Source organism: Anas platyrhynchos, chromosome 2 (assembly GCF_047663525.1).
Source record: "Anas platyrhynchos isolate ZD024472 breed Pekin duck chromosome 2, IASCAAS_PekinDuck_T2T, whole genome shotgun sequence".
NCBI lineage: Eukaryota > Metazoa > Chordata > Aves > Anseriformes > Anatidae > Anas > Anas platyrhynchos.
The window spans coordinates 24,871,728-25,015,906 of record NC_092588.1 but is presented as its reverse complement, the minus strand read 5'-3'; the positions used below and the strand labels follow the sequence as shown (position 1 = coordinate 25,015,906).

Genomic DNA, 144,179 nt, shown 5'->3' with positions numbered 1-144,179 from the left:
GTAACCCTGAAGTACATCTCAGGTTCCTTCATGCCACAGGAATCTTCTAGGAATCAATCTGCACGTCACTCATTCTCAGATAGTAGAAAGACAGAGGTGGCAAATGCAGGGCTGCAAGTCAGGAATACTTGGAGTATTGCTCTTGCATTTCTGAGACCAGAGGATCATGTCAGTTCTAAATATTCTACAAAAATAAATAAATAATCGGTCTCTCAGTACACTCATATAACCCTTGGGGCTTCCACTATGTGGTTGATTCTGCAATCAGAGTTCATGCTGACTGACTTGTTGGTTGGTTGGTATGGGCTAAAAATGTTCTTAAATTGACCCAAACTTGAGTCCCAATTGAAAGTAGCTCTCTCCTGGTGTCATACTGCTGTAGCAAGCATGCCACTTCTAGGATGCTGATCCTCAGTCGTTTACACATGAAAAGAGAGAGTGGTGCAACAAGCCTGAAAGAAATCATCCCCTCCCTTGATTAAAAAGAGTCCAAAAGTCAAAAGTGAGCATTTGAAAAGGTCTCATACAGTGAGGAGGTTTGGGGTTAAAAAAGTTTTGTCCTATTCAGTGGCTAAATGGATTGGACAAGTGAAAAAGATCTTGCTGAGGATACTGGCTCTGATATCTTGGCATGAGGAATTTATATGTAATTATTTGTGCAGGAGTACAGAATCACGATGAATGCCTTATATAAATCCAAGTAAATATATAAATCAAAACTGCTATCTGTTTCTGTTCCAAGGCTATTATCATGGTATACAATGGAAAGCTTCATTATCTATTTACATCAACACTCTCACAGACCAGAATGCGTTTTCGCTTGCTGTTGCCATTATGTTGTATTATGTGTGGCAATGTCATAGCAACCCAGGATAATACAAGTACTGTAGGGCAACAATGTAATATTTTCTGTTTTTTGTTTTTAAATGAGACAGAATGCAGCTACCCACTCTATGTAAGCAATCCACATATACCAAAGATTTAACACAATGAGTAGCAATTAACACACCAACATTACTTATTGCCCAGCAAGCATTTTTCTCTACTACATTCCAAAGGTTTAAAATAACTAAAGGCTGCAGTTACAACATCGCAAAGGTATGAGCAGTACACACAGCAGTGTAGTGCACAGGTTTGGTGTATGTCACCATACACTTATTCACATTTGATCTAATCAGACGTACATATGAGAAGTCTGGGCAACAATGATGTATCTATCACATCTGAGCTGGGTCAGGTCTTGGATTAATAGGCTAAAGGCTAAGGATCACCTTAGGATATGTTTATCTAGTGTCCACCACAGCAGTTCTGTTGGTAATTGGAGTTGGTGACAAAAACTAATCAATACATGCATGTGGGGTATAATGACATTTTTAGTCACCTGAGACAGAGCTCAGAATGCCTCCTTGGAAATATGCAGTGATTGCCTTGCCACAACCTTGCTGGAATAATGTATTTAAGCAATCAGGCACAGAAAAAAAAACAACAGTGCCATCAGCCAACATACCAAACTTCTTCCTGCTGCAATTAGCTGGTGTCCTGAAATCTCTCTGATCTCCTGGGAACAGCAGAACTTGTCAGCAGCAGAGCTCAGCTCGTGAGTATCTTGGGACACTGACCACAGTATGCTTATTGGTAAAGGTTTGTTTTTAACACTTGTACCTAAAAACTATATTCAACAAGACATTTCACACTAGTAGGATATGCTCCGTGATAGGACATTTTGCATCAATATGACTACATTCTTTTTTTTCCTTCTTTATATATATGAGCCTTTTTGCTTTTTGTCCTATGCTGAGCTAGCTGAGTTGCATTGAATGGGGACCAGATGACAACCCTTTTGCAAACCCTAATTTATAGTTACTAAGCACAGAAACTAGGCATCTAAAAGGATTTAAATATGGTTGTATAAGCAATAAAAAAGTGATCTTACCTGTCAATGATGAGAGAAAATAATAGAGAGTTTGGGTTATGCATCATTAGGGGTGATATATGTAACTACTAACCTGATGTTCAGATGTTTGGGCGAAGGGAAAAAGTCTATGTGGGTAAAGAGGTAATGACTGAAATAGCTTCCCAGCCCAAAATACAGAAATATGCAGATCCCCTCAGGAATCCTACTTACATGGATGCCAAGGATTCACTGACCCCTGTGTATAGGAGTGGATGACGATGAGAGAAAGAAAGGGCTCAGAGGCAGAGCAGACAGCTCTAGTTAGAGCCAGAATGAGGACTGTAGGGAAGCTCTGAGGAAAAGCCCATCTAGGGCAGAAGGTGCTGTCTGAGATGAGTTTAAAGATGCAAGAGAAGACAAATTAAACCACCCGGTCTGGAGTCACTTGATCCTCCTGTGTTTGCAGCATGAGATATTGATACTTTCCTGTAAACAGAATTACATGTAATGTACCTGACTAATGTAACTTTTTAACTTACTGGAGTAGTCTGCAAGATGTCCAAAGTGCTGGATAGCTTCTTGGATTAAAAATGGAAATACATTTTATAAATATAGTAGAGCCATGAGATTACTTCATAACCATTTAAAAAGTGCTCATTTTTATAGTGCAGATGAAGCCAGAGTTAATTAACACTAGTCACTGGAGACAGCAGTAAGTAACTCACCTCTTTTTTTTTTTTTTTTTTTTTTTCCCTGCTTGTGCTAAATGGATTGCAATTACTCCCTCAGTAATACTGTGATAACAAAGTTTAATACATAGAAAAAGTATTAACAGCATCAACGGTGCATCATGGGAGAGCAGAAACTTGAGGAAAAATAAAGTCACGTTTTTTTGTTCAGATCTGGAAAGAAAAGACTTTTCCTAATAAAGAAATGTATTTTCAACATTGTTTTCTAAACCCAGAAGGACTGCAAAGATTCATAACCAACAATCTTAAATAAGCCTTAAATACTTTTATAATTACATACATCTGCATTATTTTATACAGATGCTTACAATTAGCAATGCATTATTAGAACAAGCAAAGGTCTCTTCTATCTACAAGCAAGCAGGGCTACAGCTTCAGGAAACAGAGTAAAACCTACTTGCTGTCTCTGCATTTTTTTTTTCATTTTATTATTTTTTTTAATGCTGGTATTTCATCTTAAACGAGTTTCCTAAAAAAAAGCTCAAAAACCTAGTTCTAGCCCTCCAAGTCTTAATAATATCATTAAAGAATCAGGTACAAAACATTGCTGGGAATACTCATGGGAATGGTTAACTAATTACACAACACAGTATGGACACTGTAAATGCAAGACTATACAACACCTAGCATTTTCATTACTGTCCTAAGGAAATTGTGAATAATGCCACCACTGTCCTCCAGATCAAGTTGGAAAATTAAACTAGACATTCAATTCCCTATTCTTGGTAAATTAAATTTTAATATGTTACAAAAAGATAGCAGTAGGTTGCTCTACTTAGTTCAATATACACTACAGTTTTTTTTTTTTTTTTTTTTTTTAAATCCCCCGTAGGTAAAAGCTGAAGTCTACAGGATACAAAATGCTTTAAATTTGTAACTATTTTGCAATAACATGGCATTTTGTTTTCCAAAGGACTGTGTTAGAGAGACATGCTGCAAAAATCCAGAGATGCTGCCAGTAATTAGGCAGCTGGGTGGCCTAGAAATCTTCTCCATTACACTTTTGTTTTCTTGCCAGTTCTTCATGTTCTCTCCTGAAAGAATGTTTTGTTTTTGTTTACATAGCTCTTGTAGGCAGAATGAATAAACCTTTTTTCCCCACACTTGCCAGCCTTCACTGATACAGTATCAGCTTCTCCATTTATGGACCTTGGACAGGCATTTCAGAGTATTTGGCTTGACCAGAAATCAATTTTCATGTCACTAAAAGAAAACATCTTTATAGCACTCAAAGTATTTCAAACTATCAATCAGGTAAAATTGAAGATGAAGTTTACATGTGTTTTGGAAAAAGAGATCTAGATGGAGCCTTAGTTAAACTGAGTCAGGATCAGTCAGGCACCTGCTAAAAGTAAATTCCCTATACAAAAAACACCTTTCCCTGCAAAATCCCCAATTTCCTGTCTCCCACCTTCTTTCTTCCCCCATCTTTTCACTGTAAGTGTTGTGTCTGTTCTACAGAGATATTTATAATCTTCCCATTCAAACCACCCCTTTGGGGCTCTCAGGCTGTGCAGGGCAACCAGGCAATGAGAGTTTTCAAAAGGGAAGCAATTTCATTTGCTGCCTGAAATATTTTGGCAGAAACTCATCAAGCATGCTTGGGAAGAGATTAGTCAACTGCCTAAGATGTTTGTGATTGTTAACTTCTTCCCAAATTGTCCAAGTATGTGGTCCTCATTTAAGGCAAGAGTTCAAAATTCAACAATTTATCTTGGAAGAGTGTTGGTCAAAATTTTACGTTTTTAACATATGGGGCATTTTTTCACTTCCCAATGTCTCAAATCAAATGAAAACAAAAAGAAAAGAAGCACAGGGTTTATTTCTAATTTTCAAAAGAATTGTTATCATTCAGGCAGAATCTAATCACAGCATGTTTCAGAGCAATGGGAGAAATTTTCAGAAACTTAAGGACTCTAAACTGAAATACTTTGATAGTGTAGTTATTGGTTGTTCAATTAATAGTTGCTAAAACAAAGAGTAAAAAGATGTACATATACATGTACATGTAAAGATATGAACATGAAATTGAAAATATTATAAATGTAAAGCGATTATTAAAAGGAAAAGTAGCCAATTCCATTGAGAGATCCTGAAAACATGGTAAAGATTAAAAAGTTTAAGACTTCAGTTACAGCCTTACCTTTCTTACATTGAACATTCAGAAATTTTAAAATAAAGTTTTTACTATACAGAAACATAAATATGTATTCTATACATACTATGTAAAATAATCCTTAAAGTGATATAAGAGAAAAGCACTGTTGCTACAGAAACCTTAATGCTTTCATTTTAACTTCTGCTAAAGAATAAATTTTTGTATTCATCTAGAGCAATTACTAGAAGAATCAGTACACTTTTGTCAGATTTTGCACTGCATAACGCTTTTCATAGACACTGTCCACTGCTTATAGGCAATTTCAGCTCCTGTTCTGAAATCCTCCAAGCTTCAGTCCCTGCTCAGATATAGATATTTATGGAAGTTTGTGAACAAATAAAAATAAGTTGTTCCACACTTTTGAAGTGGAACCAATGATATTTTGGAGCGGATTAAAATTAAATACTCCAAAGATATTGCTTACTTTGCCACAAATATCCTATGTGACTATGTTCAAGTCACTATTTTAGTGTGTTCCTATAGATAGCAAAAGATATTCCTATATTAGCCAATTGCAATGTTTTGAGCTTATAGTTAGTTATCATCACAGTTCTTCCAAAATCTATGAAAACCTGAAAGGACAGTGAATGCAGAAGTGTTACTTACAAATTTTCTTTTGCATCCATTTTCAAAATGCTCACAGTCTGTGGTGAAAAAACTTCAGGTCTGACAGAAGTTGGATGCAATGATCCTTGTGGGTCCCTTCCAACTTGGGATATTCTGTGATTGTATGATTCTGTGACAGAAAAATAACACTTTAGGTCTGAAAAAAGTGATTCTCTGGGCATTAGTTTTGGGATTGAACTTATAAGTGGACCGTAAACATTATGGTGTATAATAAGCAGAAATCTGGAGATACCTGTGCTTGCTCAGTTTAAGGTGAAAATTATTTTTTAACTTCCAAATGTAATACTTCACACTGCCTTCTATACCTCAATGAGATGCAAGTGGAACCCCTGCACCCAGCAGAACTGGGCTTGCCTTGTGCTGGGGCCATCCATCTTGCAGCCATCGGCATCATACAACCTGCAGCACCTACCAGCAGGGCTTACCCTGCACCAGCTGCCACTTTCCATGCAAGGGATGTGCTCTGTTTCAAAGCAGTTCCCCACTTGTATAAACAATGCTGATGTGTGTTTTGATGACTTAAAAAAATATCAGCATATCACTGACATGCCACTGAACATGTCAGGAGCTGGGCCATTTCACTCCACTGAAGTGCTTTTCCTTTTATTGCCAGGCCTGTAACAAGATTATTGAAATGATTCAACAATAGTCAAGCTGCAGCTATAGATACTTGTTGAAAGTAAATAATAAAAGCATTTTATCAGAATTGCTGTCATTTTCCTGTTGAGGGATACATCTGTTTCATAAGTACATTTTTATGTGTGTCTGCCTTATGTGAACCTGCTCTAATTTAGTTACACTGATAGGTACAGTTGTAGCTTTCTTTCTAACAATATTAACAGATGAATAGGGCAGTCGTTTTCAGACAGCAATTTGCCACAGCTACAGTCAAAGTGGATTGGTTTGAGATTGCAACCTGGTAAGAACAGGGTATTTTATGATTATCGTTACTTTGTGGATTTTTCTTTTTTCATTTTTTTTTCCTAGTCATGCTACCGGAAATTCTTAGTTATGCAGTAATTTGAGATATAAATTCATTGTGAGAAAAAGTAAATGGGGGTCAAATCATTCTTATGAGAAAGCGAGTGGAAAAATACAGCCTACAGATAGAGAAACATACAGGGAACATCACCTCTCTGCATCCTAAATACTCTCTAGAAATGTTAACCCTGATCATGCAAGGCAGCTGTCCTGCAGGTTTAAAAACAGCCAGGGCCATTTTTAGAAGATGACAACTCAGAAAACTATAAAGCACAAGGATGCATCGTTGCATTTCCATGTGAGGAGAGGAATCTGTGCCTGTTGATAGTACGCAGAGATGTAGGGAAAACAGGTACTATTTTGAAAAACAAGTGCCTTTGTAGTCAGATTCAAGCCTCAAAGGTATCAGCTAGATAAGTCAAGATACTTTTACTCAAAGTAGCAAAACCATCAGCCTAGAGGCAACTAACCTCCAGCCCAGAAGCACCTCTCCACCTTTGCTGCCAAATGTTTCAGCCCAAGTGATTTCAACTAGTTTTAACCAGCAGCCAATGTTCTCAAACATCTGAAGTTCTACCTTTAAGTTGACGACTTTATAGTGGAAAGAGATTTGAACTAACATCCCCACCTGAAGGAAAGTTGGGGTTCAAGCACACAGGTTCCCCTTTCTGCTCAACATCCTGACTAGCTAACCAAAACACACCGCTAGTGCCCTAGGGTACCACCAGCCCTGCCTGTCCTTGCCCAGCCCCAGGACTCCCCTAACCTTTCCCAGGTCCCAGGACCCCATGTCAGCCCTGGGGCTGTCATTCTGGCCCCATGGTGGCCATGGCATTGCCCAGCTCCAGCTCCCTTCAACATTGCCATGCCCACGGGCCCTGCTGAGCTAGGCCCACTCACAGGCCCATGTCCCATCCTGGCACTGGCCTTTCCCTGTCCACCAGGAGGTGCCTGACAGTGGAGGTACACCTTGCATCTATATTGTATGTATAAAATATATAAAATATATCAAGACAATGAGTAATGATGAATAGCTCCAAATCCAGGAGATTATCTGAATTTCCTCTTCAGTAAAGCAAGGGTTATGGTAATACCCCCATGCCTCACACACACCCCTTTTGTGTGATAGAAAGCACAAGGGAGCAAGATTGCCATACACAGAGTAATTTTCTTCTTAAAGAAATAATGACCTCTTCCTCAGTCAACGGGCTTAGAAGTTAAAATATATTGAAAATTAAAAAACATTAATCTAAGACAAGTAAACGTAAATATAATACCAACACTAAGTTAACCAAATTAATTTAATAGAAATCTTCTCTGCCTAGAGTTTATATAAGTCAAAGTGCTTAGCCCACGTTACTTCTCTTTAATTTTCTATCTTGTGAAATTCAGGTAGTGGGAAACACTGCTGCAGCCTTCTTCCTTTAATTTGTGAGGAACCAGGAACAAGAGCCCAGAGGCATCCTCAAGAGACAGCAGGCTCTGAACAATATTATAACACGGCAATAATGAAATCCCTTCATCCTCTTCACTGTTTGCACCTGACAGTGAAATTCAGAAACTTTCAATGTCTGGAACCTGGAAATATCAAAGAGTGCTTGAATATTGATCGCCAGCACAACCGCAAGAATATCTATTGGGGAAAACACAGGTGAAGTTTGCCCATCTCCTCTCCTGCTCCTCAGCTATACAGGGCAGAGAAACCTGACAGGGTAAGGGAAAACACAGAATTGCAGAGACAGCTTGGGCTGTGTCGGAAATTCTCTTCCAGCCTCATTTTTTTTCCAATATATTTGGGTTTGCTTAGAAAAATAGTGCTCTCTCTCACATTTATTCCATCTTCCTCTCCTTTTAAATAATTGCAGGAAGGAGAAGGTTAAAAAATCAACCCTGAGGGAATGCCAAAATCAAAGTTTACCTTCAGGGATATTTTCCTTAAATTTATTTCCATTAAAAATATGTAACAGGAACAAGATTCAGCAGAGGCATGGAGAGCCAGGGCTGCATGAGCTCAGAGACCTGGCATGATTCAGGCTCTGGGGGGGAAACCCCACACAAACTTCAACCCAGAGCTCTGAGGAGGATCACTAAGGAGTCCTGCCTCTGCTCAGCTTCATGGGAGCTGGCAGGAGCTTTGCTGTGGGCTTCTGCAGAGCCAGATTTTTCTTCCCTGGGATATGAGATCCAGCAAGGCACTGCTAAAAACATCCTGAAATTCCACCACCACTTCTCATGTAAAGAATTGAGGTAGTGTCCCCCGACCTACCCACCCCCATCTCCTCCACAGCATCAGGAAGCTGTTTGCACTGTTTGTAATACATCCAAATATCTTATTCAGAGAAAACATGTCACTTGTGAAACATCTCAGCCAAAAAAAAAAAAAAAGGAGTAAACCTTGGTACAACTTTCCCTCTGAGGTGACAGTCCTTACTGGGAAAAATATGAGAGCACGTCTCTTGACTAGGAAAGACCTTGACATCAGTGATGTGCGATGTCAGAGTGGGAAAGGGAAATACTCAGTTGAAATACCATTGTTACTAAAATAAAAACTGTTCTCTTTGCTTGCTTGCCTTTTTTTTGTTTTTTTTTTTTTTTTAAATAGCTGCAGAAACACTGTTTTTTTTAATTATTTATTATTTTTTTATGTATATATGTACAGATAGAGATATGCATCATGTGTGGTAGGTATTAAAAGACTAAATCATTGTGGAAGATTGTTTATTTTACCCCCCCCCCCCCAAAAAATAGGCTAAGATCCTTGAGGGCAGGGACTTTTCTTCTTCACTCATACAAAGTTTAGCGTAAGGAGTCCTGAATAATACCAGAGACTTCTGAGCAGCACATTGCTATAAACAGCAGCTTACTCTTACTGTCACACTGCACTTTTTCTGGTCACTTGTGTTGGTAAAGGCTTGTCCATCCTTTTTTCCTAGTAACTTCTCAATACTTTGCTGCTCTTGCACTTAAATTAAATTAATTAATTAAATCATTCAACTCATGAAGACAAATGGCAGTGATATAGAAACCCAGCTCCACTGGGTTCTCTGCTTATGGCTGTCATGCAGATAGTTGCTTTCTGTACTTTTCTAACTGAAATGGTCAAACTGAAGAGATGACAAACACAAGTGTTGAAGCTTTCTACCCCTTCTGATGTAAACATTTATCTAAGTGAGCTGGCTTGTGAGAAGCAGAAAATGAAAAGCCTTTTGTCCTAACCATACATGCCCAGCAGCCCACACTTACACTCATATCCACCACAGACCTTCCCACAATAACTCCAGTTCCTTGTTCCAGTCCGCCCACTTCCTACCAGTTCCCATACTTATTATATGGATGAACAAGAAGTAGCTTATGTGATGGCTTTCTATGAAATATATGTCCAGTGATTAGTTGACAAATAAACATCTGTTATTTGGCTGGTCAGCTACACAATATGCAGCTGCTGGGCTCATGTTCCAGGCACTCTTTCAGGGGACATATTAATTTTGGCTATCTTCTTCTGCTTTGTGATTTTCATGTATTTGGTACAGACCTATCTTTGAAGTCAATTTTGGTAGAAATTGGTTAGTGGGCTTAAAAAGGTGTGTGGGGGAAGAGGAGAAGGACTAACATTTCACACTTGCCTTAGCCTTTTTACATAAAGTTAAAAATGCTTACCCTCAAAAACAGCTTTCAAATGATATTTTTTTTATCCCCCAGATTTTCCATGCAAGCGGTTAACATGCCACAAAGAGCACAAAATCTGGAAAAAGATGTTTTCAGACTACTTTTCTTGGGCCCACCGTCTATTTTTTCATTTCCATATTAAACAAAAGAGCCAGTCATATGTAGGTTAATAAAGTGAACGCAAGGGAGATGTACCTCCAAATTGGAGCCAGACGGTGAATAACGTAGCAGGAATGTACTTAAACCTCGGTACCAGCTCGTGACAAGGTCTGCTCTCTGTCTTAGCCCTTGGATTTTGGAAAAAAGCTTCAGGAGCTAAGAGAAAAAATTTCAACCTGACAAATACTCCTTGGCTGGAAAAGGCTCCTGTTTTAATTCAGCACAGATGTGACTTTTAATGAAAGCATTATGGCTTTGCAGCTGCATGGATGATACAAACCTCTTTAAAGGAATAAATGATTCAAAATGCTTTATTTCTACTGCATTGTTATGCTTGACCTTTGCTGGGGTACAAGCCTAAAACCAGCTACAATGCTGTTTATGGTTACCTGTCTCTTATCCAGTCAAATCTTGTGAGAAATGGGGCAGCCTGACTCCTGCTAACTGGGAAAAGAGAACAGTCCATACCTCCCGGACAGGACTTGGCACTTTGCAGGATTAGGTGCCTGGTGAGTATAGTTGACAGTGGTAAACAAAAAGGAAAAATTCTGAATGAAGCAGGCAGCTAACAGCAAAGCAATGCTGGGTCACATTAGCACAGAGTCACTAGATCACACTGAAAACTAGGTCAGTGTAGGGAACACAAAGAGCTTTTCCTACAGCACTTATTCTCCAAAAATTAAACTGCATCTAAGGGCATCTATTTGGTTAGCATTCAGACACTTGTTTTATGCAGACACAGAGGTAAATTATAAACTTCTTTTCTTCATCTCGTGTCTTAATTCTGTTGGGCAAAAAGCAAGAAAGACATCTGTATAATAAGCACGTATTATATTTAGTCAGGCAGTATTATTTACATCCTACCTATCTGATCAAAGATAGTCCTCTAGTCTCCCTCAATACAGCGGTGTCTCATCAACACACATACCCCAGGATGAGATAAATCAGGTCCCAGAGTCTCTTTCCACATAAAGAAGTTCATACCAGAAAGTTTTCAGATAGCCATCAAGATACAGCAAAAATTGCCCTTACTATAAACAACCCCAGTGAGTAGTCTAAAATAATAAAAATAAAATATTAATAATAAATAAAATTATTATTATTAATAATAATAATAAGTAAAATAAAATAAAAAAGACAGAAAAATTACCAAGATCAATCAAATCTTTTCCATCCGACAGAATAAACACTATTGTTCTAAATGAGTAATTTATGATTATTTTTAGATAAGACTTCTTAGTTCATCTTCTTTCTTGACATAGTTTTTGTGTGCAGGTAATTCTCCTGACTTATTTCAGATTTGCACCCCTATAAGGAAGAAGAAATCAAACCTGAGTGATCAGTATTTTCTTTTACCCACTCTGTCCTGTACAGCCATTGCACTCATCTGGCCCCGATTCAGGAGAGCACTTATCCACATATTTAAAGACTGCTGAATCAAGGCCAGAGGTACCATGCTGTGTTCAACAGTGAACTAATAAGCCAGATACTATGAGGTCAAGTTCAACACACTGGCAAATTCAGATTTCTTTGCTTGGATTCTCCAAAGTTTCCAAGTTACTGCAAAAATTGGGACTTCCACAGATTATTCAATTTGCACTGGAGGTGCAATTTGTTAAATCTTATTGACTCAGTGAAGCAAAGTTTCAAAAACTATTGACCAATAATCATATAAAACTCCAGTAAAGCAATTCACAATAATTGGCCCATAAAAGGTATAAAATATCACAGCACAGGAACATAAAGGAAATGCTGTAAGAAAAAATGTTCATTTCCGTGGGTAACATGCAAAGGAAATAAGAGGACCCTGGACAACTGATGAAGAAGCCCTAAACAATTCTGTTTAAAGGAAGAAAGTTTAAAGTTATTATTCTCTGGCAAATCATCCTAAATGAATTTCATCATTCTTGATACAAATGTGTTTTTTGACACTTTAATTATGAAGAAACCGTTCCTGAACCACACAATATGAACAGAGATGCCATAAGTTTAAGTAAAATGCTATTACATCCTCATTTTGCAAAATTCACAGTCTCATTCAAATTAAACAGCATTTCTCTGCAATAGGACAAAATGAATATTGCAAAAATGAAATTGCATGCATGGGTTCAGGAACATTTTAATCATTTTATGCTTTATATACGTATATAGTATGTATGTGCTTGTGTGTGTGTGTGTGTAAGTATATATCAAGAATGGCATGTTGGCAACTTTGCAGTTTAATGGGTGTATCTTTTTCCCATTGTAACATACACAAAAATACCCTCTTATCTTCTTGAAAATGAGAAACATTCACTACAGCAGTATAATGAAGCACTGCTCATTAAAACAGAGTATATAGGTAACAGATTTCTATTACCACATTACACCACCCACTTAACTAAAAAACCAAGCATTCTCTGCATTCACCTAATTTTATTGTTTGTACCCTCCTGCTCCCTATTTATTATTGAGCTACTACATTTATAATTTATTTGGACAAATTTGCTCCAGAATGAAGCACAACCAATCTGCTCAGTACAATGTTTACCTCTCACCCCCTGTTCTTTTTTTCTTTCCTTTCCTTTTATAGTCACAAATCATTTTTACAAGCTATGGCTGATTAGTTGTCAGTTTGCTCCCCTTTATAAATTTAACACAAAACTTGAGCACAATTTGGTTTTATTTAATAAATATGTGCTTCTGAACAATTCAGGGTGAATAGTTACTTCAAGTATTATATAATACTCTAGCTCAACTGATAACATTTTAAGTCTGTAAATCAGGATTTAAATTTGCATGACAAGTACGGCACATACGACATTTAAGCTAATGACTTGCTCTACAAATTTATGGACCCTTCTCATTCCTATAATGCTAGAAAAACAGGAAGCTTTTGTGCTAAAGTATTTTGATTCCAAAACATTGCATACTCTGTGTTTTACACTTGCAGAATTTGTGTTCCTCTGCCATGCAGTAAATTTTCAGGTGGTAAAAGGGCACTTCATAGGGTACAAAACATAAAAAAAGAGACAAACTGTAACAAGACCTTTTCATCACTAGCCAGAACTGAACTGGAGCACTGGTCTACTATATATAAAGAAAAAATTTTCCAAAAACATTTCCTTAGGGAACAGGACAGGCATTTGTAGAATGTCTTTTCTAGCAAAATACCCTCAACACTATTTTGGCTGCTTGAGACAGGAGAAGAGAAATACAGAAGAGCTGCTGTACAGAAGGATAGCAACAAACCAAATAGCCCATATTAGTTCATTTCTCCTTTTTCATATTCAGTGTAGACAAATGTACAAAGAAAAAAAAAAAAAAAAAGGCAATCTGGCTACACTGTAGGTAGAATACAGATATTTTTGTCCCATTGACATTAAAGAAGTTAGGTGTTCACTGAGTCATTTAGTTCCTTACTATACCTTCTTTGTCCAACTCTATTAAAATTTAGAACATGCATAAGTGTACTAATTCAGATTATACAGTTGTATATGCACATACTGGCCTGATTTATAAGAACAGTCTTCAGTAAGTACTTAACACCTTGAATCTCCAGCTCAGCTGCACTCAAATGACTTATATTGGACTCAATTTTCACCTCAGCTTGCTCAAACACAAAATTCCCTCTTGTTCAGCAGACTGGTGGCTAATCAAATGTCAAACAATTAATAAAAAATAAGAGGTAAGACACCAGATACACTGAAAACCACCAGACAGCACAACAGGAAATGAAGCTGAGTGAAATTATAATTTCAGAATGCTATTATTAATTTGGAACCGAAGAAGAAAAACTAACCTTGTGGTTAAGATCCTGTTAAGATAGGAGTTCGGACCCAACACATGATTTGCTCCTTGCTGATGTTAAAGTCTGCCTGAATAGCTTTGTTAATGGCCAGTTTCTCTTCCATGTCATTCTCTCATACATGATATCATGATACTAATATTTGTTTCTCTTTCTCTCCTTCTGTCCTCTTCCCTCACCACCATCCACCAAAGCACTGGAACAGAGTCCGCTGGTTTCCTAAATGCCTGTTACACAGAATTTCTATCTTACTGGGGACTTTCTAGCTCTAATATTATCAAAATAAGTTTTTATTTCAATTTCGTAAAGAAAAATAATGATCTCATTATTCGTTGAAGAAATAAAATACACAAAATTTCACAATAATATTGTTTCAAAATATCTACTACATTGCTAAAGAAAAACACTATCTGAACACTCAATAAAAGCTATCTGCTCAGTATAGCTTTCTGCTAATCATAAAACTATAAAATGGTATGCACATTAAGATATTAACTATATATTTCAACACTACTCAACCTTGCCACACTACAAGCTTTAAGCTTGACTTTGTAGAAGTACTATTATTTTCAGTAATATTAAACTGCACAAAACCTTCTGCAAAATACATAAAAACCGATATGAATTAAACATGATTCAAGCTTAAATAAGTCTGCATATATAATTTTACTATAAAATCAATAATATTTTCTATTTTTCTATTAAACAATAAAGTCAGCATTTTTCTCTAAGCAGAGCTGCCTTTTGGTGATGTTCTAGGGCTTATATTATGCAAAACATCAAACTACAGAGCCTATTTCATGAATATATATATCTTTTCTTCTAGCAACCTCAGCAATTATAAAACTTTTCCATATTTTTTTACTGTACACTGAAAGACTTTAATTGGATGGATAATATGCATATATGTTAGACTGAAAGGGGCTGAGTGACTAGATAAAAACCTTTTTTAATCTATTTTTGCTCTAATGAAAAGCTTATATTTCTTCACATAAATATAATCAATAAAAGCTACATTTAGTATTATTAGTGTTATTATTTAAGACACAATACAATAATGCTTTTTCTACACTTATACACAATAATACAAATCAAAAATGCTTTAAAAATAGTTTTCCTTTATTTTAGCTCAAGTACATCGTTGCTTATCTCAACACATTAAATACATTAATATATGTGTGTGTTAATAGATCAATATCCAGAACACACTTGTTCATGATGCATTACAGATGGCTCTCCTCTAATTATTTACGTATTGCTATATGGAGGCTATGATGCTTGCTGCTTTGATGGTACTTTGAGTTACTGTTTTGATGATTCTGGATAACTTTGAAGCACTTCAAGGTGATGCTGTGTTCCACTTACAAGTCCTCTCTTGTTCTTATACATGTGCTTAGCATACAGATTGGAGGGTTTCTATTTACAGATCAGAAATTCAGTGAACATTTTGTACCAGATAATCTAATAAGTATACTAACCTATGTTTCTTGTTCATTTAGTTGACCAGCCAACTTAGTGATTCAAAATTTAGGATTAATTGCTCTGCTTACATTGTTCATATTACTTTCTTACTACTTTTTTTTTTTTTTTTTAATTATGCTCAAAAACCTTTCAAAGTGTTTCAGGAATAAAACTCACATCTAGCCTCCAATCTATCTTCTTCTATGGGAATGACCTTAAAAAGGCATTAGCAGAAGCATCACCCTTAGCAGATTAGTTTTCCCCATCCAAAATCTTTTTTTTTTTTTAATAGCAAAAATATTTCAGAAGATAAATAATATAATTTAATGTAATTGAAAATAAATAACAATGTTACATTAATCAATAAAAATATAAATAACTGATTTCAACATTCAGAATAATCTTCCAAGCATGTACATTTTTAATATACTCTTTCCATTGTTCAGATATAACTATGAAGTCTACATGCTCCTTTTTGATCTTCCAGAAGGAAGAACACAAGTCAGAAGAGTGAAACACTTCAGAAATGGCCTTGTAGGAGTGGAAGAGGAGACTTTTTGTAGTCTGAAGGTGGAAGAAGGCTTCTGCAAAAAGTCTTCCAAATTACTTTGTTCCTCTGAGTCAATTTAATCCCTTGGAGAGCATATCTTCTGGAGTGACCTCCTTGAACCTTTGTGACCAATGCAATAAAACACTAAAAGACCTAGAGATTAGAAAGGAGAGCCTTGAAACTAAAAAGAGTGTTCCTCAGGGCTATAAGTTACACCAACAGAGTGAGAATGAATCCCAGTGGGAAGGGAAGATCCTGTATCCCTACCATTAATTATCTGCTTCGTAATCTACTCCCATTATAATTGTAATACTTTCCAAATGCAGCCCTCCTTTCTCATGCCTGCAGCAATGCACATTGTTCCCTATCTGACAAAACCCTTCTTTGTTTGGGAATCACAAGCTATGTAAACTGCATAATAGTCTTTAAGAAAAGAATCAGATCTTTGTTGTGTTTATGCTACACATTTCTCTTCCATGTTTTATACAAATGATTTGCCCATAGAAACCACATGGACATTCCAACAGCATGACATAAGAAATACTGATCTACATGTCTAAATGCTGTTTCATTCAGCACACAGCTCTGCTCACTATATGTCTTCATTAATTATGCTTGTTCTTCCTTGCTATTTAAAAAATAATATATATATATATACATATATATATATATATATATAGGTTTTGACTACAACTATCGACACCAAAGGCTTGCTCAAAATTATCCTGAAGATGCACCGTCATTTTGATCATAAACAAATGCAAGGCAAAATTCATAAAAAGGAGTATTCATAAAATAGGAGGGCTGCATTTATTCACACAGAACATAAAACCTGCTTCCATCCCATGGAGGAGCATCATCCCTCAATGCAAAACAAGCTGCAGAATCTACACTCATGCATAAGATGGTCAGAGACACTACAGTCAAGTCCCTTGCTTTACTGCCTGACCATCCCATGCTCTGCTCTGTCTGAAGACAAATGACAGGCTCCTGGGGCAGGGAAATGCAAAATTAGCAGGACACTAATACTCCCTCAGTCAGCATTGCTGAGTAGAATCTTTGCTAAAGCCTTATTCCTGAGCATATCAAGTCCAATTTATAGAATCATAGAATCACAGAATCATGGTTTGGGTTGGAAGGGACCTTAAAGATCATCTAAATCCACACCTCCCACTAGACCAGGTTGCTCAAAGCCCCATCTAAACCGGCCTTGAACACCTCCAGGGGTGGGGCATCCACAGCTTCTCTGGGCAACCTCTGCTACTGCCTCACCACCCTCATAGTAAAGAATTTCTGGCTAATATCTGATCTAAATCTTCCCTGTTTTAGTTTCAAACCATTACTTCTTATCGTATCACTATGCTCCCTGACAAAGAATGTCTCTCCTGCTTTCTTGTAGGCCCCCTACAATGGCTCGTTTCTTAGTGAAATGTAAGAAAGGTACTTATAATAAATAAATAAATGAGGCCTATATTTTATGAAAGGATTTTTGGGAATTGGGGAACAATTACTGTTCACTAAAACACTTGCTTTTCCAGCTGCATACATACATTCTATCTCTGTGAAGACCCTAATACACAAAGCAGAAACAATCTTTCCAGGAAGGCCAATATTTTGAGGGTTCCATCATAACAAAGTCAAGCAAGAAAATCAAGAACTGGTCATTAATATCCAGAGCTTTTAGTAATTCAAAATGTTTCTAAATTTTTTCATAGCCATTTAATATCTTGTTTCTTCTTTGCTTTGAGTTTTTTTTTTAATATTAAAAAATATTTGGGTCATATTTTTTCTTTACAGTTTGCTGTTTAATTTTATAATACTTATAAAACATGGAAGAAAAGTGGCAATAGAGTAATCATTTTATATTAACAGCAGAGGAGTAATGAAGTGGAATCACAGTGTTCAAGTCCTTCATTTACAAAACACTCTTTTATCCCAAACACCTGCATCTTTCCCCAGGCTGAGGGAGCATTTTGACTTAAAACAGAATGTTTAGCTCTAGTGCATTATCGCTTCAGATCACCTACAGCCAACTGATTCTGGGTGTCAATTAATGTTATTACCACCTAATCAAATGCAACTTAATGCAAACTGTGGGCTATACCGTTGGCTTTGTATACAGTTTAGGATTCACAGTTGAAGAAAAGAAGCTGTTTGCAAAAGGCAGTTTGCAGAAACCCCAAATATTAGATTAGTTTATAAGCTAGGGAAAAATAAATAAATAAATAAATAAATAAAAATCATATGTATTTCAAGAGGAACATTTTCGTGTAATTACTTTCAATTTATTATATGAAAAATTCATACTGTCAAAAGTAAATTCAGAGATTTGAAAAGCATAATCTCTTTACACTAAGTGGGACTGACTCCCATCTTTGTAAAAATATTCCTCAAATTGGAGTTGGGGGCAGGGTGGACAAGATGATCTCCAGAGACACCTTCCAACCTCAGCTGTTCTGTGCTTCTGTAATATAATATATAGGGTTAGCCATCTAGGTGGTGGGAATGCAGTTATGATATACAACCAGCTGTAGTAAAGAACCATGCACATTCTCACAGTTATGTGAATGGTAGCAGACGTACTAAATCCAAGGTATCTTCCCTTTCATCTTCATCATTCTGAAAAAAAAACATTTTAATCAGCAGATTATAACCTCAGGTAACATCTTCTGAATTCCTCCTATCTTTTTTGTAAAAATTAATGCAATATTCATAAGTAAGAGAACATAAATGCGGGCACAGAAATGTTAGCTTTTGCTACAATTATGATATCCAGTGAAAGACCAAAATATGCACTGTAGCTTGGTTTGGAACTCTGGGAATTTTGTATTTCTTCCCTGGGTGATACTGTGAGCACTGATCATCCTTGTGTTTCTTACTTTACCAGTGGAGACCATCCTATCAACCTGCTTTGGACATTTTTTTTGGTTCACTGTGGCAGTACACTTGTCCACCTGGGCTGCAATATCAGAACATATTGCAAATGAAAGCGCCTGAATGAAGATTCAACTTTTCCAATACCTTCTCAGCACATCCTTCAATTTGGAGGAGCTGAGCTGCAGTAGGTAGGCCTGTACAATGCATTGGGTTAGTTATAATCCTGTCACACACTCTGCGATCACTATCTGATAAATTATTTGAAATCTTGCCAAAACACACTTGAGAAGTAAGTTATCTTACAAATGATTTCTGAAGAATTTCTTTTCTATTATAATTAAAAGCCCACTTTATATACAGTAGGAATCTTATTTCCTTAATTATTTTCAAACAGTTCCTGAATGGTTTATACATTCATCCCCAAACACACCAGCCTGTTATTCCCCACTGGAATATAACATATGCTGAAAATTAATTATTTGAAAACTAAATGACAAATATTCTTTTCCAATATCTGTTTGCTGACCGAAGTTTTCATTATGAATTAAGCATGAGTAGCAAAGTTGTCTATTATAAGAAAAAAAGAGCAATGACATAGCACAGACAAAACTAATTTATATGAACTGGTCGTACTGTCAGATCTGCACTGCATGTTGTTTACTATGGCATGGCTTGGGTACAAAAACCTTTCAGATTATACATGTGCAACAGTAGCTGATTTCCACTTGACATCATTGCCTGGGGTTCTCCAGCTGGAAAGGCAATGTCCATCATTGGACCTTTGAGGATCCTACCTACAAGGAGTGTTTGATAATGTCTGTCATGACCAGGCCTTAACTGCTACCACCCTTTAGTCCTCAGTGGCCTTCTTTTCTTACCTTTCAGATCCACCTTGAGCAATTTCTCTCCATGCTGGTCACAACTATGCACTGAGTTTTAGTGACTACTACTTTTATTCTTCTGTTTGGTATTATCTTCCAATGAAATATAGACACAACCTTCTACATTTAAATATCATCATTCTTCTTCTCTTCTGAACAAGTTCCACAAAGCTGTAAAATTAATGTCATTCAGTCACACCTTTCAGATAATACCTTTCTGCAAACTTGAATGTGCCAAAGAAACACTTTGAGCTTTCAGTTTGAATTGCTGGGGTTTTATTACTCTGCTATATATGATAACAATCTGAATGAAATAGGAAAGCAATTTTTCATTACATAATATCTTTGATTTTTAACAAATCTAATCCTCATTGGTTAATTATACATCTATCAGAAATCCTAACATATACTTTGAGTTACATAAAAAATGCAGAAATTATAGTTTTGACCAAGAGAAAGGTAATATAAATGCTGGAAGGGAAAGGGGGAGGAGCTTTCTGTGCTCCAAACTTATATCTAATTCCCAATCAAACTTCATGAAGTCAGCACCTTGATTCTAACCTTCAAAGAAGACAACAGATAAGTTATTGCCATACTGATAATTGCTACCAAAGTAGCTGCACTTCCATGTGTTAACGTTCACTGTAAATGGATGTTGCCATAATGAAAGCTTGTGAAATTTGGAGGTGAAATGTATTCAAAGTGAGGAGGAGGAAGCTGTGGAACTGAATTTTAGAAACAGGTCATAAAAAATGTAAAGTGTAACCATTTTTGAATATGACTACATATTCAAGGCATTTTTGACTCGAGCCTGTTTATTCTCGACCCTTTCTTAACAATTTCAGAAATTTTTCCCAAAAAAAAACAAAAACAAACAAACAAACAAAAAAAACCCAGACTGTCAGGCTGATGGAAGAAAAAAAAAAGTAAAAACAGGTGCTTTATATGACCAGTATTTCAAGCTAACATACAGTTGGTAATACAAACTGTAAAACAAAGTTTCCAGCTTTCTGAAACATTTTTTTTAAGGCTCCAGTTGCAGCCTATTCAGGAAGCATAGGCTTGCTGTAATTATAGATGAAATTCTAACTGTCTCATCTGAAAAAGTGCACAACTAGTTCTTTTTAAAGTGATATTAAAAGACAAGTCTGTGGGAAAAAAAAAAAAAAAAAGCATTTTAATGTAATAAAATGATGGCTGCAGGGTTCTTAAGAGAATGCTCAAAAGCAAACAAAAGATGCTTGGAAGTTGGATTTATTTTAATGAGCTTCCAGGAACATTTATGACTTATCTACCCCAGTGACCACAGGTGGATATCTCTGCTGGGTAACACTCGGCTGCTCCTGAATAAGACAGGAGAAAGCAAACAAACAGAAGAAACGAAAGAAAAAAAGGAAGAGATTTGTGTCAGGGTACACTTAATGAACACCTGCACCTCACAGGCCCGGCTAACTATTTACCACCTTCTTCCCTTCAGATAAATATCTACTAAGAAAACACTCCTCTTTCTCTATCACTGACAAATTAAATGAACCCCCTTAACAGTGCTTGGAGACAAACTATGCATAGGTTAATTTTCCCTTTTTGTAAGCCAGGAAAATAATCATCATGGGAAGACCTAATTAAAAAGGACTCGATTCTTTGTACATGGTCATGCTGCTTGCCTCATAACAGACTGACTATTGATCTGAACATGGAGAACACAGAGTTAAACAGTGCTTCCAAATTCAGTGGTCCAGCTGCTTGGAATCGGAGCACCCTATCAGCTATCCATCAGGATTCAACCTGTATAAATTGCAAAGTGGCTACAGTGAGAGAAATGGCAAAGTATTTTTACACAGCATAGAAGGTTCTCAACATTTTACTGCCAGATGAGAGACTTGTCCCAGTTGTCTATATTGGCCTTCCGTCCTCTCCTCATTTGTGATGAGGCATGGGCATGCTGAACCTGTGTGAGACATGCATAAGCCTAAAGCAAGCTACCCAAAGAGGCAAGTAGCCTACAGTCAATACTTGGTACTTTGAAACCTGTATGCAAGCTATATTTGCAATCAACATACCACAGCTAAACGGGACGCTGATGTACAAACACCCCATCTATAACAGTGCTCTAAAGCTAGTTCTGCAAAGAGTGTAGAAGAGCAGGAAAATATGCAGCACCTTCTGGATACTGTTTCTAAAAGAACCTTGCCTCAAAGCATAGAAAACAGACATTCTCCATTGCATCCTGCAAACCATCTGGTAGCAGTTTGGCAAGGTGAGGCAATAACCTCTCCCAGAGATGTGTAGACCAGAAGCTGCAGTTCTGGTATATCCAGCATGCAATCGTTCACATTTGGCACAAGCCAAATCTGTCCACAGGACAATGTGCTATCAAATAGTGCTGTAAACCATCAGTGTCTTTGTGGTATGAGAAACATGTATGCCAACAAAGGGTGACCTCTTTTAACAAGTGCTCATCCTAGGATTAACAGGAGTCTGGAATGCCTGAAAAATGAAGTTTAATGGCTGTAGACAGGATTTTAATTAGATATCTAACCTAAATTAGTTTTCTGGACTAAGAAGTTTATTCCATAGTTTAGAGTCCTGACCACAGGCTGGAATGGCAGTTCCTCTGGAGATGACTTGCTGTTCAATGAGCATAAATAGAAATTAAACATTAGTTTGGAATAGCCATGGAGTGGCTGACTCTTTCAGACTTGTTTTAGATTAAGACACCTGCATTTAGGCACTTACATGTGCATGTATATATCGCAGACTGAATCCTGCCCAGAACTTCTGGCCTAGCCTAGGAAAATATTGTCTTCATGGGCTGAGGGTAAGCTACACTGGGAAGAATCTTCCACAAGATCTGCAACCAAGCAGAAGTCTGTGCAGTAATAATTTATATCTTCCTCGGGTGTTAAACTTCTAATATGTTTTTTTTTTTTTTTTTCCAGAGGAAATAATTTCTTTCTGGCAATATTAATGCTATTTCCTTCATTCTTTCCATTCTTTTCAGTCCCCTCTGTACTTTCTGCTATACCGAAAATGATATCATTTTTCTTTATCTTCTCTCCTAGCTTCACAGCCTCAAATAACTCCTTTTATGAATAGTTACACAATCTCCTGCTACATTGCCCTGGATGTGAAGAAAACAGACTTTGCATTCTTGATTTTAAAGGCTAAGCAAGGAAAGGATGAAAAGAAAAGAAAAGAAAAAAGATGAAGATTCTATTTGCAAAAGATTCCTTAGTCAGATTTCTGTATTCTAACTACTGAACATGCATTCACATTTTTTTTACATGCACAGCTTTTGGCTACATAGGGCTGGGAGTCAGAGCAAAATACTAAAATAGTAGTACTAGCAATATCACATTAATGTCAAAACAAATGTTCCATGCTCTGATGGCAAGAAAGTCAGTCCATCACTAAGGGTCAATTGCTTTTGCTAAAGGTGGCTTAGTTGTCATTAAAACAAATACACTGTTGTGACAAAAGCATCATAGGAATTATGCTCTGTGCCCCTTACAAAAGGAGCCTTGACATCCTACAACAAAACTGGACCTTTAGTACAAAAGGCCAGAAGCTTCAAATACTCTGTGTATGACAGAAGAGAACAGGAGAGGTCAAAGTGCACCTCCTGGTGTCTTATGTCCTCATAATAGCAGCTAGTGAAGAAATGGATTATCCTAGGAAATGGACCATATACTACAAAGGCAGAAAAAGGGCTCTCAATGTTTTTTGCCAGCCTGACCAAGGGAAACCCTGACCCCAAGTTCTGAGTGTGTGAGCAGCTGGGTACCTCCTGTGCCCAGCCCAACATCCCACCTCTGACTGCTGCCAAACTCCAGCAGTGCTGGGAAGCGTGTTCGAGAATGTGGGATTCTGTCTTGTTTGAGAAGTGAGAATTTACAAAATCCCAGCAAACATTTTTCAAGATGTTTATCTTACAGCGTGTTGATGCCAAAGGATACCCACTGCACTATAGTTTTCATAAACAAAACAATATACTGCCTCGAACTGAAAATAAGGCAGTAATTCAATAGAGAAATTTATAGACAGCATACAACACTTGAATTCATTTTAAAGACTGCACTTACAGTCCCCTTGGGTTAAAGCTTTTCTAACACATTGGGGAGAATCAAGCAAACAAAGTCTATATTTTTGCATAGAATGTTTTATGTTCAATAATTCAATATTTATGTGTAGCATTATTTACCCTACACAAAAATATAGGTTTTGTATCTTTCGTTTATTCAACACTTCAGAATTGCCAATACCCATGGGTATATTACACCCACAGGTTTATTCCTCTGACAATCCTTACCTCAGAAAAATGAAGTTTTTACATTTTAAATTAAAGCTAACTCTAATTTGCAATTGTAATGTACTGTAAGAGATTATTATACAGTATGTGTGCCAAAGGAGCTGCCTTATGCTAGTAAGGTACACTATAGCAAGGGCTGCTGTGAATGAATGTGACACATGAGAACAAGAAAAAAAAACAACAACTCAGGTTACTAACTCTAACAACTCCATGCTGCTAAAGTAATTTCAGACGTGGCTGATAATCTGCTAGAACCCACTAATCTCCCCAGCCTGGCAAGGAAACCTCATACACACACCACTTGCTTGCAAAACAAACAATGCCTTTGCAACTATGCAGACAAAGCCTTGCCCACATAGTATCTCTCCTTTTTTATTGCCTTGGCTGTAGCTCTTGTGTTGTAGGCTGTTGTATCTAGGACTTTTTGGGGATATATTGCATAACAGAAAATCCTCAGTGCATCAGTTACAAATGTGCACCTTCCTACTCAGCCTAAGTCTGTTCTAGGTGTCACTGTCAATGCCTCCAAGAAGTCACTCCAAAATGAAGCTGCAAATGGTCTTGCCAGGTATCTCAGAAATGCTGACCTGCCAGGCTACCTTCGTGTAATTCCATTCCCTCACCAAGGAAGCCTCTACTCTGCTACCATCCTCCTTTTCCTTCAGCTAGAAGTGGGACACCCAGGTATAGCTTGGCTGTGCCATCTTCAAGACACACTTCTGTACTGAGCGATGAGAACAGGATTCACTGTGGATGATGCTACACTACCTTATGTAGAGCTGCCTGCTGTGTATTAAAACTAAATTACTTGTTCCCTGCACCACATAGATCACCTCTACAGCCCTGCCATGGGACACAAGTTAATAAATCTTCAGACTCCTACCATTTCTCAGGGTGTGTTTTGCTGTCCATAATGCCACAGGAATGACAGAGCTAGTGCTCCTTGATAGCTTTAGGTGCCCTACAGTCAGGAACTGCACATCCTTCACAGGGCTTGTGGTCTGAAAAAGGCCAGATGTTCACACAGAGCTCTTCCAGGGGTTGGAGGCAGGGGTGCCAAGTTTCCTCTTACACTGGGTATGTGCATTCAGCTGGTCTTGCATTAGAAGAGTATCTTAAAAGCCATGTATGAAAACAGAGCCCTTTGCCATCCTACATTTTATTGACAGCCAGTGACTGTACTTGCAAGTTAGTCTCCCTGATGTGGTCTATCAAGTGTCTCCTGCTTAAAACCAATAAGCTGTGAGAGTGTTATTTGTTCCCCCACCTCCCACTTTTTTAATTTTCACTGCAAACACAGCTTATTTACACTCTGTCTCTTTTAAAAATCAAGTGTCAACCGAGTGCTAAACTGCTGCTATTTGCCAATGTTTCATTAACACCTTATTAGCTTCCAACAGCTGAAGGTGACTGGACCCTCACCTCTGTTTATTTCCTCAAAGTAACAGTTAACTGAAGCATCAGGATAGAGGCACCCCTGTAAATATGACTGAAAACAAATATGCATGCAGAATATACTCGCGCACAATTTCAGCTAGATCTGCTAACAGACACATCTAGTTAATTTTATGCACAGTCACATACTATGAAGTTTGGAGCTCAGATTCTCATTAGAGATGATAATAAAGATCTCTGCATGCTTTTTTTTTTTTCCTTTTTTTTTTTTTTTTCCATTGTCCATATCAGGCATGGGCTAAAACAGGAATAAAAACCCTGTGCAAATTATGCCACCAGTACCTTGCTATTTCAGTTTAACTACCAGGTAGAAAGGTGTGATCCTCTTGTCATGCAAATCAGCACATCTCCACTGAATCACATGAAGCTGTAATGGTTTACCCAGCAAAACCTCCAGAATGTATATAATGTATATACTATATACCATATATGTACTTCTGTACTTAATCCCAGTCCATGTAGATATAAACATTAAAAAACAAAACAAACAAACATATAATGATAATAATAAAAAATAAGTAAATAAAAACAAAAAGGGGACTCCCAGGTTAAGAAGACTGGAGCAACTCCCATACCCAAGGGATACCCAAGGCATTAAAACCTTTATTTATAGTCTTTCTCAATTCCCTTGCACTATTCTTTTTTTCTCTCTCTCTCTTTTTTTTCTTTCTTGTTCTCATTTAATTTTAAAGGAAACGGACAGGACAGCTTACATATATACATGTTTACTATAGCTCTCTTTTGGTTATTAACTTAATGAAAAAAAAAAAATCCGGCTGCTTTCTTCTCCCACACTTCCAGACTACGTTCTGCACACCTGGAAAAAAGGAGCCAACTTGGTGAAGGGCAATTTATAGAGGTTTCTGCTACCCTGCCCCAATGGGCAGGGTATTTTGAGCTATAAACTGACAGGTTTTGCTACTGCTGGAGTTATTTTGGTTGTTCTTCAGTTCATACTTCTGTTTGTGATGGTCCATTTCTACAACTACATTGCGAATGTATTAACTAACATCTGGAGTTGGCAGTCAGAGTGGTAGTAACCACTTTTCACCATCCAAACAGGAAAAATTCAGATGTTTCCAATGAACAGGAATGTGTGAGTGGTCTCTACTATCATAAGAAGCATTCAAGAACTGAAACCAATTTTTTCTGATTTTTGTAATCACTCTTATAACTATAATATTTTTCAATAATGTTTTTCACAAATATAATGAAAAATATGCTTTCTGAAATATTATCTTAAAAAAATTACAAACCATGAAGAAGCTAAGATTGAAACAGTGAAAAGAAAGGAATTGGTAAGTATTTGGGAATACAAATACAGACTCTTATGGGTGATTAAAAACATGAATAAAGTAAATGGGGTATCACTACCACTAAAAAAAAAAAAGTTAATATACCCCAGTTTTTGCAAGGCTCTGACCTTGAATGTTCCTTCTCATCTGAAAATATTGTGTTAAACTAGAACATTTTAAAAACAATTGTTAACTCATCACTTGAGCATTCATGTAGCTCATCAGAAATAATCAGTATTTTTTGCATCTGCCCAGGAATATTCACAGGATTTACTGGTTTTGGAATAGGTTAGAGGATAAATTTTAATCTGTAATTCTTTTAGTGTACTTTCTGTTTATTCTTATTGTTATGCACAGACAAAGTTCAAAGATTTAAAAGAGGCTGCAGGGTGGTATGTTTTACTCAAGGAATGAAATGAAGCCTTTGCTCTCAGTTCTATCTCTGCCAGTATATTGGACCAGATTTTGGTCTCATTAGCACCAATATAAATCTGGAATAGTTCCACTAGTCTCTGTAATGTTACTCCCAATACATGCTGATTTAACTGAGATCACAAGCTGGTCCATTGACCTAAGTGGTGTCAGTGGGGATGTACTGAGAAGAAAATTTGATCTACTAAATTCAAATCCTTGAGGTGTTGTTCTAGCAGCCAAGTTATTTACAAAGAAAACACTGAACTTGAATGTTGACCCTCCATCCCAGCTGGATCTCCATGTAAACTGTGCTCCTGCTGTAGCCTTTTAAATAGATCAGCAATTTACATTTTAAATAGATGAGCAATTCAAATTAGTGAAATGCCAGAATGTAGGTAGCATGGAGGTGGGGGGGGGAATTTAGTGCTACCCGAAATTTCATCAGCATTCAACAGTGTAACTCTCCTAACATTTTCTGAGCGCAGAGACTGGATGAGCTGTAAGGATGCAATTACTAAATGTTTGTACAAAGCCTGATGGAAGGAAGTGGCTGCTATGTAAAGAATGAGCAGAAGTTCAAACTGACCAAATCTCCAGATCAACTTTGGACACCTGATTTAGGTGTTATAGCATCTAAAAAGCAGGTGCCTTCTCCTTGCTATCCCCAAGATAGAGTTGGGCCAGAACAAGCCCATATAAGCACCTGTAATTAGTATAGATGGCATTTTTTTTTCTTTTTGTTATTGTTATTATTTTTAATTGGGCGGGGGGAGCTATAAGGGGAAACCCTGTGAGAGGAAGCTGGGGTCTGCCTTGTGACAGACACGGTCAGTTCTAGGCAGCTCTGCAATGCACCCTCCACAGCTGAGCTAATCAGAGAAGTTTGTGATACCTCTAAACCATTTGAAAGAAAAGTAAAATGAATACCGAGAGAAAGGAACAAGGCCAGAGCAATAGGTTTTATGCTCCATGATGGAGTAGGTACACCCCAAAAAAGACTGTGGTGCATGGACCCATGATGGAGAAGAGAAAACAAGTAAGAAGGAAGGAGCAGAAGAAGAAAAGAATGCTAAACAAGGACCAACAGAAAGAATCCTCTATGCCCTAGTCCCCTCTTGCACTACTTTTTGCCTTACCAGAGGGACTGAGTATAACCTGCAGTGGTAACGAGTTGGATAGAGAGTACGAAGGGGTGAGGAGAGCTGTATGGAGTTTAGCTGAGCCTGGAAAAGAGGAAGAAAGCTGATTTCCCTAAATATTTAGATATTTTCTTCTCTGGTTCCCAATGTCTGAATCAGCAATTGAATATTTGAATTAAATTAAATTCACCAAGTCTGTTTTCCCTGTAGCAGTAATTGGTAATTTCCTTGTTTTTATTTTGGTTCATAAGTTCTTTTACTCTTATTGTCCCTATTTTCTCCCCTGTCCCACGGGGAAAGCAGGAGCAGCTGAGCAGCTGGGTAGGATCTTGTCTGCTGTCCAGGGCCAACTCACCACAGTACCCCCAGACAGCAGAAAGCATCCTGAAAGCAGAAAATGGGCAGCAAGAGGGATGGATGCACCTGGACCGTGGGGAGGGCATGCTGAAGGAATATCTTTGCACTTTCAGCCTCCTATGAGGCCTTACATCAGGTTGCATTACTTAAGATTACATGAGATTACTTAAATGAATCAAGTCTTTTTTGGTTTGGGTTGGGTTTTGGCCTGAGGACAAGTACTGCTGTGTACCTTGTGCCCAGCTCAACTCAGCCCTCTTTCTATCCAAAAGAGCAGCTTCACCCATAACATCTGCTGGACAGAGGATCTGACTTGTGCCATTCCCAGGCCTTGAACAGACCTTGTCCGTCTATAACTGGTGGGCTTGGGCCTAAACCTTGCTGAGGTTTAGGATCCTGACAAGACATCAGTCCAGACAACTGAGGCAGGTTCTACCATGTTCTGCCTTGGTCTCACTTGCTAGTACAGATGTGGTGGCCTACAAGTCCCCGTCCTGGGATAACCTGGGGGAAGCACAGTACAGGGAGCAGGGACACAACAACCATACTGCTGGTGCTGGGTCGTGAGCCAACACAGGCTCATGGGTCATTCACACATCAGTTGCCCCATGGCTGCTGTGTCCAAGCACAAGGTGACAGCTTTGTGATCTGATTGTTGCTCCTTTAAATGCCCAAATATTTCTGAGAGCAGGAGCTGTTTGCTCCTGTGAGCTCCGAGGTCTTACATGGATGTAGGTGCCTTTAGGGTTAAGCAGTGATGGACTGTAGGTTTCTAAATTTTATTCTTGGACTTCGGCGCCAAAGTAGGTGGTCTGAATCTCACCAAAGATAAATTACTGGCAGTGAAAGCAAAGTGTAAACATAGGAAAATGTAAAGGCCAGTGTAAAACTGTATGAGTGCATGGCATTTTCCTCTGGAGGCCCTTGCCTAAGTCAATCTGTCATACAGCGGCTCATCAGGCACTGTCAGACAGATGTCTGTCCTTCCACCTTCCTGTGGAACTGCAAACACAAGAAGAGAGCAATTTGTTAATGTGAGCCCAAAACATGCTTGTTTCAATGGGCCTTCAGGAAAATACAAGACCAGCATAATGAGTGAGATTTTAATGAGGGGTTTTGTTTGTTTGTTTGTTTGCTGCCTTTTTTTTTTTTTTTCTCCTTTGTTTCCTCATTTCTTTTGTCTCTCCATTCAGGTATTTAACCATTGCCACTGGCTACTAAAATGCCTTTCAGCTACATTATTTCCACCTTTGACCTTCAGAGCTGGTCTTACTCCAAATTTGTTTTTTTGAGTGATAAAACACTGCTCTGGTTCCCATGCACGGGATCATTTCCCTCTTAAGCAACAGCAAAGCCTCAGTGCTTATGTTCATCTACATCAGTTGTTTCACACACACAAGCAGCCTTTAATTGCTGCCGCCAATTAAAAACGTGTAACACAGGCATACACACTTCATCCCTGTGGTGCTGGGCTCGGCCTCCCTTTCAGCTGCAGCTTGAAGGAATACCACTCTATTTATCTCCCTGACACACAGCAAACGGCAGTGTCACGCAGTTCAGCGTGCGCGTGAAAAAGCATCTGCGCCGATCACAACGCTATTACTCTTAATCCCTCCGGCCCTGATATTTGTTCACCTCATGCCAGGAGGAAGAATAGGGGGCAGTTGCTCTGGATAAACAGGAACGACCGTGGGAGATGCCCTCAGGAGAAGCTCTGTCATGACGGGCCTTCCCCGCTCTGACAGTGCCGTGCAGCCTGTCGGCTCGGCTGCTGCTCCCTGCAAGGGAAGTGGCAGTGTGGCAGGCTGCTAAAGGTGTGATTGATGGGTACTGTCGGTCCCTACCTGTCACCTCATTGCACTGACAGGGGTGAGCTGCACCCCTGGGAGACAGACTTACATTGTGCAGCCCACCCGTCCCTTGCAGTGAGACCCTAACGTCCTGCTGCAGTGCTCCTCGCAGGTGGCGATCTACTCTGCGGGCTGGGGAGGGTCGAGCAAAGAGCTGGAAGCCCTGTTTTTGCTGGCAAGGGCAGTGATATATCTCTCAGAAGTACCTGGAGACATTGGAGGAGCGCTGGCTGCTGCTGAGGGCTGGTTCAGCCCGGGGTTAGGACAGATTCAGCCACAGCTGTGGGGACGTCAGAGAGAGAAACTTGTGGGATGCTGGCACGGCTCCACAGCCGTGCATGTGCAACGTTGAACACGTGCAGAGGGTTTGCAGTGTCTGCCTCTGAGCCCAAGGGATGACAGAGGTGACACAACCGTTCACCCCTGCCTGGGGGAGTCCCTTGTGTGTGCACGTGGCTGTGCTGGCACACGCAGGTGTGAATTCCTCACCCTGCAGGAACGAGCCTGAACACCATCTGACTATGGCTCTGGTTTTGCATCGACCTAAATAAAACTATCCGGTCAGAATAACAATCTTCCCTGGGAATCAGGGATTTTTTTTTCTTTCTTTTTGTGTGTGTGTTTGCTAGCAAGAGACTTAAAGCAACTTTTTTGACATAGCAATTTAAAGAGGATCTTTCTAGCCACAAAGATCATCTAAATCAAACCCCAGACCATTCAGCCAGCATCAACACAAGAAACGAACAGCAGACAAATCCAGCTGCCTTCCAGCAGCCCCTTCCCTCTCTTGCTGACCCCTTCCCCTCTGCTGCAGGCAGGCCGTGGTTGACACCTGGGCAGCCTGATGCACCTCTCCTTGCATCTGGCTCACTGCAGCACTGGGGCTGTCAGGCCACAACACCCTAGAGGGCCCATCCAAAACCCACTGATGTCAGTGGAAAGGCTCCCACTGACTTCAGGGAAAGTTTTGTCAGACCCTGGCTGAAGCAGAGCAGTCCCTTCCAAACTTTCACTTGGTAGCTCATAGGCTGGCACTGGTGGCATATGAAGACCGGGGGAAAAATGTGCTGCTCCTCTGCCTGCACGGAGAGCTCTGATGCCGCTGCTGGATCACTCCTTTCATCTGATGCCTCAGATAAGAGAGCGTCTCACAGCTTCCCTTTCCCCTCCAAATCAAAGGCAGCGACTGCAGCTGCACAGCCCGGCGGGTCTGTTTAGTTTCTGTGGGCCAACAGCCACCAGCTGTAGAGGCTGCTGTGCTTTTTGCTGGATGGGAGCTTTTAATTCCCATAGACAATGTGTACAAATATTTCCCATATCAAAATTGTTCCATATCTTCCTAAGTTAATTAAATGCTAATTTTCTAATGAGGTGACAACAATGGCAACAACCTGTTATCTGCGTGCTAGCTAGTGCCCGTAACCAAAGGGTGAGCACAGAAACCTTGTGCTGTTATTAAACTATATTCTTATATTAATTAATTACTTTTGTGGCTGTATTATTTTGAAGCTGGTCAGAAATGTGGATAGTAATTAAATGTAAAAAAACATTTACATTATTTTTGAGATTGCAGAGTTTCTTTGTGGTATTTATTATTTCGCGGTGTTGTTATAGAAACCCCTTACACGTTTTCATGCTCATTGCTTGTTAGTTTAGCAAGAAATGCTGGAAGGAAAACTCAGGATAAAAGTGCTGTTCAACTTACCTTGAGCACAAATTAAGACATAACAGTTCCCTGAGTTGTGGAATAAAAAGGAAAAAGCTGCTTGGAATTCCTATTAAAGGGTGACCATATAGCTGTCATATCTTCACACCCAGAAAATGACTTTGGCACTCAAAATCTTGCAGAGGTTGAATTTATGTGCCTACATCCAAAACAGAGATTTTGTTGTCTAATCCCGGAGGTTTCTCAACTCCCCCCCACTTCAGCTGCCAGTACAGAAGATCCCCAGACAACTTGATTCCTGCTGATACCCAAGAGCTCCTCAACCTTAAAAAGGTCAACTTGCCCAACATCCCGTTCATGCACCAGATTAGTTGGGACCCCAAAAACATGTTCCTCCACTTATCTTCCCTCAGGACTGCTTCAAGTCCTCTGAAAATTCATACCAAACAGCTCTGAAATTGGATTTTACATAAAACACAATGACAGCTATAAATTTCCTTTGAAATATGCTGGAGTCAAATACTGCAATATTTGAACAGGATATGAGAGATACCTTCAATGCATTACTCTGTCTGGTCTGAGCTCATTCCTCTTACACTCTAGCCAGGAGGCTTCATTTCTCTGGAAGTCAGTGTGAGATTTTCCCATCCCTTTTCAGAGAAAAGCCGTGGTAATTTGCATCAGGACTGTGATTTTAGAGACGTGACAGCCACTCCGCCTTTGACAGAGAAGGCTTAGGCACCTACCATCAAGAAAGTGTTCAGACGGTGGGGAAAAGGACAAATCCTCATGATGGCAGAGAAATTCAAAAGCCATATCGGTGTAGGGGAGGGCACATGATTTCAGACAGGCTTCTGGCTTCCACTTCTCCCTGTCCTTTGATTGAAGTAAGGCATTGTGCTCCATCCTTGTGAATCTGACATTCCCCATGTGCTGTTCACGGAGTGTGGGCAACCAACTAAGGACCAGGGAACTGACCTACTGCATAGCGCAATGCTAGAGTGTGGCAATAGTTTAAAACATCACTGGACTTGAATCTTCTTAAAATCTGGCATTTTGTATTTGGGAGCTTCCGAATGATTTTCTACCATCAGGCAGTATGGCTCAAGGGAACAAAGGACACATTTTCCCCCACTGTTGGAGAGCAGGCTTTGCTAATGAAGACTGCTCCAGATTTTAGTAGGAATAAATTGTATACACCATGTTTTGATAAACAGGTAGCAGAGTTCCATGTAGATAATTTTGCAGCTATTTTTAAATGGTATAAATCTTTTCACAATGAGCAACAGGTGAGATGCACCTGTATACCATTTCTTTCAGTGCTTCAGCAGGAGGATGTCCTACAACTGAATTATAAAGTCTGCCAGGAAAATTAAGCCATAATGTGAAATTCATGTTCAAAAGTGTTTAAAACAATTTGTTTACTGAATTCAGACAAATGCCTCCAAACTGTTTTCATTGCATTTAGTGCTAACTGAGCCAAGGCAAAAATACACTGATAACAAGCTACAAGTCCATTCACATTAAGCATTAGGTAGACAAATACCTTTCCTCTATTCCTCTGTGAGCTTCTTTCTATTCAAAATCTGGATGAATAAATCCTTATTATCCATTCCTAGCATTAGATGATGATGATGATGATGATGATAAAAATAATGGTAATTTACATTTCAATATAATATTTAATTCATTCCACCTCTGGAATAAATCACAACATCTGGTTAAACACGGATAGTATCAATGTTGTGTGACAGATTAGGACCAGGAGAAGGGGAAACAGTGTAAATAAATAAACAGTGTAAATAAAAGGAAAATTATTTGTATTGAGGTCTGTAGGAAAGCAACAGATAAAAAATGCTTATCTTTGTGGAAAAGTTCTATAGGGTATAGGTAATCATGAGTTTTTGGAGATTTGCCTCAACCTAAAGACAAAATCTTAATCTGTATAGCTATCCTGATACCATATTTAGGGAGAGACTGGGGAGAGAAAAACTGCCCACGATGGACCAAACTGTGCAGCTTTCCAGTGCCTATGAAATATATTCTGAGAAAATCGTGGGATGAAGTCTGATGGCACCACAAAGTGAAATGCTGTTTAAGATGCCTATCTTCATCCAAACCTATCACATTTATCTTAATGAATTTAGTAGTATTCAGCATCGTGGACTTAATTAAAATACATAGAGGTATTTTAATTATTAAAATATTTTAAATTATTTTAATTATTTATTAATCGTTAGAAATAAGTATTTTAGTCTGTGACTAAATAGCGTATACAACTGTTCAATTATTTTTTGGCAATGAGGGTCTAGGTTTCTATAATTTCAATTTAGGGCTATTCAGAAGTTGCAACTCTGCTATCTTGGTTTCCTGTGAAAAGAAGCAAATGAAAACCACTCGTTTAATGCAGCACAAGAAAACACACCTGTGTGGGAGACAGCAAGCGATACAGCCTTCTGAAGTTCTGCTTAGATCTTGGTCATGATTAGAGAGAGATACAGCAGTGAAATACACTAGGTAAAACAAAACAAGAAAGAAAGAAAAGAAAGAGGAAGAAAGAAAGAGAGAAAGAAAGAGAGAAAGAGAGAAAGAGAGAGAGAAAGAAAAAGAAAGAGAAAGAAAGAAAGAAAAAGAAAGAAAGAAAGAAAGAAAGAAAGAAAGAAAGAAAGAAAGAAAGAAAGAAAGAAAGAAAGAAAGAAAGAAAGAAAGAAAGAAAGAAAGAAAGAAAGAAAGAAAGAAAGAAAGAAAGAAAGAAAGAGAGAAAGAAAGAAAGAAAGAAAGAAAAAGAGAGAGAGAGAAAAAGAGAGAACAAAAAACAAAACAAAACAAAACAAAAACACTCTTGCTGTAATATCCACAACAGCTGATGAATTGCACAACTCGATGAATCCCCACAATTGCATTAATGTTGGGGAATTACAATATTTTCATCCTTGTTTATGTATTGTAAAAGTTCTATTTTTCCATTTGCTTCAGGAATTCCTAATCCATTTATTTGACACTCAAGAACAAAGTTCTGTCATGTTTTCAATGCAGTTTGGGCTGCTTCTCCCTGGGTAGAGCTCTCTCTTCTTCAGCAGGGATTGCACATTGGACTGGACATTTCCCCATGTCCTTGCTGGCTTCAGAAAATGTTTTGTCAGCAGAATGGGCCCATGCTGTCACCACATGTGATAGAGCTGAGGGTGATGCAAGAGCTTGGCTGAGCTTTGCAGTCCCACTGAGCCCTCCTCAGTGTCCAGGCCTTTATAATTCTTCCCCTGGGGAAAAGTCTTTGGCTTCCGATTTATCCCACAAACCTCATTTGGCCTAGTCTAGTCCAAAACTACACTGTTCTGCTGGATGGTTTTAGAAAAGCTGGGCTAACGTTTCTGTTGTAAATTGGCCCCCAAGAGGCTCCCCCTGAGCACCAGGAGCCCTTCTGTGCTGTGCGGGTGACGGAGCCCTGGCACAGGCTGCCCAGAGGCTGTGGGGTCTCCTCCTTGGAGCCCTTCAGCAGCCGCCTGGACGTGGTGCTGGGCACCCTGCTCTGGGTGTCCCTGCTTGGGCACGGGTGGCACCGGGTGGCTCCAGAGGGCCCTGCCAGACTCAGCCACTCTGGGATTCTGTTATGGCACAAACTTAGACTGACAGAGAATGAATTTATATGGGAACATTGTGGGCTTTGGAAGGAAAGACAGCTTGCTCACTTACTACAAGGCTAGTTCTCCAGATAAGCATTATAATGAACACAATGGGACGATGTCATTCATGTGTATGTTGCCAGTATATTGCTTTAGGTTCTTAGGTTCTCCTTAAGTCATAAACAAAGAGGATAAAACTATGCTGCAGCAAATTTAGAACATTTACATAAAAAACTGAATAGGCCCAGAGTCTTTCTCAAAACCCTTTACCGCCATGCAGACAACAGCCGTGGGCTACCCTAAGAGCAGTTGGTGGCAGCCCTTCAGAGATCACAGTCCCACAGACCTGCACACTCAGAAGCAAATTAAGTACTGGCGTGCTGTGAAGTGGGCCAGCCTGTCACCAGATTCTTCCAAAAGTTACCCATAAGGTCCCAGTGAAGACAAGGGGCCGACAAGCCGGGAGGGCAGCAGTCTTTTGAAGGCAGGGTCACACATCTACAGCTCCAGACTGCCTTCTGCTCCCTAGTGACTTCTGGTGTGGGCAGCTGTCCCCTGTACATCCAGATCAGCCCTAAATCAACCCTAAACCAACCCAACTTCTGAGTTCACTTCATTTGTTACTAGAGCTGGATTTAGACACCATCCTCCTGACAACTTAGCGCACAGGCTTTGTGTCCCCTGAGGCTTCGGCTCATCCTCCCACCTGCATTCCTGTCTTGGTTTTGCCTCCAGGGTATTGTTTGCTCAGGAGTGCTTCAGGGATAAGCCCTGTCAATGCTTAAACAGCTTGGAGGGCTGATGCAGCAGCAGGGAGCATCATCAGCCTTGGCCCTGCAGGGACTGAGGAGTCCCAGAGCAGGCAATACTATGGGGAGAAGTGTCCTGAGGGCATAATCATGAGCAGACCCCTGCCTTCTGTAACATAAGCTGCCCTGCCAGAGGTGCTGCATCCATCCCTATGAGGAACGGCAATCTGCATCAGCCAGAGTGAATCAAGCTACCATCTGTGTGGGCATTTTTATTTTATTTATTTATTTTTTTTAAATGCAGCTGCCACATATACATAGAAAGCAAGTCATTAGGAACATTATGGTATTAGTCAAATCAACTTTTTCAGAGGGATGAAAGCTAGAGATGTAATTCACAAATAGTGGGTGTTGGTGGGTGGTAGTGTTACACAGAAGCTTTCAAGCTCTTTTCTCCTGTGTGAGCAAGTTTTCATTCTTGCAGAGGCATACTGTGGAACTGCTGTTAAGTGGCCATGCGAGGTTTGTTTTTCCCAAGCTCCCCGGTTGGTGAGCTGGCCAAAGGCTTGGATGGAGAGGCAGAACAGCTCCTTTGGACCATGACACTGTTGTGGGTTTGAGGTTCTGGAAGAAGGGACTGCTCTGATTGCTGGTTGCTACCCTCATTTCAGGACTGCATATTCAGCCTTACACATCACTATTATTCTTCCACTGGGACATACAAGGCCCAAACATTTTTCCATTGTGCTTTCCAAACAGGCACAAGAGCATCTTTTCTGGAGTACTTTATCCCAGTTCCACCTTCAAGGACATCTGTGATGTCTGCCTCTAAATGATTAAGACTAGCATACAGCAGAGCTTTTACAGAATATCCTCCTTTTCTTCCTCATTAGTCTGCAAACTTCAGCTCACAGCCTATGCTGAGGTCAAGGAACACCTTGTGAGAGGAGCAACATAAGACAGAAACTCTCACACATGTGACGGTCTCTGTATTCCTCAAGACTTCTGAGACACAGAAGAACTTGACAGCACACGGAAATGTTGCTGGTGGATCTGTTTTTGATATTTGTCTGTGAGGCACGTAATAGTGGGGTATCTATATAAGCTATAATTTAATGAACTGAGGTCTTTATTTCTGCAGCTCTCCAAACTGGGGCAGCTAGGTAGCCTGGTGTTTTGTAATCCTGTTTTACTTAATTAAAGTCTTCGTGTTGGCTGCGTGGAAAGATATGTTACCCTGTTACTAGCAGATGATGAAAGGAGGCAGACATCATTAGTGTACATGACTCCTTGCTCAGCCTCCATCAGAGCTGGGGCCTCTGTAGTTCCTCTGGAACAGAATTAACATATTTCTCATTGAAATGTTTCTTTTCTCTCTTGTTCAGCTGCATACATTCCCCATAACAAGTATTAAACTGTTTGGTTATCTGCAATGTGCCCAGACTTTCACAAAGGTTCATTCACAAATGAACTCCTGCTGTTAGGTCAAGGAAGGTCTATTTTAGCGCTTGCAGCTCCTATAATATTAAGCTGTTAATGAATTGACCAAGTTTTCATCATACTTAGCATGAGGGATGCTTCTCGTGGCCTCAACTCTGACTCCTGAAGAGCAAGATTTCACTGGGGTCCTCTCATAAGTTTTCTTGGGTTTATGCCATCGCAGGAGGGAGTGCATAAGAAGTAGCATCTGGCAGTACATCTGCATCCAGTCCCTGATGGCATCCTGAGATCCATCTGCCCAGGCACGCTCCTCCCTTCATACAGAGCTTGACATATCTGGTACCCCACTGCCAGACAACCTCAGCACATACGTCTTGCTCCAAGGGAGGCTGAGTCACTTTTTCAGTGCCTCCATCTTTTGTTGACCTCCTTGCTAACCTGATGTAAGAGTATGCGGTCTCTTTTCAAACTGCTCACCGCTCTCTGGAAGAAATCTGCTGAAGGTCTTGACCTGAGCAAACAGACCAAAGGCCCTAAAGTCTTATTTCTTTACAGAGGACACAAAACCAAAGCTGGTATCTGTGATAAATATTGATAAGTGGGCATGACAGATCTCAAGGCTTTGCAAGGAAGCAGCAAGGAGGGCCACAAGGCCTGCTCCACAGTTAGCTGACCAGTTGAAAGTCAGTTGTCATTTCTTTGTTACTGTTTCTTTGTTATTGATGCATTTTACATTATTGTACATATCATCCAATAGATCCTTTCAGAGAAACCAAATAATTGAATACTTAACAGGGATACTTTAATTTTCTTCAGTTCTTGGAAGTACACAATCATTTTTTATTCTGAGTTGGCAATGAAGATCCCCAAACTAGTGGTGGAATAGGAGGGATAACAGATTTGTGGAAGCGACTCTACAGATTTGTACTGTAGGGGAGTGAGCATATGACAAAAGAGTGAGACTTACTTTTATCCTATATACATGTGCATCGTAATGAAAACTTCCTCTCAGTATTTCTATTACCTTTTAAATTTAACACATTTTATGCCCATGCACCTCTCCCGTGCTGCAGCAATGATTACTGTTTCCAAATGCCCTTGCTCACAGGGAGTATTTTTTCTTTCTCCCTATCTGTACATTTTACATGAAGATGTACAAAACAGAAGCTATCTTCTGCTGCACATGATATTCGTTTAGTGACACGTCTCTTCCATATCTAGGAGCATAACATAGTGTAGCAGAAACATTTGCCACCCAGAGTTTGGGGTGCAGCAATCAAAGGAAACATTTCAGGTTGTCTCAGATGCATTGCCTCTCCGTCAGCCTGTACCACCAATTCAGTCCAGCCATAGCAGTGTGTATACAAGAGATTAGACAATCTATCTGAAGAGTTTCATACGTGTTTATTTTTTTCTTTTCAGTTGTCTTCCAGAATTACCCACAACATGATATCAAGCTGAAAATTTCCTAATACAGAAGGTAAAACTAGCAGTCAAGGAATAATTTCAAAACCTTTGCTCTTGTTAGAGTTATAGATCTGAAATTTCCAAGAAGAAATTATCAAATTCCTGCATCACAGTCTTTGGAAAAAAATCATACATATGACAAGTAATTCATATTTTGATGCAACCCTTTAGCAAAGAGAAATAAATTATTACCATTGTCTAACATTTCAAATGAGATGCTACATTTGACCAAACTGTATCAAACCAAAACAAAACAGCTTTTCTATTAATTAAAGATGATGAATGTCTATGAGAAATAAACAAATAAATAAATCTGCAGTATTGTCATGAATAATACAATCATGTTTTTAGCTTGTCTTACTTTAATGTGAACTCACAAGTCTTCATGTATAAGTGTGAAGACTGTTAAATAACATTCACAGGAATACAGCAGGTTTTAAAGGGCTGCTTCTCATACTCAAAACTTGGAAAAAAATTCTTAACATTGATTGCCCAACTTTAAGTGAATTTGTGGCTTTGGTAATCGTAGCATCATGGAATGGTTGGGGTTGGAAGCGACCTTAAAGCCCATCTGGTTCCAGCCCCCTGCCATGGGCAGGGACACCTCCCACCAGACCAGGTTGCCCAAAGCCCCATCCAGCCTGGCCTTGAGCACCTCCAGGGATGGGGCATCCACAGCTTCTTTGGGCAGCCTATGCCACTGCCTCACCGTCCTCAGAGTGACAAATTTCCTCCTAACCTCTAAACTAGATCTCCCCTCTTCTAGTTTAAAGCCATTCCCCCTTGTCCTATCACTATCTGCCTGAATAAAAAGTTGCTCTCCAAGTAAAAAGTTGCTCTTCAAAGATCTGAAGAAGCCCCTCTACTGTCTTCTCTGTTCAGCACTTTCTGATATTATTTGAAGGGCAGAGACACAGTGGCATAATGGTAAAGTAGTGCCTGAGACGAGCAGATTGAAAATAGCTAGTTAATGAACAAATAAACACAGATACGACCATCTGACTTTTAAGAAGGGACCGTCACAAGCTCATTTGGGCAGGAAGAACCCATGCTAGTTATTAAAACAGCCCTGCTTTAATTAGAAAACCACAGCACCTTAGCTCATCTTTTTTTTTAAATGAGAAGCTAAAGGAAGCCATCAAAAGATAAGAAAGCAGTAAGGACATAAGAACTCTAACTATGTGGGCCAGTGTGAAGCCTCCTGAGGTAAGAAAGGCTAAATAAAACCTTCCTGACTTCAGATTTTGCTGTCCTTCCCAAAGCAGAGCAGGTCTTTCTGTATTATAGAGTAATAACTACTTGAGGTCTCTTCAGTTTCAGCCAGGTGAGAGCAGGGCAGGTGGCAGCTCATCCTGCCCTTGCAAAAGGACTTAGTCCACAGTTTTCCTACCAAAAGTAGTAGGCATGAGTCTGGTATCCGTTTACTGGAAAGCAGTCCCGCACTGAGTAAGGGAAACAACTGTGCAGAAACAAGTCTCAAACAGACAACAGCAACAACAAAAAAAATCTTTTCTGGCACCTCTCTGAGAACCCAATAAATAAAAGTAAAAAGCCTCAACCTCTCAGCTTCTCTCTATTTGTGGTAACAAATCAGGCTCCAGTGATGGTAGGAGACTCGCCCTCTAGGTTAAGCACTGCTCTGTTCTTTTTTGTAGCCTGTCCAAAGCAATCCAGGAGCGCAGCCCGCTCCAAACACCAGCAGCTCCCCACTGAGCAGGGGTGATGCTTGAGGAGTGCAGAATCAGCAAAAGGGCTCCCTGGCCATTTCCCTCCCCGTCTGTCCTCTCTGCTGTTTGCATCACAGGAGTAGAGAAATGAAGACATTGCCAATATCAGTAAGAACATTTACATTTAACTTAACAACAGACACACAGTGCTACTCTATCCTGGCTTTGTTGTTGGTGGTGGTATTTTTAATGTGAAAGTAGTAACAATTAGCTGGGTGTAAATTTACCAAACCCAGTTTATTCCTTACTTAAATATATGAACCATTGATCCACTGAGAAGCTGCTTTGTTTCAGACATCTTTATTTCCTCCTGACCTCCCTCCCTCTTTTTCTTTCCCCCTACAAAAAAGAAAATGTTGAGGGAGCTCTGATTTGACATCAGCATTAGCATTTCTTCCACCCTCTTCTCCAGCAACACGGTGAGTTGCAAGATGTCTGTCAGCTGGAAGAACTGGCCATTTTAGCTCTGTTTCTTTCCACTGATTCCCAGGGAGGCTGTGGTAGGACAAAGACATCAGTTTGTCACCATACTCCATACTTACCTCCCGTGCCTCTGCTTTGTAAATTCCTACAATTTCCTTGTGAAATGGCAGACTCCCAAAGATCTGTATGCTGAACAGTTTTTCCAAGGTTCAGCAAAATGAAGCTCTTCGTATCTCATAACATCCACATCTATAATTGACCAGAACAAACACCTTTCGGGAAGAATTTGGAAAAAGTAGATAAGCTGCCAGCTCTTATCTGCTTTTCAGTGACTAAGAATAAGACAAGGGAATCAGGACTCTCGTTTGACTAATGTATTTATTTGTGGCTTTAACATGCAAAAACAGTATAACAATTATAGAAGTTAGAAAAAATATATAGCACTGAAAAAAGTACTCATGCAAAATGAGGCTTCTACTTGAACTATTCTTCACAATCACCAGTTAGTTGATTTGTCCCAATATTTATAGTTCATCGTTAAAACTGCCAAAACTGGCAACCACCAGGATTGTTGTCTCAATTAAGGACAGTAAACAGATTGTCCCATTTTTTTAAAATGAAAAAATCCAAAATGTAATACTTCACAGTTTAACATGTTTATTCATTTAAACGAGCTAAAAAATAGTGGTGTGACATCTGCTTGAGAGACACTGGTACCTAACATTTTGGCTGTCTCCCCACCAATTTGGTTCTGATTAAGGGGGGGTGGGGGTGGAAGAAGAGTAAAGGATTCTGTCAGTTAAATGCATTGATAAACTACACAAAATATTTCTTCACTCTTGGAAAAGTGTAGAAATACATCTACAAAAGAATGTATTACAGCAAACTAAGAGGATGATGGGGAAAAGTGCTGCGATATATCAGCGTCGGCTCTTTCAGGGAAAAATATTGTAAGCATATGATCACAGACAATCTTTGCCAGTTTATTTATCTCATGGATTCATTTCCCAAAGTGCAGGCATAATCCACCACAAAATCTTTTAAGAAGCAGTTCCAACGTCACATTTCTGCTGTCTTATTGATGTGCCATATTGTTATTTTCTTAGTCATAAGCATCACTAATTATTATGCTACTGTAAGTAAAACTTGAAATGCGATCAAGATCTGTAGTATCCTGTTTGTTGGCACTCTAACTTGCATAGTCTGCATTTCAAGTACAGTACTTTACAGAAAATTGTCCCGAATGCATTTGACCTTCACCAGTTGGCTCAGTTGTGCCTTTTATAGGCACAATCCCATACATCAGAGCAAAATGAATCATCTCATCACTCTACTGGGAGCTGCTAGCAACATTTTCCTCTCCGAAGGGGCAGCATTCAAAACTTGGCCCTAATTCAGCAGAAAAGCCTTTTTCTTGATAGCACTTCTCATGGACATGGGATGGGTGGTTTAGTAGGGTTTCCACTGTGCCTTTGTTTAGTTGGGTTGTTTAGAAGTTGCTTCCAAACACAGCTTGTTAGGTCAACTATTCTAGATTATACCTAAATGAAAGGATGCTTGCTGGTGTTGTGCATCTTCGCAGTTATGTATGTGCCGTTCCTGCTCCAAGCTGGTCTGATGAATGGAAGGAGCTATGACATACCCTGAATCACATGATGTCCATATGATATGCAAGAGTGAACTTTAAATAAAGCGTTCTTCAACAAAAGTTTAAATACATCTCTAGGGTCCATTAGGGAAATGCTTAACATGCCTCCTAAGCTTCCAGTAAAATATATTTATGGACTCTAGGAAATGGAGTTAAAGCCTTTCCTTGGCAATGCTCACCAGCAGCACTAGTAAAACTACTATACTGAGGCTTCTGTCCTGAGATGCTCTACATGCTGGTTCTGCCTCTGTGGGATCAAAGGGAAAAGAAAAACTGCTGAGGAAATATTTACTGAGCAAAATCACCGCTGGAAGGCTGTTGTGCCTTCCTAGCCAGAGACTCTTCCAGACGGGACATCCTCTACCACCCACCACGTGAGGGCCCAGTACAGGCATCTCCACCACAGCCTCTGCCTGAAAGAAACTGTTTACTCCACAAGCAGACTGAAGTCTACCCTGTTCCCAGAGGTAAATATCCTTGAAAAAACCTACCCAATCAAGCCAGGGCTGCTGTGTAAGTGATTTGATCAGCAATCTTTCTTTGAAGCAAGTGTATAAAAGCATTACTTTTATAATAAAGTCATGCTGTCTGAAGTTGATGGGAGCTACACGGAACTTCATCTACAGAAGATGCTAAGGGAAATTCTCTTTATTGTCTTTTACGTAGGCTACACTTAATTTTAATATGAGCTCAGAGGTTAGAAAGGTATAGAATAATATAAATATTCTAAAGCTGGTGAATATCACTGTGCACATTTGAATATTGTGCTGTCCAGATTGCTTTAGTGTCCTTTAAAATGTATATGTAATTCAATGTGACATCTCCAACATTAATAAGAGCACAAAGACAATACAAATACATTTCTTAATATAGGCACTAAGCAACTCATACAAAGATAGATGGTCCAAAATTGGGGAGGCATATTTCAATCTGTGATATAATTAAGAGCAAAATAAGCCACGTGCTTGCAAGATTCAAATCAGTCCCTATTCTAAATTACCAGGTATGGTCGCTACAGTGCTCTAGAAAGTAAAAATAACTTCAGGTTGATTACGATCTCCTTTGAGTAAATCAGCTGTAATTTCAGCAAATTCATAAATGTTACTCATAATCCAAACTCATTGTTAATGTTGTTGTGCTTGTGCCTTTTAGAAAACCAACGATGAAAAATTTTATGAAAGGTGGTGGCTTTTAGCTTTAAAAACAAACATATTGACATGGTTCCATTAGAAATTATTGTGCTGATAAGAGAAACAGTGCACTTGCTGCAATATTTACCAGGTATTTCTGTGTACACTGAACAGAACTCTATCCAGTTTATCTAAGCAACAGAAAATCTTCTCATTACATGAAAATATCTTTCATATAAATGAAAAGGCCTAACCTTAACGAAGCCAACAGGCAAACTGCAAACTATGGCACTTGTGGGCGATATGGACTGATAAGCCACAAAACAGGAAACTTGCTTCAGTCACACATTTATGCACTTCAGATTTTGTCTGTGAGTCATAATTATGGGAAATGAGATCTTCATGTTCTAAGAACTTCATAAATTTGACAGTAGGAATAGCATGCTTTTTAATGTAACCAATTCAGAAAGCAAGTTATGAGACAACTTGCATGATGGGGATAACCACACATCATTCTGAGACCACATACCACCCAGGGAGCTACATACACACATTAAGAAAGCAATCCTTCCAGCATTTTATGGAACAAGAAAATTGCTCATGCAAAGTAAAAGGAGAAGGTCTGTAGGTTCTGTGACATGTGGTGTGGCACTGGTGAAATGAACGGCATGTCACATCCAAGAAGACAGATTGTGATATGCTTTTCTCCACACTGAAAGGCGGGCCATGTGTCAGAAAATGCTTCACCATAAATTCAACATGTCAGTAAGCGTTCGGTCATGTATAAGAGTATTAGCCGCCTATAAGTCATATGAATGTATAAATGTTAAGTTTTTGTGTCTGTAACAGTCGTAATTAGAAAATGAGACATATTTGCATGTATATGTTTTTCCCTTTCATATCCTTGGAAGACAGTTGTACTCTGAATTTCTAGAGGAGTTGTTTTGCATTGCATAAAGTGAATGAGGAGTACAAGAGATAAGAAGTGTATCCTTAGAGAGACATAACGTATATGGTCATAGTTACTGTATGGTTTAAAAATTAACTGCATTAATCTAAGTTCCTTAAGAGGTGATAATGGGACTGTGTCAATTTAAAATAAATATATTCTCCGTTATAATATTTGCTAGGATTTTGTATGCCTTTGTCTTCAAAATCAGTGTATGGAATCTTACTCAGGCATTTCTGGAACACGTCAGTAAATGTCTCATTTACAATTAAACCTAGCCTTCAGCCCACAAACTGCTATCAAAGATACAACCAGGCTAGTTTGCTAACAAAATTTCAGAATTATAGTAGCTTTTCTGGAAGTTAATCTGCCTAACTCATTTGCACATTCAGCACTAATGGCTCCATACTCTTCTTGGTTTCAAAACAAAACCAAACTAGAGAAAGACTGACCACAAATTTAAAGGATCAAACCAAAACCTTTACAACCATAGCTCAGTAATATTCTGAAGCTGAAGCAGAACAGTGTAAAGGCAGAATTTAACAGCTCCCTGCAGCTGCTTTGACATATCAACTTCTTCAAGTTGCTTGTGGTTATCAAAGGCATCAGAAATGTTATCTACACTGCATATTCTGAAAGAGACTTTGTGAAAATTAAAGGATGACATAAAGCCAAGATTTTCCCAATTATTAGAAGTGTACATAAAAAAAAAAAAAGCCTCTTAATACTTATAACTTCAGACATTAGTTTGATGATAAAAATGATTGTATAACTACAAAGAATTTTTTTACAACATCCCCCTCACAGGTAGAGCCAGTTGATACCACAAACAACAGGAAGACTATAATTAAAATATAATTTTGACTTTATATTAATAATAGAGCAATACACTAATTAAACCCAACATCGACTGAACTTTCTATTTACACTAGTTCAGACAGCACAGGAGGCAAAGAACTGTGTTTCAGAGGCATATGCGAATGCTAGAGCTTCTGTCATCCAGGTGCCATTTCTGACAGAACACATGTGTGCTGAACAGTTGGCAAAAGAATGAAAAAGATTACTGTAGATATATGGGCACACAGAATCTGGGATGACATAAAATTAAGTCCATATAGGAGGTGACAGACTGCTTCTAAAAAGATAATTTTTTCCTACAATGTCTTCCATCTTTGTGTGTGCATGTGTGCGCACACATTTACAAGAAAGATAAAAAGGGAGAGAAAGACCGAGGGTTTTTTGATATACTTTAAATATAAAACAATAAAAGATTATTTTATTTGGTATTTCTGCTTCCTCTTGGGAAAGGGAAAGGAACTTAATTTGGCTATTAGGAAGCTTTGATTCCTAAATTTACTCAAGGCAGATTCTTCTCCTGTGAAGTCAGCATCAATACCCATGGTAATAATAGCACCTGTCTTTCGACATCAAAGTTCTCTGCCTGAGAAAAAATAATGTAAACAATAAACTTCATGTGTTGTACTGCAGCTCCTGGCTTCGGTGTTAACCAAATATACTTGCCGGGCGTGAGTGTTCTTCCTTTATTTTGGAGATCTGGAATGTAGAAGTAACTGATGTATTGCAAAACTTACTAATTTGGACTGCAAGAAATGGCATTGTTTACTGTCTCACAGTGAAGAGACTGTGTGTTCCTACGTAGTCTTGTTCAAGCTGAAGAAATCGTGATGATAGATTCATTGCATCTGCTAGTTTTCATCTGGATCCAGATCAAGGTCAACTTCATTGGAAATGTTAAGATAAAAGAAAGCATAGAAAGCCAACAAAAATACCAATATAGCTGCAAGGACAAGGGCAACTTCCTGTAGGAAAAAAAAAAAGTAAAACAAAAACTGTTAGAAACACTATCAATTTAAGATAAATAAGAAATAAATGTCACTTCCCTTCTATAACGCACATCAAAATAACACCAGACGTAGACTCTGCATAATATATCAATACTTTAATGATTTCTTCTTTTTGATTACCAATTCAGAGCGTTATAAAATCCATTCACTTAATAAAGATTTTGGTGAGTTTGATATGCTGCCAGAAATAAGACACTTGGCTTAAAGATCTTTGGTCTGACCTAGAAATAGGAGCTTTATGTCCTTTTATTATTCCATCCCTTCCTTTTTAAAAGAAAACAGAATTCATGAACCACAGTTTTGAACACAAATTTAAGTTATGAATTTACACTGTGAATTTTGATGTTTTCTAGCAATATGTTACTGCTTTTTGCCAACAAATTTGTAATTTTTTAATGAAGCAAACACAGTATGGTGGAAGTCAATGAAAATTGCTACCTCTACCTCCCAACCTCCTGGCATGCATTACAATATGGATCTACAAAAACCTTCAGAATTGGATGAAACTTTTCTTCTTTCCCCTCTTCAATAAGGCAAAAAGCACAACAATTCACACTTGCACTTGCCTCTCTTCCCATAAAATACTGCAACTTGCTGCATCTTCCTTAATTAACATAAAAGAGTCTTCCAAAGTATACATGATTTATAGCAGCTTTCAGAATCAGAAAAAATGTTTTTCTACTAAACGTCATATTCACTATGTGACTGCCTATCATCGTATTCTATCTTAAGGCTGGACTCTGTTAAGCTCCAGCTTTACATCTTGGATATAACAAATCAGAGTGTTATCATTATAACATTACTTCTTGCAAAGTTGCAGTGTTTCTGATTTTTAAGTTTGTTTTTTTTTTTTTTTCTATGAAAGCACAGCATACTCCCTTTACTGTTGACTCTCATTTTGTTAGACAGTAAAAGAAATACAAATTATGTATTTTATGTATTTTATGTATTTTATGTAATTATGTTCCTCTAGCTCATAGTAAGTACCACTTCCACAGCTAACAGCACGTGTTGCTTCATTACCTATCATCATGAAGGATTTTTGAAATCATGTATGGGGGTACTCATAAGGAACAGGTCAGTTTGCCCACCCCCACAAACTGCCTACCCTCTACAAAAAGAAGCAATAATCTCCCCTCAGAATCTCAGTTTCATGTTAACCTACAAATTGTCTGCTTCAGAGCTACCTACCCATATACTTCAAAGGAGAGAAATAGTTTAATAAATTTATAGCAACTAATCTGAATTGATACAGAAGATGCAACATCAGACTTACTTTGCCACTGGGATGGAAAAGAGATGCCTACATCTCACCTAGACAATCAGACAACCTTTTCAGGTGAAGGAGAGGATGTGACCCTCTTCAGCGTAAGATTCCTTCTGTCCTAAACAAGATATCTAAACGACGTCACAGGGACATTCTCTAAAAATGCCTATTTCTCCCCTTAGACTATGAAGGGAGTGTAGATGATGGGTCAGGTGTAGAGACCTACACTGCAGGACAAGTCCCATCTGGGATCTCCAGATTCGTGGTAGCTTTGTGGCTGACTTTGCATGTCCACTGCCATGAAGGAGTTAAAAGTGTGTTAGACTTTTTAAAGTCTAGCCCATAATCTGGCATTCTTCTATAGAACAGCATTTCATTTGCATTTACATGAATGCATTATATAGTTTATCAGAATGTTGGATCAATAATTCAACATATGCCATCTAATAAACTTTGAAATACTACTGCCTAGTTGGTGTATGCTTTATAGGAGCCTTTGTTCTATAGAAACCTTTGCTTTACATTTTATATGGATGATTAATTGATATGCACTTTAAATTTATTTTACATTAAAATCGTTCCTGTGAATTTGCTGAGGCTGTTTGCTAAGGATTTCAGCTACATTTTCCTCTTAGTGTTATCCCTTTCTCTGAGCCTCACCCTCCTGTTTTTATATGATTTGATTAAAAAAAAAATACATCTAATTCACTAATATATTAAAGGAAAGTGATTTTTGCTTTGTTGCAGTTACAACACGTCAGTATCTCACAAAAGGGCATGGCAGCGTCAGACAGGTTTCATTTATTTCCTTGTATCCACAGCTGTGCTCCCAGACCCATCTGGCCACACAGCTACTAATCTTAAGAGGATGTAATAAACAAGTGACATACAACTGCAAGCTCCATCTGCTCAGGAGAGTGGACAACAAAACCGTACAATGCAGGCACCGTTCACACTTGACACAGACAGCAAATTCATTCCAGTATTAAAAGTTTTTTCCCTTGTTCAGATGTCACACTTGCCATGTTTTCTGCTCTACAATCAGGCCACCTTCCCTCTCCCTTCTCCCCAGACTCCCTTGTGAAATACTGTGGTAGCAGCAGCAAAACTGGGGGGAACGTTTGCATTAAAGATTTGTTTTCTGGGATGCGAAACTGGGAAAATGTTGATTTTATTCTCAGGCTGCCCAATAACTGCTTGGGAGCAGTTCTTTAATTTCTCTCTGCCTACGTTTTACAGCAAATAACACCAAGATAACATTGCTTTCCTTACGCAGGCATTAGGAAGTAGGTGAATGGATCAGTATTTATTAACCCTGGGAATGACAAGCCTTATTGAAATTCCAAGTTTGTGACTTACGCGAACACCTTAATTCTGAGTTACTGAAGAAGGCTGATTAAAAAAAAAACTAAAATAAATGGTCTAACAAAGGATGCCTGGCTCTTAGCTAGGGATATGCAGCCTCTTCAGAATTGTATCCAGTTTATGAACTTTTATAAACATAAATTTTGCAATGTAAGTAGCAAATGAGATGCTACACCACTACACTGCCTTTGCAACAACCGTACATATTGTCATTCTAATTTGTTTTATACTTATCAGGCTTTGCTATTTGTATTTTAAGCCATGCATAGAAATGAAATGTTAAAATACTCCCCGCTTGGCATATATAGCTCCCTTTCTCTTGCACTTTATGGATCATCCCTATCATCCCTCTGCGAAATCCATTTACTCAGAGGATTTCACCATGAATAATTAACCAATAAGAAGAAGTCTTATAGAAATAAACTTAAAATGATCACAGGGCTTTTTCTCCTTTTTTCTTTTTTCTTTTTTCTTTTATAACATGGTACAGAACACTAGGAAATAAAATCCCTGCTCTCAAATTCCTAAGTACAGTCAAGAAAGCTTTAAAAAGGAACACAATTTTCTACTATATTCTCTTAAATTTAGAACAATTTCTGCAGAAATCCATTGATTGCAGCTTAGTTAAGTTTTTCAGGAACTTCTCCATAAAGGAAACACGTGCCATTGCAGAATAATGTAGATTTAATTCTCCTATCATTTTTGTCAGTTTTATGTCTCTCCATGCCAAAATACTCCAGTAACATCCTCAGATTCCCGATGAAATAAGTTGCAGAGTTGGGATCTAAGTGAGATTAATCAGGATATTAAAAAACAACAACAAAAAAACAACAACAACCAAAAAAAAAAACCAACAAAAACCAAAAACCGGGGACTAGATGAGGAAAAATGTTGAATATAGTTGCACAGATTTAGACACTGTTTATGACAGTATCATATACCACATATATAACGTAATACCACACACTCAGGAATTTTTTTTTTTTACATGTTAAATTATTTGTTTATTGTCCTCCAAATAGAAGCATATATTTAGTGTATCTTTTTTATCAAACACTATCTTAAAACTAGGTTAAAGAGTACCACAGATTTCTGTCTCTGAAATTGTAAACTATTCCTAGATATTTTTGAAAAGGGATAAAAAGAAAATCACATGGACCAAGGATATTTGTCTTTTTAAAAATAAAACTTACATGGACTTAAAAATAAATCTTCTTATCCCATATAATTTCTAAGTGGAAGACTTTAGCTGGGCATTCACTGTGACCATTTTTTAGAATTTCAAAAAATAAGAATTAAAAATGAATGTTTGCTTGTTAACAAAACATTTAACATCTAATGCAAGGTTACAAAAGTAATTTACTAACTTTTATCAGTAATTTTTATGTTATAAATTTTAACCATTGAAATTTTCAGATGGCACAGAAACAATTATGGCCTTAGATAAGGAAAACAAGGAACTACTACAAAGTCATCTAAAACATCTGGCTATATGATCACAGAGCAGGATTCATTTTAACATAGCTAAATGCAAGATAATATAGCAGTTATAATTGTAATATTGTAGCATTACAAAGATGCTACTAGATAATATTGTAGTAGCACTTACAAAGGCAGTACTTACAAAATGGAAAACTCTGCCTTGAAAGCCTGTGACTCTAAAAAGGTCTTTCGATTTAAGAGGTAACCACTCCCTCAGCGTGATCCCTAGATGTGGAAGGGGGGATTCCCAGTAAGGAGATGACTGTTATTTATTTTATCATAGAGAAGAATGAGAGGTAGCTTGGTTACAGCATATAACTATATGCCATATACCTGTATTTAAGTAAGATGCTTCACAGTGTGGGGTCTTTCTCGTTTACAAGAACCTCTTGAGGTCCTGCCGAGGTTAGATAAACTCAGTCTTGAAATAAGATGTAATTTCCTAGGAACAAGAATGAATGAACATTCAAGTAACCTCTTAGGGAGAATATGGACTTCCATGGCCATGAGTCTTTTATGGCAAGATTTCTCAACTAAATAAATAAACATATAAATAAACAAATAACTTATTCAGCCATTGGGAAGAATTCTTCAACTTGGGCATTTGTGAAAGGAGGCCCTGGCTGCTAGCCCTGGATTTGGTGAACAAAAGCCTCCAGACTGCTCCCTTCCTTCAGAGCCTGGGAAGCCTGGAATTGCTTGCATGGTCAGTGCTATATTCTGAATCCCTGGAGTACTAGATTGTCAAAAATAATGACAGTTCATGCTTCTGTGCTTCAGACTTTTCTATATAGGATCAGAGTAAGAGTTTCCTTCCTTTCCAATAAATTTCCCTTCAATTATATTGATTCCATTACCGGGATATGACGTTTTATTGTTGGACTTCTTTTCTTTCAACTGTCCTTTGGAGTGTTAGAGCTTGGTCATAGCCAGAGACTAAAGCCTGAGGAAGATGGACTTCTGCTCCGAGATGGTACAGAAAATCCTCCTAAGCTTCTGCCTGGTGCATCTTGTTCACACGCTGAAAGCCACCATGATTACTGTGCTTAAGTGTACAGGTCAGGCCAGGGTCAGATGGGAGCAATCTGATTTTGTTTTTCACTTTGTACACTTTTTTCCCCCTCTCCCTTCCATTTCAAGGTCAGGGATCAAAATCTGACTGCTGGGAGCACTGGGAATATATCACACTGTTCATTGGTGGTACATTAAGGTGCCCTGCTCTTTTTGTGAGGCACATAAACTGGTTTGAAGACCCAGTACTTTGGGCCTACAAAAGTGCTTGGATTTCCTAGAAGGTATCTGGATGAAATTTTATGATCTGTAGTATATAGGAGGCCAGATCAAATGATCTAATAGTCCCTTGTGGCCTTAATTTCTGCAAAGCTATGAAACTGTATTCCCAACATATCTTGGCAAACAGAGTCCACTAACTTAGCAGATTATGAGCAGCATGAAATCAGAGAGCACCCTTTGCCAAAATACACTAGGAATGTTTTGTTATCTCTTCATACATAACTTGTTCCAGATGAGATAAACTCTTAATAGAGAGCTAGCTAGCTAAACAATAGATTAGGCAGATATGCAGAAGAATGACAGACAGTGAGCTTCCACTTCTCTAAGAAACATTTATTTCTTAGCTCAATCAATGTACTATGCTGCTAATAATTCTCTATGGAGTGGTATTCTGCAGCTGATTACATCTTTGCAAGTGGGTGTAAAATGCTACTGTTCAGATTTGTGTCTGCTTTTCAACAAGAGAGAAAACGTCATCATCTATCCCACGGACCACAGATTCATTCTTGTAGCCTGTGAAAAAAAAATCTCTTCAAGAATTCCCATTACTTTTGGCCTCTGCATAGAAAAACCCAGCTATTTGGGGCTGAACTTGAACACTCCTCAAACCATTTTCCCCTTGCCACCCTCCCACTGGCACCTCTAAGAGCTGAGACAGCACCGACAGCATAGAGCCCTTACTACTCCACCTGGTCGTCACCTCCAGGTGTACTTCCATCTGCAGGCAACAAAACAACTACAAAGAGAAAATTCAGAGGCTTCCTTTTTGGTACTGCTATAAAGAATCTTGTCTTACCCAAAAACCGAGAGACTCCCAACATATTGCTTTCTCTCCATGTTATTTCTTGAGACAGGGGTCCTGCTTGTCCAAGGCACACCATGTGTTTTGGCACTGTCTGCATTGGTGTCATGTATACAAGCAGAGCCAGCTCTTTTACAATATTTAATTTTTAAACATGTTTAAAGAGCAAATATTACACTGAATACTAGCATGGTCACCCTGCTTGAACTAACTTTTGATAGTTATTAGTGCTTAGCTACTTCTCTGACATTATCAACATGGATAAAATCTCTCATTGGGGAAATTAAAAAGTACTAAATGGCAGTGACTGAAAGAAACTTTGTTACTTTAAACCTTGCATTAAAATGACAAGGCAATCAAAGTTTGACAAGACAAGCTAATTAGTATGCCAGCGATGAAATGTGAAGGATCTCCAGGGGATCAGTTCTCGAAAGTTTTATGTCATTTATAAGGCTTTTTTTTTTTTAAAGCAAATGTTGTCAGCTCTTACGGTGAAATACACAACAGTGGAATTTCATTATCTTCATGGATATTGAGGACTACATCCCCTCTCTGTTTTTCAATCCTTCATTTTCCCTAAATACTTTAGTTTATATCTAGTAGTTGTTCTTCCCATGGATTGGACCCCAGTGCAAAACAAGGCTAGAGGTATCAATGAGTACTAAAAAAAAAGCTATTGTTGTAAATGGCATTTTCATAGATGTATAAAATTTTCCTCTTTCCTTGAGAGGTTGTACCTCTATAAGTATGATACGGTTATATCTCCTCTACAGTATTTTTATTATCTGCAACTTAGCTTTTATAGGAAAATGTTAATATACTTTGAAGTGCTGCACTCCATATCATGTATTGAAACCTGGATAAACAAATAAATGGGGAGTATACATATGTATGTTTTTTCTCAAACATTTAACAAGAGCCTTGGCCATTTCTATTTAAAGTGCTGCCTACTTACTGCATTGCACTGTAATTACACCACTTTTCTTTCAACACAAACTGAAGTTAGTCAACTGTCACAGTACAGAATTGGAGCCTGCATCGTATAAAAACGCTAAAACCTCACCCTTAGGAAGGTGAACCATGTTGTTTATCAGCATCAGAAAACTTTGCTAATATGAAGTGACAGCTGTGACAATACCTTCCCAAATGAAGAGCTCAGGCACACGCAAAGCTCTGAATATTAGGAAACAAACAATTATGTGCATTTAGCCTCAAAATAGTTTCAGAACTGTACATAACCTGATGGGTTATATAAGCTCAGCGAGAAGGCTGTATACAAAGGCCTTGCCCTCCTTGCCCCACAAGCACATCCCTGTAGGGAGAAGTATCCACCTTCCCTTCCCTTTTGCTTAATCTCTGCCAGCTTTTGTCAGCAATTAGGAAGCAAGGAAAATGACTGAGATCTGTTCGGGGGCAATCAGAATCAGATTTTACGGCCCATGTGTGCAAGAAATGTAACAGCCAGAAGACAATATTTTAAAGTTTTTGTTGTTATTGTTGTTTTGTTTCATTTTGTTTTGTTTGTTTGTTTAAAAGGCAGGGTCAGAATTGCAAACCTCAGACACCTAAAACATTGCAACCAGCAGATCCCCAGGGATCACAACACCTCATGACCTGGAGAACACGTGTGCACTTTGATAGCAAAAGTCATTCCAAACTGCAACCACGCTGGTATTCTACAAAAATATGCAGGAACACATTTGTACAGAATGAACTGGTCTTGTTCTCCTTATTCACTAATATTTGGTATTCATTATACATGTGATTACACATATGCTTTTCTATTCTCCATCATTTTAAAGTAATAATTACTCAAGGTAAAAATGAAACAAAACATGGTTTGAAGGACATATTTTCCTCACTTGTAAGAGGTACGTGTAAAACTTGTACATTTCTAAAGAACTAGGCTGTACAGCAAAAGTCTCCAGGTAGAACATCACTTTTAAAAGGTCATGTCATTGAAAGTAAAATGAAAAGAAAAAGTAAAATTTAATAAGAAGGGAAGGAAAAAAACATCGAACTCAAAAGGTTAATAATCTATCCTTTAAACAAAAAAGGCAATCTACTTTTTCTCATTAAAACCTGACACACAGCACTAACTGAGGAGATTATGTTGTGAAAACATACTGCATCGCACGGTAATGCTTGATCGAGATCAGCAATCAGGAGCAAAAAGAAAGCACTGTTTCGTGATTATAATAGCAAATTCTGGAAGACAACCAAATACATCATCTGGCAGCTCAACAGCTGTTACAGCTTGGTAGTAATACCTTGGCATTTGCTATAAGCTATAACTTGAAAAAATTGATTTCTCATCTGCCAGAAACAAGAAAATGTTCTCCTTTTAACATTTCTAAAGTTCCTTTCACTAGAATACTCAGGTGTCTGATCTTTTAAAAACAAAACAAACAAACACACAACATTTTTTAACCTTCCTGCTAAGCTAATTGTATATCACTTTGATTCAAAAATAAGTGTGATGGAAAAATATTGGATGCCACCTAAATAAACAATGTACTTTCAGCCAAACTCCATTCTGATGATACTGGATAGAACATAATATTCCTGATTGTCTTCATTCTTCATATTCACAGTCATGATCAGCCAGCCATTATTATACTTCATACCAGCCTGGAACAGGGACATTTCCAAAACAGATTTCAGTCCCTTTCCAAGTATTTTGCTGTTAGTTAAGCCTACTGTTTTCCAAGTCAGAGGTAGTACACAAGAATGTAGACTGAGATAATAATGCTGTGAATTTACAATATTTAACAAACACTGTCTTTAAATGACACAAGAAACTTATTCTAGAATGCCGAGTTCTTAGAAATGGGTATAGGACAGGAAGAGGAAGAAGGGAGATGTTTGTGTATTGTCACTTTTGTAACAATATAAAATCATTAAAGCATTTGTTTTGTGCACAGAGTGGCTCACAGGAAAGATCAGTTTTCTAAGTATACAATATTTTATTGACATTAAAGTATGCATCATAACAAGAACATGGACTACTTAAAATCCTTTAGTATTTCATCTATTCTAGTTATCTTAGGGTTAAGTAAAAGCAATCCATCATAAATATTTTAGATTCTGGCATTCCACTTAGATTTTGAAGTGTCATAAACAATATCTCTCAGAAATCAATATTCACGCAGTACATCTATGGGGAAAAGAAACAAGAAATACACAAAGGTGGTATAAGCTATCAAAGAGAACTCTACCTTCACGCCTAGTGCAGTTTTCTTGGCCTCTGCTTTTAATCTTGTTGCTCTTAACATAGGCCTGGTTTTCTTATAATCTTGTTTTCCTAGAGCAGAAAAACACATTCATTGAAAATGATGCCAAAAATATATATATATAAAAAAAAGATAAAGAATGTTAGCAATTATTTCAGTTTGAAAGTCAGATCTAACATTTTGAAAACATCCCCCAGTTCAGCACTTTAAACAGAAGCTGCTTTATAAGCCAGGGGCCCAACCAGTGCAACAATGGTCCTCAGCACAGGTGATGATAGCAACAAGCGAGAATTGATAAATCAGTGCAGAACTTATTACTCTGAAGAGACATCCAAATACACATCCAAATACCGACAGCCACCCACTAGTACAATGTTTACTAAATTGTTCTGTAAGCATCAGACAGCAAATAAGTAGATTAAAGGCGGATGACGTTTTTTTCCCTCACTTTTCAATCAAAAGAAAATTTTCGTTATTATTTTTGTTGGTTAGTCATCTCTAATGCACTTATAAATGTGTAATACGTGACATTCTGGTGAGTGTAAATGTTTCATCATTCCGAACTGGAACATTATTCGTGAGTAGCAGAACTCCGAGACATGCAGGTCAGTCCAAGTAGGTATTAATAAAACCACTGCTTCACACTATCTGTTTATAGAAACACGTTACACAGAATCCTCTAGAACTGTCTTAGATAGACTTTTTTGAAAAATATGGGGACTACTTCTTGCAGCCACTAAATAGTGCAGCCAAGTGTTTCATTACTGTGAGTCTATATGAACCGAGTTCAGAGGAAGACATGAAAGTACTTAGAAATGTCATAAATCTTTTATCTCAACTTAATAATAAAGCATAAAATACTTGATATCTCTCAGGTATATTTTTCCGACTTAAAGGCCCCACTACTGTTGTACTGTATACTATTAACCACAGCCTCTTTAAGTCCACAGAAGTCAAGGTACTTGATACAGTCAGCAAAGGAGGAGAAGGAAAAGAAGAATCCTCAAAGAAAATGCTCAGAGGGGTAGAATCCCAGTGAAACCGCTTTGTCTTTTCAAAAAAGTCCTTTCCTCCACCCCCCACCTGCCCCATGCGTACATGCATTTTGTCCTTTTTGCCTATTTACAAAGCTGAGCTGCAATGCTTAAAGCAGAAATCTTTCATTATTATTTTTTTTTTTTACCACTAGTTTTACATCTAGGTTTCATCATTGTTACATTCAGATAACTTAACCTTCCCTCTAAAAGAGTTCTCAGTAGTTTTGTGCACGCAACACTCCCATTTAATCTACCAGATGGGGCCTTATGTTCACAATCAATAGTGCAATCTTCTCATTTCATTGTCATCTTCAAAATTGGGATATTACAACACAGTGGAGAAATTCTGAAACATGAATTAAAAAAGAATGATCTTCTCCAGCGATACCCTGAATTCATGGAAACACACTTCTACCTTTGTCCACCTTTTCTTTTTCATCTCTCTGCTCATATTCAATGCAGAGCTCTTCCCTGTGTAGAATATTGTGGATGCTGAACTCGCATTAGGAATTTGCTCTCATGGTATAATCTCTCCTCAGCCCTGGGGATTATATATTGTGAAGGTCTCTGTATTATCCTCTGGTCAGGTATTATTCATAAAAGAACTGAAATAACTTAGAAAATACTCAGTGACAAAAGGAAAAATAACCTAAACCAAGTGAAAAAAAACAACATATATCCAAGGAGCCTTCTTAGAGGATGGAGTAAAGATGACAACATGACTATTTATGTCTGATGTTCCAACATATTCATCCAGTCAACATATCACATTTACAGGACAGGATGACTGCAGCATTATTCTTCAGAAGTCAATGATTATCAATGTGGAATGCTGTAATATTCTGTACAGTTACAGAAAGAAATGCAGGAACAACCCAAATGGCTAAGTCATGAGATGAAACCAGCCTGGAAGACAATGTGTTTCTTCCTCCTGAAGTACTGCAGTCGTACCTTTGCAATGAAATAGTTAAAGAGCTGTCAGAATTTCTATTATAAATGGCAGGAGTTTATAACTCATAAAAATTCACTCCAGGGTGACATTTGGCGTAGGTATACCCCAGTCTTGAATTTTTTTGTTTGTTTGTTTGGAGCCAACTTTCAATAAAGTGATGCAGCTGTTCTTACTTACTCATGAACAAACTATAGAAATTTATCCATCTGATATGTTTTAAGCACAACAAATACTTTTGTTTAGAAGTATAAAACTGACAAGGACTAGGTTCAATTTCAGTTCTCGTAATTCAGATTTGCTGTTCTCCCATCTGGGGTAAATAAAGCAGGACAGACAGAGGTTTCCCTTCCTGTGATGCAACAGCGTTAGATAACAAAAACTAGAAAGCTTTGTAAGGCCCATTAGGAATGAGAAAAAAGTCAGATACTGATCCTCACCTCCTCTTCCTCACATTGCCCATTCTCCCTCCTCCTCTCCAAGGACCAACTGTGAAGGTGACTAGAGCAATGGTAAATATTACACAGTCTATTCCTAGAAAAGGGAAAGATTATCAGTGTTCCTTCACTCAGTTTCAAACGTTCTGGTACTGTTTATTCCAGTACTGTCAGTATGGCTAAGACTGTATTCAGCTTATCCATAGAATATGTCCAGATTTATATTAAATCTGATATGAACAACTAAACCTCCCTATATAACAAATAGGCTATTTTAATAATGACTCTAGAGCTGGTAGTTCTCCAAATCTATGCACCTGTCATTAATTTAGCACTCTCCTTGCTAAAGGTGAAAGCCAAAGGAAAAAAATATATATGGTAGGGAAACAGTCTGAGTCCACGAAGTGCAAAAGTTTAAAAAGGGCATCTGTGAAGTCCTTTGTAATGAAAACCAGATTTAGCTATTGTACTAAAAGACTCTTAAAACATCTGAACTTTCTGAGGCCTTGGGAAAGACATCTGCACTACAGGACTATAAAGAACTATGAAATGCAAAGCCCCTACCACGTGAACGCTGATCATTACCACCTGGAAAACAAGCAGGAATAAATAATAATAGCTCCCTATGTTCTTTTGAGTCTGCAATTTCAACCAGTTGGAACACGTATATTCACACTCCCGATTTCTTCTAGTTTTATCTACCTCATCCTGCAAGCTGTCTTGTACATTTATCTGTCAGAGTCATCAGCTAAAGCTGTTTCTTCTTCCCAGGAAGTGACCGTCAAAGCCAGTTAAGATGGACTCATCAGACAAAGCCTCATTTGTCTGCTTTACCCAATGTCTATTCAAGACAGACAGAGTTTTCCTGAGGGAACATAGGAGGGCTAGAAAAGAAGCCAAAAACATAGATTTGGAAAATTTCCAGACCAAATCCTACTTTCTGTATTACCTAAGCAAAATCCTTTCCTCTTGTACTTCTTCACATTATCATTATTATCAATTTTTCATTTCTTCTCTCAAACTCCAGTGCTGGCTTTCCTTTTTTTTTTTTCTTAAAACAAAACAAAACAAAACAAAACAAAAACACCTACCTCACTTTTTTTTTTAATTTTTATTTATTTAATAAACTCACAACTTCTTTCTTTACAACTTTTCTGAAGTCCATCCATCACTTTCTTTCAGTTTTTAAGGCCAAAGAACTAGTCCATGATAAGGAAATTTTTCTTATTGACTACAGCCATCTATTCCCTGCTTCTATTGGGCCTTGCCAGTCCCTCCCAAGAACAGCTGCAAAGACCATCCACCTTTCCATTTCAGTGCTTGACGTTGTCTTCAGAAACTCTCCAGTGCTCACCCTTCATCCCACCCCTTTTATCCTGTCCTTGTCTGCCCATTTTTTTTCCTGCTCCTTGGGTGGCAAAAGGACCTCAGTAGCAGCTGAACAGAGTTGTACCCATTTAAAAATCCTTTTTTGAAACTTTCCAGGAGTGGAAATGGACTCTTCTATTGGCTGTAGACTTAGAAAAGCATAAAGATAACAGTGAAAGATGGGGGAGTTTTTCAGCTACTAAACACAGCTGTATTGTGCAAAATGCCAAAGAGTTTCCCTCAGAGCAAATGTTAGGTATTCATACAATATGCAGCACAAAGTTGTTTCTCCTCACGTAACTAGGATTAAAATGCTATGGATTTCACAAGCAATGTTGTGATTTTTCTCTATTCACACTCGAGAACAAGATCCCAAATATCTCCTATTCAATAATTTTAATAATAGATTAGAGAAGACCTGATCTGGTACATTCAGTATTCTCTTTAACTAAACACCACAATTAATGCAAAACTTAAGTTAAATAACACTTATGAGCTAGATAAGTTCATGAAGTTCTGAGTGACCTTTTTTTTTTTTAACTCTGCAGATATCCTGTGACATTACGAGGTACCATGCATAAATATTTTTGCATAGATAACAAACCCTGTAACACATGTGACTGAGAATGCAGCATGCTGAGCGCTATATGTTAAGAAAATGGACTACACCTAAGATTTTGTAAAGATGCTGCCATTTACCATACAACCTGAACTTATATAATAACTTCTTAAAAAAATATTGGATTCACGATCCTTCTAGATGTTTACTCTTTCATTCCAACAATAGCTCATTACTGGAATCGAATAACTGACTAAAGACTGCCTCTCTGCTTCTCAATTCATCAGGCTTAAGCAGAAACAGGACTGCATCTTTGGCCTTTGTTGATACTGCTGTCCAAGCTTATTATCATATGAATATCTAGTTATTGTTTTATAAATGTTCACATTTCAGGAGCTCCCTGCTTTCTTTTCTCTCAGTAGACTTTACAATATCCACCTTCATTATCATCATGTGGCAGCACTGCTCTTTGCCTGCATTTGCTACTTTAAAAATTAATGCACTGCTATTTTCTGAATACTGTACTGCGTAAGCTGCTTATGAGTACATTATGCTATCAAGCGAGCACATGCAGAAAAGCTTCCTAAACTGTTATTCTTTCAATGAAAATACAGCTGGTTCTGCTTCAAAGGCACTTCTTTTCACCTGCAAATGGACTTGCTCCTACACTTATTCCTCAATTCATTGTCTTTTATTTGTGTCTGCAAATCTTTAATTGCCTTTAATTAGAAAAAAGTAAATTCAGTGCTTTAATCTTGCAAATACATTCAATCATAATTCTGTCTGGGATGAATACCAAGTTCTATTCACTGACTGATCTTTATAACAAAGGTATATAAATTTATTGTCCGTTTATATAGACCACACCAATTAAGCCACAATGGAAAAGCAAATAGATAAGAGTCAAAATATTTGAAATGAGAAATGTGCAATCTAAATTTAATTACTCAGACGAATTATTTGAAGATGAGTTATTTACAGCATGCCAAAAAACCTGACAGATAGTAAAATTTGCTAATCAACATTACAGATTTAAAATTCCTTTCAACACTTTCAGTATAATTTGTAGCAACCAACAAACTGCTGTCCTGAATCTTTCTGTGCCGGTATTATAGTCATAATCAAAACATTAGTAAGATTTTTTTCTACATAGTAGCAATACATTTCATATGCTAAAGTATTGTTTAAAGCATAACAACACTACAGCTACTGTGTAAATTTTAGTTATTGGTAGTAGTTTAATTAAAATACATTAATGTAACTGATGCTGACACCCAGACTAAAATGTATACATAGATAATTAGAAACTAGAGATAGATTGGGGTAAGCTTTACTGTCAAACTGGAAGTGTGAAATGGCACACCTAGTTAAGCAGAAATCATTGTCATTATTATTGGTTTGAATTAGTGAAGGTTGCAGGAACCCTCCTGTGAAATCCTACTGAACAAGGACAGAAGAAAATGGTCCTCTGGACTTTTTAGGGTTTCCACAGTCTGCCTTTGAGGAGCTCCTTGATTTCCTCACTGTAACAGGGGTAGCAAAGGGCCACAAAGATGATGAAGAGCCTGGAGCAGCTCTCCTACAAGGAGACGCCTAGAGAGCTGGGAGTGCTCAGCCTGGAGACGAGAAGGTTCAGGATGAATCTCATCACTGTCTGTAAATACCTGAATGGAGGGTACAATGAGGACCATCAGTCATTTTACAGTCGTGCCTAGTGGCAGGACTAGAGGCAACAGGCACAAACTGGAACACAGGAGGCTCCGTCTCAATGTCAGGAAGCACTTCCTAACTGTGTGGGTGACGGAGCACTGGCACAGGTTGCTCAGAAAGTTTGCAGAGTCTTTTTGCTTGGAGATCTTCAAAAGTCACCTTGACATTTGACACTGTACCCCATGATATTCTTGTCTCTAAACTGGAGAGACATGGGTTTGACAGATGGACCACTTGGTGGGTAAGGAATTGGCTGGATGGTCACACTCAAAGAGTTGTGGTCAATGGCTCAATGTCCAGGTGGAGATCTGTAACAAGTGGTGTTCCTCAGAGGTTGGTATTGGGACTGGCACTATTTAACACCCTTGTTGGTGACATGGGCAGTGAAACTGAGTGCACCCTCAGCAAGTTTGCTGATGACACCAAGCTGTGTGGTGCTGGAGGGAAAGGGCTGCCATCCTGAGGGACCTGGACAGGCCTGAGAGGTGGGCCTGTGTGAGCCTCATGAGGCTCAACAATACCAAGTGGGAGGTCCTGCATCTGGTCTTGGGCAATCCCAAGCACAAATACAGGCCGGGTGGAGAACAGGTTGAGGAGAAGGACCTGGGGGTGGTGGTTGAAGAGCAGTTCAACATGGCCAGGTTGGATGGGGCTTTGGGCAGCCTGATCTGGTGGGAGGTATCCCTGCCCATGGCAGGGGTGTTGGAATTAGATGATCTTCCAACCCAAACTGTCCTGTGATTCTGTGAATTCAATAGGCTGCAAACACAGCAAGTTAACTGACTCAACAATTCCATAATTTTACAGTAGTTTATTTTTTAATGGGATGGAATAAAGTTTATTTTTTTCCTATATGCCCTGAAACTCCTGCAAATGGACTCAGTAGCAGAGTTTTTCTTTAAGTGCCTTTATTAATGCCAACAAGTTAGGTGTCTGGTATGGGGAAGGAAGTGTTTTCTCAAGTGCTCTATAAAATCATCCAGATCCACAGAGGTATGAATGCAACTATCATCTAAGATGTGCGTACAGAAGTATATGCTTAAATGATTTTCAGAGAACTTAAACTAGTCACTGTGCATTCCATGAGTAACAGAATTTGAATCCAGTGAAACTCTGTGAAACTGTAATCATAACTGACATCTATGTCTTAAATAAGCATGCATCATCTATAACTCCACAACTTCAAATTTGGAAATAACTATTGGTCTGGGAACCTCAGAAAAACAATATTCCAAAGAAAATTCTGTCCTAAGCTCAGTTAAAATCAGACAGCAAATCACTTACCTGTAAGGGTGCATTTAGGGTGTTATAATCTACCTTTGAGAACTGGTGCCAGAACTCTAGTTCATATGCTTGAAAACAGGACCAAGCCCTCAAGTATTTACTATAGTTTTTTGTGGTCTCAATGTCACACAGACTATTCAAGCACCACTCTTTTCCAAAGAAACAGAAAAGAGGTTTTCTTGTTTTTAATTGCTGCGATTATAGAGTTTTTGGAGTCTCAGGTTAACAGAAACACTTTGTTATGTCTTACACATACTCAAGAATATGTGTGTACTCAGAAAAAGCATGAAAACCCCCCACAGCCTCTCTCTTTTTTATTCAGGTTTAATGGCAGCTCAAATCACTGACCATTTTTCAATCTTGAGAGACAGAACAGCTTGACACTAATAATACATTTGCAAAGGACACATCATCATTTAACACAACATTAAGTGCTCAGGGACAACTTTTTACCGTAGACACAATGTGCTCTGAGCTCAGGGTTGACATTTAATGCTACAAAGATAATCCAACCAGTCATTCATGAGGGGTAAATTAATTTTCAAGCAACTATATTTCAGCTCTAAGCCAACAAGAAGGATGCATTAAAATGAATAAGTTCCTTCTATGCTGTCTGCAAGATTAAAAAAAAATAAAAAATAAAATCAAAATATAAAGCATCCTTAAATATACCAAAATATACCCATTTAATTATTGTTATCTTTCTCCGATTCCAAAACGCAAGTCTGGTAATATTTGTTAAATATAATATTCTGACTGAAAACAAAATCCCTTAGAAAATCCCTCTGAATTTGCTCAGAGTTGCCATGAAAAGCAGTATTAATGAAATGCTTTACATTTAAAATCTCAACCAGGGATAGATTGACTACAACGGGCGATTAAGAAGTATAGAAAGGTGCTAATTCAAATACTTTTATAAGGACTCTTTCAAAAATATACATAAAAATTTAAGAAAAACATTTCAAAAAGCTGGTTGTCAATAATGTAGAAAAAAAAATCAATACTTTAAATCAGTTAATTCAGTCATGAAATTTCATTATTTTCAACACCTGCAGAATATTTTCAATTAATTGTAAGACCATAACAAAGGTTATGAAGAACAGCAGTAAAAATATTGATGTTTACTAGACAGAGTTTGATGGGCAATTTTTTTTATACATTCAAAATTAAATAATCTTTTTAAACCTTTTGCTTAAGCTCAACAGGTGTGTGCTGACAGCTATTAAAAAGTAATAGCTCCATGTAGCAAGGAGTATCTTGAACACCCATGATGACAGCTCTCCAATTAACCTCTCCAACAATCTCTCTAACATTTTTCATTCAGACAACTATGAAAACATTAAATACCTTTCTTAAAAATAAATTAACATAATTAATTCAAAACAGGTCACTGGGTGAGTGTTTCACTTCTTTTCTTCTCCGCTTACATAATATATACATGCATTAATGTGTGTATGTAGTTTTGAGCACATTTTTATTACTTTGCTATGGAACAACTACCAGCATTTGCACTCTCATATACACAACCATGTTTTAGTATAAATTCTGAAACTGAGGAAAGCAAAACAAAAATGTGACTGCTTAGGAGCAAAGTAACAACATTGACATGAGTACAAGCATGCTTTTATCAAACATTTGATTAGATTTTGGGGAGAGAAGGGAAACTATCCAATGGTTTCTTTGACGATCAGAGGTGTGAAAAAGGCAGCACAATGTGTGGTAAGGGCCACATAGCACACAAAGAAGCTTTCTGCTTTTTTGAGACAGGCTGAGCCCAGCTCCAACTTGGCTTACACCGATTTTATTAACTTTGCTGGCTGCAAATGGAGGAAAATGTGATATACCTTGTAATAAGTGGAAACAGAGTTACAGACTTATGGTCAAAGCTTTCTAGGAAGACAGACACAGCATGCAGCACGATCCTTCCAGAGCCATGCAAGGTCTGCGAGTGCTCCTTCGTTCTTTGCAATCTCTGTCTTTGCAGCCTCAGACTTTCTTTAACATATTTTGTTCAAAGGCACACTCATAGCCTATCCTAATAGGTAAAAAAGCTGAACAGGAGATCTACCAAATAGAAGCTATGTAGCAAAGTCAAGAGAAAATGAGTGTCATCATTATTGTCACCAACACTCAGTATCTGGAGGACCTTCCGACAACCATGTTCAGCGCAAACACAGTAACTGCAGTATCACAGAGAAACAGGTCTGGAAGGGATTTTTAGAAGCTACCTTGTTTGTGTCCTCACCCCAGAGGAAGATGAAGTAATTATCGATGGATGTTTGTCTACACAGCTCCTAACAGTCCTTAAAAATGGAGACTGCACAGTCTCACTATTTTTCCTCTAGTTCTTCACAAACATTGTCATGAAGTTTTCCTCATGTTCAATATCTAACTTAGATCTTCCTTACTGAACTCTTAGAACATTACTTTTTGTTATATCCATCATAAACTTGGAGGACAGTTGATTTATTATTTGCTTTTTTGTATAAGGTAATCTTCTACTCCTACCTCTTTACTTTCTCCCATACTGAATTTGCAAACTAAATTCATCATCCCATTTGCAATTAAAATACTGGGTCCAGAACAGACCGCTATGGACCCCTCATTACACTTTGACAAACAGACACTAAGCCATTAATACCCACCAAGTAGAGTTTTCATAACAATTTGGTACCTATCTTAGAGTAGCTTCATATTCACATATCTCTTTTTTTTTATCAGAATACACTGTCAAAACGCCTTGATAAAGTCGAGGCATATGGCACCTCTTCCTTTTCTCCATCCTTAAGATTTGCTACTCTGTCACAGAAGAAAATCAGATTGGATTGACAAATCACATTGGCTGCTACTTACCTCCTGGTTGCGCTGTAGATTCTTACAAGACACCGTGTGTCCCTGTCCTGAAGGGTGTGAAAGATGAGGGAGCTGCGTTCGATCATTTATGAATATTATATGTCCCATCTGTTGGATTGTTATTGTGATGTTGGCTGTGTAATTACTAGAGGTTAGCTCCAGTAAGAGTGAGCTCGTCCTTACGCAGGAGGGCAGAAAATGACTACGAACAGTTCTCCACTGAGAGTATTTAAAGAGGATAAAGGAAAATGTGGAGACTGACGACCAGGTCACCCAAATTCAGCTGCCCACAATAAAATATATCTATGTAACAGATGCTCCACAAAACATCTTCCCTGTTCTTCTCACCCCCAAAACTAGAGGCAGAAATTTCTCCCACTTTCTTAGATAAAGTTACATTTTTTTGACCTTACACAGAATATGAGTGACTGAGGTCACAGGAGAAGTTAAAGATCCCCTGCCAGCGAATTTTTCCCCCCCAAAAAAACCAACACACATGCAAATGACTCTAAGACCACGATCCAAAGAAAACCAATACCCCCTCTCCTCTTTCTCCACTGAAGAAAACCCGTTCAACACTCTGAACCAGAAAGAAACCCTTCCAGACAATGCCTCTGGCAATAAGTTTAACCTCTGAGCGCATGACTGGACCAAAGCAACCACTGCCTAAAAAAACATTTTCAATACCAGTAATGCAAAATTTATTCCCAATTACTCTGGTGTATATCATGCTGGTGCCAGACAACATCACTGAATCACTCACGACAGTGGTTGCTGAATAAGCACCGCAATATCACCACGCACTGTAATATTAAACCTTCTGGATAAAGGGTCGGTGGTGCTCCAGGAGGTCAGCAGAGCTTCTCTCCCCCTCTGATACAGTTAACCCCTTGCTATCTGATGTGTCCAAAAATAATGATTGCACCCTGTCCCTGCAGAGAATCACAGTGAGACAGAGGTACCACGTGGATCAGGAATCACCCCTTCACCCATGGCCCTGCCAGTATGAATTTGTCCAGTATTAATACATTAGCTGTCATTAAATTCTATATCTGATTTTAGGAGAATCAAAAAAGACTTGAAGCAAACAAAGAACTTTGATAGAGTCACATTATGAGCCAGGGGAAGAGACTTGGAGACAGTGCAGCTAAGGAGAGGCTAGGCTGACTTCCTTCTAACACCTGCTTGATGAAAACATTTTTTAACATTAGCCTGTGTCTTTGCCACCAAGACTAAAAACGTTCTTTGCTTCAGATTAATGCGCTGGTAATTAATCTCTGGTGGTCACAACTTGCCAAAGAAAAGCTCTCCAACTCTGAACCAAATCATACCTGAATTGGAGCTAGAACTTGTGTGTAAAGGATTAAATGTAGAGATTTAGTCCAAGCATGAGATTCGTGGATTTTGCCTAGGAGAGGAGAAGCTGCAAGCCCTGAGAGAGACACCCTACGAACACTCACAGCCAGGAAAAACACTTGAAGACAACACTTGATCTAAAAAGGGACAGAGTGGGGGAAGGAACTAAAGACGTCTGGGTGAAGGGACTTGCATAAGGTCAGGCACCAGAAGAATGGCACAACTGTGATCCTGAATGTCTTAACTCCTGATCCACTGTCTTATCCAGTGGATAATGCTTTTCTCAGAATTGAAAATAAATTGGATGCTGTCTGCCAAGATGCAGTAATTCCTTACTAGTAAGTCATATCATTCTGGACCAGCTGTATGTTACAAGACCATCCCAAAATACAAGTTGTAATTTATTAATTCTGCCTAAGTAAAAGGTTTGCAGTAATACTGTCAGCATTTGCAGTTCTCACTTCAATGAAGCATATTGCAAAGGATGCTTTGTCAGACCTATATATCACTGTCACTCCAGGAGTCAATGCACTGACAGCCTTAGCAGAGGTGGATGTTACAGGATACTGTGAAAGTGATTATGTAAGTTAGAAAAGCAGGTTTCTGGAGTCTCACTCCAGCAATGCAGAAATCAGAGGCTTTTAATGGAATTAGCGGAGAAGGGAACATCTCTTGTATACATCACCATTATCCCTTGAGATCCTAAAATTACTTGTAAGGAATAATCTCTCCAACTCACTCATAATTTTAGCACTCCTAAGAACTACATATCTTCAGTTCACCCATAATTTAAACTTCTTTCCTTCAACAGAAACATCACCTGACAGGTCTTAACTAAAAGTGAATGACAGCAATAGCAGCTTACTTATAGTGTAAAGGCAATGCATATTTATGAGCTCCCAGAGTAATGGCTTATGGACCTCAGAACTAAAGGTGTAATAATGTCTTCAAGGCACATCAGAAGGCACAATTTTACCTTCAAAAGCCCAACTGGGCTGTAGCCAGTGATGAGATCTGTGTTTGTATTAAGATACTAAAGCTTGCTGCTACAGAAAGAAAAGATAGAGAAGCCTGTCTGGCCTTTACGTTTATCTTTACTTTTCCAGACTTACTATTCCATCTTTCTCTCCCCTTTGTGAAGGCTCATGGAAGAAGAACTCCATGTGTGCATGCAGCGTATTAGAACATGTAAAATAACATCATCTTAATCCAGACTTCAGGACTGGACTTGATACCTTAGAGGAGAATGTCTCATATCCATTCACTGCACTCATCAATATAGAAACAAGAATAGCTAGACTTGGCTTTACACCTCCTCTTCAGGCATATATATTTGTCAATTAACTAAAACACCATATTTTTTCCAATCACATTGCCATCAGAGCGATGGCAATGAGTTTATCTGAGACCTTTTGATTTTATTTCATTATCTCCAGAATCAGCCCTCTGTTGATATTTTTATGAATCAAGTCAGTCCGTTTCAGTAATGGTTTTATTTTGAACCTGACTTCATTATAAACAATTTAAATAATGAAAGGCATCTATGAGGGCAGTTTACTCAAAGAAAAAAGGACTGTTCCCAGCATATTTTTTTTCCAAATCTTAATTCCATAGGACGACCTTCTAAGTATGTTGCCTCTTGTAGGAAACATAAAAGCTGGAGTGACTGCTGAGGAAAACAGCCTAGAGTCTGGAAAACTATTCTATTAGAGCAGATAAAACATGGAGCTGCTTTTTATTCCTCAATCTGCCACAAAATTATTGTATAACCCTGGGAAATCTCTTTTCCTCACAAGACTTTGGTACTCATCGAAAACTCTAAGATCCTGGTGTAATGGTGTAATAGAAGTGAAAAACACTTATGAGCGTTATCTATCTGAGATGATTCTCTATTGGCCTATATTAATTTATTTTTTAATATTTTAAAATTACATTTAAAAATATAATGAGAAACAATTAAAAAGTACCTGAAAAAGTAACTGAATCTGCTAGTGACCCTTAAAGTCAATTTCTTATTCATTAAAAATGCATGTTAAATATTTATAAACCCATGCACAAAGCAATTTCAGTTTCTGGAATTAAAAGCATACACAAATGCTCTAAATTAAACAGAAAATTAACTTTTAGCTATGCCTGCTTCCTCACAAACTTACTGTTGACATTGGTCTGATCACAAAGGTCCTAAGTAACGTCCCCCCTCTCTTTTTCTCTGCTGAAGAAATCTCTTCATGTAAAGTCACAAAGTATGGACTAATGGGCAATATAGGACGCAGAATTTCACCCACGCACTGTTATGTGCAGCCCAGCAATTCGGTCCTAGGTGAGGTGCATCTGCTGGGGGTTAGTCCGAACGTGCAGCACCAGCAGAGACTCCACCGCTTCCTGTGGCAGGGTGCTCCCAACAGAAAGGACAGGCATTGCTCAAGACAGACAAAAGAGGTTATTTGTAAACTCCCAGAACAGTTCTCTATTAACATTCCTCTCTCTGATTGATTCTTTAAACATACCAGGACGGACATATTTATTATACATAGCATGCAGAGTGAAAAAACAATCAATGCATTTCTTTTTCAGTCATTTTTCAGTCCCTCACAACCTAGAGGTTTGTCTCATACTCAGAGTGAATTGCTTTTGTGAATGTCTTGTTTCATAGATAGATTGATACAGAAACACAGAACAAAACAAAGCCACACACCCTCCCTATGGCCTGTTTTTGAACAGTTCAGTTCCTCAGAAGAAAAGAGACACGACTTCACTTCCAGCAACAATGCAGTCCTTATGACAAATATATTTTTCATAGATCCAGGGAAAAGCCTGTGGATTTGATTAAGCTAAGTTCTAAGAATTGGGCAAAGGGATTCTGTATATGCATAATAGGGACCACTAAATTATTAAAGCAAAACTAGTGCAACTAACATTTGAGTGAAAGGTGCATAAAATGAAGATTTCCATCAAGTTGCCTCATAGTTCTTTTGATGCAAAATCCAAAGGAGTGTCAGAAATACAATGCTAATTTAATGTTCAAGTTCTAACCATTTTTTTTTCTTCTTATAATAAAAAGGCTACAGAGTGTGGCAAAAGAACTCACTGAGAGTTCACTCAGTGGTGTGGCAGTGCTTTATTTTTTATTGGTCCTCCACCCTCAAAATAACACATAAAATTCCCGAGATCCCCACCTACCTGTATTTTTAATGCAGATACACATACTAACAGGTATGAAGGCAGGCACTGAAAAGTCAAGGAATTAACATAAAGTTGTCTGTTCCTAACCTATAGCTGGATAAAGAACTCAATTTTACAATAACGTTCAGAGGCCCCTTCTCCATAGAGAAGTAAATAAGGATGATAAGATTCATTGATCAAGGAGTATGGTACGCAACAAGTGAGGCAAGGGACCAGAGGAAGATAACAAATCCATTTTTGGTGAGGATAATAGACAAGGACCAAAATCTCTCTTCCTCTCTCAGCCACGTTTTATGTATGACCTTGGACAAGACTTTCAAGTCCTAGATTAGTCTTCCTTCTTTTTTTGGTAGTAAAAGTGTCGAGATTTTACAAGGTTAAACATATAGCAATGTCCTCATTCTTCCAGGGCAGCATCCCTCACCACCATCACATAGCAGCCCTAGCTGATACGTTACTGACCAACAGTCCAAATAAATGCATGTACCTTGATCACTTTCTAGTCCAGGGATTTCCCTAACTATAACCCACTTCAGTCAATATAGCCACCTACTGCAAGATACACTGGGAATGAAGCTCTTGCAATCTCCCCCATCATAGTGTCCAGTTCCATGATCACAGCACTTTTATGCTGAAGATTTCAGCAATGTTTAGTGCTACACACCCACATAAATTTAATTTAAAATGTGCTAAGCTAAAATTGTTCTTGGGAAACAACTGATTTTACATATACTGTTCAATACATAAGTAGACGGTTTTACTTCTGAAGGAGAATTCTACCTAAAAAAATCACTTTACGATGTGATTATTACCACACACATATATTATGTGTATTATCACACACATATATTATGTGATGTATGCAGTGCAGACCGCCCATATTACCATGCCCTTATTCTATAGCCTTTGGCACCTGCTATAAACTCTATCCAAACTCTTCCTATTTACTTACTGAATGAAATATGTTCCTGGGTTCCTTAAAAACCTACAAATGCTGTGTGCTTGTCTTTTCTGTCCCCTTGGAGATGAAGTATTTACTAGAAGTATTTGGTATGAACCTTTTGTTTTGTTTCCCATTGACATTTTTTATGACGAGAATGCCTGAATCACATCCTATTCCTGCCAGCAGGACATCCCACAACAGCTAAGGCCAAGGGATAACAGAAAAGTCTCATCAAAGACGTATCTTGGGATTCCCCAAGAAATCGTATACTCTAATTACTAATAGACTTTCTCTCTCTCTCTCTCTCTCTCTCTCTTTCTCTTCCTCAGTACTGTCCTTCTATAAAATAAAATATAAAGAAAAGCAACAATATCAAATGTACCTAGCAGCTTATCAAAACAAAACAAGAACAACCAAACAAAAACCAGGAGAGATGATGCTACGGAAATGCTTTGAAAGTTTTACCATACTACGTTGAGAGTACAAGCACTGAAAAACAAAATGTAACACGACTACAGACATGTACCCTTTTCCTTATATCTCTCTCCTTCCATCCCAGACTTTCAGTATGAATTTCATCTTCACTTCAACAAGAAGAAAAAAGCGTGTGAAATTCAACATGATCTTTTCAGTTCTCCTTAAATTTTGATTTTGGTGAAAACACCCAGTATTAATTTTTCCGCAAGTAAAACTACAGGCAGAAAGTTATGGCAATCCTTCCAAATGCATTTTCTAGCTATAAATATCTTGGAAAGCTGCTCCACTTCACAGTGAAACTTTGTCCATATGGAACATATGACTAGAAAGGACTTTGTGAACTACTGAAATCCAGTATTCTGTTAGTGAAGGCACCCATATCATTCAGTTTGGTTCAAAACTGATCATAGGAAACTATCAGTTCGAAAGCAATCTAGAGCTTTTCTCTTCTCTAAATTACAGGCAGGACATCACTCAAGAACCTTAGTCTCCTATTGGTAAGAAATCACCGTCTGTTTTCCAAATGTGTCTCTTTATGGACAATTTAAATACAGTTACAGACTGGGTGCATATGGACTGCTGTTTTTCCCTAGTGTTCACTCCTAAAACATTAACTAAGAGCAAACACGTTTGTCTTAGCTTGTGTTTGGCTGGCCTAAACAAATTAACTTCAAAATTGTTTTTATTTTCTTGGTCATACTAATAGTTCTTTCAGCATCTCTCTTTCAATTCACTGAAGAGCAAAACAGTAATCAGTACTTCATACGCACCGTCACCTTATCCAATAGCTTTAATATTTCTTGTCTCTACATTCAATACACACAATGATAAAACACACTGTTTTATGACTATATTTTGGGTGATCATTGGAAACAAAGGCTCCTATCCTATCCTATCCTATCCTATCCTATCCTATCCTATCCTATCCTATCCTATCCTATCCTATCCTATCCTATCCTATCCTAATCATTATGCCAGTACCATTCTAAGTAAATACACCCTGCATTTCAGAAGCAAATAATCAGAGAGTAGGTCAGAATAATTCAGGCTGGAAGGGACCTCTGGAGGCTACCTGCTGCACCCCACTGTTCAAAGCCAGGCTAACCTCAAAGTTAGATCACGTGGATTAGGTCTTCACATATGCCAAAAAGTCTCCAAAGACGGAAATTCCACTTCTCCAGGCAACCCCTACCAGTGTTTAGCCTCCTTTATAGTGAAACTTTTCCAGAATTGTTACCCACTTAGCAACGCGCACAGTTCTTTGATACTATTTTGACAAGAGACAATAAAATCCTAAAGCAACAGAAGCCCTGCCACTGTCTAAGAGTTATTCATTTTTTATCTTCGCACTTATGGATTGGATTTTGCTCCTGGTTAAAAGGATGAGCTTCTGAAATAACTTTGCTCAGTTCAGTAGTTCAATACCTGTCCCAAACCTCCACCAGAATAAAATCCAACCTTCCAGCCACAGCTTCTTGACTGTTGGAAGTGCTTCTATTTAGACTAAAAATTGCCTAAAACGTAGCTATATAAAGCAAAAAAGTTAACACTGAACTATGCATTTCAATTTCTCTTTTTGCACTGGGGGAATGACAAAGATGGGGAAAATGATCCTTCATGAACTAATTTTTTTTTTGCTTTAGTTCACAGTGAAACATTTTATTCTCCCTCTCTGAAGAGTATGTAAAAGCACTTCCCTCTCTGTCCCTTTCATGATGATTACTCATTAGAATTTAATGGTTTTCTCTCCACAAACACAACAGATCATATTTGCTTTTTCCATTAAGCCATTTGGGCAGAAAATCTTCCACAGAATATATGCTACGGGGTCTGTGGTTTTCCAAGCTCCCTATCAAGATACACAGAGCCTCCTGTGCTGCAGACAGGAGTCTGATTTTCTTGTACCTCTACCAATCATTTCCATCTGGTATTGTACTTAACAGGCTGATTTTCTGAGACACTTCACACTGTGAAGTATGCTAAGGATTGTACCTTCAGTTCTATTTGATTTGCAATTTATTCAATGTTTCTCCCTGTACACTTCATTCTAGTTTGCACTGTTCCCATCTTTTCCAGAAAAGACACAGAGGACTGCAGTCTAGCTTTTCTGGAAGTATTTCTTCTCTGAAGTATTTATTCAGAGATAATCTCACTAATCATTTAATTCTGTTTCTTTCTAATCTTTGGTAGGCACAATACACAGTACTATACTTGACCATAATGAAAAAGGCTGTGCCAAAAAAGAAACACATTTAGGTTTGGTTGTGCCTTCCACACATATGAAAGACAATGTCGTTGTTCTCTGTAGAGAGTACAAAATAATCTCCCAAAATAGATGGACTTAAATGATGGTATTTGTTATTCACGATATAATTCATCAAGATCTGACCCACAGACATCACCCAACTGAAATCAAAAGTGATTCCAAGGACATCAAGTAAAGCCTACATAGGAAGCTAATCCTTCTCACACTGCCTCCTAATCTGTCCAATCTGCGTGTTAGATGCAATAAAGGCTCTCTATAGACTGACTCGAGATGTAGTTTGGCTTTACAATACATTCAACAGCAATACCAGCTTATGGCACTTGTTGGCCTGGGTTCTGGCACATGTCTCAGTCCCTGCAGCGTGCCATCCTGCTCTTCAATACATATGAGCTCAGCTGCACGCAGCCAGATGATGAAGCTGATAAGGGAATTGATTCAACTGCCCAGCACATCTTTTTCTTCAAGCTGGGTCAAAACAGCACACAAACAGCTGTGCCATCACAAATGATGGTGTAGTGTACACTGTGAGATGGGGACAGGAGCAAGTAGCAAGATTCAAGTGCCTTAGGTGGGTGTTGCTAAAGGTCACTTTGTAATGTCAAACTGCACCCTCCGGCTATCTGTTTGCAGGTGTAGTGCATATTATACAATGCCACTAGGAGCTGGGATTGAACTCTCTGCACTATCCAGTAGCTAGCACAGTCCCTGATGCAGTTTGTGCCCAAGGTAAGCAGCTGCCAGGCAATTCCCACACATGGTGCAAGAGTTAATATGGGCCTGGAGCAACTTCCAGGAAGCAGTCTGCATGCAGCCACTCTGTTTTAGGGATAAAGAGTTTAACAGTATGGTCAGGGGCGTTTGATGGTAGTTAGCCTCTGTGCCAGAAAGCAGTCCCAGGCTTAACTTTCACGTGCAGACATAAAACAACAGCCCAAATTCAGACTTTTCACCTTTTAGAATAAAAACCTAGAGATTATTCTTATACCTCTTCACTCAATACCTCCAAAACTCCTACTTAGATTCTACCTTAACTCCTTCCAGCTCTTCAGTGACATTGACCGAAAATCCCTCAGGCAAGGCCTACACAAATGCACACTCATCCAGCCCACGCTCTGAATTGGCTAGGTAAAAGCCATTTTTAAGCTAGGTGATGCAGTGCCACACTGCGCGGCATCGTGGCCGAGTTAATTAGAATCACAGAATCATCTAGGTTGGAAAAGACCTTCACAATCATTAATTCCAACCATCATCCAGACCTGCCAAGTCCCACCTCTAACCCTTGTCCCTCAGTGCTATGTCCATGTCTCTTAAATACCTCCAGGGATGAGGACTCCACCACTTCCCTGGCAGCCTGTTCCCATACTTGACCACCCTCTCCATGAAGAAATCCTTTCAAATGTCCAACCTAAGCCTCCCCTGGTGCAACTTGAGACTGCTTTCTCACATCCTGTCACCTGAGAAAAGAGACCCTCACCTTCCTTGCTGCGACCTCAATCCGTGCAGTTGCAGAGAGGGATGAGGTGTCCCCTCAGCTTCCTCTTCTCCCAGCTAAACAACTCCAGCTCCCACAGCCACTCCACATAACTCTTGTTTTCCAGTCCTTTCACCAGCTTCATTGCTCTTCTCTGCACGATTAGCGCTGCTACGAGGCAGGTCAGCACGTGCACAATGCTCAAGGGGCCCAAAGCTGAAGGATTTAACACACCCTCTGAATTCAGTCTTGCAACAGCTTCAGTGAATCTGGGCCACTCTCATCAGTATGCCATAACCTTGAGCTGAAGGGACCATGTCTAATGCTGAGACACTGTTTCCTTCCATATGCTAGTTCATTATCCAGCTCCTCGCTGTTTTGACTGCCAACAAATAATGATGTTTTTCAACACTTCTCCGCTAGGAACTGAATGCACAAACATTGCATCATAAATGCCACCCAACATCTGCCAGGCAGTTACCATCTTCCCATGACTATCACCTAGGCTGAACCTGAGCAAGTGATTTAGTGATGAGCTGTGTCACATCCCGTTACCTATTACATCCTAGATCATTCAAACCCCAGTTCTAACAAACAAGAAACGTATTCACAGGTATTTGGTTAAAATACCACAGGAAAATTAATTCAAAACAATTAAACATGTATTCTAAATTCAATGTTATTTTGTTACTGAAAAATCAGAAGTCCTGATTCAGGTTGTCAGTACTGCTACAAATCTTATAGCATCAATGCAGACATGGCTAAAAAAGATAAGACATTCACAGAATGTAAACTAAGGCAAAGGTAGCCTTTTTCTACCCTTCATATTTAACAGACAGTCAAAACTCTTGAGGATATTATCATTTAATATATAAGTTATTTTAGAACAATAGCTTTGCAGAGCAAAATCCACTCAGTCAGTCCAATGTTACATAGCTGAGGTGATTACAAGAAAAAGACTTGAAGTAAAATATTTCAGATACTAGATAGATCAGTGACTTGCCTTATATTATCTGTAAATTTATTAACTGCAATCAGAGCACTCAATCAGAGCAGAGTACTGGTATAGAACCTACATTCCACTTCACATTGTTCCCTTTTTCCAAAATTGCTCTTTTGTTCCCTTCATGGTGCTGTGCTGTACTGATCCAACAGCGACACAACTGAAACATCTCAAAATAACCCCGCCTATGTGAATATTTTCAATAGTGCATAGTTTTGATCAGCCTTAACCATCAAGTAAAAGCAAATGTCAGTCGAATCATGCTTGCAATTTCTGTAATTCCAATTCAAATTAAGCAATTGCCTTTCTATATTTTCATTCTAGCATTTTGAGCTCACCAAGATGCTTCTCCTGCTATTTCACTTCCCATCCAACACCCAAAGCCTGAAAGTTATATTTAAGACTCAGCAGGCAATCCCATAAATAGTTCAAGACCTTGTAAACCACAATGAAGCCAGTTCCTAACTTCTTCCAAAATAAGACATTATAGAAGAAAATGCCTCCACTGAAAAAAAATATTTCAATGCAAATAAGTTACAGAAATCCCTGTCAACATGCAATTAATGGACCACATGACAACCATCACCAATATGTAAAAATCCATTACAAATTCATCCTGCAGAAGCCAGATGGCTGTTCTGTGGTCATGCTTACCCAGAACACAGACACCTAACACATTTTTTTATGGCCATAAATAGGTGTGATTCCTGCTGAACTGGTCACGTCCTGAAGTATGAAATACAAAAGCCCCTCCAGTTAAACCTCTTGAAATGAAGAGAATTGAACCAAGGGGATTGTATGTGTTCCCTTTTGCTTAGTGGCCCCTGCAAAGCTCACCAGCCTCCTTGCTGTCTTCATTTCTGCTAGCCCAGACACTGAGGGAGCAGCACAGATTTAATGGAGTGCCACACTCCACTGGGGGACAATGGCTGGGCAAAACCTAACAACACCAAATAAATAGCTCAACATCTTGTAGCATTGTAACTGAAGACATATGGCTACAGATATGCATTATGTTCATCTTAAGCATATAGCAAGAGCATCTGTGGAAGTATGCACTGACCATTTCATTTTTATACCTTCTGCATTGCTGTCTGATGATAAAAAAAAAAAAGAGGAAATCAGATATGTAATTCGTTGCTCAAGTCTCCTTGCATTTATATTGAAATATTATTACTTACAAGTATAAGCACATGGAACACAAGCAGCGAATGAATAAATATAAATACTGTATACATAGAAAAATGATGTCTGAGATTTTTTTAAGAAATGTGTCTGAAGTTAGATTTACAGATTCACATTCAGATGTGAGTACTTTGAAGTCTACCCTTCATGCATATGAGATAAGATTTTCAAAGGCTGATACAAGAATTTCTAAAATTGTTAAACTGCTCTGCCTCTAAATGTAATATATACATGCTTATGTGTCTACAGCAAAAATTTTATGTATTTTGGATAAGATGCAAAGAGGTTGTTTTAGGATGATTTTTGACTGCAAAAATGAATCCGCTGAAGAATGGATCAGGCAGCTCAGAGAAAGCACAAGCACAAATATGTATCATTGCAAGAACCCTGTAGACACCAACTACCTTACAGGAACTGCAAGTGGGAAATAACACCATACTGAAACGCAGCTCAGCAATTGGAAACAGTGAGCCAAATTTCACTGTCATTTACACCTATAAAAAAATTCATAGCGACACCACTCAGTGAAATGGGGATGTTGTTGATGAGCTTAAAATAAGAGCAGACTATGAGCCTCCATCTGTATAAAAGTACTAAACATGTGTAGTATAAACGTATAGTAGAAGTAGCATAATCAAACAAGTTCAAAGAAACAACAGGGATTTACTGTGGAGAAGGGATGGAAGCCAAGGGAGTTGGATTCTCCTGTGAAGACAGGCTGAGGGAGCTGGGGTTGTTCAGCCTGGAGAAGAGAGGCAGACCTTACAGCAGCCTTCCAGTACCTAAAGGGAGCCTGCAGGAAAGCTGGGGAGGGACTCTTTGTCAGGGTGCATAGGGATAGGGCAAGGGGGAATGGCTTTAAACTAAAAGAGGGGAGATTTAGGTTAGGTATAGGGAAGAAATTATTCACTCAGAGGGTGGTGAGGCCCTGGCACAGGCTGCCCAGAGAAGCTGTGGATGCCCCATCCCTGGAGGTGCTCAAGGCCAGGCTGGATGGGGCTTTGGGCAACCTGGGCTGGTGGGAGGTGTCCCTGCCCATGGCAGGGTCTGGAACTGGGTGGGCTTTAAGGTCGCTTCCAACCCAAACCGTTCTGTGATTCTGTGATTCCCCATCTTCCTCCTTACCATCATTCTCCACAGCACATGGCATTCCCCTCCCATTCCTGCTCAGTAATACCCACACAAACACAAGTACATATCCAGACCTACCATCACCTTCTACGCTCTCAGCCAAGGCAATAAAATACAGCTTTACTGCTTTGGACTTAAAAAAGTAAGTGAGCACATACCATACGTGCTTAAAATCCATCATCAGTCTTCACAGAACGCATTTAAAAACATCCCGATTGATGAAAAATGAGGATTGCATTAGGACATCTAGCCTAGATTTCACTTCATAGCACTGTTTCCCTCAGCTGCTCTTTAGTTTCCAAGAAGTGATGCCACTGGCATAAAATTGAAATTAAAGCAGCAATCACTGGCCAAAAGATATAGCTCAGTTTTTGTGACAAAGAAATTCATTCTCCATGGCACCATCTCCCAGACAAAAGAACGACTACACGTGGTATGCATGGCACATCAGCAGAAAGTATGAAACTCAGCATAGGAGAAGATTGCAAAACTTGATGACACTCTCATGTAATAGCAAAAGGAGTGGTCTTTTTTCTCTCCCCTCCACTTCTCTTTATTATGTGCTTAATAGAATCTTTTTATTTTAAAATTCAAGAGATTAGAGTTACATCTGTATAAAAAAGTCCTATCTATTTATTGGTTTGTTTTTCTGCCCCAAAATAAATACTAGGAGAGGTCCCTTCGTTTTTTATCTCGACTTAAAATTAGTCGGAACAGCAGGTATTTGTTTCAGTACTTTTCCCCTTCCCATCTTTCCCCTAATAAATAGCTGACTGATACCAAATATGGGAAAAAAAAAAAAAGACTATTAAAAAAAGTAGGTTGGAGAATTTCACTCCATTGACATCAGTCCTGGTAAATATTTGCTTGTCACAAGGGACAGCAATCTCAATGATGAAAATACTGCCTTCTGGTGCTGTGCCTTCTCTTAGCAGACAAAAGATACAGGAATTACTGTTTTGCGATAAATGGTGTGATTTTGAAATTTTCAGTACAAATTCAGTCCAAACATATTTTTTGCTGCTGTTGGTGTTGTTTCAGAGATGAAATCTAAAATTTTGATGCTGACAACAAACATATCCTGATCCAAAACAAAACAAAAAAAAATCACATTTCACTTCAAAGTATGTAACGTATTTCAGAAGAAAATATCAAAACATAACAGTTTTTCTGAGCTGAAAATAAAGACAATTAAATTTGAGTACGTATGGCACCATTCAGGATAAGAAAAGCAGAGGAACATTAACTCCACAAAAAAAAAAAAAAAGAAGAAAATGAACAATAATGGAAAACAACAAAACAGGTGAGGTGGTAGACAGTAAAGGGGTTGTTTTTAACTGCAGGGCAATTGGATGTGGCACACTGCCATGAGAAGGGCTTCCTTCTGGAGACAAGGAGGCAATAGGTCCATGCTCAGGACTGAGCTGGTGGCTGGAGGTGGGAACTCCGGAGATGTCCATGCTGCTGCTAGTCATGTTCTGCTCATCCCTCTCTCCATGACCTATTCCTTCATATCATCAGTGAAGATATCAGTGCACAAAGCTCTCCTGGCTGGGGAGGCTGGTCCCCTTTGTGGTCACCCAGCTGAGGTACTCTGTGCTGGAGGCCGGGAGGCCACTGAGCCCGGCCTTGCCCAAGGAGCTCACGCAGCCACACAAGCTCTTCTCCATCTCATCAGGAATGTAACCCCTGACACTAGGAGGAGGTGCCTTATTTTGGACAATTCTCCAGCTCCCCGCACTCAGGAGTTGTAGAAAAGGGGCCACTTCACCCACAGAGCTGTAGTTGTTCAGGCTGACGGCCCTCTCTCCACACCAGGGTCTCCAGGACTCCCACTCAGTCCCCTTTGCTTCTGCATGGCTGCGTGTGTGTTACACCAGTGAGCACCACCATGCTTGGCCTAGCACCTTGTGCTTTCCAAGACAAAAAGAGAATTTATTTTCATTCATAACTTTCACTCCTCCCCAGGGGCCGCACAGAGCCTGGCTTACCCCAGAGCTGTGCCTACACGTGTTACAGACATGCAGGATCAAGCCAGCGAGTCCAAGGACTCGGAGCAGACAATAAGCAGACCTTTGAGTCTACAACTTGGAAGTTGAATGATTGGCAAACAACCTCTCCTCATGAAAAATTATGTTACAGCAACACAATAGTAATGTGAGCCAAAAGTATGTCTATTCCTGATTTGTAGACCAGGTTTTAGTTATACTATAATCCTCTCAGTATGCCTGCTTAGGATCCCGCAATCACACGAGTCATGAACACTACCCACAAATCCTGCGGCTCCTATGCTGAGCAAGTGACACACCAGATGAAGAGGGATGGAAAATATACATGTGGAATTGTTCTGGGAACTTAAAACGCACATAACAGTAAACAAAGCAAATATGGTGCAAAACCTGTTGCTATTTTCACAGCATTTGTGAAGCAAAGCTACGTAGATGCGGGAAGATGCATGCTTCCTCACACCTCTCCTCTGATCCCAGCAAATTAAGCACAGCAGCACAAACAGCAGCAGTGATAAATAAATGCTACGCAGAGGAGCGCCTTGTCTGCTGCTGCATCGTGGGGGTGTACGTTGTGCATGCTCAGGTATAAATTTGTGTATGGGAGAGACAGTTGAATAAAATCACTCTTCTTCATGCTTCCCTTACAGTGTGGGCTGCTGGAGGGGCTTGAGCACAGACAAACTCCCATGGCGTTGTCCTTCTTCCTCTCCTCCTTCTCCAGGCACTGTCCAAGTCAGTTTGAAAAGGCTGCTGCTGCCGTCCGCTTCCTCACTTGGGGAGTCTTCAAGCAGCCAGTGCTAGTTTGGTCTGATAAGCAAAAACTTCCCTTTACTCCCTGCAGGAAAGGCAGTGCCGCTGTTGGATACTGGTGCACTTGCAAGCACTACAGACAAAGTTTGGCTGGTGGCAGAGAGGTGGCTGGAAGCCAGCTGACGCAGAAAAGCAATATCAGTCTTTATTCTGGGGGAACCCTCTAAAAGCAAAAAGCAACTGCTAATGGCACAGCAGCAAACAAAACACAAGCGATCCCTCACTTGTGAAGGAGAGAAAAAGAAGAATGAACTGAAGCGATCAACATGAACTTAAACCATGGCATAGGGCAAGCATGTGGTGTGCCGTATGGAAACTCAGAACAAAACAGAAAGCTTGGAACAAAATGAAATTAAAAATCTGCTTTTAGTTCAAATTACTCCACTAAAATCCTAATTGAAAATTGTGTTGAAGTTGACATGACTTTGTGACATGTTGTTCTTTGAAGACTGCATTTTCCATCCAAAAAAAGGTACTAAGAATGTTTCAATCTGGCTACCTTCTATTCAGCATGGCTAGGGAACAGTAAATCATGAGCTAAAAAATAACACCATGCCATTAGTCAGCAAAAGATAGCTGTTCAGCCAGCAGACATCACAATATTTTCAAGAACCCATACATGCTGAACACCTGGAGACAAAGAATAGCGATCATTCACACATGGCTTTAAAACTGTAAAGGGACTTGATAAATTAAGTTTTTAGAGACAGGCCCCATGCAGTATCCCCTTGCCCACTGTTTCTAGATTATAACCTATCCAGGAAAGGCAATCCATCTCCAAAACACATGATCCTTCTGTCTCTCTTTTCCCACAGACAAGAACGACCTCCCAGAAGCTACACAGTCCTGGAGAGTGACAGTGTTTGGTGAGCTGAAGGGTCTTCTACTAAGCTGCCTCACACTAATGCATCCCTGCAAAGGTATCTAAGCTGCCAAATCTAGGATTATATGAAGACTAGATTTTAAGAGAAAATTGAAATTCTTCTTTTATGATTTTTAATAAGTATCTCAATGAAATCAGGTCATGAAGAAACAGATTAAACGGAATTAAAATTAAGAGACTGGAGCATCTCTCCTACCAGGAAAGGCTGAGAGAGCTAGGACTGTTCAGCCTAAAGAAGAGAAGGCTCAGTGGGATCTCATTAGTGTATATAAATACCTAAAGGGAGGGTGCAATGAGGACAGAACCAGGCTCTTTTCAGTGCTATGCAGTGACAGGACAAGAGGTAATGGACACAAACTGGAACACAGGAAGTTTCATTCAAATATAAGAAAAACACTCTTTACATTAAGAGTAGTCGAACTCAGGAACAGGTAGCTCAGACAGATTGTGGAGTCCCCATTCCTGCAGATACTCAAAAGCCACCTGGACATGGTGATAGGCAATCTGCTCTGGGTGGCCCTGCTTGAGAAGGGGGTTAAACCAGGTGACAACCAGAGGCCTCTGCAAACCTCAAACATTCTTTGATTCTGTGACAAACAGATGAGTTATCATCACTTGTATAAAAAAAATAAATAAATCATGTAGTAAAAAACAAAACCACACCAAAACAAAAAAAACAGTCTTCCATACTCATCATAGTCAGAAAATCTGTTTATTGGACCAGGTTTGCATTTATTGTACTAATAGACCTTGGGAGCATAAGGAGAATAGAGGGTTAGCTCCACTAAGTTCAGTTACCAGGCCTGAAGCTAGCCTAAACTGCCTATATGTAAAACTCAAACACACTTGCAACATTAAAGTATAAAACCCTACCCATAAATTTTCAGCTCCCCCCTGTTACATTCATTAAGTTCAGTGGTGAGAGCAACGAGCTAATTTCCATTGGCAAACTCTGCGGTTGTATTAGTGAACAACCAGAGTGGGAGATGAAAAAAATATAATCAGAGCAAAAGGCAATGGATAGTCTATTTCAGTTCTTGCTCTCTGTCCTCTAAGGAATAATACAATCACAGAAACTGGAGACAGAAAAACACCTCATACATTATATAGTTTATTTGCCTGCCAGTGTGAGATTCTTCCCTACAATAATTTTTAACACTTGCCTTTGCCAAGCTAAGAGCAATGCGTCACTTCTAAGGAAAATGAGCTTATTATGAGACCCCTCAGACACTGCACTTTGCAGTACCCAATAGATCACGGTGCTGCATCGTATAACAGGGAAGGTGCCAAATTGTTCAGACAACATGCTGTACAAACCTAGCCCGAAACAGGAGAGCCAGTTACATAACAGTATCCCTCTGAAAGATGGGCCCCCGTGTACATTCTCTTGCCTCCTTACTACAACACAGCGTCCTCTTCCCTGCTCAAGTCACTGCGGATCAGTCCTGGCACACAGGTGTGAGACATGCAACCACGGTGCCGAGTGGCGTTAGCGTGCAAGAAATAGCTAAAGCTTTGAAGTGTGAGGTCATTTTGCAAGTCCCATACTTAGTGGCAGCTTTACCTTCTCACTGGTCCTCCAGTGGTCCAGCCTGGTCCCAGGAGGATGCTGCTGAAGGCAGAGCCTGGGCAGAAGAATTTCCTGCTGAAAGGAAAGAAACTTCACGTACCAGAGCCCTGCCATGCTGAGAAGCCCTCTCAAGATCCCTAGCCTCTTCTACCATGCAGAGGACTTCAAAAAACACAACTCCAATAGTCACTTGAAGGTGTTCACAAGAGGAAGAAAAGCAGCCCTGAAAGAGGTAGCTGGTAAAGCACTGACCACAACAAAAACCATGCAGAGATGATGTCAGAAAGCTGATGCAATAAGCCTCTCTAGACACCCAGTCCCATGGGAGGTATTGTCTTGAAGATATGCTGAGGGGTTTCTACTTCTTACCTAACTCACTCTGGTGAAGTATTTGAGGTGTCATCTTCTCCTAGGCAATAGTTTCCTTGCAGGGTTTTCTAAATTGCATGAAAGCACAGAGACCATCTGAACATTTTCAGTATATTTGCTTCCCATCTGTAAGTGTACTTGGAGATTTTCAACCATATTTCTAACTATCTCAGAGAGCTAACCAAGGAAGTCTGCCACACTGACTGCCCAGGAACAGGAAACACAGAGCATTCTGTAGCTAGTTTAAAAAAATTAAATAAAATAGTCCCTTACTTTCAACTTTAAATGCAGAAAAGCCCATTAAAATAATTATATTAAAATGTTAAGGTAGCGCTAAAAAAATTAAGGCACACTAAAATTACAATTGTTCACATAACCTTAGCTCTTTCACCATGAGAATGTGCATTATAAACAGCCTTTTCTTCCCAGACACTTGCTGTTTTTCCGCATATTTAAACACAGATGTGGGTGCTTAGCAACTGTGAAACAAAATCATTTACTTAAATAACTAAGTTAAATTACTTCACTTTATATATGTACTTTTAAAATATTGTATCTGTTTTATAATAATATTTTACACCTAGAGAGACAGACGCCTTATATATGGATTCCAAAAATTAGTCACTTACCTTCGCATATAAGCTATGAAATAGGGATTTGTGTCTGCTCTGTGTGTATCTGTGTGAGTGTATGTGTCTGTGCATGAATACTTTGCATACAGGTTACCTACATTTACAATGGGTAGCAACAAGAAAAAAAAAAAAAAAAAAAAGAAAAGAACTTACTAAAATGTTAAAAGTATTCCAGTAATGTGAAAATAAATGTAGTTATACCATGTAAAGGTCTGTATCATTCAGCATATCAAAAATTGTAAACAGTATAATCTTTTACAAATTTCCATATTTCAAACTGGAGACAAACAGAAAAATAATGAAAGTTTGAACAGTTCAAAAACATCACGTAGCCACCTAACTGCAGCCTTTCACTACCATTCCTAAATACAGAAAGTGGATTTTTTAAGTTACACAAAACAGAGTCTGTATAAAAGGTTTTGCTGAATGAATTAGTCAACAGCATATAACATATGTTTTCTTGGAGTGTCCATTATTTTGCACCACTTATTTTAAGCAACACAAAGCTTTTGAGGAAAAATAATACATTTTGTTAAACCAACTAGTCTACCTGCACAAAACAGAGGTTTTTTTAAGCACACAAAGTTTTCTTCAGATCTCTTACCTATTTGTTTCCTGTATTGGTCAACAGGAGTCCTTGCTGTAGAGGCATCTTTTCTACCCATTGTTTTCAATTTGAAAATCACTGTCAGTACCAGAAGAAAAAAAAAAAAAAAGACATTATTCCTAAATAACTTACTAAGGAAATCAATGATTTGTAACACCAACAGAAACTGTAACAAACAGCATTTACTATATTACATCTATTAAAGATGGAAGCCTACCCAGAGACACCGAGACACCGAAGTTAATCATCACCATTCTAAAAACCATTAGATAAATTCTAACCATACTTTTTTCCCCCACTGCATAGGTTATTAACATTACCAAATGCTTGTTACCTTGAGTTTAAAAAAAAAAAAAAGTATTTTAAACTGATTGTTCTGTAATTTAGCTTTCAGTACTACTACTGAATTTCATTCCATGTATGTTCCATAGATATATATATATAATTAGTAAACCACAGAGTGAATGCAGCATTGTGAGCTTCTCCTATTACTGGTACACACATCTGTGCAGGAGTCTGAGGCAGGACGAGGTAGGGTGTGTGCACCCATAGGTGTACCTAGTCAAAAAACCTGAGGGATTTCTCCTCAGGCCACCTTGAGCAAAAGATAAGAACAGATACCTAAAATACAGCAATCTCCCACTCTCCTACCTTCCTGTCATGGTCCTTAGAGATCCACAAATGGAAAGAACGTGGAGATGGAAGGTGAAAGCTGTGAACTCTTCTGTGAACAAGCATCACTGAGCAGCAGTCTAGCAACCCCCCAAGTAATGTGCAATGCCTTACGGGCCACCATTCATACCCTCACAGGGTTACTACAAATGTCTCAAGAGATACCGTAAGAATCTAGAAAAACGCTCGTTTCATTCTTTTTTCCATAATCAAAAAATACCTAGCAAGTCACGGTCATGGCTCAAAACACTGGTTTTGAAACTTTTCAGCTGGGCTGAAGACAACCCTCGTCACAGTGATGATAAATCCCACCATGTGAAGACATCCCTCATCCCACGTTTGACCATCCGTATGCCACAAACGTCCTACCGTCAAGCCCTGCACACACCATAGGACTGATGTTCTCCAGAAGTGCCTGATTTACCATCTCAAGCACAGATCAACTCCAGCAAGTACAACAGTTGGCCAAGATACGCCACAAAATTAAGTATTTGCCATTTCCCAATGGACCTTGATGAGGACAGTGCCAAGGGCAAACTCTGCGTCACCACCAACCGTCTGCAGATTGTGCACATATGGCCTTGAAGTATGGACAAGTTTCATGTTAGGCACCACCATCTGCAAGAGGAGCGCGCCCCGGTTCTGCCAAGGCACGTTGTCTGGGGAGTGTAGCCCTTGAAGGCACTGCCATGCCAAACCATGCGCAGAAACACATGCCAAGTCTCTGCTGAATGGGTTACAGTTGGCATCACAGCCTTCAACAGCCACGGCATTTCACTCTTAACTTCAAACAAGGTTCGAGGCAGATGATCCCATCAGTGATTTGTGCATTTAAAACCATACAATCTCTTTTTTTGTACTTATCTCTTTTATAAGATTTATTAGCATTTAATGTCAAATGACAAAACCGTCACAAACAGAGACTGAACTAAGAGACTTCTTGATTCAAAGGGTGGGATACGGGATGTAAAATGAATTTTGGTGCTCAAAATTCAGCAACATTTGCTAATGCAATAACAAGATATAAAAGAATACTGTTTTTTGTTTTTGTTTTTGTTTTTGTTTTTAATCTGAACTGAAAACTCAGTTAAAGTGCTCTAATGTTTCCCCACATCACTGTGGTTTAATTCAGAGAATATTCTCATTTTATCTAAAATGCATAAGCAGGAAGCTGTAACCCATCGGGGTTTTTCCCCCTCTATTATGCTTCCCAGATATTCTCTTGACTGATACTCTCGCATAGCATTCATGTTGTAATAACAAGAGTGGAAAATAAAGGTAACGCTCCAACTTCCAGCTAGTTGAGGAGATAACAGATATTTTTTTGTGCTGCAGAACTAGTTCTTGGCTTGTTTTATGCCACTGCAAGAAAGTGTTTTGACTTGCCTTTTGCAATTTCAATAGCCTACAAATGTTTTGTAACAAAATGTCAGCTGTGAAAGATGTTTGCAGTCTTAGCAGTGCCAACAAAACACGAGAAGAGAAGGCAGACAAAAAAAAAATATTTCCCGTTATTTGGGAACACGGCTGGCCTACTTTAGCAGAGCCTCTGCCCGCGTGGCTCGGCACCACGGACCCTGGCACCTAGAACCTGAAAAGGCTGCGGCTCTCCTTTGTTCTTCAAAGCCACGCAGCCATCATCCTGCATTTCCACCGCTTTGATGGGTAGATAGCAAACGCCCGGGAAGCCCACGGAGACATTAGCACATACAGCCGCAACGTCTAATAAGACAGCTATTTGCATAAAAGATCAGCCACAATTTAAAATGTGTTGTGATAGATGTGGAAGGGGAATAGCAGATCTATATTAGCATGTACGAAACCAAGCTTGTTTTCACAATGTAATTCCCCGGGGACCATGGCTCATCACCTTCTCTTGCGAAGAATCCTCCATTCCCCGAGGAAGTAACTTGCTACGAGCCAGAGTTAAACTGAAATATGGATTAATAAGAGATAGTATTTATTATGTATGAATCTCGCTGTAGGAATGGCTTCAAACGCAACTTTCTGATCAGATTTCCGTAAAGGAGAAGCCAGGATCCTTTATGACTCCTGAAACCATCTGAAAAGAGCCATTCCCCTATTTAAAATAGCAGCGGTCATCCCGCAGTAATTGCTCATGTTAAATTTCCTGCAGGAAAATTGTCTTTTTCAGCCCATCCCTTCCCACACCAGCGGGTGGAGGACCTGGCCTCCTCTCCATGTCTCTGCAGAAGAGGGACCACAAGGAGCAACATGCAGCAGCCATCGGGTCCCTGGCATGTCAATGATTTTGCAACTACCCGAAAAGATGCAAAGGAGATGCTCTTTTCACAGGCTGCTAAACAGACTGCAAGAGAGATTTCAGATCACTGGAAGTCACCGTGAGCTCTCAACTTCTGAGCTTCTTCAAAAGAGGATTTTAAGAAAACGCAGCGAGGTTGACTGGAATGATTATTTGTTTATTGCTATTTCACAGACTCTACAAGGTCAAAGGGATTTCTTTGTTTTTGTGGTTTCCTTAATTGTTTTCTCACCGTCTTTCCCTTCCCGCCTAGTAATTCACTTCTGAAGGCTTACACCCTCAGAAGAACAGATGACTTTTCTTCTCCTCCTGTTCTATTCATTAGCAGTGACTGATAATAATTAATGCACACAATAAATTGCCTATTATCACCTCCAACAGTCAATAGCATTTTGTGTTATAAAACAGTTCTGAAAGTCCATTCAAGGGCTGACCACAAGAGTGTTTAAATCCCAATGCACGATTCTTGACCAAAAAAAAAAAAAGTAAAGCCATTATGTTAATGAAACAGAAATACGCTGTGATTGACTTCAAAAATAATAATAAAAAATAAGTGCAGGGACTATATAGCACAAAGACTGCACTTTATGCATTCATGGTGCAATACAAATGATTAATAATAGTAATAAAGCTTGGAGTGTCTATCAGAGAACACACAAAGACCTACATATGTGCATATGTACAAACTACCTTAGCAGTGATATTTGACAGTCTCCTATGTCTGAATTCTTCAACAATAAGCTGCCTCAATATTAGCAGAGGACACCTTAAAACAATAAAAATAATGTATGGGATGACTGTTTTTGTTTTAAAAAAAAAACACCGCAGAACAGAAAAGTACTGTGACGAGTTGTAATTGAAAATGCAGGTGAATGCACAATGAATATCTGCGTTTATTAAGAAACACCTTATCTTTAATTATAAATGGATATCAAACTTAAAATTCCTTTTATTGTTGTCTTTTTGCTGGATGCAATGCAGGTTAATAATTTCAACTCATAACCCAAACCGTTTTTGAATATGATTCAAAGCCTACTGTCAGTGAAAGAACTGTTTTTCATCAGTCACTTCCATAGTCCACAGTTTAATAAATAACAGGTATTATGGCTCTTACAAGATACAAGAGATAAAAACAGCCTTTTAGCCTCCTCAGGTAAAATCCAAGGAAGGCACTGGATTCTCTGTGGTCATCAAAGGCTAGGTATCACTGCATTTAAAGTGAGAACATGTCTGCAAATATATATTTTGGACATTATTGCTGTTATTTTAATTGGCTTTTTTGTGTACCACCTAATTACAGTAACTTTATTCTGTGAATAGCAATGGAAGGAATTTAATGCAAGCAACCAGCAGCCAAAACTGCAGGAATAATGCAGCTGAATATTTTATTCACACTTTGGTCAGGAATAAGAATTTAAAAAGCTTTACTAGTACTTAAAAAACATTCACTGGCTGACCTAAACATGTCTTATTCATAAGTCTTACAGCAGTCTTCACCATTCCTCTGGAAACTTTCTCTCAAAGGATGAGCATGCTTTTTCAAAGGAAAAAATACTTGCCCATAGTGCTTCTGGTAGAATCTAGCTCTGCCTTCCTTGGGGACTTTTTATTTCTTTTTATTTATTTATTTATTTATTTTTAATAAAAGGAATTTAACGTATTTTTAATTTTATTTGATCTTGGAAGTAGTGGAGATCACTTTAAATTCAGTTAAATTTGGAAAAATTAAACAAAAAAAGCACAAAATGTATAAAGTCAGGTGGAAAAAACGTTGCTCAAATAACCCAAGGTTACATCCATCTAGGAATTAAAACTTTTATTCTGCCATGCATCAGGCCATTTGGTAGCTCCATGTAAGCAGCAGGCACAAAACTCCCATTGCTACTTCCAGGAAAACTTCTCTGTGCTTCGGGGAAAGGTGCTGCTCTGCTCTTAGTTACACAACACCTACGAAACCCATGAAATTAGCTCCAAATTTATGTTCAAAAGCAGTGCACCGGTAATAATATTCCATATGAACACTTAGTATATTCTCTGGGCCACTTCAAAATCCTGAGCATTCATCAAAACCAATTACGAAAAATAAATTCCAACAACAACCCAGATTAGTTCCACCTAATTCCAGGAATGTGAGACACCTAAATTCTGCATTAAGACCACCTCAGCTGCCTTTGTAGTGAAAGAGATGCAATAGTAAGGAAACCAAAGCCAAACCAAAGCCAAATCACCTCTAGGAGTTCTGTCTCTGGGAGACTATGCTCCCAGATTGAAAAAATAAAGATTTTTTGAGAGACTTCACAGTGATGTAAATTTGTTTTTGTTTTTGTTCAAAGCAAAAAGAGACTTTTAAAATTGTTGGTGGTTCCTTCTATGCCCAGCAAAGTTTGTCACAGCTTCTACAGGAAGAAAAACCAAAATGTATTTGGCCAAAACTCACTTACAAAAACAGACAACTTAGACAGAACATACACAACAAACTGTACAGTAATTGGTTTTATAGTACAATTTATAAAAAGCATGGCGTTTTGCAGATGTGTGTTCCTATTTTAGGGATTATATGCACCTTACATTTACTTTTCATTATTAGGATTTGTTATTTGTCTCCAGAACCAAATTCCCTACGGATTTCAGAGCTGAACAGAGCTATACCATCTGTGGAACATATATACTTTTTAATTTGAAGACAGATCTTCGTCCAACCAAATTTAAAATTGCAAACTTTCAAAGCTGGAAATTTTTTTGTAAGAATATATGACGGCATTGGTGCGTCAAGAAAATACCCTTGAAGTTCACGAAGGAGAAAAGCATCCATGTGGTTCACTTCTGCCTCGCCAGACAGTTCAACATGTAGTATTTCCCAGAGGAAAGAGCTAAAGGGGAAATCACTGCTAAAGGGAAAATTATACAATAAATGACACCATATGCGGTATTTCAGAACTAACATTCTTCAAAATACCATAATCTGTTTAAACATTTTAGGGGGTTATGGTACAACTCAGGGGTAAATGGGTGAAAAGAGGCTCAGGCGGGCACCTAGCCCACCCTGCGCTTTCTGCCACCCGAGTTAAAACTTCATCAAGTCCGGAGCAACCATGGGAAGCAATTACTTGTTCTGCCTCAGCACATGAGGCAGCCACAGCAAAGGTTTTGTGGCTCAGTTAAATACAGGCAGCTTTATTCCCGCTTTGATCGCCAGCACGCACACCTTCAGCACTCATTTCCTTTGATGAAGTAGGGGATAATTTAAATAACAGGTATAAAGCAAGGGGTCAGAGACCTTAAATTTAAAAATCAGCTAAGTCTGTCTAAGCACTTCACTTTTAATATGTTATGAAGTTACAACTCTTGCATTTAGTAGAGCACCACGTGGCTTCACTGAGCTCCTATCCCCAGACCTCAGAAACTTTGCTTTGCCCTGCTGGATGGCACTGTACGGGAACAGCAACTTCTTCCTTCCCTTCTTTGAATTAGAAAATACTCTCTTTATTCTTTGTCGCATTGGCTTTGGGAAGTGACAAAAACCCGATTTCTTCCAGATGTTACTGCTTTCCTGGATTTGCCACAAGTCATAGCTTGCTGGGTGCTTTGATTATACACACTTTCTAATTCCTCATTTGAAGATCTTAAGCTTAGGCTCATCTTTGATGGAAATGAAATTCCTATTTCTTCCTTAAATTAGAAGAAATATTTAGGGAGTAATTATACTTCCCTTCAGCATGTTCACCTTAAACTGGAGGTCAGAACCACCCAGAGGACCTAATGTCTGATTTTTGACATTTTCAATGTTGCAAAATGGGACACAACCTTCAGTGAGAATAAAATAGTAACTTTTTGAAGTTATTCACAATAAATAAATGCATATTAATATATTATTTTGTTTCCATTGTGCCTTTTTTTTTTTTTTTGCTTGTGTTATACCATTAGAAATACGTAATTTCTGGGTGAATTATTTAAAAATTAGAATTATTCGAAGAAATACATCAAAAGACATTTGAAACTGATGGAGTTCTTCCTTGCCTCTCATCCCATTTTTCAAAAGTTACTTTTTAAAGTGCATTAGGCTAAGTTTCAGCTTATTTTTTTCCCATTATTTCTATTACTGATATTCCAACTACTTTGACTTCATTTTCATTGAACTTTGTCTATCATTCATGGTGAAATACCGCTCTCACCAAATAGTCCATCCCCACCTGCCAATCAGCCTAATAAATCAAAACCAGAAGAAAAAGAAGAAAGAATAGCCACAAATCAGCCACACAGGCAAAAAGCTGAGAGGCAGCCAAGTGTGTCCTTCTGGTCCATATTTCTCTGCCGTGTAATACAATGTCCCATCACACATGACTTCAAGCCATAATAATTGCTAAAACTGGCCACCACGCTTTTAGTCTAACAATTGTCTCACTTCTTACCTTGAGCAAGCACGCAACTGTTGAAAGCAGGCTACAAATGGCAGCAGCAAATAACACTTCAGCACATGTAGACCTAATTGTAGCACTTCAGCAAAACTGAATTATTAGCTCCATTGCAAAACCTGGTATTCGAAAGGACTTAATGTTCAGAATAAATGTGGGTTTTTTTGTTGTTGTTGGTTGGTTGGTTTTTGTTTTTTCCTCTGAAACTACTGCAGCTCGATAAGTATTAAATAGCCTCATCTATAAATGAAGAAAAACAGTTGTATGCCCCTTTTGTTGTCTCCCATGATATTTTAGGGATTCAGGAAAGCAACTAAAAGCTTAATACACACACACACACACACACACACACACACACACATATATCTATATATTCTAGTCACTATGTAAAAGAACCATTAAGTGTAAAGAGTTTGAGTTCAGTGGGTTTGGCATCTACATTTTCTTCTGTTTTTCAATAACTGATTAAAGACAGAATAACCTGTTAACCTTCCCCATAAAGACCAGAAGAGGAAGCCGCCATGCATTTCCTTAGCCTAAATGCACCACATCATTTTTGCAATTTTTCTTTAAAATTGTCTGAGGTGAACGCCGCCAGAAAACCCGCATCTACAGGATTTAGCACTAACATAGCAAATGTAAAGTTCAGCCCTACAGCACTTAATAATGAGCTTAATAGTCCGGCTTAGTGAACAGACCCATCGATGTTAGCAGCAGCATTTTCAAAACCAAGTCCTACTCTACTGGCTTTGAAGGATTAGGCCATAATTGGGTGCAGAGTTTAATACAGCTTAAATAACATCGGTTCAGTAGGTTCCAAAGTAGTTCGAAACAATAGCCCAAGCACACTCTCTGCAGATTACATCTAAATTGCTCAAGACTTGGCTCTCCTGAAACCTACCTAGACAGCCCATTAAACACAATGATTTTTAAGACAAAGAACAAAGTAATAGTGTACACGATACCATCTCTTGAAGAGGTTTATATTCTATTTGGGCAAAAAAGTGAGCATAAAATCAGTGATATCTATCAAAATATGAATCTTGAAGGAAAAAAAAATGAATTAAAGGAGTGTATCAAAAGCAGGATAAAACCTTCATATGTGGAAACAGTCAAATGAAAAAAATGAACTCTGATAGACATCAGAAAATGTGTTAAACTCTTTAGTTGCCCTGTTTCAAGGCAAAGAGGACAAGCGTGGAGTGCAGCTGGAAAAAAAAAAGGCAGCAAAAAGAAAAATTAGCAGACGGTAGAAAATGGAATAATGGTAGGTCATGTGAACTTAAGAAGGTGCCTGGTGCAATCATTCAGGCACATCTGCCTGGGTCCTTCCTACAGCCTCCCTGTAAGCTTTATGGCCATCCTGGTTGTTTCCATACTATTCTTTTTTCTCATAAGGCAAGTTAATGAAAGCCTATTATATAGTCTAATATAGTGCAAGCATCTTTTCAGGTCTTCACGCTTCCCAGCACCGACAGTGCCCAGGTCAGGATGCTCAAAACCAGACAAGTTTGGTCAGAGAGCCATTTCCCTGAGCTTTTTCTTCCAAATACCGTTCTCTCCCCTTGATGGTCTCCTTGAGGTACAGCACAGATTCTATAGAGTCCTTCTATGGTCAGGATACAGAATTGAACAGAGCCTATACAATATACATTACTTGTGTGCAGTAAATGACAGAATGCAAGTACTTTGGATTCCCTACTCTGCATATATGGCTATGTTTTAGTACTGTACCCACATTTAGATCATAATTTCCATGGGTATATATAAACACACATGAAGATAAACAGGCTCTCTTCTCATGTAGAACTGGAAGAATTCATCCAGAAGCTTCGCTTCGTAAATCATTTCAGATGTATTTTACTGAAGCCATAAAGGATATTAGCAAGTGCACTGGGACCTTTTGTTCTAAATTACTATGATCTGTTACTTTAACAGAAGTTACTAATATTATTTAACCCCACTGGTGTACTTAAAATGAAAATAGTTTGAAGCTTTTTTAAATAGGTTTTGTCTCTATAATAATCATTTTTCCAGAATACCCTCTTCCTACTTAGCTTGTTAGTCCACTGCTTTGTATACCCAGAAAGATTCTGAAAGAACCCAGACCTGCAAATTATCCTATCTTTCAGAATAAAAAGTTAAAAAGCAATCTAAGAATGCTCTGTTAACCTTTTTAATCCAAATTACAGAAAGATACATTCACAAATTAAATCGTATGTGTCAGAAAATTTCAAAGAAAAAAGCATCCATTCTTGCTTTGACCATTTTATGAACACAGATTAAAAATCCCAAATTATCAGCTGCTGAAATTTCTTGTGGTTCCTCTAAAATCATACTTATATTTATTCATGTCTAAGTCCAAGGTTGAAAATACACATTATAGAAAGCTTTCCATGATGCACTCAAATATCAAAAAAGAAACAGTGCTTTCTGCATCGTGTGGAAAGGAAAGAAATGACAAAATCACAGGGGTGCCTCTCAGGATCACCTAGGACACCTAATACTACATACATAGGAGGGACGGGTGTCTAACATCTTGCTGAAGCCCAGCATGAGTGAGGTAAGGTAGACGTGTGGTCAGAAATATTGTGGTAATCTTAAACCCACTTTCTCACAAGCATAGTGCCAAAGGCAGGCACCACCACCAAAGCACCACTGCCATTAGCAGCAGTAAGCCTGTGTTTTCACCATTTTTGCTATTTTTTTCAGGATACACTTTTCTGAGAAATTCCAATTAGAAACAACAATCCAGGATTGGTCTTACCACAGGGATTTGAACCTCCTCCCCACCTCCACCCCACCCTATCCTAGGCCGCACCAGCCCCTTTTGCCTCTACCCTGCGCCAGAGGCACCTTTGGCTGCAGGAGCTTCCTTACAGACCTGAAGTTTCTCATGGCCCCAGCTTTCCACCCAGATAAGATCGTTCGTTCTGCATATGCAGCACTCCTACTTCCTAAATACATTTGCAGACAGATCGCCGTCTAACAAAGACACTCACGCTGTGGTGATCCCAGCCATGCTATCACGAAGAAGCCAGGCTTCTTCATCAGCCCAGCAGTCGCTGAACCACCACAGTTTGTCACACTATTCCTTCTACGTTTACTCCCAGACAACTGGCTGAAACAATGAAAAGCATCACACCCGAAACTAACTCTGCTGAGAGCCCCCACAAGCTCTCATCCGCTGACAGGGGCCTCCAGCCATTGCTTCTGAGTGCTGGCAGCTACCCAGCTCTTTATCCATTTTATTGTTACTGTACAGTCCTAATTTTTAAATTAATTTTAATCTAGTAACAGTAAATCAAGGACCTAATCAAATTTAAATGTTAGCTATACGAATAGGGTACTTTCAGTTTGACAGCCAAGACACAAAAACAAAACAAATAATCCATTGCTTCAGGTTAACTGTTTCCTTTTGGCAGGGACATAAGTAATACAAAACTGGTCTTGCAGGAAAGTGATGTAATCTTAATTGCAGGCAGCTTAATCAGCTCCACACACAATGAGTTCAACACCAAAACTGCCTACTGGACAATTTCTGTGGCATACTCACTATGTGACCGAAGGATTTATGCTCTCTAAGAAGAGCTTTTGGGCATGATCACTTTTAAAGGCAGACAAAACCAGGAGGTGAGAGTTGAAGAAGAGGTGATGATATGGTAAAGCCAAGCACTGAAATGTCCCCCACGCTGATTTGGTTGAGCAACAAGTGGAAAACACGGGTTAGCTGAAAAACAAAGTTAAAAATGTGTTCACCTGAAACTACAGGGGAGTCTCTGATTAAGACACTGCTGCCCCCAGCTCTGTGCTGGGGGTGACCTGCCTGTAAGAAAAGGCAGTGAAGCGGGGTGTATTCTGCTCCAGGAGCCCTGTTCACAGCCCATGCAACAAGTCAAGATATTGAAAAATAGATTTAGGTTAAGGTGAAGGAAGCAAGATGCAGGTAGGGCTGACTCTTCCCTACGGGCTGCAACTGGAGCTGGAGGGATGGGGAGAAGGCGACCAGCTGGCAGCATCTTCAACCACCGCATCGAGGGCTTCCCCAGCACATCTGTCAGGGCCAGTCGTGAAAAAAACTGAGAGCAAGAGTTTGTAGAATTGAGAACTTCATATGCACAGATTACAATGAAAACACAATAGCCAAAAGCACAAAAAGCTACAAAGGCTGATTGATAATGTAAATGTGAGCAGGAATTACCATGGGTAAACTTAACCTTTTCTTCATTTACATCACACAGTGCAGCCAGAAAGAAAACAGTCGAAACTTTGAAAGCTACTATGCTTCCAAACCAATCTGTTTCCCCACTACAAAAAACAGTTCATAACATAAAAGGTTATTCTGTTTCATTATTTATTTTATTTCAGTGGAAACACATGAGGATAAACGTGGCTTTCTGGCTAGAGGGAACCAGCTACAGGCCATGTAACCTAAGCTTTTATTTTGTTGTCTTACTTAAGAATAGAAATAACAGCATTAGTAGCTGACAACAAACTGGTCCTGTGCACAAAATGGTGTGCATCAGCATGCCCTCTGGATTTTAACTTACCAATACTATTCTCAACATTAACCTAATGCTAACCTTTGCTCTTTTCCTCTCTCATACTTGCCCTTTCTTGCACAAGTGCCTCCTCCACTGTAAGCTTCTGCTGTCAGAACAGTCCTTCCCTGTTTATTCACTTCACCAGCTCAACAGCTATTTCTGGATTTTTTATTTTACCATTCCTCTCCTGACGGCATCTCCTGACCCTCCTTACACGTGCTCTTGTGCTCACATTCACTAATTCATCACACCGTGTCTTTCCAATTCTGTCTTGTTTTTGATGGTAAACATATTGGATGAAGGATGACGCCAAGAACAATCACAACACATGAATAAACAATATTTTGTTGGTATATGAATTATCACATTAACATTCAAAAAAGTCCTGGGACACAATAAACTATATATAAGCTCCATTGTAGCATTGCAATATCTGGTTAGAGAGGCAAAATCAAACTTTAAGATACTACAGCTGTTTTTTAGCCTTGCTGTAAAAAAAATAAAATAAAATAAATAATAGTAGAAGACATTGAAAACAAAGGAATTAGCACTGTCCATGTCAAGAATTTCTGGAGTGAGTGTTTACTTAATGCACTGAATTATAGGGGTAACTACACAGAGCCTGTGATACAAAAGTGCCTGGGGTGCCATGACATTTTCCCATGATCTTCAAATATAAGTCTAATAAAAAGTAAAAATGTATTGGGAATCATAGGTGTTGCAGACAATTTTGGGATGTTAAAGCTGCATTAATGCAAGTCCTTCTTGGAAAAGCACATGCAAGTGCTTTTTCTTCTGTGGCAGTACCAGTGGCCATCTACTTTTGTTGTTCCACGAAACAGAGTTCCTCCACAAATGGCAAATACTGCAATTTTTCTGGAGCCATTTTTCCTTTTTATCTTCTTTCCAGAGTGGAAAAAATCTTACCCGATTATTCCAAGCGTCAAAAAATACTTCAAGACCAAAACTGATTATTAAATAGTTGTAACATAAATTGTGATTCTTCATCTCTTCTACCAACAACATCATGATGTTTATGTTGTGCATAATATTGCAATGATGTATGAGATCATCAGCTTGCTAACTAAAAACAGTTTCACTGTGCCTGTGATTGATAAACTATGGAAGTATTAAAACATTAAAAATGTTAATCTTTGTAATAATCTCCTGAAAAGTTTTTATATTAATTTAAACCATCGATCATTTTAATATTTAATCATTGCAGACTTCATTTGAAATGAGGATAGCCATTGCACTGAAAAGCACTTCATCTTTCATTTTAAAAAATGATCAGCTCGTATGTATTCCGCCATGCTCTTTACATTTTTTCCCCAAGAAAAAGTAGACCTGTAAGCAAATGAAAAAAATCTACAAAAAAAAAAAAAAAAAAAAAAAACAAACAGAAAACTATAAAGTGGAATCAGAAATATGAACTTTTGCAGTTCTGCTTCCCAGGAATAACTGTATTATAATGGTAGTATTGGAAGAGGGTCAGAGGATTGAAGGAGATGTCTATGTTTCCTTCTCTTTATGTATTTCATAACAAACATAACAATTTACTTAAGAAGAATAAGCACTTAACAGAGTGCCTTGACTCTCCAAGGTGACGTTAACCCATTTCAGTTTTTTTAACTTGTAACCCCATTTTGTAACATTAACCTACTTTAGGGATATGTAAAGACTTTCCAAAGTATTCTAACCTCTCCTCTTCTGTAATTCACAGCTTGTCTTGCCTAATGGAAATTCAGATTAATATGGAAACATCCCAAAGGAAAACAAAACCAAGAACTTCCTAGCTATGAGAAAAATCTCAAGGAAGTTCTATAATTAATCAGAATTTTAAGTAATGTTGATGATATTCACCTGGTTTCTTCTGAAAGATTTTAAAAAATATTTAAGAAACAAAAATTAATTCGTGGTATCAAGGAACAATTTACACAGACAAACCCAGGGCAAATGTCTTCATTGCACAAAACAAACAAACAAAAACCACAAGTTGTCTTGTTTTCTGGATAGTCCCTATGAAAATCGGTTGTTTCCTGGAAGTATTGCCATAAAGTGCACCAAGCTTCAAACCTCCTTTAAGACTCTGCTGCAAGATATGGCTGAAATATCTGAACAAAGTAAATCCTGGCTATACACTGGGCAGCATAGCAGGTTAATATATTAGCTTACGTTACCAGGTATTCATTCACTGTTTGTGATCAATAGTGGGTTAGAGGATTTTCCCATACCTGCCATAAAACTCACACAAATTGGCTTCCTTTTCTTAAAAAAAACTGCAATGTGATGGCAAGAGGTATGAAAAAGTCAAGGAACAGGTAGAAGTGCATATGGAATCTTCCAGTGTCCATAAACTGATTCTGTGTAGTTCAAGTTTATGAAAATTTAAAAGAAAAACAAATAAAAGCACTAACTTGATGCACAATTTTTTAAAGGAAAAAAAATAATTGTTGCATATTATATTTTGCTGAAGTTTGTTTTAAGGAAAGACATGTGGAAAAATCCTATACATTAGGATGTATCCATCCTTTACTGGATGCAGGGGGAAACTTAGTTACAAGAGATGAGGAAAAGGCGGAGGTGCTCAATGCCTTCTTTGCCTCAGTCTTTAGCGGCAATACCGGTTGTTCTCTGGGTACGCAGTACCCTGAGCTGGTGGAAGGGGATGGGGAGCAGGATGTGGCCCTCACCATCCATGAAGAACTGGTTGGTGACCTGCTATGGCACTTGGATGTGCACAAGTCGATGGGGCCAGATGGGATCCACCCAAGGGTACTGAGAGAACTGGCAGAGGAGCTGGCCAAGCCCCTATCCATCATTTATCAGCAGCCCTGGCTATCGGGGGAGGTCCCAGCTGACTGGCGGCTAGCGAATGTGACGCCCATCTACAAGAAGGGCCGGAGGGCTGACCCGGGGAACTACAGGCCTGTCAGATTAACCTCAGTGCCAGGGAAGTTCATGGAGCAGATTCTCTTGGGAGTCATCATGCGGCACTTGAAGGGCAAGAAGGCGATCAGGCCCAGCCAGCATGGGTTTATGGAAGGCAGGTCCTGCTTGACGAACCTGATCTCCTTCTACGACAAAGTGACGCGCTGGGTGGATGAGGGAAAGGCTGTGGATGTGGTCTACCTTGACTTCAGCAAGGCTTTTGACACCGTCTCCCACAGCATTCTCCTCAAGAAACTGGCTGCCCTAGGCTTGGACTGGCGCACGCTTCGTTGGGTTGGAAACTGGCTGGATAGCCGGGCCCAAAGAGTTGTGGTAAATGGAGCCAAGTCCAGTTGGAGGCCAGTCACTAGTGGCGTCCCCCAGGGCTCAGTGCTGGGGCCGGTCCTCTTCAACATCTTCATCGATGATCTGGACGAGGGCATTGAGTGCACCCTCAGTAAGTTTGCAGATGACACCAAGTTAGGTGCGTGTGTCGATCTGCTCGAGGGTAGGAAGGCTCTGCAGGAGGATCTGGATAGGCTGCACCGATGGGCTGAGGTCAACTGCATGAAGTTTAACAAGGCCAAGTGCCGGGTCCTGCACCTGGGGCGCAATAACCCCAAGCAGAGCTACAGGCTGGGAGATGAGTGGTTGGAGAGCTGCCAGGCAGAGAAGGACCTGGGAGTGATGGTGGACAGTCGGCTGAATATGAGCCAGCAGTGTGCTCAGGTGGCCAAGAAGGCCAACGGCATCCTGGCTTGTATCAGAAACAGTGTGACCAGCAGGGCTAGGGAGGTGATCGTCCCCCTGTACTCGGCTCTGGTGAGGCCGCACCTCGAGTACTGTGTTCAGTTTTGGGCCCCTCGCTCCAAGAAGGACATGGAGGTGCTTGAGCGAGTCCAAAGAAGGGCGACGAAGCTGGTGAGGGGCCTGGAGAACAAGTCCTACGAGGAGCGGCTGAGGGAGCTGGGCTTGTCCAGCCTGGAGAAGAGGAGGCTCAGGGGCGACCTTATCGCTCTCTACAGATACCTTAAAGGAGGCTGTAGAGAGGTGAGGGTTGGACTGTTCTCCCACGTGCCTGGTGACAGGACGAGGGGGAACGGGCTAAAGTTGCGCCAGGGAAGTTTTAGGTTAGATGTTAGGAAGAACTTTTTTACTGAAAGGGTTGTGAGGCATTGGAACAGGCTGCCCAGGGAAGTGGTGGAGTCACCATCCCTGGAAGTCTTCAAAAGTCGTTTAGATGTAGAGCTTAGGGATATGGTTTAGTGGGGACTGTTAGTGTTAGGTCAGAGGTTGGACTCGATGATCTTGAGGTCTCTTCCAACCTATAAATTCTGTGATTCTGTGATTCTGTGATTAAATACGATGCAGTAATTGAATTCAGGAGCTCAGCTGTTTGCATCTGAAGCAGAAGGGATAATACTGTTTTTACAGAACTTAATAGAAACACATACATAGACATATATGTGTGTATATATAGACACAAGATTTGAAGTTAATTACAAGAGAAATTTTGCCAGTTATAACAGGAATCTCCATTTTAGTGATCGGATATAATCCTTCCAAACCTAGGTATTTGAAAAGCTCCCGTATCTGTGTTGAAATAACTGATTTTATTCCATAGGAAAAAAAAAAAAAAAAACTACAAAATTTTAGACTAAGAAATCAACTGTAGAATATCACTGCAAACTCTTCTTTATTAAATCAATAAACAGAATAACAGAATCATTGATGTTGGAACAGAGTTCTTGGGGGCACCTAGTCAATGCCCCTACTAAAACAGATTGAGCTAGCAGATTATAAATACATAGTTATAAAATAAATTATGAAAAGGATTTATATGTTGAAGCAAGAATAGCAGAAAAAAAAAAAGTGAACAATTGTCAACTCTTTACACTGGTGATTAATTTATTTCAAAGTCAACCCTTCATTGTTTTCTCTATGCTCATACTTAGAGTACTGACCTGAAGTACACTTCCATCTTCAGGGCTTCTATAAACACACAAAACAAGTCCTAGAGGGGTAAGTTGTACTAATTCACAATCAAAGATAATCATGCCAACAAAAGCATCTGCCAAGTTTTTCCTTTGTGAACAGACAAGCTATTTTCTGAACAAGCAAGTTTGTCCCTAGCCCATTTTGTACCAAGAGGTGAAGTGATTCAGCAAGGCAAAACATGCCAAATAGCAATACTTAAGGAATAATTCAAATTTTGCCATAACTGTAGATCTTCTGCATCCCTTTTACAGTTTCCCACTATGGAAGTCACTTATCAGTAGCGAAGGCTGGAAGAACCAGTCTTTATTAATAGGTATCCTCGCATCCTAAGCAGTAAATAGCTCTCTATTTTAGGAATGAGCCGGATCCTTAACAGCAAAGAACTTGAGCCCCTTAGGATGTCATTGAACTAGCGTGTGGGAATGCATGTGCCATACCTACAGCCCAGTTACACCATAAGCACTCTTAGAAGGGTGTTCTGGCACTATACTCGATCGTCATCACTACGTAGGCTGTTGAGACACGCAGCAATTTTAGAACCATATGAAAACGCTGGCAAAAAAAAAAAAAACTACTGACTTTGCACTTAGAAACATTGCGGTTCCTGTATTTCTGTCCAGGATCTTCTGAACCTAAGCACGATCAAAGCACTCACTGAAAACACAAGGGAGCCCAACATCCCCAGAGGTCAACACCCACAAGGTAAACACTGCAAACGCAACAAATCCGGGTTGTATCTCATTTAGTGCCTACACAGAGGCGGCTGACGCAGCCTGCTGACCACATACGGCTCCGTGTGCCACGGCCCCAACTCATGGTCTGTGGGGAACCAACCTGAACACGCTGCTGCTAGTTGTCCCACTCCCAGCCACCTGGAAACCCCACGGGCAGGTCTTTACATGGGATGGGGTTTTTACATGGGATGGGATTTTTTACATGGGATGGGGCTGTACGTAGGGTCAGTGTTCTACACGTGAACCCACCCAAGCTGCCTCTGTGGGTGCCACATGAGACTTAGTGCTCTGTGGGCGCATCCTGCAGCCCATGGTGGCCTCGCATGGACCCATTACAAGCCTCCTGTCAGCCCCACCACCCTCTGCAGCCCCTTGGCAGGGCCAGCGCACGCCTCACACCCCTCCCTGACCACAGAGCCCCCCAGCAGGGGATGTGCTTCCCACAAAAGCAGCCTTGGCCGGCTACCCAGCCTGGCACAGGCTGCCTGTGGGCACTGGGGAGCAAGGGGGCTGCCAAGGATTGCCTCAGGCCAGTGGGAGGAGGGGTAAAGGGGAAAGCCCTTTCTGCCCACACCCAAAATGGCCGCGGCGGCCACAGCCGCTGCCCCCTCCCGCCCCCCTCAGCCCACGTCCCGTGGGCGGCACCCGGGCGCCGCGCCGGCCAATGGCGGAGGCGAGCGCTTCCTCCCGGCCAATGGCGGCGGGGCCCCGCGGCGGGCAGCGGGGCCGGCCGAGAGCGCCGCCGGCGCGGGCGCGCCCTGCCCGCAGGCCAATGGCGCCCCCGGCGCCCCGAGGCGGGGGGCGGGAGGAGATGGGGAGGGGGGGGGGGGGGGAGCGGTTGCCATGGCAACCGCGGGCCTAGCGACTGCGGCCGGGCCTAGCCCCGCGGCCCGCCGCCCACCCCGGGACGCGGCGCGGTACCTGGGGCCGAGCGGCGGAGCTCCGCCTCCTGCCTGCTGCCTGCTCCCTCCTCCGGCGGCGGGGCGGCGTCCTGTGCCGCCGGGCCTCGCCGCCGCCCCCCGCCCCGGCGCCCCCGCCGCTCCGCCTCCCGCTCCAGCCCGCCCGCAGCGCCGGGCAGCGGCCTACGCGGGGCCGGGGCTGGGGGGGGGGCCGGGCCCAGCCCTTGGCACCTGCGGGCTGCACGGCCCCGGCAGCCCTGGAAGGGTGCTGGGAGGTCGGGCGGGCGCTGTGCCCTGCCTCACATCCCCCGGTCAGTCCCCACCACCCACCTGTGAGGCTGCCAAGCAGGCGGAATTCAAAGCATGTTGGCCACACGCACCACGATCCCGCCCGCCCCCATAGGGACGTACATGTAAGACCCTAAAAGCACACGTATGGCAAGTTGCCTTCCCTGCCAAGTAACCTTTCACCACCCCGAGACGATGCCCCTGGCACCACGTAATTCATTTACTTGGGTGCGAGCGATCAGCCCCTGCCTTCGAGCGGCTCGCTGATTAGTATGGCAAGCGCGCGCCTCGCTCCCTGCAAAATGGCACTTGATATTCGGGGGTAACACTCCCCTGGAAGTAGAGATACACAAAACGAAATATTTGCATTTGTTTACCTCTGCAACTTAGGAAGTGAAAGCCCTACCCAGATGAACTTTTCCCATCTTTCTAGATGACATGAATACAGAGCGGAGAACCAGCCTGAAGAAAAGTTGATTCATCAGAGTTTCTGTCTGGCACGCGTACCAAACCGCAGGATTTTCTCCAGTCATTTCTGTAGCAAGCTTAATGGATGGCTGAAACAAAACAGCTTTCTTAGAAATACAGCCAACCCTGACTTCAGCTGATGAGACACAAGGCGTTTTTGTACCTTTTCTGCCAAGAAGCCTCATGCTAACACTATGTAGCTCTTGGAACAAGGCAGCTCACTGGCCACGTTATGTTTTCTTCTTAGGGTACCTGCCCCATGTGGAACAGAGTGTATTGCACCCGCTGTGGGCACAATCTCTGATCTTTCTAACTTCTCTGTGTTCAGAATTTGTAATGATACTGCATTTCTTTAAGCTCTTAGCAAGAATCACATACATGTAAAATACTTACATATTTTGTTTCCATGATTGTTTTAGTATGATTCAGTTAAACTCAATTAATGATTATGATCACAGATATTTGGGTTTAGTAGCATGTGCAAAACAGCAATCATACTCAAATAGCTGTTACACATGGTTTTTGACTAGATAATCACAACCAAAAAATAAATAAACATGAAGGAATACCGGAATCAGCATAGCTAGTTACATGGGTTTGTATTATCTGAACAACTGCTGAGGAGCTTGTCCTTGTGAGACCTCATAGCAAAATGCATTCAGTGCTAGTTCAGTTCCACATAATTTCTCCTGATCATGGTATTCATTTCACTATCAAGTTATTCTCCTAAACAACACAGCTGTGTATGACCAGCAACCTTGACACAGAATCCTTAAAGAGTTAAGCATAAGGAATTACAATTTCATGAAAAGGATCTCTACAAGCACTGAAAAACTTTCGCCATTTTTAATTTCACTGTCCTGAATATGTTTCTGAATATATGTAATCTGTCTCTTACAGACATAAAAACATAAGAAATAGAACTACTGAGTATGTAACTACAACTGAAATGCATATCAATCAGGGAGGAATAAGTGGTACCTTCTATTGATGTTACCACACCCATCAATTTGTTGCCAAATCCCTTCAGCAAATGACTTTAAAAGTCCAAACCTGTTTCTTAAAGCTACACGGTTTCATTTCATCTCATGAATTTTCAAAGAAAATATATGGGCTGTTGTTTTCAGTGACTGTCTTCCTTCAGGTTACTCTGACAATTTAACAAAAATCTGTTCCTTTTTGTTCTCTTTCTATGCAGTAGTTTTCAACTTTATGATTTGTGAAAAATTTTTGAATAGAAGTTGAATTAAGTTAAATTAAGTTGTTAGCATAGGCTTGCTTTTCCTTTTTATCTTTTGTAGAGCTCCTAGAAGCATTCCATGAGCTTCCAGGGCTCAGCAGATCAAAGGCTGAAAAACAATGCTCAACATCTTTGTTCCAAGCTGACAGCACAAAGTAGACTAGCACACAGAATATTAACTCCCCAAAATGCAAGAACTTTGTCTACTCTCTGACCTGGTATCTCCCCGTATATGTCTAGCCACCAGGTCAAGCTCAAAGATATAAAAGCATGTTATTAATTCTTTTTGGTCCGTTCATTTTGTGATCATTATCAATAAAAGTTCTGTCCCATCTCCTGCTCAGGACTTCAGCCCAAATTTTGCCAGCAAAACTATTTAATTGGTGTTAATATTCAGGCTAGTGTTAAATCTTTCAGGTAATACCTTTCTCCAGAACTCATAAAAGGTACAGTATTGCCCATCCAACCACATACCTAAAACTCTTTTTATGCTCCTGTCACTTCACAACAATGTCATTTTGGGCAGCTTTGACAGATACAGTCTTGCTCTGCTCGTATCCAAGCAGAATTGCTGCTGAAAGAAATAATCCCCTTATCTCATTCCTTTGTCCATGTCACTCCACCCCTTGCATCTCTCCAGTGTTCCTTTCTGTACGTGGTCTCTGTAAGCACTTTGCCTTCATTCTGAAGGCCTTTATTCTCATCCTGTCTTGGTCCTCACTTAGCTTTAATATCTTGCTTCTCACAACCGACTAACCCAGGATACTGGATTCCACTGCGCTTTTATTCATTTTGTTTATCAAATCCTGTTGTGCTTTCTCCCATGTAACAACAGCACTCTCAGATCCATCCAAAACCACAAGTACGGCAGAAAATATACTGCAGCTTGATGCCGTTGGTGTGCTGAGCTGCTCCTATCACACTAACCGGTACTGCCTAATTAATTATCCCATATTTACCATTTCTGTCTGTTTGTTCGTGTCTTACATTTCAGTTGCAATCTCTTTAGCACAGGTACTTTCTTCGTGCTCTTTGCTTGGTTAGTATTTAGCACCATGGTTCCTAAAATTATACATTCTTAAAGCATCTGCAACATAGCCCATAGCAGAGCAAGCCCTGAAAACGGTCCTCATCCCTGCTCCCCAGGTGAAGGGACTGCCGAGTCCATCCTCTCTCATTCCAGCCTTCCAGCTGGAAATCTCAACGCAGTGTCAGTCATGATAGATGGTGCATTTTGTGACACAGACAGCCTGCCATTAGGACAAACTCATTTCACTGAAGAGCCATCTGATGGTAATGACTTTCAGTCACAGATTGACCTAGGCCGGCTTGAATCAGTGTGCTGGAGGTGAAAGGCTCCATATTCCATTACCAGTCCTCTGAGCCATCAAGTCTACTCCATCCCTCCCCTGCTTAATCTGTATTGATATACTTGGTAGCATTTTCCTAACTGCTATCATCCATACAGATGTCTGCCGTCATTTTGTTGATCCAGTCAATCAATACTACATTAAATGTTACCTTCAGTTTACCCTTAATTGTCTAAAGTAGATGTGGTATTTTCATTATTTATACAGCCATGCCATTAAATTATGCATTCCAGATTAAAAGAATAAGAGACTTGTTTACATTATTATTATTGCTCTGGCATCAACTTTTGGATTTCTGTGTAAAGAAATTAATCTCCTATCGGAGGGGGAAATGGGGACTGACAAGCACTAGCTCCTGTTGCCTCTGGGACGTAATTATGCTTGTAAATAGAAAAACAGAAAAATCATAAGCTTAACACAGTAGAGACTCTTGAAAGTTTCATCTCAGCATGAAGCTATGTTTTAATTATTATTTTTGTCTGTATTGTTCAGATCGACAGTGCACCAACTAGAATAAGTGCTTATCCTAGTTAATTCTTCATGAGGCTTATGTCACTGGTAGATGCATTTAATTTATTTCCTTTTTCTTTTCTTAAGCCAGCACTGACTAAGTGGTTATCTATAAACATTCAACAAAGGTTTTACTACTTCAGGGCCAGATCCAAAGCCTATTGAGTCAGTTGGAAACTTCAAAGGTCTTTGAACAGGCTCTATTGCAAGACAGAGGTAAGCTATGATTTGTTTGGGAACCTAGAATGAAAATAAACTTTTTTTTTATATTCTGCTATATTAACAGATTTTCTATACAATAGAGACCGTATATTCTTCTATCAATGGAGTTTGGACTCTCTGACCCCCCCTCTCCCTCTAATACAACAATTTTGTACGTACACAGCTAGACAAAGTGAGACAAAGCTAGCAAATTCAAGCTAGACAAAGTGAGAATAGAAATAACACATATATTTTTTCTAAGCATGATACTGAATTCTTCACTGTTTTACTGAATAGCCTCCTCACCACCACCACACCTCAAAGAAGAAACCTTTTTCTGTGAGGATGTCTCCTGGCTTTGGAGAAGCTAAAGAACAAACCTGGGGGCAATAATCATCCCTTTCATCTTTACATTCTATGTCTCTACTTAGCACACTACAATTAATGGGTGGTTCAGTATTTTATTTGTTGCTTTACATTGTTTGGCCTTTTTTAGTTACTACTTAGGAGACAAACTCTTTTCTGAATTGTTTATTTGCCTTATAGTTATTCATATCACTCATATTTGAGTGATCTGGAAACAGAAATTAATTAATCTTCACTGCAGACCTATAAGATCGCAGGCTAATGGCACTACAGTTTTACAGATGGGGAACTGAGGCACAAAGACCAGGTGAGAAGAGCTGGGAAACTAAAGACCAGCACATCTGAATTCTCTACCAGGGAAAATGGTTGAAGGTACAATAGCAAATGGAACTGGATGGATGTTACACACAGAGGAAGATACATCGTAATTTTTGTAGCTGAGGTCATGCCTTTTGCATCTATTAGAGTTCTTTGAAAGACTCGACTGAAAACGTCGATAGAGGTGACTGATCACAATATTGTAACTGGAAGGTCAGAACAGCTAAGTTACTATGGCATAAAAGGGAGGTTACTTCTCTCAAAAAAAACAAACAAACAAAAAAAAACACAAAAACAAACAAACAAACAAACAAAACCCACAAAACTAATTAATAAGGTTAAGGTTAGGTTAATTCTATATCTACCCAGGACTCTTCTTTCACAATGCAGTCGTGGCACGTGCCCATTATATTATTGTTCTTTGAACCTTCTCAAGTAGCATGGCTCCATTCAGACTACCTGTTAGTGACCATTCCTGGCAGATGATGACTTGTGCTTCAAGAAACCTGAACCACACTTGGCAATAGTTTGGCAGAGAGCTAGCTGGCATAGGCCAGTACTGCACTGGAGACTGTTGTAGCTATTTAGTAGCACAGGTGATGAAATGCAAGTGCCTGGGATCAGCCTCTGGCAGGGCTCAATGTACTGTTAGAGGCATTGCCTTAGTGAGGTATTACCAGCCAAGAGAGAAATCCTAGAGTCACTGTAAACAGTTCTCTGAAAATATCAGTTTGGTGCTTGGCAGAGGTCAAAATACCAAAATAGACTGAGCCAGATTAGCTTAGAAAGGAACAGAGAGCAAAACAGAAGTCATCATTATACCACAGTACGTAACGACAGAGTGTTTGCATCTTGAATACTGTGTCTCATTACCCTGTCTCAGCAAAAATATGTAGAACCAGCAAACATTACAGAGGTGGGTTAACAGGGATGATCAGATTTGGCTACTGTACAAGAGAAGATTAAATAGGTTAAATAAAACCCTGCATCCTGGAAAACAGAAAACACGAGAGAGGCACACAAAGTCATTACTTGCAGAGAGAGCGTAAATAAGGAGCAATTATTTGCTGTTTCCCAAAAATCAAAAATAAGAGGGCGCCAAATAAAATAATCAGGCAGCAGGTTTAAAACAAATAGAAAGACCTTCCCTTCTGAACAGAACACAATTAAATAGTGGGATTCATTGCCAAAGCTTCCTTTGGTTTGTGCTCATAAAACACTCAGGAAAGAGGAATCTATCAAAGGCTATTAAGACATAAAAAATATAGCTACAGCCTGTGAGTCAGAAGGTCCCTAAACTGCAGACTGACAAAAGCTGAGGACATTTGCTGGGGACTGCTCTGTACTCACCCTATTCTTACACTCCATTCCTACGAATTTGGTAACAGTCCCCACCAGAGAAAGGATGTTAAAGTGGGTCTAACTGCAAACAGTTGTTCACATTAAAGAAACGTTGGGTAGCTGGATGCCACTTAGGACCTAGATCAGAAGTTTTGGAGTACACCTGCATTCGGCCCTGTCTCCTAGATGTCCACAGACCAATGCTGTAGCCCTGTCTCTGTCTCTGCCACTCATTGTGACAGATCACATGAGTTTCAGAGAAAGTATAGTTCATCATAGACACCTGTACAACAGCACCTACTAGAGATTTCATACTTTTAGGATTTTTTTTTCCACATAATTTCTAGAGCTGCCTGCTGCAGTCTATGAGATTTTGCAGAGTCCTTTCTTAAAATATGCATGATAGAAGTATGTGAATTGCTCCAAAAATGGTCCCATCAACAACAAATTCAGAATTAAGGCATGTCATTTAACCCTGACTATTACTCTGTTAACATGATTTTATATCCAACAACTGAGTTATGTGCTTTGTTTTGGCAAAGTGCATTGAATTGTTTGGAATTAGTGGCCATAATAGTTTCAAAAATTTGTTTTTCAGGATAAGGCCACTTTTGCAGGAATCAATTGTAATTATTTGTTTGGCTTCAATAATAATAATAATAATAATAATAATAATAACAATAACAATAATAATAATAATAATAATAATAATAATAAAGGTTTATTTACCTAGATTAGAAACAGATTCTAATCAGTCTGTATATTAATTCCATCCTCAACGTTATTTACTACCTGCCAACCTTTTTGACCTCCTCATTTTAAATCAACATTAATTTATTCCATTATTATTCTAGCTGGAGCATTGGCAAAACTCTTAAAGCATGAGTAGCCTGCTATCAGTCCCTGCAAAACTTCAGTCGAAGTCTATCTACCTTCAGTAATAACTACTTTTTTGGATCACCACTTATTTTCTTTGTGTCTTTAATGTGCGCTCCAAAAGGAAAGTCACGCTTTACCATTTCTCCCCACAAACACAAGTGGAATGCCTCCTTAGCTTAGCAACAAACCTTAGAAAGAGGGTCTTTTAGCTGGACAGCCTAAGTGGCTGGTTGCCTCATGGCTAGGGGCTTTCAAGGTGCAGGAGCATCCTCCAGGCAGCTCCCGGGGCCGTGTTTGCTGCTGGTCCTTCTTTGCTGCCTGGAGGGAGGGTGGTGGTGCCAAGTGTCTCCCCATACACCTTTTCCCTTTGGAAACATGAGGCAGACAGATCCTTCCTAGAAAGATCCTGGCGTCACCTGCTAGAAAAAGCAGATGGGATTTTTTACCCGGTCTGAATTCAAGGCTAATGTGGTCGCTTTCTCTCTCAGCACTTCAAACCACTTAAGTACAGACATAACTCGTACTTCCTGGCTAGCCGTGAGCCCAAATACATAAGATAATTAGTTCCTTAATTCCCCTTGACTGCGATAAGGCTTTGTGAGGTTCATTCTCCTCACTGAAATCTGTATCTAAATGTCATCACAACCAGAGTCTGGATGCCTGCCCCTAAATCTCAAGCTCTTAATGGTGGATGGCGTTCGTGGAGAGCAACCTCATTCTCCTCCTTGTTTTACAGGAGGGGAATAAAAGGGAATGGTAGCAAGCTGAGACTCCTCAAACCTTACAAGTAATTGCCAAGCATGTTCTGTTTAACTGAGGATATACTGAATTGAAATGATGCACCTTGGCGCTCTAATGTTTTATCTCAGCTACTGCATGTTGTGTCTCTTCTTGATGCTGCCCTGCCTTAATGGCTGTGTGGATTCTATTTTTAAATGAAATTTATATCATAATAGAAGCTAAAATCACCTAGAAAGGATATTCTCTTGGTTAGTATGGCCAAAATGCATCACATTTTCATTTTCATGTTTAGAGCATTCACTGACTCAACACCTTTATTCAGGGAAAACACTTACCCAAAATGAAGGGCACAGAGATCTGAATGCAATTGCTTTGTCACATTTTGTAAATACATTATTACTAATACTCCTAATACTAATATGTTGAACTATGCACCGTGTAAATATACAACTCTTTGCCTGAAAATTTCTGAAAATGAGCTTCTTGTAACACTAATGAGCTACACAGCAACAACAAAGTAGTGGACACGGTTTGCAAGGGGGATCATTAGCTTCCAAAGAGCTGTTAAAAATGTCAACATCACTTTAGGATAAGGTATGAAAAACTGCCCAGTAACAAGGCAAAAAGCTCTTTCTTCAATGTTATGTGTAAAACGTGTCTTAAGAAATTGGAAATAACTGCTTTTTTTCTGGAACATTCTTGGTTCAAGCCCAACCTATATTTATAAATAAAAATTGGTTTCATAAAATATCAGAAATTAGGATTAACTTTCTACTGGGAAATCTGTTTCAGGATAATTGAATTCTGTAGTGACAAAGAGGAAGTACATGCAAATAATTAATTAGCAATAATTCAGCATGGAGAATTAATACTTACTCTACATAACAAGGCAAAAGGTATCATAGCTGAAAAATATTATTCTTAGTTATGAACATTTTTGTGTGTTTTTATTTTTTTTTCATCCAGCATTTAGTCTTTTCATTCTTACTGAAAATATCATTTATTCCAGAGCTATATGCAAAAATCCTCATTCTGCAAACATTTATGTATCTGCTTGATTTTATACAATCCAGTTCTGAGTTAAGAAAAGTTCTGGCTTCTAGGGACTTCAGTTCTCAAGCACTTCATTCTCTAAATCAGCTTAAAATAAAATATTTTTGCCTCCTTAACAGGCTGTACATTTTCATGTTAGCAGAATAAATAATAAATTAACGTGACAGGAGGAAGGATAAGTCTGAAGACTGAAATGCTGCAGTTACAACTCTAACCCATTTTGAGAAAAATTTGATCAAAGGCATTTCATGAACAGAATTTTTCCCTTTTGGGGTAAATTGTCTTTACTGTGTGAAGAGAAGCACTACTGGGAGCAGAGAATCTTGTTTTGAAATCTATTTTCCTAGAACGAGTGCTTTACTTTTGCAGTTTCATAGCCGTTAGTCTTTTTCCAGCACTAATCATGCAAGTGATGTCATAAAAAGTAACTTTTATAAGTTTTAATCACATATATTTCAAATCTCAAATAGGCTGTTCAGACAATACACTGCTTAGAAGACCCTATTATACCATGCAGTAGTGTGTGATGAGGAGATGCTACATTTATTTTAGGAGAGAAAGAAATCTGTATTTCATTTGTTACACTGCTAACTTCACTTTAGGTAATTGCATTCAGCTTTATTATTGCCCAGAGCAATAACTGATTGTTAGTTATTGAAGTCTGAAATGATTTTCTCATTTCCCAAGGGAATCTGGAGATTTACATGGTGCACAGCAGTAACTAATAGATATAATCTGGTCATAATGTAGCCCTATAATGTGTTATTTACTTGTTGAGAACACGGATGTTGAACATTTTAACATTTCCTCAAGAAGTGTGGCAGATTTTGCTCATGATATGTGAGCTTTAAGTGTGCACTACTCTTAGTGTCGCAATGGTTGAAATGCCAGCAACCATTAAAATATATATGTAAAACACTGGGGACCACATATAGGTACGGCTGAACTGAACATTGGACAGCTTTTATCATTTTTTCTCCCCTAAAATGTATAAAAATGAATTGAAAATAATCTATGATATGTAATATTTCATCAACTATAGATTCTAATTACTTTGTCTTAGAATTTTATTACGACATGAAGATAATTGCACCAGGATGTAGGAAGGCTTTTATGAAGCAGACCTTGCTTTTCTTGCTCTCCTCTGAATTGTGCGCATCTATTTCAGTACCTGTGTATGTGCAACCCTGAGTATTTTCGGTGGCTGTGTGCCTTGTTTTATGAACGTGCTGTGGCATCCTGTAGTAAAAGGATATTAAGGGTGTGTTGTCACGAGCAAAATGTCCCTGGTTGTATTCTGGAAGCAGCAGACATTTTGAAGATGGGATTCAGCTGCCTTAATATAGGCATCTCACTCTGTTTTGCATGCCATGGTATATTCAAGGCTTCCCCATAGGGATGGCACCTAAAGCACGGAGCCTGCAGGGCATTTTGCCCTCCTGAAGCAGACAGGTGAAATGCTTTCGTGTCTAGTGATGCCCCTTTTTCTTCAACAGGCTGCCCCTCTGGATGCTGGCTCCTTTTACTTGGTGCCCAGCACAATGGACCCCAGCCTTCTTACGACCTTCTGTTAATACAGGAAAATGAACCCTAAAGAAGTCACTTCAAATTCAGCAGTTTTCTGGTGCATATGTCTGTCTTTCAAGCCACATTCAGAAGTAGGATCTTAAGGAAAGAAAAAAAGAAAAAAGAAAACTTGGGTTCATCCTGGCTTCCTTAGTTAAAATACTCCATTTTGAGGCTACAGTAAAATGAACTGTTAATAAACAAACCCCTAACAGGAAGCAAAGTGATCTTTGCCTTATGATATATCCTGGCAATGCATGTATGCAAGTACCTTATACATGATACCCAAATAGATAACATACCAATGGCTGCATTGTATAGTAGTGTCACATGTTTTATTAAAGCAGGTTTTCCTTTCTATCAAATATGAATGTTTTATGAGGGTTTCAAAGTATCCCTCGTGGAAACATTACGGAATCTGTTCTCTTCTCAGCCCGCAGGGGATTTGTGACTGTTATTCACATTAAACCTAATGAGAATTACTGACATAAATACCTGGTGCACCAAGATACAACAAGGCCCTTTGTCCTTAGCATCTTCATCACTGCACAGGCTCCACCTCTTCCTTTTTTTTTTTTTTTCCATTCCTATTGCTTTTTTTTTTTTTTTTTTTTTTTTTTTTTTTTTTTTTGTGTGTGGAGGATTGCTTGAGGAAAGTCCTCCTTGACAAATCATGATGTGCCACAGCAGAGACAGACCCTCTACCACGCAGCGAAGGTCTGGATGCCACTTTAAAGTTTTATTGGGATTCTTATTGGGTGGGGAGGGAACCAGAGGCTTTTCTACTCTCTGGATTCAGCTCCAGACTGTTTACTGTCTGGATGGAAGATGAAAGGAAAGCGAGAAGGAAGAAAGCAGTAAAGCGAGGACTGCAGGAGGAAAGGGGTGAGTGAGAAAGGACAGGATGGGTCTGTGCTCTGATAAAAGCAAAGTACACAATTAAGAGTTAAAAGCCATCCCTTCTCAAACAGCAATCAGAAAGAGCAAAATAAATGCTGTCCAAACAACACCATCCTCCCTTGAAACCTCGTCCCTTATTATTCTCCCCAAAGCCAGAGCAAACAGCCAGACTGTGCCTGGGAGTTAAGAGGCTCCTTAAAGCCCACAACAGCTTTCAACATGAGCTGCTCAACTGGCAGCTCCCCTCTGTCCCCACACACACTCCAGAAGGAAGGTGCTTCATCTGCTCCACTCCTCGTATGCTAGCCTAGATTCACTGCCTCAGCTGCACCTGCACACACTATAAATAAAACCACCTGAAGCAAAAAGCCTGGGTTCCAGTGGATAATCTTGCATATTATGCCGTGATGGATCACTGCCGATAACACGTACTAAAAATGTCACTTTTCACACTAAAACCATATATCAGGTAACTCCTGCCGTGGACCATCAGCCAAGGCCACACATATAATCACTAACAGATTATGGCTTGATTTTTTTTTTCCAAAGGATTTTACTCAAAATTAAAATGTCTCAGTCACCCCAAATCCTGTAGTTCTGTGCGTTTTCCTCTATCTTTGTTCTGAGCTCCTCTGCCTCCAGTTGTGCTACATGCTCTGCTAGTTCTTTTTTCCCACCTCAGTCACCTCCATGAAACTCTTTTGTTCCTGCTCTTGCATATTACAGAGAGGTCCTTTGTTGCAGATCCTTTCAAGCTTTTCTGTGGACTTTTAGTTATCTTCTAGTGATAGCTGTCACTGCACTACTTCTGCCCTTTTGCTAACCGTAACAGCCTCAAATTCCTCCTGTAACATTATATGTTTATTTTTTTACATACGATTTTTTTTTAGATAGCTAAGAAGTCTATATGTAGAAGATAAGCTTTTGAAAACTTGTCATACAATAGCTTAACTTATCCATTTATTTTTTTTTAATTGCCATCTTCAGACAACCTCTTCTGTATCCCACTTGCATGCACATCTGTCTAGTTCTGAACATCTCTCAGCCTTTTAATATCAGAATCCTCTTTCCCATGCCAATGATAAATCCAGCATTCCGCGATGCTTTTGTCATAATTCTGGGGACTCTGATTCTGGTCTCTCTACTCACTGCTTCAAGACTTATCACCCATATTCCAGAAGAATTAGATGAATCTAGAAAAGCCACTGAAAACCTTTGGATGCTCAGATGGACAAGAAATGTTTCCTATGGAAGTGAATTAACATTACTTTGCTGGAATACATGCCAAGGGTATTGGAGTGCGTGGTAGGAACTAGTGCCTGCTAGATGATAATATTGGTCAAATAACAAAAAGGGTATGGTAATACTTTTATAAAAGAGTAACAGAATAACAAAACCAAGAACAGAACAATTTTTATCTGATTATTATGAAGATTTCTTATCATTTGAGAGCAGAAGGACTGGAGTAGATTTTCAGTGGAAGTATTTGTAGCAAAAATAAATAAATAAATTGATAACTTTTAAGACAGATGTTGTGAATTATTTGAAGGAGAGTGCCTGGTGTGGTGCTTGTGATTGCCAGGACATAGACTGAGTGGTCCAGGGGTATTTACTGATCCTTTTCTTTCACTGAACTTGAAAACGTCTGTGAGTGCTACATCCCTTTCCCAGATGCTATATAAGCAATCACTTCTGCGGTGTAGTTTTGTTGATTCTTTCCAGTCTACACAAAATACTGCTAACATTTCTTTGTCTGAAGACATTTGTCTCATAATATCAAAGTCTTTTTCTTTTTCTTTCCATGTTTTACAAAAACAGACTTACTTTAGTCGTATTTCTTATCTGCATTAGTAAACAAAGTATGAATCAAAATGCATGTTCCTTGCTAATGTCTTGAAAACCTGACTCTCTAACTTAGTAAATCTGATTTTATTGAAGCCCCCACAACCTATTGGATAAATATGTCAATATTGTACATATCCTCTTTGGCTTGCTACTATTTTCCTGTTTTAGACAGATTAACTCAGCAAATAAACTAAGTACACATTAACTGTATTGACTGCCAGGTGAATAACTTATCAATTATATATACCTAGCTTAGATTGCATTATCAATAAAGAAACCAAGATCTATTAAAACCAGCTCCTAAAGTTAACTATTTCACTGCTTACTGCTATTTGGCATTCTCAGACTGTATATTAGATCTACGACAAATGAAGGACAAAGTTTCTTCATTTCCGGAAGAGTTTTATTAGGAAAAGTGCTTTCAGTTGGAGGCAGTGGAAGTTTCTACCATTCTGCTGTCCATCAAACCCTGACAAGCAGATCTTCAGCTGACTGAACCTCGGTTCACACTATTTTATGATACCAGTAATTGTCACTGGTGTTTTAATTTCTCATAAATTGTTTCAGCATCTTCTTACATCCCCTTTCCACACCTTTCTTCTGAACAAAAGAAAAGAAATATTTAAGCAGTCGTTTGGTTATCTGCCCATGCAAAGGACTCAGCCTTCTTAAAATCATACCTAGACCTCTTAAGCTTTTGTACTAAAATATGACCATGTTTGCTAGCACATATTTGATAGGGACATACAAGGTCATAAAGATTTCTGTAGACCTTGAGACACAAACTCTAACACCTGATCTCTTCCCTCTTTATAAGGGAATGTGATAGCAGAAATGCCACTGATTTATCAAAGAAGAGGGCTACAAACCGATTGGTATTATTTCACATTGTCTTCCATTAAACTACCAAAACTTTAATCAGGGAAACAAGGTATTTTGAAAGAATGGAACAACACATTCGGCAATGAAAGGGAAGTCACTGCAGCGTTCTTGTAATGCCTTATGGATTAGTAATCTAATTAGTAATTAGTGGCGCATTCATCAAGGTTGGACCCATCACCAAGGAATATGACAGTGCTTTCAGGAAGGAAGCATCCCTGGCTACATGGGGTAGATATCCTGAACCACAGATAAAATTCCTACATAAATTGTTACACTGTCTTCCACCCATATTTTACATCTTAGGCTGCCACTATTTGTTTACAGGAAAGGATTGCAGTTCTTCTGACCGTATCATTTTTAATTGACCAATTTAAGAACAAAGCTGAACTACACAAAAATGTTTTTCCAGGCTTTGAGGAATTATTAAATGACCTTGTCAACTCCTGGAGGATAACAAAACCAACATTTTAAAGTTAAAGTGAGATTTTTTCCCTGTTGAAAATTGCCTGTTGTTTTTATTATTGTAAGAACTGGTCCACTGAACTTAGCACAGCCTCTGAGGTCTCAGTGAGAATCCTATGATTAATGAGGTAGCCATTAATGTCAGTAGATTGAACAACTGAAATCTGATTATATTAAAGTGCTTCCCAAACATTAGGGTCACATTAACAGTTTATTGAAACAAGCTGATAAAATTTAAAATGGTCATCTAATTCCCTGGGGTTCCTAATTGTTGCATGATAAATCACTCTGTAGAGAAATCTATTACAATGTTCCAAATGAGAAAATGTAATTTACTGTACCATTAGTGGGGTGTTTGAAGCACATCAGTTCTTTCATAGGGGAGTTTTGCCAGAACAAGACAAAACTCTGTATATGGAGATTTTTTTTTCTTTTAGGTCAAGATAACGTTCAGGCATTGAGCTGCCTAAATTATGTAAGAAAAATGAGGCATTTTATGGAAACGAATCATCTGACAGTGACTTGCAAGTCTATTACTAAAGGTCCAGCATGAATGAGCATTCATCTATGTTTATGGTATTACTCTACTTACAAGCACATTTTGCAGAGATTAAAAAGTTTTCATGACTCAATTATGATGGCTTCTTAAAGGGAGAGAATCAGCTTAAAATGTGCATATTTCTGGTTTCAGAACCCCCGTATGCTGAAACAAATATCTATACAGAGGAGCCAGGTTACTCATGTCAATGTCTGCAGAGTCTGTGTCAAAATTCATAGTTTTTTTCTTCTTCTGGTGTCAAAAAACGCCCCACTGTCAACTTCGTGGGCAAAGTTGGTCATTCCTGTTGGGTTTGGATCTTTCCCAAGTTGGGAAAACTGGGAAAAAAAAAAAAAAAAAAAAAAAAGAAAAAAAAATTGCATTACAAGTAGAATGAGCTTTCATAATTACAACTGACAAAGACAGGTAGGCAGATATCCCTTTATCTCAAAAATAGGCATCAGACTGTGGAGACTTTCTATACTTCAAGATATTTTCCCACAGAAGAGTGGAAGGAGTTGCCGAGTGACTGGAGAGCCACTGCTGGGCTAAGTGCCCTCTTGTTTTCTTCACTCACACTAAAGAAATGGTCCATGGGTAAGGGACAACATTTCTGCAATGGAGGAATAACGAACAGCTAAATGATGAGCACTTCCACATATGAAAAGAAAATTTGTAAGCATTCAAAAAATGCATGACATTCAGGACATGGAGTTATTGGTACTGTTTGCAGCTCTGTAGCATCTGGAAATCTCAGCAACACAGCAGAGGTGTGTGTGCAAGGAGATGCACCAACGCAGGACAGAAATGTTCCAGTAAGTTTCAGAGGATAAAAAAAGGTATGGCAGGTGGATGTGAGGAAGTTAAAAGGAACAGCAAAAGAAGCATCAGTCTCAGCATTGTTTGCTGTAGGTTTCACAGAAAAGGAGAATTCTAGGCTGGCTGTGCAGAGAATAATGGGGTGCAGCTTTGTGGAAATTTGATTTTCCCAGAGAAAACACATCTGGAAGAGAAATTACTGCCACCGCTTCTGTTTTATGCAGTACCTCAGTGGTAAGAATGGCCTCATGGGAGTCTCAAGTGCCATTTGCCAGTGTCAGTGGTGTGGAAGTCAGGATGAAGAGGATCCAAAATTGGTTTTGAACAGAGAGAACCCTAGATTTTCAAAATATAAGAAACAAGAAAAGAAGTAGGGTTGCAGTTGAAGGGCAGACTTTTTTTTTAAGATGCAAACATATTTGTTTTTATACTGAGAGGAAGGAGCAAGGCAAGGTTAAACAAAAGCAAGAAGTAAGGGAGTGACTTTCAAGTCACTGTTATGAGAAGGTCCACAGAGGATCAGGCAGTGGACTTAAAACACAAATCTAATCTGTGGAACTCATTGCTACAAGATACTGTGGAGATTAAAAAAAAAAAAAAAAAAAAAAAAAAAAAAAAAAAAAAGTACTTTTTTGTTTGGTTTGTTTTGTTTTCCCAAAATTAGACTTTATTTAAGATAGGTTCATTATAGGTTCATTAGCATCTATTGAACAAGACTTAACAGAAGCAATTTTTGACTTAAGAAGTCATTAGAAAATGGTGGGGTTATTTTCTTTTCCTTACCACCTGCAAATTACTTTGCTTTCAGATACAGGTCACCAAGGTACAGGTCTATATGCCACAAGCAAAAAGAGTCACTAAAAATGATAAACACATCCATCTTTAGATGATGATGATGAAAATACCAGAATTTCAAGTGTCCTTTGAAACAGTTGGAATGGTTCTGCCTGATCTTTCTGAGAACATAAAGCCTGCCCATGCTTTGAGTTGTGCCTGACTATACAAAGCAAAGTTCATTTTAATCACAGAATCACAGAATTTCTAGGTTGGAAGAAACCTCAAGATCATCGAGTCCAACCTCTGACCTAATACTACTGACCTAACACTCTGACCTAACCTCCGACCTAACTTCCAATGGCCTGATGGAACCTGGGGTTCCAGCTGCTTTTCCCTAATCACTAAACCCAGGGCTGAAACTGCATGAGATCAAACCAATATATTAGATCTTCTTTCCCTTCTCTAGGCTGGGCATCTCTTAGGTTGTCATCTCCATTCATATCATGTCTTATCAACTTCGTTATTTTCAGTGGGTCAGTCATCTGGCCACATTGAAAAATGGGGACGGGGAAGAAAGAAGAATTAAATTCTGCTGTGGAATATTTGATAGAATCATAGAATCATTAAGGTTGAAAAAGACCTCCAAGATCATCTAGTCCAACCATCCCCCTACCACCAGTATCACCTACTAAAAAATGACCTTGTGTAGCACATGCAACCTTTCCTTAAACACCCCCAGAGACGGTGACTCCACCACCTCCCTGGGCAACCCGTACCAATGCCTAACCTAAAATAAGGCACTTCTTAAGTTTGTTTTCTGAGATGAAGAGATGGGATAGAAAGATGGAATAAAATGTGTAGAGATAACATGAAAAACTCCACCTGAAGAAGGAGAAAGCAAAGGCAAGCTAAGGAAAGGAGAAAAATCAAGGGATCTGAATCAGCATACTTCTGGTTCAGGGTTGGCTGTAACTGAACTCCTTTCTGCATAATTCTCATTCAGATTGACATCAATTCATTATTTAGTTTGTGAAGCCCACGACAGTTTGTGTGAGTTTGGAAAATTAATCACTGAAAAATGTAGAGAGATGTGTGCCTCTCTCTTCCCTCTTTTTTCTTCTCTCTTTTCTTGTCTCTCGTCTCTCATCTCATCTGTCATCTCTCTTCTCACATTTGTGCATTGTTTCTGTCCATCTTCTCAATTATAGCCCACAGGGTGGATGATTTGGAAAGCAATCAGTATACCAGCACCAGCTGTATACCAGCACCACCTGGAGAAGGAAAGAAAGAAGGAAAAAAGTTAAAGTCTCTATCGAGTGTGTCAATTTAGTGAATAGGAGGTCTTTTGGGGGGAGCAATTTTTCCTCATACCTATACCATCGCACATGAAAAAGTTTTCCTCTCACTGGAAGCAATATTGAAGTTGCACATTGAGGCACCATCTGGGCAGTCCACCCAGCAATGTGGCTGGAGAGTCCTCCACCAGTTTGCCCTCTGCACTCAGGTGGTTTGTGCTTGGGACTGGTATTTTGTTCAAACTTCCTCACCAAACCTCCTGCACCTGTGTGCAGTTTTGGGCACCACAGTGTAAGAAGGACATAAAAGTATTAGAGAGTGGACAAAGGAGGGCAGTAAAGATGACAAAGGGTATAGAGGGCAAGAGGAGCAGCTGAGGTCCCTTGGTTTGTTCAGAGCAGAGCAGGCTGAGGGGAGGCCTCATGGCGGCCTGCAGCTCCCTCACGAGGGGAGCGGAGGGGCAGGCGCTGAGCTCTGCTCTCTGGGGACAGCGACAGGACCCGAGGGAATGGCATGGAGCTGGGACAGGGGAGGGTCAGGCTGGGGGTTAGGGAAAGGTTCTGCACCCAGACGGGGGTTGGGCATCGGGACAGGCTCCCCAGGGCAGTGGTTACAGCAGTGGAGTTCTGGAGGACCCTGGAGACTTCAAGAAGCGTTTGGACAATACTCTCAGACATATGGTCTGATTTTGCGGTGGTCCTGTGTGGAGCCAGGAGCTGGACTCAGTGATCCTTGTGGGTCCTTTCCAATTCAGGACATTCTATGATTCTATGATCCCATGACCACTGAAGTCACAATGTGGACATACAGTACTGGAGCTGTACAAGGTCCCAGAAAATCAACTCCCTGTCCTTCCTTCCTTGTGCCACACCAGTCAGTAATGTAGACCTAGCTATAGCATCCTGTCTTTACTCAGTCTCTGTAAGTCTTCAAAAAAGAATCTTCAAAATCTGTCAAAACACAACACAGAGGGACAAAAAAAAAAAAAAAAAAAAAAAAAAAGCCAATGAAATACACTGGTAGACATGCTAAGCCCAAGCTGTCACCAATGGAAGTAATGACACACAGCTCTCTGCAGGGAGGACAGGACTGAAGATTCAGCCACCACTCTCATCATCTCTGAACAGTTTTCTCTCCCATGCAGAATGAACAAGAAGCAGGAAGAGGAGGTGAAGGACTGAGAAGCTGCCCCATGTAGCACAAACATAGGGTTTCATTGCACTGGGTTGTCATGCTTGTTACCTGAAAGTCCTGCATCTCAACCCAAAAGGACATCACTGAGATTTGCATTATACTTACTGCATAATCGAGTATTCTGAAGAATTGGTATGAAATAAAGTAGAAAATAAAGTAAGAAGAAAAAAAAATAGCAGATCATTTCCCTGACAGTGACTGATTTCCTAGTCTATGTGTTAATTCACTGCACAGCTATTGGTTTCAGAGGCAAAAACTACATCACTCGCATACTCTCTCTCCCCTTTTTTTATTCTTCAAGAGTTGGCTGACTTTGAATTGAAGACTGCAGAGTCACAGTAGCTGTGGATGTGCCCCCACAGAGTTTTTTTAATACACTATTTTACTGGGAAAAGGTTCTTCAGATGTAACTTGTCTGTCAATTTTTCTCTAATTATTGTTATTACTACAATCTATGAATGATATCTATGAATTTCTGTGGATCTGTGATAACTATGGATTTCTAGGTTTTGGCATTAGAAATGTGAATATTGCCTAATGTGCAATTCAGCTCCTCTGAAGCTGCTGAAGGGTTCCATGCTGGTTTGCAGGGACTGCTTGCACACAACACGTTGTAAATTGGCCCTTTGAATGGTTAGCAGTAGAGTTTTTTGTGATACCCTTTGTGTGAAATTGCCTTCCTGGTTTTGGTAAAACCTGACTGAAGTCAATAGAACTACTGCAGAGATGAATTTGGACCTTTGTATTTTGTTTATTCTTAAAAAGAAAAAAGAAAGTAAATTGCCTTTATGGAATAAGAAAACATACATAGTATTTACCTGAAAGCTCTCAAAAGCTTTTTCATAAATACATGTCATATTTCTGTTCCTATAAATGTGTATTTGTATTTTTACAAAAAACCTACTTATTAGTAGCACAGTTAAATAAGTGTTTTGGATGTGTAGTAGGAGTTTCTTAGCTCAAGCGTGATTTACCTTATCGGCTATAATGACTACCAGGGTAAATGCATATTTTGCTGTAACTAAAAATGCATATTAATAATATTTTTATAATAGTTTACATTTATATAGCGCCTTTCATCCCAAATACCATAGGGTATTATATATGTGAATAATCCCATTGAACTGGTGTGAATAGTCCATTGAAACTAGTGGGACTATTCACACAAGCAAGACTATTCACATGAATTAGAGCTATAGAGTCTGGCCCTCAATCTATAATGTATTTTTACTCCACAAAATTGACACTCACCATACACGTTAGTTTTAAATAAATTAATTGGAGAGGAGATGAAATTGCAAATGCTGCTCCTTCCAATATACTATCAGAAATTCACATTTATGAATAAGGGTAGGAGGCCAAATAATTTAATCTCTCTCCCTCTCTTTCTCTCTCTCTCTCTCTCTCTCTCTTTCTCTCTCTGGAGTATATTAACATGATAGTTTAGTGCTGATTTAAAATGAAGATGTCTCTTGTTAATGGCTTATCCCCAAACAACTTACTACAAATAAGGGGCTTAACCCTAGAAATTTTTATTTAAGGGAACAGTTTTTAATCACATAAAGAACCTTATTTCATTCAATGGGATAAAGCACGTGAGTTATGATAAAGACTAAGTCCAGATAAACCAGTAGTTAATGTAATTGATTTCTTTCTGATCTATATTAAATAAATATTTTACACTGAAACAGCCACTTGAGGAATCAGATTTGGGTGACAAACTCTTGGTTTGCAATGCAACTTGCCATCTCTGAGGGTTAGAGATGCTCAGGAGGCAAACTTGTTGCAAGATTCAAGATATGTTATATTTTACTTTGCAAGCTCTAACTCAGCAATGTACCATCAATAAAACTACATGAAAGAATAATTTAATTTGGCATATATTCCTTGTGAAAGGATTCTTGCTCTGCTCTGCTCCATGTTGTTTGTTCTTGCCTTTTCAGCACACCCTGGCCTATGTCAAGTCACACAGTTGTGCAGCCACACAGCAGTTACATCAAGGACTGATCTGACTGAAAGGTAAACAACTATTATTTTTTTTTTTGGCCAGTTTAGCTTTGGTCCCAACTATTTGCCCAGATGAAATCCATGACTACAGAAACAGCTGTGGAAGTACCAAAGAGATTGTGATGCTCTTCTTAAACAGTAGAATGGTGGAACCAGTTCCTTCAAAATTGACCATGAAACTACTGCTGTGATATACAAGATGTGAGGTCACCAGGGATCTGAGCATTAGAAAGGCTTAAAATTTAGTGACAACTCAAGTTGGTTTTCCTTCTGGCAGAAATAGAGGAAGGTGCCTTGGAAAAATATCCCCACACACAGAGGTAGGGGTGGCGGTATTCAGGAGAACCCCAACAAAAGGGTTGGGTGTACTCTTGAGAGAATCTTTTCCACTCATAAGGTTCTGAATAAGGTTCCTTCACATGGACTTAGGGAGTTAGTATCTGGCTTTTCATGCTTGCCTTTACAGTTCAATGCAAAGCAGGCCTCCCATAAGAGACACTATGGGAGGCCTACCTTGCAAGGTCAGCACTCCCAGGAAGATGGGGACTCTCCTGCCAATGAGTGAGACCAGGACTCAAGTTCTAGCTCTACAACATGATGAAAACATGATGAGAACATGGTGAGTGATGATGAGAAAAGATTGGACAGCCCTGTTCACCTACCAGCACAGTAAAACTGAGCATAGCACCCAGATAGGCCCTAACACCCTAAGGTGTGCCCAGTAAGGAGGCTGTGGCAATGAGCACTGGATAAAGGTTTTCAGGAGTGACCAGTGTGCGACTGCTGATCTTCAGATTACCCAGGGGTGAGGGATACAACAGGTCAGTAAGGCTGGCTTGGACTGGCCCATTTGCCAGCATGTGGGCAATTTCTTGATGTCTAAGGAAATAGAGGTGCTTAGGGGATTTGGTTGCTTTTGAGGACCTCAGCTTTTCCTGCTATTGAAACTAAGTACTTCAAGTGGCAGAGCATTGCCTGAGTCCCTTTACAGATTAGTCCTAAATTGTTAGAGAAAGTGTAATTTATATAATATAATACAATATAATTAATGTAATTCTATGTAATGCCTCCCATGCCCTGTCCTAGAGGTTGTATTACCGCCCTGAGGAAAGGCCACAGCCACAGGAATATGAAGACAAAAATTTACTTTTCAGTGTTGTATCCATTATTTGGAGTTGTCTATTATTTCTTAATATCACATGGCCCAGAAGGGCCTTATTCTCTCATTCAAAAAGCAAATATCCCCTCAAGGGCATTTAAGAATCTCTGTTTGGAGGTCATATTAAAATGAAGCAAATAATCATTCAAGAAAAATTTTAAGCATATTTAATACTTTGTTTTCCTAAATATTTATTTCAAATACTTCAGATTCACTATGCTTTTAATACTAATGTCATACTTAAAATAAATCACAATGTGTACTTCCTGTGATCTTTTCAGAATGCAATAAAACAGATTGTTTTTAATGGCTGTTCCAGCAATGAAAAATATCTGTGTTAGGTGGAAACAACAAATTGATGCTTTTTCAATTCCTTTTAATGGCATGAGGATCTTTGCAACATGCTGTGAAAAATATTCTCTTAATGATAGGCCTGTGGCACAACTTAAGGAGTCATCAAGAAATAAATGCTCTGCTGTCTGGCTGGCAGCTTGGTGTCCCTTAATTGAAGTATTATAAGATTCTGTGCAGAGTAAAGCCTCCAGGGTTTTGTAGCTAAATGGCACGGACACCTCTGATGAGACATGCAGATGAAGATGTGTCAATACAATCTTCACCAATTTGCTGTAATAGCAGAGACTGATTAATTTTATAACCACGGGTGCTTCTATTAGCTAACCTAAGGAATGATTTAGACTTTATTAAGCAACTTATTTCTATCTTTTTCGAGAGACTTCTACAGCATAGTTTATCTTCAAGTGCTAGACAGCATCACTTTTTCTAATAAGGATTCTAAATTTATTATTTAAGGAGGAATCATGAGTGTGACTCAGTTACGTGCGGCTTAGTGGGGGCGAATCTTTGCGACTTGGCAAATCAACTGTATTTAAGTTGGTATTTCTCAAAAAATAAAGTGGCTTCATATCCTATGCAACCGAGATGGCAGCTCCTCTATACATTTTTAATGTACAAAAAGGGAAATTGAAGCAACTAAATCAAAAATATGTGGCTGTATATTTTTATCTTTCTTTTCCTTTTTTTTTTTTTTTCTAGGCTATAAAACTCTTTTAATATTTTATTATAATTGCTTATGGACAACTAACATAATTTGGTTACCCGTGATCAACCAATAATTTATATTTTAGAACTTTCTTCAATAAAACATGAATTACAACATGGACAATGCATTTCACGATTGCTCTGCACGGTGCTGGCTGTGCAGTCATGCTGCGCTTTCTCCCAGGAATAGGGAACCCAAAATGACTCTTGTACATTCTGGACACAGCAGACAGTTAGGAAAATGGTCTTTCTTGTCTGGATGGAAAAAACACGAATTGATCGCTGTCATCAGTTTTCTTACCCTTTCAGCAGTAAGACTGATGACCATGTTTTTTCCATTGCAGATGCCAGCATGCCTCCCACTGCGAAAACTGTGCGTTCCACATTGTACCCTAATGCTGCCTCCTGACATGGGACTGCATCCTTAATGCTGAAGGCAAATATTTTGCCATCGAGTAGAGACAAGACTCCCTCCTTGTGGATATAAAAGTATTACTTATCAAGAATACTGGAGACAGACTGACCTCATTCCTTTTTTCTTTATTATTATTACCTTTTAAATTAACCAACTCACATACAAACTAACAGAAAATATGCTGTTCACTAAAGCCAAATCCACACACCAGAAATTACAACCATAAGCATGGGTATGGTGTAAACTGCTTCCAGGCCATGGGTCGAAGATGTACTCCTACAGAAATGGCAGAAAAAAAAAAAAAAAAAAAAAAAAAAAAAAAAAAAAAACCACTTATTTTTCACTCATCATGGTCAAAGAATCTGGATGCAATATAATTCAGAATTGTGCTTGCTTACTTAAAATTTTAAAATCTGATTCTGGAATGGATATTTACTGCATAAACTCATCTACTGCAAGCTAGGAGAGCTGCACATCACATACAATCTGAGATTTACAATTTTTTTCCCACCAGCAGAAATGCAAATGTGGGATAGTGTTTCTCTGGATAGTGTCTTATTTCTTACTCTTATTTCTTACTACTGCCTTTGTGTATTATTATTATTATTATTTTATTGTTTTTTTTTTTTATTTTTTTTTAGGTGATTCACCATTTTTTCACTTTTTTACTTCTCAATTGAGGCTGATTTCATAAATATATTTCAACATTTATACATTTAGAAGGTGTTCTCATTACTTGTTTCCTACAGTTTCTGCTCCTTAACCAACTGCTGAAATTATGAAACAGTAATAGATAATTCCTCAACATTGAACAACAAATTCCACTTTTTCTTCTGTGTATGTGCAACTCCCTCTAGCAGCAGGATTCTTACTAAACAATACTTCAGTACTTGGTAAATTTAGCCTACAAAATTTATGGGAATCCCTATTTGTGACTTGTCTGAGATCTTCTGAAGGTCAAGTTATTTCTAAATGTGCGTCAGGTAGTTTCCATATACGTCTTTCTTGTGTATCTGGTGTTAGCCACATGCCAGTGGGGGCCTGCTGTAGTATGGCACATGCTAGTATGGTACATGCCAGCTATATCTAGACTGCTTCTCCTCGAATTTCAGGGGAAAAATTTGTTCCTGAAAAAATGAAGAACAGTGCCACTGATTCAGGTTACATTCTTGTTAAAGTAAGAACTTGCACCAGTGCTCACAAGTCTCTCTGAATACTGCTGTGGCAGCTCCACAGTGTCTTGGCACCAAGGAGTTTTGCCTTCACAGATCTTCACAGAGCATTTACTGGAGATCTTTTCCCTTGGGCTTGAATGGCGGCATGGAGACACAGGACAAGGGAGACACGGTTGAGGAAAGTTTTAAAAAATATATATTTATATATGTGTGTCTGCGTGTGTTTGCATTTACACATCCATCATCGCCAATACACCTTTAAACATAATGTTGTCTGGCCAGATCACTTTCTGAATTAAAACACAGGCTATTACTTCAGCTTATGCTTGTAATTCACGTAATGCCCCTAGCCCCCTGCCCTCAGCATCCTCATGGAGAGACAGGAAGGAGAGCTAAGCTCAGATAGGCTCCTTGGCACCATATTACCTACCATATAACCCCTGGAATGGTGCTGCACCTAGCACTGATTGAATCACTAAGCACTATTGATTTCAGCTTTCTAGAGAAGCCATTCATACAGCCTACAGTGTATAAAAGAGCTTCTATTCTCCTTGAAAATGATTTAATATAAATAACTAAAATAAATGTCAGTGGGAGATCTGTGAACTTATTAAGAAGAGGTAGACCTCTTGATGTGCTGCACGTAGACTGAATGTGTATGCATATAGATTTAAATAATGATACGTGTATTTTCAGTCCAAGTCTGGCAGAGCAGCAGAACGGACCTCAGAGCGAGTGCAAATACACCGGACAAATTACATAATGTGCATCTGCATAGGGGAACCCAGACCACAGACGCACCGTGCAGATTAATCCTCCTCCAGAGACTCCTAAAGGCTGGAGAATGCATGCTCATAAATGTGAACTGCATCCCTTGGTCACAAAACGGTCTCCAGGGACCCGTTTGCACCAACCTTGGCAAGTTGCATTTGCGTCTTTGAGGGTAACTAGAGAGAATGAACAATTTCTGCCTGTCTTCCAGAAAGGTCCAAAGGTGCCCTGCACCTTCTTCTATTTCTGTCCACTTTGTGCAGAGGAAGGTGATGGCCGTGCAGCCCTGGCTACACATCCCCACAGGCCGTGTAGCTCTGCAGCAGAAGGAAACAAAGAGCGACTGCTTTGCAAAGAAGCAATGATTTTTCCCAGCATCTCCCAGTCTTTAAATAGTCTTGTTTGTTTATGCTTTCTGGAGGTGAGGCATGGAAAATACAATACCACGCCAGATCCAGGCATTTCAAGTTAACATTTAAACTCTGATTCATAATCTGCTGCAGGCAGTAAAAATCGCTCTATCACCTTTGATAGAGTCTGAATCAGGCACATATTGAGACCTTAACAAAATCCAAAACTACATATGCGCACACACACGCACGGAGTGCTCGCACAGTACATGCACCTACACATGGCTTTAAATTTTCAGGCTTACATAGCATAACACTAAAATATAGAGTGGGCCATTGCTCTGTTAGCTTTTGAAAAAAAAAAAAAAATTAAAATAAAAAAACATTTCCCCTAAAAATGGACAAGATTTTTTATATTATATGTTTTTAAGGCATGACAACCATCGAAAGAGCTATTTAGTATGTTACATGGTTTAATAAAAATAACTTGTCTGGCAATGTCTGAAAGCTTTTGCAGCTGCAGGGGTACTTCTTGGAAATAAATTTGTGTTTACACAGGTGCAGCCATATTTAACAAAATTTTTATATGCAATGCAAACAGCTGCCTGTCTGTTTTCTTTGGCAGAGCTCTTTCCAACTGAAACAATTTGTATCAAACATCTCTCTCCGTGATACCTATATAAACAATAGACAGAATTCCTGTAAAAGGAAAAGGTTTGCAATAACGTGTCTTTTAGATAAACTGGAAAGCAGAAGCAGCCTGATTAAAAAAGCTTGGCCCTTCATGAAATATTTTACATTTGAGAAGACCTTGGGAAGCCGCTGAGGAAGTATTAAGCACTCAGTAGGATAACTCAGAGGATTTTATCAAGTTACAGTCACGCTGAAGGATCCCATGACCGGTTAAAGATGCTTGGGAAACTGGATATTTTCCTTAACAATGGTACAGTAGATATAGAAGTATACTATATTATTCAACTTTTCCATACATTTGTATAGCGTGAAGTCTTTGCCAAAATATTTAACCTTAAGGCAATTATCTTCTTTTTTTTTTTTTTACTATATTTTTTTTGTATTTTCTCCTTTTTTTCCCCATTGTATAAAATTCCCGTTCATTCAAAAAACTCCCTATAATTTATGAGAGCCGTAGTAACCCTGCACTTTTCCAATTCTTTGCAAATATTCATGCTTTTGAAAGGCTGCCCTATCACCAGCTTGCTTTCTTTCAGGCAAGATTCAGAAGAAGAAATGAAAAGTCTGTGCATTTTGAATGTCTTGGTGTTTCGTAGTTGGGGTTTCGTAGACACCTACCTCAGCCTTCCCTGCTCCAAACAAAAACAATGAATAGGAAAGAAAGGTTTTTCCACTTAATTCACCTTGACATTCTCAATCCCTTCCTCTATTTTTTCAGAGACAAAGGTTTTCTCTGTTTTATTTGCAGCAAAAAAATAAAAAATAAATAAAAAATGTTTGTGTTAATATTTATTTCTATCGATTCAAATTTTGTTAAAAGGTTATTGTACACATACATAAAACAGCTCGGAAATTAAATACTAGTCTATATTAGCATGTATAAGGAATAATTTTCTGTTCACAAAGGAAGATCTAACTCTCCAGCATTATCTTCTTACGAGTTTTTTCCTTCTACTCTAAGCATGCAGTATTGCATGCAGTATATTTTATCAGCGTTTTTGCTTCATCAGAGAGTGGAGACTGTGACAATGTTTCTTGCATTCTATCTACAACAGAAATCAAGTGTCTACTTTAAGATTTAAATAAATTACAAATTTGTATAGCTTCACTGACTTCAACAGAGGATCCAATAAATGACCTTCTCTTAACCCTGGGCAAGGCATCTCCAGATCTCTCCATAAGATGTATTCACCTATACATGTTGTATTGCCATATAAAATGACAATTCACATTACTGCTGATTGGAATTATGGCCACAGGAGAAGATTCTGTGATTGTACATTTTCTACACTTTCTGAATTGTTTTGGTCTTCTGTTTGAACTTTGTCTTGATGAGTTGAGAACCCAAAAGATGTGTTAAAAAAGTTGTGCTCCATGTGTAAAAACTGCTTTATGTTTACATGTTTGCATTAGCTGCAAAAAGTAGTTAGAAAATGAAATTTCTTTGTGGGTATTTAGCTTCTCTTTTCCATCCAAATGGCATTTAAAGCTTTAACTATGGTGTGATTATTTGTTTCTAGGTTTAAGAGACACGCTTCTATCATCAGGCATGCCTGCACATTTGGTAATTGTGTAAGCTCTGTGGGTTTGGTAGGAATAGATTTACTGAGTGAATGAGAACTACACATACCCCTTAAGCTCTTAAATTTTCAGACTGAAAGATTTCGCTGTGGTGCTTTTAGCTAAATCTTACCCTAGGCTAAATTAGGGGCGCTACTCACTGACAACCACGGAGTCAGAAAATCCAGTACGTGTGACATGCTTGTGATAACAATCTTTTTCCTAATAAATGAACAATTAGACAAAAGATGATATTACATTATACTGAAATTAAAAGCATTAATAAAAAAGAGATGGAGAAAATTTTGATTCAGTGGAGGAAATTTATTTACACATTAACTTGGGATCTTGTGCTCAAGAGCTATGATCTCACCAGACATTACAACAGAAGCAGACCTGAGTGTGGGACAGCAAACCAAAAGTGTTGAATATAGCACCCCTTTATTTCATAAAGCACTAACCAGCATTTCTTAGCACTGCTGGAAATGGTTTCTTTTAAACAAGTTGCCTAGCTGACTACAGGACCATGACACGTTTATGAACAAGCTATTCCAGTATCTTCGTCAGATTCTAACTTTCCACCAAAACTCCCTGTTTAACCAGCATAACCAGCACCTCTCTGTTCAGCCCCAGAATAAAAAATATTGACAGGACTTGAATACTTGAATACTTGAAGAAACTCAGACAAAAAGGTGCTTTCCGGAAGCAATTAATATTACTTGGGTAAGCAATCTCTTCATGTAACTTGCTTTAAATAGACCTTATCTAAACCACTGTCACACAATTCATGTTCTTTCTGTTATTTGGTCTCTTATTGTGATAGAGCCCATGTTTGTGTAAGGACACTAAAAGATGAACTGAAATGCTACAGAAGCTGAATCCTTAGCCTTGGATCTGAGTATGAAGATACACCAAACTGAAGATGTATAGGGATATCCCATAATAGTTTAAATCATGCACAATTTCTGAGAAAATTTTGTCTTTAACATAGATATGTCTAATGAAGACATTAGACCCTCCTGATGAAAGGAATTCTAGGGCAACCACCATGAAAATAAAGAATAAGAACACGATAACAGCAATAATACTGAATGCTGGTTAAAAAAGTCTGAGACAAAATTGAGGTGATACATTAAAATCAGACAGTAATATTAAAAAGATGATACTAACTGCTACCATCAGATAAAAATCTTTAAAATGAATAAGAACACAACTATGAAGGTTAACTGCATTCTTTGGTATAAAATATATTTTGAGTTATGTCTCCAGGACAAAGGCCCGTACTGCCCTACCATGGGCGATTGGTGAGGAGGCCTTATTCCGTCCTTTGTCATTAGGTTATAAATCACCCTTCTTTCCTTTCATGCTCTCCTTTTGCTTCCTCTACTTGAAGGTCCAACATTAATTTAGGTTTGCTATGTGCCCGTCATATACATCTGTGCATTCGCACCTAGAGCGGACACTGCTGGCCGAGCAGCCCAGTCCAAACTTACGGGATACGAGCTTCCTTTACAGGTAAATGGTCCATCCTGCATTGATCTGATCCAACCAGTAATGGTGTCATCCACTTAAAGACACAAGCAAGCGTTGTTTTTCCCAGTGCCTAAAGATGAAGTTAAGTCATTGGGAATTAATTATCCCAAGATGACTAGGCAAAGCAGTGGTGCAATTGTATTATTGCATCCGTCAGATTGATCAAATATACAGCAAACTTACGTTGCTTATGATAATGCTCGTGGAAATAAATTATCATACAGATAATAGGAAATAAAATGGGTCAAGGACCCATTATCTATTTTCCATAATTCTCCATTCTAGCTTTCAAAGCAAGGGGCACATCTCATATTCATATGATTCAATTTAATTAGTATCTCTTCCTATTCCCCGAAAAGGAAAACAAAAGTGGTCTCGTACTATATAACCCCTGCTGGTAACAATCCTAGTCCCACTTGGTCTCCCACAACACACCTTTGTATTAGCTGTTCACTGGAGTGTGCTGTAACTGGACTGGGGAGTGCACTAACAATAAATAGTATGGACAGCCAGAGGCCATATTTATGCCATGACCATAATTGCGCCATGGGCACCCTGCTTAGCTTCCTGGCTCCATGCTTCATTGGCTCTAAGGCATTTTGAAGGTAAGGGAATATTATAATTTTGATTGAGCTAAGGACTTAAATAAATCCCAGAATTCTCCTTATGTTCTAGCATAAGTGCTTACATCTCAGCAGACTTTCAGAATAATGTTTGGTGACTTTCAGAAGAGTGTTATATCACAAAGTCAATTTAGATACAAAAATAAATAAAAGTGTATTAGTAAAATGTTTTTTTAAATTATACTGAAAGAGAAAAATATTGCTTCATTCCTGCCTGCCTCTCAAAACCAACCAAACAAAAAAAAAAATCAAGAGACAAACCTACCACCTTTTTATTAAACATCACTGTGGCATTTGTTTTTTTGTTTGTTAGAGAGAATAAAGATTTCTACTCAGTGCATGGCAACATCACAATTGAAGCTTGTTATTAAAAACAGATCTAGAACTAGAACCTAAAGTCCCATGAATCAATAAAACCTGTGAGAGAAAGGATAAACTCTTTTTGCTAAACAATACAGTCTCATCGGCCTCATGATCATTGGGTTTAGAAAACAAGTGAGAAATCTGCCATCTTTGATCTCCAGGAGGTGTGCAGTGCCAAATGTATTTGGCTCAGTAATCAGCAGGTGCTGTGGTAAAAGAAAAGTTCTGAAGGGGCGTTTGAGTGCATTTCATCCTTACTCGTCCTCACTTAAGGCAAACACAAACCACTCAGTACTGTCATCTATTGACTTCAGAAAACAAGCCCGTAACCGCGGCTCTAAATCCCTGTTGCCACTGTCTTTTATTATGTAACCGAGGCTATAATATTATCGTGTCCTCACTCTGCCTGTGATCACAACACCACTTCATTGTTCTGGTCTTTTCTGTTTGAAACAGATGTTTAAAAACATTTGAATAAGATATTTCAGTTTGTAGACTTCTTGTCATCATCCTGCAAATTTACAACAGTCAGCAATGTAAACACGTACTTGACAAACTCCAGCAGCTTGTAGACTTCAGAGTTCATCCACTCATTTCAGTGAGGCAGATGTTTCATTTTAATACTCTTCATACTATAGATTAGGATTATGTTTTTTCTTTCTTTTTCTTTCTTTCTTTTTTTTTTTTTTTGAAAAGGGAATAAACCTGACATGCTACTAATGTCATTTCACACTGTGGGCCAGATGGCGAAAAATGCAAAGGCTGCAACTCTGTTTATGTATGGGGAAAAAAGGAATTTTGTTCCTGAAAGACTTTCAGCTCAATCATTTGTTACTTTAAACTAAACACTAGATGATGAATAAAGTAGGACTATCTGAACTTCAAAAAGGTCCTTGAGATTAAGTGCTTAACAATGTAATGCATCTGGAGGAAGAGTATTACATTATTCCTGCTGGCTGCATAGGAAAGATGCTGGGAACGTTTTCACTGTTGTGGCAGCCTAAGAGCAGGGTGCTTTAAGACAACATTTGGCAGTCCCTTGGAAATTTCAGGAGATATAAATCATATTTCCATCACTTTTTTATTATTATTACCAAAAGACAGTACTTGAGCAGAGGATTGGCACACTGTCTGTGTTAAAATAGCTTGTTTTATCTGTCATTTCAAAGCAACAAAATGGTATATTTGCCAAGAGCTCTGTAAGTTTTTTGCAAAGAAATTTAGCATTATTCTAGGCATTATTTCAATACAGACTGGGAAATTTAAAAGGAGAGCATTTTTTTTTACCTCTTCTCTGCTCCCCAACAGGTTTGTATTGATTTGCAGATTATCACAGACTTCATCTAAAATCTGTGATTCTACATGATTTTAAGAGAAAGCCTGAGAAAACTCTAATTGTGCTTTGAATTGTTTGTTCACAAAGCAAATGTTCCAGAGTGGGAGAGGTTTTGGTTTGGGAATCAAACCTTTTTTTTTTTTTGGCTCAGCGCTGTAGCACAATTGTAGTACATCTTGGATATTGTGGTCCAGATGCTTCATTCTGCTATGTGGGTTAGTGGGCCAGTATTTTCTATGAAGTACCATTATTCTTCAAGAATGGAAGTGTCTCTCATGCACCACTGGGGACTTCAGTTTGCCAGAGAATTAACCCTCACACAATGGTGGGAACAGGAGGAAGGCAAGCTACAATTTCAGGTAGGAGTGTGGCGTCATATTGAACTCTAAAAACTTGCATTTGGGACAAATTCTCTCTCTCTCTCTTTTCTTTTTCTTTTTTTTTTTTTTTTTAATTAAAACATGTTTAAAGGTTTGTGGTGGTGGTGGTGGTTTTCCATGGAGATTTTACTTCCTCAACTAGTTGCAGTAATTCCAAAGTAAAGATAGGAGCAAGGAGGGAGTAAGTAAGAGGAAATATTTTGTTCCTTGTTTCAAGAGGCTTTATTTTCATGAATTTCCCTGTGATCATCACAGCCCATGCTGTGTCTGACACTGGACTGTGTCTGTAAGAAGACAACTCTTGGGAAGCTTTTCTCAAATGAGTTATGTCAGATTTGTAGAGGAAGGAATTAAGTATGTAAAGAAGGGGAACAACCTTTTGAAATGAAAATTGTCTGGATGAACCCAAGAAAAACTCAAATAGAAGAGCATTGACCATCCTGCGACCTCACAAAATTGCTTCTTTCACTCTTGGTTGAACACAGTGATGATATATCACAGTGTGCATGAGAATCTGCACAGATTTGTTAGTATATCAGGCCCTAGTTAAGACTGAAAGGCAAAGAAAGGATACGAATGGACTGCATCTATCCCTGAAACATTTGCTGGTGCTGTACATGTTACCACATGAGTATTCTCCAGCGTCAAAGTGATCAGGAATAAGGAAGAAAATACATAAACATAAAAGAAATTCTCGGCAGTACTTTTGAGAGTTGAACTGAGTACAAAGGTAGCACCAATGGAAATTAACATAAAAGTTTGGTTAAATCAGGTAAATAAATGCAATGAAAATGAAACTACATCAGGTTTAAGTAGACAAGATCAGATTTAAATTTAGTATATAATCAAATAATATGTGCTTAAAGTGGATAGAGTCCTAAAGATTATGGTCATAACAGCAAAACACTCATGTTACTTAAGGAAACTTCTATCTGAAGATGAATATCTAAGAGATCTAAAGTAAAACTAACTTTAATACTGCTTATGTCTTTATTGCACTCAAAACACATCTTAAAATTTAAAATTATAATGCAAACCAGGATTAAACAAGTACTGAAAACTCTGATTGAACCTCTTCAAATGGCTGAACTGTTTGAATGTGCCTGAATCTAACCCCTCCCCATGCATTTTTGATTCTTAGCCAAATACGAATTCAAAGAGGGTCTAACTTATCATTTTAGATACAACTGAACTTTTCATGCGAGGAACAGACCTCACAAGTTTTCCAGCATTCATACTGCTAGAAATTTCTGAAGAATAACTTGCCATGAAAGTTTTCTCCTCTTGCAGACTAGCAAATCCTAATATAGTCTCTAACTTAATACAGCTTCCACTCTATATCCAAACTCCAGTCTACACCTAAACAAGATGCAAGTGCTTGCTGAATCAAGTTTGGCTTTTTATTTTTTTTTTTTTTTTTTGAAGGCTGAAGTGTATTTTGGAATTAATCTACTGTCAATCTTCCATCAGTCTTTTATATTGTCTATCAAAACTGAAATGGAAGTATTTTGATATATAGAGACTCCATTACAGAAACAATACTCTGCATTATGACTAGGAAAGTCTTCTAAAATCTCTCTGTGTTACTTAATTAAAAGATAATGGGCAGAAGGGATAATAGGTTGTTTCTCAAATTTTAATGAATTTTATCATCATAATGATGATTACCAAATGTCTATATTTGCAAAAGAACAGCAGTTCATAAATATCAAATTTGTGCTATTATTAACATGCAGAATGTGCCAGTTTTTATCAATATAGGAATCTGGTAATTATCACTACAGCTATTCATTAAAATTAAGAAGTAACTAAATAAGGAATGGGAATGCCATTTATTTCTTAACATCCAAAGAGCAGAAATATCTACCTATTATCCTTTTCAGGCATCTGACACTGTGACAATGGAATAGAAGGTTGTCACGGTATAATAGTCCCCAGCTGCTGGGTGGATGTGAGCCGAAGCTGAGGCATTTATCAAAAGTAAACACCGGGGGAAGCCGGGAGACATCGATAGCAGGGCAATGCTCTGTTAAAATGACGGCATTTCTGTTCCAGCCAGTGGGGATGCAAATACTCGGTCTATGAGTGTGGGTAAGTCTTGCTCACCGCATCAAGGGGCCCATGTGGTGATTGGTAAGGGGAACAGGGTCCAGCACTGACACCCAACTGAAGCGGAGTTTCTGTAGGGCTTTGTGAGATGTTGCGATGTCATGATGGAGGCTCCAGGCCTCCTGGTAGTGGTTCCCAGCCCCATTGTTTACCCAATGGCTGGAGCTGGTGGTGGATCCACATACAGGAGGAGTAAGGGCTGGAGGAATGATGAGTCTATCTCCCACCCCTGCCCCAGGGACACCTTGGGCACAAGCTCCTGGGCCTCTTCCATACATATGCATAGTAGACCCAACTCCAATGACCATGAGAGGCCTAAGGGGCGAGGCTCACCCACCATGAGGTGTCCCCAGTTTCACCATCATTGCTTTGGATGGGATGGTGAGAAGCAAACCAGGAGGAGGTTCAGCAGCTGTGTGGGCAGAGTTCCTGAGGCTCTGCAAAGATGCCTACCCATACAGCACACTCATATAGCTTGGCCAATGGTTAGTACAAACCTCCAGAAGAGCAGCCACCAAATTTCCAGGCTGTGCACACTCCAAGCCAAGTGATGACTGAGGTATGGAAAAGGGTGCTGCTGGAAGGGGCTACCACCATGACTGGAAAGATATTAGTACTGGCCAGCAACCCTCAATTGCATTGAACACAAGATTTTGAAGCTGACATGGTCTTCCAAGACAGTGAAGGAGGTAAAAAGGTTACATATTAAGGCAAATACCAGTTACCTCTGTTTCAAAAAGGGCTTTCTGCTCTTCTGGCATTGTTATACATCTTCAGCCTCACTCACTGCCCCCTCCTGTGTAAAATTTACACAAGCATTGAAAGATTGTGGAATACCCAAGGAAATCATTTTTCAGTCGATTGAGTTCTTAATGGAAAAACCTCCCTGAATGCTATCTTACAAATTAGAAGATCCCCTGCTTTCTAAATAGTTCAATTGAAATCAGCTTTTGTATTTATCCTTCAGGTCATTCAGGCTCAAATGTTGTTAGCTCTGAGTCAAAAAGTCAGATTTTTAAAGGGAAAATGTCAAGTCCTTTTAGGCTTCAACTGACCTTTTAAACCAGATTAGGGATTTGAAGCATTACACATGGATTTCTACATTTTATATCACAGTATTTAACAAATGATCAAATACAACTCCCAAGAATACTATTTTTACAAGCTTGACATTTCAGGCCTTAAAGGATGTTGCTGGTCTTTCTTTTACATAAAATTACCCTGGAGAAATTCAGTCTGTTTTCTGCTCTTCCATGTCTATTTCATAAGAGGAGAAGTTCTGTGGATTTTATTTCATACTGTTGTTCTCTCTCTGGCATTGCAAGCAGCAAAATATCATGATGAAATGCTTGAGATATGTTCAAAGTGATTGCTACAATGAATTCACTCAGTGGGTGTCACATGTGGTTAGAGTACAACTTGGGTAGTTATAGATGCCAACAGGGCCCTAGGAACAGATCTGACCTTACGTTTATGCCTGGAATGTCAGATAATGCCACTAAAAATGCACTAAATATTCCTGGGAAGTGACAATGGAAACCCTCCTTTGGTTCCAAGTGCTTCCCACAGGTGAGACAAACACACTGCAAGGCAGAATGGGAGTGTGGATGTATGACAGAACACTCATGAGGTGAAGGTGTGAGCTTGGTCCAGTGCCCTAAGCTTGCAGACACAGCAGTAACAATAGGAGGAGTCTGATTCTTAGCTACTGAGGACTGTAATGGGTCTCTGACAAAAGTTTTAAAAAAATGAACTGAACAGTCATGGTCATTTGGGACTTCTAGATGAATATATTTATGGAGAAGATAGAGACCAAGTATACTTCCCTTCTGCTGAGGTTCAAGTGACCTCTCCTCTCCTCTCCTGTCCTCTCCCACATAGCCCTGTTTTGGTTCTCCTCAGTGATCTGACTCCAGTAAAGACAAACAGTGCAATATTTTGCAACATACTGCAGTTCAAAGGGCTGAAAGCACAAGAGGTTGTTACCACTCAAGTATTCTGCATCCTTTGATAAAGAAAAGGAATTTAAAATATATTTTTTTTTAGACAAAAAAAAAAAAAAAAGCAGAAAATAACTTGAAGTTGCAGCCCTGTGTTGGCAGCATTTAACACAAGTATTTTTGTATATTTGCCACGGGTGTTTTTGTATTCTATTTGTGTAGTTATGGCCAAACAGTACGTAGTCGTGGCCGAGTGGTTAAGGCGATGGACTAGAAATCCATTGGGGTGTCCCCGCGCAGGTTCGAATCCTGCCGACTACGGCTCTGTATGACTTTTGAACTGGTAATGACAGACAGACAGACATGCAGAAGGCTGAGGTATGCAATGACTTCTTTGCCTCAGGCTTCACTGACAGTCAGGTTTCCCAAGCTTTTAATTTCCCTGAACCCATAGATGGAGGCTGGGGGAGCAAAGTCCCACCCACTGTAAGAGCAGGTGTTAAACCACCTGATGATCTAAACAGGTACAAGTCTATGAGACCTAATGACATGAATCCCAGAGTCCTGAAGGAATTGGCTAATGTAGTTGCCAAGCCTTTCAGTACTTAAAGGGAACTTATAAAAAAAATGGAAAGTGATTCTGCTCAATCAGATAATAACAGGACAAGGGGGAATGTCTTTAAACATTTTAGTTTTTAAACTAAAAGAAGGGAGATTTAGATTAGAGATTAGGAAGAAATTCTTCACTCAGAGGGTGGTGAGGCACTGGAATAGGTTGCCCAGAGAAGCTGTGGATGTCCCATCCCTGGAGGTGCTTGACGCCAGGCTGGATGGGGCTTTGGGCAACCTGGTCTGGTAGGAGGTACCCATGGCAGGGGGGTGGAAGTGGGTGATCTTTGAGGTCCCTTCCAACCCGAGCCATTCTGTGATAAACAGGCAGTTACTGTGCAGACCACAGTGTCTATGTGTAATTAAATACTGGCTTTAACATCTATATATTTTAAGTAAGCTCTGTAGCTTACATTCTGAAATAGAATTCTGAAGTTTCAATTGCAAAAGTTACTGGTGTGTTGGAAGAGACTGAAGTGGTAAGTTTTGTTATGCCCAGAAATCATGCTGACTTTGATTCACATCTGGTAATTGCTAACAATAAAATAAACACCATTCTCTGTACAGAGTAACTGTATATCCCTCTACGCTTTGATACTTTCTGCATCATGACACTAATATTGCCATTATAAGATCAGGATAATTCACTTTTCCCAAATCCTACATTTAAAGGGAAAAATATAAATGGAGCAATCAGCAGCTCTGTGCCTGGGATACAAATCCATTATAGTCTGAATCTAATGGATCAGAACTGGTTGGAGCAATAATTTACAGTCCTTAACATTAGTTTTGCTGGTAATTTAACTATTTTCAGCTCTTTTTGTGGGTTGGTTTAGAGAGAATTCTAAGTTATTCAAAATAATACTTTTAACACAGAAATAAGCATTTGTTTCTTATAGGCAGATGTAGAAAGTCATGACAACACCTAATGATAAAATTACCAAAGACATCTGACAGATGTAATCTTTCTGATGCTATTGGTTTTTTCCAAAGTAAAATAAGCAGCTATGCAGCTGTTTTAAAATGTTTGTCAGACTTTATCAAAATCATTTACCTATCACCATATATTTGTTACTTGTAATAGAAAATACCTGTAGTATGACAAGAAGATGAGGTTAATCTGAAGCAAATCAACATGATAGTTTTCCATTATTGGAACTCAAACAGGCTTGTCAACAAGGGATGACACAGAATAACAATGCTGCTGCTGTTGTACAAACAGGCATTCACAGAACAAAGAGTATTTTGAGATACGTTTTTCTTCTTATTTGGCAACATTATCTCATGAAAATGAGGCTATTCTGTTAAAGCTCAGGAAGGCAAGCCCTTTTGAAATGACATGTTCTTCTCAAAGCTTTTACTTTGCTTAAGTTTGTCTCCTTTCCTGCCACACAAAGGAGTTTTTCATTGCTCTAGTCATTATTATAAAGACGGAATTAAGACGAGCTTGCTAGAAACATTAGGATTCATCATGTGCTCCAGTCTTAGTGGGGAGAAACTTGTTTCTGATACAGAAGGTGTTATCTACTTAATTTGTAAATTTTACAGGACAGATCTTATGGTCATCTTTCTTTGGAAGCAATTATACCTGGAGCCTTGTTGAACTCTCTGTCTGACTGAAGAAACTTGTTTATGCCAGTCAGCTATGTGCACTAACAATTAGATGTTCGTTTGAGTTGAGCCAAAGTGCTCGCAAATTAAAGCTCCTAAAAAAAGGATATTGCCCCCATAGCTCCCAT

General features: G+C 39.1%; 1 protein-coding gene, 1 long non-coding RNA gene and 1 other non-coding gene across 5 annotated transcripts; 2 read left to right on the top strand and 1 right to left on the bottom strand.

Annotated features, from left to right (window-relative positions):
- Positions 1-42,063: 42,063 nt before the first annotated feature.
- TRIQK (triple QxxK/R motif containing) lies at positions 42,064-105,791 on the bottom strand. 2 transcript variants are annotated; one of them, XM_027452462.3, is made up of 4 exons: positions 105,635-105,791; positions 86,828-86,908; positions 56,724-56,809; positions 42,064-47,251 (listed from the first exon to the last, which is right to left on the bottom strand). In XM_027452462.3, exons 2-4 carry the CDS (start codon positions 86,886-86,888, stop codon positions 47,138-47,140), a joined length of 261 nt encoding a protein of 86 aa, XP_027308263.1. In that variant the 5' UTR covers positions 86,889-86,908; positions 105,635-105,791; the 3' UTR covers positions 42,064-47,137. The 2 variants fall into 2 exon arrangements, with proteins under 2 accessions (XP_027308263.1, XP_027308262.1); XM_027452461.3 differs by lacking the exon at positions 105,635-105,791 and adding an exon at positions 105,327-105,457.
- Positions 104,246-106,448, top strand: LOC140001842 (uncharacterized). Of its 2 annotated transcripts, none has more exons than XR_011807422.1 (2): positions 104,246-104,373; positions 106,026-106,448. It is a non-coding gene; the product is annotated as an uncharacterized lncRNA (long non-coding RNA). The 2 variants fall into 2 exon arrangements; XR_011807423.1 differs by lacking the exon at positions 104,246-104,373 and adding an exon at positions 105,469-105,717.
- A 35,622-nt stretch (positions 106,449-142,070) lies between these two features.
- Positions 142,071-142,152, top strand: TRNAS-AGA (transfer RNA serine (anticodon AGA)). Its single transcript has one exon. It is a non-coding gene; the product is annotated as a tRNA-Ser (tRNA).
- Positions 142,153-144,179: the final 2,027 nt, after the last annotated feature.

Bases quoted from the DNA above. Each gene is read 5' to 3' on its own strand.
- TRIQK (XM_027452462.3), bottom strand. From the start codon at position 86,888: ATGGGTAGAAAAGATGCCTCTACAGCAAGGACTCCTGTTGACCAATAC. The intron at 56,810-86,827 runs GTAAGAGATCTG...TTTCTGCTCTAG, and splicing joins CCAATACAGGAAACAAATAG to GAAAACAAGATTATAAGAAA. The intron at 47,252-56,723 runs GTAGAGTTCTCT...TTTTTCCTACAG, and splicing joins AAACTGCACTAGGCGTGAAG to GAAGTTGCCCTTGTCCTTGC.